The sequence below is a fragment of the Aulostomus chinensis genome, chromosome 3 (genome assembly GCF_037954235.1).
Source record: "Aulostomus chinensis isolate RoL2024-O1b breed Wild chromosome 3, RoL_Achi_v1.0, whole genome shotgun sequence".
In the NCBI taxonomy this organism is placed as follows: Eukaryota; Metazoa; Chordata; class Actinopteri; order Syngnathiformes; family Aulostomidae; genus Aulostomus; species Aulostomus chinensis.
In genome coordinates, this window is record NC_141322.1 from 9,226,510 (window position 1) to 9,370,688 (window position 144,179).

Below are 144,179 nucleotides of genomic sequence, written 5' to 3' on the forward strand. Positions count from 1 at the left end.
TTGATGCCATAGCTCCCCTGAAGAAGAAGGTTATCAACCAGAAAAGAATAGTTCCCTGGTACAGCCCAGAGCTGGGTGCCTTAAAACAGAAGACCAGACAACTGGAAAGGAAGACACATTCCAGCCAGCACAAGGAAGTCCGCCAAGCCTGGAAGGAGAGTTTATTAATATATAAAAAAGAACTCCGTAATGCCAGAAGCGCTTACGACTCGTCCCTGATAGAAAAGAATAAGAACAACCCCTGGTTCCTCTTCAGCACCGTGGGCAGGCTCACCAAGAACCATAGTGCTGTTGAGCCATGCATCCCCCCAACTCTCAGCAGTAACGACTTCCTTTCTTTCTTTACCGAAAAGATTGTGAGTATTAGAACGAAGATTGCCAGTAATGGAGGACAGACTACAGTCCCCACAGAAGCACCTCCCAGACTTGGTGCTCACTTGGACAGCTTCTCCCCCATCGACCTGTCAGAATTAACTTCTGCAGTCGGTTCCTCCAAGTCAGCCACTTGTCTGCTGGATCCCATCCCAACAAGCCTCCTTAAGGATGCCTTCCCTCGAGTCAACACTTCTATATTAAATCAAATTAATCTTTCCTTAGTCACAGGTTATGTGCCACAGGCCTTTAAGGTGGCTGTCATCAACCCTTTACTTAAAAAACCTTCTCTTGACCCAGATGTGTTAGCCAACTATAGGCCAATATCCAACCTCCCCTACATCTCCAAGATCCTTGAGAAGGTTGTCCTGGAGCAGCTACATGAACATCTGCACAGCAACGAACTCTTTGAAGCCTTCCAATCTGGATTCAGGGAACACCATAGCACTGAAACAGCACTGGTCAGAGTCTCTAATGATCTTCTTATAGCTTCAGACAGAGGTCTTGTCTCTGTGCTTGTCCTTTTGGACCTCAGTGCTGCATTTGACACCATCGACCACAGCATCCTGCTACAGAGACTAGACCATGACATTGGGATTAAAGGAACTGCCCTAAAATGGTTTAAGTCCTACTTATCTGACAGGTTTCAGTTTGTTCATGTTAATAATGACCATTCAGAGTACAGTAGAGTTACATATGGTGTACCACAGGGTTCAGTTTTAGGACCGATTCTCTTCACTCTTTACATGCTCCCATTAGGTGACATAATCCGGAAGCACTCGATCAACTTCCACTGTTATGCAGATGACACACAACTTTACTTGTCGATGGAGCCAGACGACACAAGCCAGCTTACTCATCTGCAATACTGCCTGAAAGACATTAAATCCTGGATGTCCTCTAACTTCTTAATGCTCAATTCAGATAAAACTGAGGTAATCATTTTTGGACCTGAACACCACAGGGACACACTCTTGAATCGGATCTCTACTCTAGATGGCATCACCCTAACTCCGAGTACAACTGCAAGGAACCTTGGGGTCATTTTTGACCAGGACCTTTCCTTCAGCTCCCACATAAAGCACGTGACTAGGACCGCCTTCTTCCATCTGCGAAGTATCGCTAAGATTAGGAATATCCTTTCCCAGAGTGATGCTGAAAAACTGGTTCATGCATTTATCACTTCTCGGCTGGACTACTGCAACTCTCTCCTGTCAGGATGTCCTAAATACTCCCTAAAGAGTCTCCAGCTGGTCCAGAACGCTGCAGCGAGGGTTTTGACGGGAGTTAAGAAGAGAGAACACATCTCTCCCACTTAAGCTTCTCTCCACTGGCTTCCTGTAGGATCTAGAATCGACTTCAAAATCCTTCTGCTGACTTATAAGGCTCTCAATGATAAAGCTCCATCCTATTTGAAAGAGCTCATTAGTCCCTACTGTCCGACCAGAGCACTCCGCTCCCAGAATGCAGGTCTTTTAGTGATTCCCAGTATCAATAAAAACAGACTGGGAGGTAGAGCCTTTAGTTATCGGGCTCCTCTACTGTGGAACCAGCTCTCTCCATGGGTCAGAGAGGCAGACACTTTAACTACGTTTAAGTCCAGGCTTAAGACCTTCCTCTATGACAGAGCCTTCAGTTAGGACTGGTTCAGGTAGCTCTGAACCATTGATAGCTATGCTGCTACAGGCTTAGACTGCTGGAGGACACATCAGGTTACATGGAGCCCTTCCCTCCTCTCCTCTCCTCTCCTCTCCTCTCCCCCTCTCTCCTCCTCTCCTCCTCTCCTCCCTGCACATTTTTTGAACTGTCATTACCATTACTTGTTGCACTTTGTAGTTTGGCCTTGGTGTCTCGCAGTCTTTCTGTGTTTCCACAGATCCACCAGAGCCCCAACCGCCGCCTGCATCGCCCCCCCCCCCCCTTATTCCCTACTGTTACACCGGCCTGCGCTCCCCTTCCATGAACCAGTCTGCCATCCAGTCCCCCATCAAGCTGGCTTGCTCTCCCTGCCTCCCCTTCCAGATGCTTCCTTCTTCAGCTGTTATTAACATTTCCGTGTTTCTCACATTCTGCATTGTAAACTGTTTTCTTGTCTGTAACAACATCTACTGCACGTCTGTCCGTCCTGGGTGAGGGATCCCTCCTCTGTTGCTCACCCTGAGGTTTCTCAGATTTTTTCCTGTTAAAAGGGTTTTCTATGGAGTTTTTCCTCAGTCGATGTGAGGGTCTAAGGGCAGAGGATGTTGTTATGATGCCATGCAAAGCCCTTTGAGACAAACTGTTTGTGAAAACGGGCTCTACAAATAAAATTGCCTTGCCTTGCCTTGCCTAATAGGGATATTATGAAGTTCATCACAAGACCTGCAGAGTTTTGCTATTGTTGAGTGTTTGTATTGGGCAGCTTCCTCTGAAATGACTCACAATTTCTTAAAATGCTTTTCCTCTCAACTGCATACAGACAAAAAAGACTCACGCGCATTTTAATGAGAATTGCTTTTGAAGAGGTCTCTGGTTAAAGCTCGACAGATTTTAGGGCATGTGTAAAAACAGACAGAATATACAGAAAGAAGGTTGTGGAACCCGGATCCTGTCCAGCTGTTAAACTGTTATTAATACCCATGATCCCCTGGAGGTACATCATCACTGCTCTGTCAGGATAGCCTTTATTATTAAGTATCTAGATTTGATACCCCATCTTTTTCTTAAGTCTGTGGTTTGTTTTTGGCGCCAATAAGACATGATACTTTTTTCGTATATGTAATGCAGTGTAACAACTGTCTGCCATTACACCGACCCAGGGCGGGGGTGGGACTCCAAATCTGACCGGGAGGAATTAATACCAGCAGGCCACTTTGGCCATCCGGCGTGCTGTGCCGCCGGGAGGGTGCGAGCATGCGAGCTAGCCGAGTGAGTGCAGCTCTCTCGTGTCGCTCGCTCGCGCTACACAAACGGGAGACTGCAGCAGCAGCAGCACTGACTGAGTAGATTGATTGAATGAGTGGCCTCGATAGAATTGAGACCTTTGTTTTATCTGCACTGTCTGTCGCTAGCTGGCCTGCCTGGCTTTTCTCCCTCACCAGCCAGGCAGGCCACCAAGGGGCCAGGCCACCGGGAAAACTCCCGGTAGTCCCGACGGCCACCCTGCCACTGCACTGACCATCTGTTTGAACTCATGAAAATTGTACTGCTCTGGCTGTGGCAGCTAGGAATGATGGTATGGTGATGGTGTGTGTTAATATGTGTGGCCTTACGGAGCTGGTGCTGAGGAACTAAGAAAAACTTCTTTCTGCCTCTCAGCTTCATTCTTTTCCTTAGCTCACCGTAGCCGAGAGTCCTTGGAGGACGGCCTCAACTCTCAGCTGTGGACAGGACCAGAACCTGGCAGTTCTTATTCAAAGGCAATGTTCACAGGACCTGTGTGTCATCCTGTCTGCATAGCAGGCTGACAACTCATGTGGTTCCATATGAGGCAAAGGCAACTTTGTGATGAATTTTTATACTTGGACATGATTGGTCCTTTTCCCTATCTTTGAACACTAGTGGCCATATTTTTAGCTTTTCAACTTTCTCAGTGATTGTGCTTTTACTTTGTTGTCATTTTTGTGTGCATAAATAGTTTGGAAGCACACAGCTGGTTTCTATTGTAGGCAGTGAACATTCATCCTGGGACTTGTATTCAGATCAGGTGCTGAATAAGATAGAGACTTGTTTGTCCTTTTGTTGATGCAGGGTACCTTTCTTCAGCAGCACCAGCATTCTCTAAATCCAGCTTTGAAATTTAGAAGCATCCAAATTGGACCAATTGGACCAATTCAGGGTCAACTTTGAATTTGATAATAATGACCTGGGATGCCATATAAGGTCGAATTTCTGATTTTTGCACATTAAACATACTGCTAAGCAGACATAGGGACTCAAGCCTGAGGCCCTGTGCACACCTGATATTGTGATCTGTCCTAATGTGATCCAAACACAAGTGGTCAGCTCTGCTGAGTGTTTACACTTGGAACACTAATGTTAAAATTAGTAACACCATTACCAACACTGGGTATATTTTACCCAATATAATATTCCTGATAAAATATAGTTTTCATCATTGAAACATGATTGAATCTCAGATCACATTGATCATGTGCACACCTAGTATTAAGACCAACCTCTTGTCATCAGATCACTCTCTGTGACTTGGGATTTACTTGAACTTTTCCTTAAAAGCCTTTAGACTTGACTCTGACTCAGACTCAGGTTTTGAGACTCATAAACAATGTTTATTTGGCACATTACCATTAAAGAACCTTTCGACCATCTGAATGTGTTTGCCTCATGTTAAATGCAGAGGGGATCACTCCACGTTTGCCCAGCCCTTATCCCGCCAGGTTGATGCAGGTTCTTCAACCAGTGCTGTTAAAGATTTTCTGAACCTTGGTTCTCTCTTCTGAACTGGCCTCATTCTCACTAGTTTTAAGGTGAAACATTGCATATTTTCAGCTGTATGTGTCAGTCTGGTAAACTTTGAAGTTACAATGAAAAGATTCACTTGTTGTCACATGCTGATATATATTGATATAGTGGTCACGGATGAAACACGCTGAATTATGTTGAAACTATTATATGAAAATAAGTAACTGGGCAGTATCATTGATATCAGTTCTCATCCATGAGTGTAATGGAGCCATATCTGAAGTCAGCATCCCAGCAGACAGCTGGAACCTCTGTTGGGATCAAATTTAATAGCAGTACAGACTCAGCTCACATTCAATACACACTTAGTACACACTCTTACTCTTCCATTAGGGCCCAACTGATATGGATGTTTTTGGGGGCCGAAGCCGATTTTGATATTAGGGAATAAAAAAATTCTGATAAAGAAATAGCGACCGATTTTTTTTTTTATATATAAAGACAAAATACATGCTTTTGATGGCTTGACTATAGTTCCAAACATTTGATACAAAGATTTAAATTGAAGGGCAACACCCACTATCATGTCAGTAAAAATAAAGAAGTCTCTCTGACAGTGTCAGCATTTACAAAGTAATACATTTATTGAAGTAGCATTCATGTTAGGGCTGTTATTGTGTGCATTACATTGCACCTAGGTGCAATTAAGAGGTTAGTAAGTGTATATCTGTAGGTAATAGTCAGCTGGATAAGCAGCATCATAAAAGTCTCTGGGAAAACATGATATGAAATCCACCTCTCAGATGTCCTCTCAATGTGCGTTCACATCTTCTTTCCTCCATGAAGTTAAAACTTGGACCAGAAACGCTTAATCCTCCTCTGAAAATGAATGCAGCCCCCAACAGTTTGTGCATGGGATGAAACATTGTCCTGATTTGGTACAGTCTTTTTTAGTCTGGTAGCATGTAGCTGCCTGAGTGAGTACTTTGAGGTACTGCAACGTTACCGTTGGTAGCTAATATTTAAGATAGGTTATCCTAACTTTCTTTAGCTTGTTAACATATGTCTTGCTCTACTGATAATACCAGTGAAGCATGTCAGAAACAATGTGGCATCTCATGGGAAATGGGAAACTTATTAAGTTATTTTTTTATTTCACAAACTAGTTGTTATAGACTTACCATGAAAGCAAACTGCTCCATTTTAGTATGCATGTGCTGTTGGCTTTTCAGTACAGTACACTACTTCACTCTCACTCTGTGGGGTTGCTGTGGAGCATGACATGAGAGGAGTTGGAGCGCCCTCTACTGAATACGCAGGAACATTTTCGAAGAAATAAACCTTATTAACGGTATTTTTTCCTTAAAATTACATGTTAAAATCGACGTTATTTGGTCAACTTTTGGCCGTTTACAGGTTATGTTCAAATGGCTATAATCTGTCGGGCCCTAGTGTCCAGCTAAGGTATTATAACATAGTGCAGTGTACTGCTGAAATGTGCACGCAGTAGTTATGCAACCGAGACGTCCATCAGAATGAATCTTATGAATCTGAGGAAAGTGTTGGCGTTGATTATTCTGTGGAAGTGACCAGTGAAGAAGAAATGAGTGTTCACAAAGACACCACCAGGATCATCTTTTGCTTCATCACCATTGTTGTGATATACAATTCAAAACCCTACTTCCAGATCACCTGCTATTGCGTTACAGATATAGTACATGTTTCACTTGTGGGCCTTGACTTGTTCAGTGCATCACTTTCTCCTCAGAAAAAAAAAATCCCGGGCTGCGTCTGTCATACTGAGGCCTCAGCACTTCCTCAGTCCAAATGAATCCAAAGTGGAGATCGATTGAGTCACATCTTTGTACTGTTTTGCATTGTTTGTTGCTAACATTAGCAGGAGCAGGTTCATCCCACTCCAGCTGTATGGTCCAGCTGCACCCAGTGTGAATGAACGTGAATACTTTCAAATGTTTAAAATGTTTTTGACTTTTTTTAATTTTCAAAAAAAATATTCTGGGAGTCCTCCAAGTACCACTTGAGTACCAAAGTTTGAGAATCACTGCTCTATTCCGTATAATGGCAAAATACTATTTGTAGTATCTACAGTATGATTCGGCTGTCATTTGATGTCATTTTTTGTCTGTAATAAAACCAGAACTGAAATGCAACCAAAACTTCAAACAAAAGAAATGATGGACTTGCTCGACTGATGCGCCTCTCGTGACTACAGACCTCTTGTGAAGCATCGTGACAAAGCTCAAACCAATTAGGCAACCACTTTTATGCAAAAATTTTAGAATAACCACATCAGTTCTCACATGAACTACAGCTTTTATTCCTTCAGTGCAAATATTGATTTCAAAAACTTTCACAGACACAACAACCTACTCCCTAAGTCCAATAATTAATAGCATATTTTTCCAAACAAAGATGAAAGTTAAGTTGCTTTCTTCAAGAGAAAAGGTGCAGTATAAAGATCTCTTTGGATAAAAGAGCCTGGATTGACTGAAAGCTGTGTAAATATTGAAGAAGCGAGCTTGCGCTGCAGAGATTTCCTCCACTGATATGATTGCTCTCTTTTCTCTTTCAGGAGATGTTTACATCCAGACAACACAAGACACAAAAAACCCTGTTATATATGGAGTATTTTCTGTCTCTGGGTTAGTGTTCATATAAAGAGTCTACATTGTAATTTTATTATTTTGTGAGTTAAATTTTGCAGACTTCTTTTCAATTAGTAACTTAACTTTCCCATCATAGTTCTGTCTTCAAAGGCTCAGCAGTGTGCGTCTACTCCATGGCCGACATCCGCATGGTCTTCAATGGACCTTTTGCTCACAAGGAAGGTCCTAATTACCAGTGGGTAGCCTATACTGGGAAGATCCCTTACCCTCGACCAGGCACGGTAAGTCTAACCCCAAACTGACCCTGTCATAACATTTTTTCTTACTTATACCTAAAATATAAACCATCCGCCCAAGATACAGGTATCTACATTGCCAAACTCCAAATATTAGTTCAAGACAAGCCTTCAAATATCTTTGTTTGCCTGACTGAGGTTTGATCTGAGTGCCTCTGATCTCTCACAGTGCCCTGGAGGAACATTCACCCCCAACATGAAGTCCACTAAGGACTACCCAGATGAAGTGATAAACTTCATGAGGAATCACCCTGCTATGTATAATGCTGTGTATCCAGTACACAAGCGCCCCCTGGTGGTTCGCACGAATGTAGATTATGAATTCACCACCATCACAGTGGACCAGGTGACAGCTGCAGATGGCAATTATGAAGTGCTCTTCTTAGGAACAGGTGAGTGTTGTTTGGTCTTCATTGGGAATTAATTTTATGAAAATAAGAGGTTTTTCTGGCATTTTTTAGCATTGCTGATTACTTTGCCTATGGGGATCTTTTTAAAGGGGTCACCCTCAAGGAAATGAATTCAGATAAGTGGAAGGATTGCACCCACCCACCCCAGTCATTTATCATTAAGATAAAAGCATTCTTACCTTTTGTGCTGGAGTGGAAATTTAACCAATCAAAGGCTTTGTACCTTAGTCTGTTCACATCAAGTAAACAACAGGAGATTTGTACCTGGAGGGCAGAGGTGGATTAACAGCAGGGGTGAAAGAGAGGAACAGGGGTGAGAGGGTGGGGGGAGTACAGTTATCCATCACCATAATCTTACACCTTGGTGTAAGAGAGATTATCTATTTGTCAGGTTGCCTTACAGCTCTAATGAGACACCACAATGACAACAACCACCACACATTGTGCAGCCCCCACGTGTGATATTTCTTTGTTCATTGTGTTTTATGGGAAGGAGATACTTGCCACGGTGGAGGAATGCGTGTCCCTTCAGCTGCTGTTAGAGTTAGCCATTCAGGCACTATGCACATGTCATAATAAATCTCAGTACTTGCAGAAATAATGCATGCAAATGAATAGCTAGCAGGAAAAAAGAGTAAATAGATCAGTGCCTCACATCATTGAAAAACTCAAAAGAACCATGTGATAAAGGTGAAAACTTTGGAGTCTGTTGACTGGAGGATTCTGATCGGAGGCTGCTGAAAGAGCAAAATGGCTATCAAAGGTGGTGTTCACAGAATAGTCATGTGTTAGATTGCAGGTATGTAGCTGATAAATGTGTTTTGTTCCCCACAGAAAGGGGGACGGTTCAGAAAGTTATTGTCTTGCCCCGAGATGACCTACAAACTGAGGAGCTGATCCTGGAGGAGGTTGAGGTGTTCAAGGTGAAATTTATGTTACAAACCTTGCATTTATTATTTCCAACATTAATTTCCTTGTTCTATCTAGCTTGTGCCTTTATGTTATTGTATCTGCCACAATGATAACACACAGTATTAATAATATATTACTTTCAATATTAAGGTTCCAACTCCAATTACAACAATGAGGATCTCATCCAAAAGAGTAAGTATGGCTGGGCAGCTGATTTTTTAACCTTTGCTCCCATAAAGAGACAGAAAATGACACAATTTGCCATAAGCCATTTGATGCATGTATGTCCAGTAGAGAAGGAGAAGAGAAGTATGGAAAACACATCAGGGTTCAGTATTTCCTTTCTAAGTGATTAAAATACTCAGCCTCCTGTGCATACTATGACATAAATCTATAGACAGAGGGTTACTATTACACACAGCCTACCCGACTGATGAATTTCAAACAGATGATTTGAAAATTTGAAGGTGCATTATGATGGCAGCCTGATAAAGATTAGACTCAATATGACACTTTTCTCATTGCATCCATAAGGGTTTTTGTCTCCTCTCAACACAGCTGCAACTGGTGCCCAAAAGAACTAATGTAGATCTCCCTTTCTTCTCTGCATTCATTTTCCATCTGCTGCTCTCTTAACAGCAACAGCTATATGTGTCATCTGTGTTGGGTCTGACCCAGTTGGCTCTTCACCGCTGCGACGTGTACGGTGAGGCCTGTGCAGACTGTTGTTTAGCCCGAGACCCTTACTGTGCATGGGATGGCAAGTCCTGCTCCCGTTACTCTGCCTCGCAGAAGAGGTGAGCACCAGCAGCGTTCTGAGCATGAGCCACAGTGATACAATTACTAACTCCCCAAATCGATAGGGTGTTAAATCGTTCTTGTGCTAGACTGATTCGATGGCTGGAAGGCTGATTTATTAGCACTGTAATGTGTTTTTAAGTGATTTATACATTCTAAACTAATCATACACTCATTTGACAATCATCAGGTATACACAGATAAAACACATTTATCATTATACAGAAGCTCTGCAACAAACCCGCTATGTACAATGTTAAGTGACTTTGAATGGCTTGCAGTTGCTTTATGCCTTTTTTTCTCTCTCCTTATTCGGCAATACTGGTCTGACCCCTTTAGACGAAGCCGGAGGCAGGACGTCAAGTATGGGAATCCTATTCGCCAATGCAGAGGCTTTAACTCCAATGGTAAGACAAATTCCTTGCACCTTAGGGTAGTCAAAATACATCAATATTGATGATAACCATAATACTCAAGGTATGAAGTATGGAGAACTTCTTAATGATACACATATAATGATAATACATAAATATTATAATAATTAGAAATAATCTAGTCCTACTAATAGCATTGCTTCTCAAATTAGTGGGGCTGGATTATTTATGATATTATATGTGTATTATATTGCTCCTCCATACTGGTGGCCTCACTGTTGTATTTTGAATAGAAGTCATTTGTAAAAAGCACACAACAAATATAAAGATCGGGTTTAAATGTTGAAAAAACCAAAGGCCTGATTTTTGGTTTTACATGTAAAAGAGCCACAGCCAAAGAGTGCATCTTCATAATGAAAAAGTAGAAATGCTTGCATCTCACAGCTATTAAGGTGTGTTTGACTCTCACATAAAATGTGATACACTGAGGCTTTTCTACAATCTAAATCCCTGTCATTCTTGTTATCCTCTGCCATTTTCTATAAAACTGTTTTGTTTTGTTTCCTCTGCTAGGGTATCTGCTTGACACCACCTGACAGAATCAGCCTATTCAGTATTTTTCAAGGGACCTCCATGCTTTTTTGCAACCAACAAATCATCCAGAAAATATTTAATCTTTGTCTGGATGTGTAAAATTTTTCTGGTACCATTGGGACAGTGTTGTGTTTCAGCTGTTTGATACATTTTTAGTTTGTCAAACTTCCATTTATTAACATCATTTATAATAGCCTCTACATAAGTTTATGGTAATCAGTGGAAGTGGTTTTGCTAAAAGACATTGATTTTCCACGACTGGACTGAAGGAGTTCATAGTCATGTGTGGTAGGTTGCTATGGAAATCAGTCTCTCTCTCTCTCTCTGTCTTTCCTGCAGCCAATAAGAACACTCTGGAGATGGTGCAGTATGGAGTAGAGGGAAGCAGCACCTTCCTGGAGTGTCAGGCCCGGTCTCCACATGCCATTATCAAATGGCATCTACAGAGAGACAACAGTGATCGCAGGAAAGAGGTGAGCTGCCTGAGTGTTTAACTCAAAGATCCTGCTTATTGTAGAATGAGATTTTAGCTCTTGTATCTAAAAAATATACAATATTAACTTCCTGAATATTGGAATGGCCTGAATTTCCCTGACACTGACTGCAGTCAACGACAGACGAGTGTTTCCACATGAAGAATTGGTAGTGAATATGTTCAATTTGGGGTTGGGAGAAAAACCACAAATCACAATATTTCATTCAATTTTGCAAGTTGGTTATCATGGAGATTTATATCAAGTAAGACATATTTGAAAAATCTCTTTCTCTGTGTATCTGTGAATATGATGAATTGATTCAGGGAGTGATAGAGCGATGGCTGATTTCTCACATATACCTCTACTTTCCTCAGCCTGAGGAAGGACACATGAAGGCGATCTGTGAAATACGCCTCTGCTATGTTGTATAAGCCTGAGTCTCTATTTAAAATTTCATTGTGAGGCTTTGTAGTGCTGCTCCTCTATTGACTATTCTGTTGGATGGTTTCACTTCTCACAGGCAGAACCGACTTAGATTAGGATAGATTAGATTAGAGTAGGACACAAGGATTTTATAGGGTGCAGTAGATAATTTAGAAAAATAAAAACAGCATTTTTGCATTTCTTGGTCACCCCCTCAGCCTACTTACCTGCACAATCTGTTCAAATAGAATCCCGTTACTTCTCCTTCCACTCACTCAAAACACTCTTAACTGGTTTCACAGGGTCCCTGGTGTCCACTTGGGATTAAAGACCATAGATTTAGACATATTAATGATACATATTTGTCTAAAAATGAAACACAAGTGTTAAAAACATTTAAAAAAAACCTTGTTTGATATCATAGTTGTTTCAGAGTGGTTGCAAGTGCTGCAATGTTGCCCTGGCTGGTCTTTCACCTTACTGTTTCAAAAGCACAACGTGTCTAAAAGAGGTTTATTGTACATAACCTTACTCTGCATGTACCAATGCACCTTTTGCATATTTTTTCACTAGACTGTCATTTCACAATTTCTATTTGAAATCCCTTGATATTTGTTTAAAGTGTAGTTCAAGTAGAAATCCTGATTATTAATCAGTTTAGGTAGAGATTTGGCGTCATTATATATATGTTTTCTATGCAGTTAAAGATCGAAATTGTGTAAATGACAAAAAGACTTTCATTGGCACTGAAAAAAACAACAATAAAATTGGAGAGCTGTTTCCTTGCTCTTGATCATCTTTTTAAAAGGGGACATTTCAAACAGAGTTCGTTGGAAAGAATGTTTCCGATCTTAATAACAGGTTTGTTCAACCAAAATACTTTCTGTTCTAATTCCTAAGTAACTGATAATAACAATGTAATACCTTAAACTTTCATATTTCATGAGAAAATTATCCTGCATTCAAAATTCCAGTTCAGTGCAGATCTACTCACTTCCAGTCTAAATTTGAGTCCAGATATTTTTGTACAGATGTACTGACACAAATACAGATAGTATCTTTGACTTACACATTTACGGACATGTTTTCTCTCTGCAGGATTTTCATGAAGTGTATTTCTTTCTCCTCAGATGCGTTCTGATGGTCGAATTTTAAAGACGGAACAAGGTCTTCTCCTGCGTTCTCTGCAGCCTTCTGACTCTGGCATGTATCAGTGCACAGCAACAGAAAAGAACTTCAAACACACGCTCGTCAAGCTGCAATTGGTAGTGATGTCAAGCCGGGCTGTCAATAATGCACTGGTGGAGGGCGGAGAAGGACTGTTGCCCTCTTCTCTCCACTCCAGCAGCACCCAGTGGACCCCCAGTGCAGGCCAGTACAAAGACCTGCTTACTATCCTAAGCCAGCCAGAGATGAGCCTCATCAATCAGTACTGCCAGGACTACTGGCAGTTTGGAGACCCACTGCTGGGGGCACTCAAGGTCAAAGACCTGAAGGAGCTAAAGGAGCAGAAGAAGCCCCGCAACCGTCGGCATCATGGGGAAGGGCAAGAGATTGAGGAGCTGGGGGAGGTAGAGACATGAGGAGCCCAAAATTGTGTCTGAAACATCTTAACCACCTGTGAGAACTAGGAGAGACTCACTGACAAGCAACAAGAAAAAAGATCCACAAACCAAGAGAAAGGAAAACTGAGAAAAAAAGAGGTTTACAAACCACACACACACACACACACACACACACACACACACACACACACACACACACACACACACACACACACACACATCCTTTAAAACCATTCGCTATACGATATATGATACACAGTATTTATTGTACGTTGTATATAGTATCATTCTGTGGATTTCTTATAGAAAATCATGCTCTTTGTGTATAGTTACCTTTGGGGCAAATATTATTATTGATGTTAATTTTATTGTCACTGTTACTGTCATCAAGTCTGTCAGCACTATATGCCCTTGTATGTGATATCAGGCATGTAAGCTGTGAACAAGGAGCTGCAAGAAGCTTTCTTTAAATGACAGGTAGATGAGGGGTGATGGGATCTGTGTAGTTTCTTGCTTGATTCGACTCAGTGCTGGGGCTTTTTCATTTCTGGACATTCCAGGAACATCTTTGAACTAACCCTTTCATAGTTGCATGTGGACTTTAATCTGTAAGGAGTAGCAGTTCTTTTAACATGGAATCCCAGATGATGAATATTCACACACTTGATTTGGAATCTTAAGAGGACACTGGTTTTTAGACCATGATGTTTCCTGCTCCAATTAAAGGACTGATTGTAAAATAGAGCAGGATCATTTTAGTCTGGACAAATAAACGGGATTAGGGAGATTTGTTTAATAAAGAGTGAAAAAAGGATTTAAATGAGTTTTAGTCTGCCCTGAGTAACCTGCAGCTTCTCTCCAAGAGGCCAAGTTTCAAGAAGTATCGATTGACTAAAATTTTCAGATTTAAAATTCAAACATCCTTTGACCTTAGAGTGTGGTGCAATAATGTTTTAAATTCTGCACAGAGGACATTTTTCTTTTACTTACAGAAACCTTGGCTGGGGCCAAATGCAATAAGCACACTTTGGAGTTGACGTCTGTGAGAAACAGTTCCAGAAGAGTGCAGGGCATCTCTGAGCACAATATATCATTCATTCTTCTTTGCTCTGACATTCATCAGTGAAAAAAAATGCCCATAAACAAAACAGAGCATTGTAACAATGTTGTGACATTAACCAAAACATTAGGAAGCTGGCTTTCACTGTGCTGTGTGCATGAACCTGTATTTGTGCTGTAATTCTGATAATATATTGTGTGGTCATTTTTTCTGTTCTTCATCTTTTTTGGGGATGTACAGTCTAATCTCAGAAACATTAGAACAGAGGCCTAGCACCAAATATACCCCAGTATAGAGCAGGGGGCATCTTCTCATGGACATTTGCTGCAATGTATCACTGGCACATAATATGAGAGATTATCATTTATTTATTGCATGATATAAATAAATGGTTAAAATGTCAAGATATATGAATGATCATGCTAATTCATTGACTATTAAAATCTATGGAATTTCTTAGATGTAAAAATATGTAACACAAACACAGAAGAGCATTTGTTTTGTTTTGATAAAATGGGTATTTCACACACCATATCTTGCTCGTACTCTGTTGAGTTATCCTTCAATGGCTCTGGGAGGACATCTGTAATTCACCCATTGGTAGGTGTGTCTGCTACTCACTTTGGGATTTGTCTGCATTCCCAAACTCAATGACAGTTTGTGATTCTCTGCACAAAATGAGATCAGGGCATATACAGCAAGAAAAGAAAGGTTGTACAATTTGTTAGTATTTTTTAAATGTGTCCTTAGTTTTTTAAATGTTTGTGTTTTTCATCATCGGAGTTTATTGAAAAAAGACAATGCACAGAGGTGATGTTATTGTACTGAAATGCATAAATCTTATCTTCCCTTTCCATTGTTGTTGCTAACGAATGAATTAAAGTTTTATATTTTATAAGAATGGAATACCAACCCTGTACCCTACCCACCCACCCCCAAGCACCCCATTGTGATCGACCTGTTGGATGTGTACCATGTTCTGCCCAGAAACCTCTGTTCCTTGGAATAAAGTCGTATCCGTTAAAGAGGTGTGTATGCACATTTGTATAAAATATACACTTTACATTTGCATTTGCATTTAAAGGTGTTGGAAGGTAAAACAACTCAGCTAAAAGTCACTTAAAGAGATTTTCTTTCTGGACTTAATTGATATAGAAATGTTAAATTAGAATATACCTGTGGGAGACTTCAAGATCAAAACTCATTCCTCAACATTTTCAACAGGGGCACAGATTCTTCTTTAGATATTATTGTTATTTTGTATGCATTTACTGTTATTAATTGAATACATTTACACTTTATCACATTGCTTTACTCCTGTATATTTTAAATATAGCAACTGGCTATCCACCTTATTTAACATTAGCATTTTTGTTGGGCTTATTTCAACTGCCACAATTTATTTAGTTAATTTAACTATTTTACTAATTGGACTACTACCCTTGGACTAAATCCCAGGACAGGGAGTCCTGTCTCCCTTGCAATTTCTTGCTAGCTAAAGTTGTTCCCTTCCCTCAGGCTAACTACCAGACTTGGGACTTTAGTCTGCTGCCAGTCTGAGTGCATCATGCTCTGATTTTTTTGTGAGTGCACAGAGAACGAAACCTGGGGTAACACTTCAAACCCACAGAAAACCCACCCCTGGGTAAGGTGATGGGATGGATGTCTTGTTTTAACTTGTATGAATGCTGTATTACAGATTATAGAGCACAGACCTTTATTTTGAGGATCTGAATATTCTCCGTGTCAAAAAGTTCATACCACAAAAATAATGTAATCTGATCAATTTTGTCTTTGTGACCCATTTGTAAATTCAGGGATTAGAATATGTCAACAACATGCCCTTATTCAAACCAAGCCATGTTTTGTTCTGTTTTTTTCCTCAGGACATAGCAGACAATAGGTCAGATGGTGTTGAAAACGTTTGCTGGGAATACCAGGTATCGGATGAAATCTGAGCTTTACAGAACATTTCATTCCTCCCCAAAGACTGAGCTTTGTTCAGCTTCCATATCAGATCCCCTGTGAGGGAACATAGGAGGGGAGTTTGACAGTCCTGAATAGAATACAAGGGGTAGGCTCCCTTATACTGGTTTTCTTGATGCAGAGAATCTAGTGCATGCAGTTGTTACTTCCAGGCTGCATTACTGAATTCCTTCCTATCAGGATGCCCCAATAAGTCTTTAAAGACTGTCCAGCAGGTCCAAAATGCTGTTGCATGTATATTACAAAAAAAAGAGAAAATATTTTTCCTGTGTTTGATTCTCTGCTCTGGCCTCCTGTCAAATCCAGAAGAGAATCCAAAACTTTTTGTTCAACATACAAAGCCCTCAAAGACCCACTCTAATCCTCCTTTTTTTTTTTTTTTTTTTTAGCTATTTTAAAGCATTTTCAGTGGTCTTAATTTGTGATTATGAAATTTTTAGCCAAATCATAAAATCTGTGCTATTTTCCAGGACTCTGCTTCTGCAGGGTGCCAGTTGCTCATTAGCAATTCTCCTCTAAATTGTGGGCAGAGACGGCACTGCTCAGTGCCCTCTCTTACACACAACACAGTGGGGGGATATCCCACACACAGTCTGGAGAAACGTTGTGTTCGCCCGAGAGTTCAAACCCGCCGTGCTTGCTGTCCCGAACCTCCTCACGCTGGTGGAGACAGGACCTGATGCGGCAGTAGGCTCCATGGTAAGACTGCTGGGGCAGACAGGACATCTCGGTCTGGTTCTGGGGCGGTCGCCTAACCCATCCTTCCCAGCTGATAGAGGTGAACTCACGTTGCTGGAGGAACCATCTGCTCATACTGCACAACTGGGGCCAACGGGGCCCTCTGATGGCGGGTCACCTGGTCAGGACCAGGTCTCAAGGACCTGGTGGGCAGGCTCTGTGGAATTATTAGCACTCAACAGAAAAAACTTACAGGTAAAGACTGTCCACTTGATGGTGACATAATGGAAAGCGCAGCATCCAGCTTCAAATTTAACTTGCTGGCAATGCCATTTTTTTCTGCTGCCAGTTGATGAAACGGTCTTGTGTGAAGTGTTGACTGCAAACCAGTGTGTGCTTTGTTATATCGCTATGGCCAAGAAACCTTATCCATTGCGCTCTCACAGCAAAGTGTTCGGTAAATTATGAAAGCTCATGTAATTTTCTTTCTTCTTAGCATTGTGTGTTAATACACCATCCTCTCTTCTGAGTCTGAGCCGGCAAAGCGAGGCAGATGGCCTGCCCAGTAGCTTTGTGACATGTGAAAGGCAGTCTGCCTCATCCTGTCTTTTAGGGTCTGCCATTAATTCACAGTGATTTGAATACTGAAAAACTCAGAAATGCAATTTTGAGCTTAGTTTTCTCAAGATATGTCCTCTAGCATCATAAAAACATGAACATGTGAACAACATGAAAAACATGATTTTCCTCATAGTGGGTCTTTAACGGTCAGGCGCCTTCATATACTAGCCAGAACACTACACTCCCAGAATAAAGCGATACTTGTGGTTCCTGGAGTCAAAAGTAGAATGGTAGCCAGTGCCCTCTGTTGTCAAGTCCTCTCCCATGGAACCATCATGGTGTGGCACCTAGATACCCTCTCTTCATTTAAGAATAGATTTACAACTTTCCCTCTAGATAAAGGTTACAAATTGGTCTGGATGAGCTTCTCTCTAAGAGCTATTTTACTCTCTCCCAATCTGCTGAAGAAAATGATTGTGACCGCTCCGATTTGAAATTGTAGCATAAAGTAACCTCCCAAATGGAGTGCCAAATTAGGGATTTGCGTACTATTTGTATTCATATCAGCATTTTCAGTGCAGCACTAGAAGTAAAATCAGCACTGCGTTTGTATCAGTAACACTACCAGCACTTTAATGTTCGTGTTATGCCCAAATTTGTTGTAAGTTTTTTTTTTATAGTGGTAGTTGGTAGATGCTATTATTATTAGATATTTTTGCTATTCTTGCTGCATTCTTGTTATTGTTTGTTATGAGTCTAAGCCTCCCATCCCCCACCTCTCAGTCCTTTGTTGTTTCTTGTCTGCTTATGACTCTTTCTTAGTCTCTGTCTGTCTGTTTCTCTAAAAACAAGAAGGGTCTATCCAGAGTAGTACATGATATAATGTTTAGCAGGGAACAATTCAACTGGTTTTTCAGACATGGAAGCCAGCTCTGTTTATCACGAAGAGTGATCCTGGCTTTTATGTTTGTAATATAATGCCTCTTTCTGCTTACAAAATAGTTGAACTGAGAATGTGATTTAATGCTGAATGAAATAAATGGTACCCTTTTCTGGCTTTGATGAATCATGACATTGTCAGACATGCTTTTATACAAATGTGAGGGGAGTCCTCAACCTAAGCAAAACAGGTTATATAGCTTTCATGGGGTTTTGAGCAAAATGAAAAATTTGTAGCAGCATTGGAAAAAGCATGTGAAAACTCTCAATTTGTGAAAACCTGAAATTTCATATATGCGGGAACATGGCAGATGAAAACCGATGTTTCACTAATGGTGAGAAACTTTAATGATTCAAATATTTTAGAGGTTTTTTTTATACTTGCAAGCTACATATTCATCTCTCAAAAGTATCAAACTTGTTTACTTAAAGCATACGGATGTTTAAGATGGATGATATGTCATGGCTCACCGGACGTGTTTCCTGTACTCTTCATAAAGCAAAATACAGCACATCAGGAAATGGAAATATTGAAGTCCTACGTTCTCTGTGTGGCACACGAATTTCAGCCACTTCAGACGCATGACTATGTGTGTGTGTGTGTGTGTGTGTCTGAAGGAGCATGTCAAGGCAGCATTATGCCAAACTGAAAAAATGCATACAGCCTTGGGTGTCCAGTGGCTCGCTGGGCTGGTGGGCCCGGGGTTACTGCCTTCCGGGGAGAGGGAGGTAGAGGTTGATTGTTTGTTATATTAAACCAAATGGTAAGCCTGCACTGGAAACTCTGCAACCAATGTTTTTTCCTTTTTTTTTTCTTTTCTCCTCTCTGTTGTTGTTGTTACCTTGTTTGTTTGGTTTTTGTTTTTTTCTGCTCTTGTTGTTATTGTTTTTGTCACACCCCCCCCCCCCCCCGTCTTCCCTATACTGTCCCTGTTCTCTCTTTCTATCCACTCCTGAGCCTCAGTCCGGTAGCCTTATCAATGAACCACTACCATCCATCGTTGTCTTCCGCTTATTCCTTACTAGTAAGGGTTGCAGGGGGGCTGGAGCCTATCCCAGCATCAACAGGCGAGAGGCGGGGTTCACCCTGGACAGGTCACCAGTCCATCACAGGGCCAACATACAGAGACGAACAACCATTCACACCTACGGTCAATTTAGAGTATCCAATTAGCCTAGTCCCCAAATTGCATGTCTTTGGACGGCGGGAGGAAGCCAGAGTACCCGGAGAGAACCCACACAGGCACGGGGAGAACATGCAAACTCCACACAGAAAGATCCTGAGCCGGGACTCGAACCCGGAACCTTCTTGCTGTGAGGGCACAGTGCTAACCACTGCACCACTGTGCAGACCTGAACCAATACCATTCCTAATGAAATTAAGCATAAATGGCAATAGGCGGAGTTTATCAGATTCCTCCTATGCAGAGTAAAACTGCTTCAGTACAACAAGGCACCAGGAACATTGATGCTGCTTGCCCCAGCTGCTGAACAGGACAGGTTAAAAAAAAATGCATACAGTATGGGTATGTAACTAATCACAAAGATGGACTAAAAGTGTGAATAGTAAAAGTAGTGCAGAAAAAAGTTCTTGTGTGGGTGTTACAGGGTCTTATATTTGATCAGGTTAATACTCAATCTAAATCCATCCATCCATCCATCCATTTTCAACCACTTATCCTGTTAAGGGTCTTGGGGAGGCTGGAGCCTATCCCATGTGGCTATTGGGCGAGAGGCGGGTTTCACCCTGGACAGGTCGCTAGTCCATCGCAGGGCCAACACATATTGACAGACAACCATTCACTCACGCCTATGGTCAATTTAGAGAGTCCAATCAACCTACTGTTGGAGGAAGCCGTAGTTCTGAGAGAGAACCCACGCAGGCACAGGGAGAACATGCAAACTCCACACAGAAAGATCCCGTGCACCATCGTGTCGCTTCAATCTATTATCATTATATCATTATCAAAATAATAACCACATGAAATTTCCTATTAATTGACTGTTTAGTCAATGAAATCTTTTTTTTTGTACTTTTCTTTATATATTTAGTTCAATATAACATGGTCTTTCATATTATACATTGTGTATTATATATGTGAGTGTTTGGTGTAATTAATATCATAGTGAGGTAAAAAGCACTGATTTCCCTTATTTAAGTAGTGCTGGTTTAAGTGTACACCTTTTACACCACTGAGATAGAGATGACAAAAGTGATTACCAGGCCCTCTTTGAAGCTCAGCGGAGCAAATAAAGGAACAATAACACCCCCTCTCCTCCTTAGTCTGGCATTATGCTGCATTGCATGTTATTGACCAGCAGATGGCAAGATACAAATATGTACTGCCCTGCTGCTCTATAGAAAAATTACCAGCTGTGCCTTTTGCAATTAATATAACAAAAATGTTGTTTTTAGAATTATATAGATAAAGTAAATATGAATATTGTTGCAATCTGATGTAATATGCAAGACACTTTCAGCTGGATCTCTTACATTTTTCATCAACACTGATGTTCTGCTCTTTAAATTACTGAGGAAACACATTATAGATATATGTTATCTTATCGATGAGCCAGAGGTGTTGTGTTGGATTTTATTTTTTCTTGCTAAACACTGAATGCCAAAAATACCATGCTGTACGGTACATCTATTCATCACTGGCACAATTCTTTGCTGGAATTTGAGTCTGAAGCCTGTTAAAGTAAAGCTGAAACATGGAAACATCAATAGTAGAGCTTTCTTACAAGCAGTATTGTAGCAGATCTAGTGAACTGCTATTGCTTTGGTTTTGTCTGTATTGAATCCACCACATAGATCCGTCCTCAATTATTTTAGCTGATATTTTAGGTTTTTTTTTTTTTTGTGAAAATCACTTCCGCTCCTGACACGAAGAGGATGTGATCAGTCAGTTTTTCATCTTAGCAACAACAGGAAATGTCTCAACAAAGCCATCCCCTGACAGAATGAAAATCCCCATGACCATATAGATGGCTGCATGTGGTTGGACAGATGGCATGAAAAAGAGAAAGACTCTTGAGAAGAAGCCATTTAAACACAGAGGGTCCAAAAGATTTGCTCCCTACATTATAAAAGTTAAGAGCCATGTAAAGTGTCATCAAGAGATGTTGCTGGGATTTCTCAAACACAAGTTCATACATGGCCAGGATAGGTGCTAAGCATGTATGAGAGTGTGTGACACAGATCCCTTAAGTTAGGGAGGAGAGCCGACTGTGATGATGCACGCTCTTCTCCAAAAATAATCCTGACATTTTGATAGATGCTACATCTCTTGATCCACTAGGTGTCAGCTTAAGTGCAAAACCAGAAACAATAACAAATAAAAACAAAGAAACAGATGAGTTCATTTTTATTACCATCAGTCATTAACTCAGCCAAGGAGTAGCTACGTTACAGAGCTCACAAATGCGAGACAGGACCTACAGGTGACCATTTGTCCTGGAAAACATCACATCTACAAAACCACGTTAAGTGCATGAACACACCAACATGGTGTACTAAATACAGTGTGTGTGTGTGTGTGTGTGTGTGTGTGTGTGTGTGTGTGGTGTCGTGTCGGTGTGAGTGTGGAGGGGTGAATTGCTTTTAATTGGGTAACAGTGTTTATTTGCCATCCAAACAAAAAAGAACAGACTACACGGATGTTCCATTCACATAAAATATCCATCATTTTCTTCTCATTACTTCTCTGGTTAGGATATTTGTCTTAAAGAATGTGAGAAATATATTGGTCTTTACCAATCTACCTTTGCACAAATCAAAAGAAAATAAATAAAATGCTCTGCAACAACAAATAGGAAACTGTCTTCCAAGCAGTTTTTATCTGAAATACACATTTCCATATCAAAACCTTCTTAAAATTATTTCCTAAGTCATTTTTTGACGTTTTTTTTGCCTAAAACAACTCCTTATGATGTTTTACCTCCAGTTTTTTGTGTTTTCTGAAAAACTTGAAAAAATGACTCAGCGATTATTTCAAGAAGGCGACAATATTAATAGTGTATGCAGTAAATTCTCCACTAAACAGTTTCAGTAAATTCAGACAAAATGCTTCTGCCAAATAGTAACACAGTAACATTAATTATGCCATCTAATAATCATACTCACAATATGGATGCTTGCTTGAAATGGAAAAAAATGTGTCTCAGTGTGTGTTCGCACAGGAAATCAGTTGAAGACTCATTGTCCGGATGAGAATCAATGGTTGCCCCTCCTCACGCACACACACACTTACATACTAATCTGACAGCATCAGTTTGTTAATTAAGTGGCCCAGGGGGGCCTGACAGTTGGAGAGGACTAAAGACTTCCAATTACAGTTACACAGACTATTGAAAGGATATGAATCACAGTTTCTGCAGCCAGTCAAATATTGCTCAATGTCCTCTAAAGTGATGAAAGAAAACTCTTCTCCATTATGGTTAATGCTTGAGGGGACCAGTGACAATATTTTTCATGAAGTATAAGCAGAAAAAAATACAGTAAACCAAAGACTAAAAGTTAAAACAAAGACACACATGAGTCAAAAATTCTATGTTTAGCTAATGTAGATCAAACAGATGCCTTACTTTGTTTCAATACCATACAGGTCATCAAAGTTGCATGGGTAAAGATGGCCCTGGTTAGCACTATTTTATGTCTTCCCTTCAAATGCATGTGGCTAATTAAAGCCCATTTTCCATAAAATTTAAAAATAAATAAAATAAAATATAAAGATATGTGACATTACAGGTGATATTCAAAGTAAAAAAACAAATAAAACACAAAAACACTAATTTCTGTCATATGATGGATAAAGGTGTTGGCTATAATGTTTCTTCAAAAGAAAAGCTACAAATTAATTTAGATGCATAGAACTGCTATTTGATAAATACTGTGTCATTCAACTTGCATACACGAACAGTGGGGCACAAAATGGACATTGGTAATAGACAATGTTATGTTAAAATTTTGAAAAAAAACAGCCTTGACATGGCTTATGGCAAGTATGGAGAGCCTACGATAGAAAAAGGTCGGCAGTGGTAGGTCTTTATCCACCAAGTGACTTAAATGTAAAACAAACAGAAAAGACTGAGAATGCATGCTGTTTTGGCTACGTCTATAAAGGTTTCTATGTACAGAATCTTTACACTTACAGCGATGAGGTTCTTTCCTGAGCAGGATGTTAGCAAAGGAACATAGTGTTCTGTGTCCTTATGTGTAAAGCTGCCTTGTTCAAAATAAAACAATGGGCGTGCCAACCCCAAGACACCATCTCAGCATCATTTAACTCACAGTAAATGGTTATAAAGATCACCAAACTTGTCTTTTGACATGAACACATCATTGTCCTCAGTTTAAACAGAACGAGTACTGTACATTATGGTATATGTACGTATCAGAAGCGAAAATTAAAGACGCAAAACCTTTGTTCCAATTTTGGAAACAAACACTGTAATCGGGGGACTGGAAGGGAGAGGATTCCAAAGTTTGCTTTTTAAAAAGTAATCAAAGTTGTTTTCAGAATAATTTGCTCACGCTTCTTATATTCTCTTATCACTAAGACACAAATCAGAAATATGACTGTAGCTGTAAGCCAGAACTTGATAGCCAAACTAATCTCTCCCTAAAACTCAAGTGCATGGAGATGGATGTGATTTTTATAATCTGACCGAATACAATAGAGGGTACAATGAAAAAGATCAAATTCATGTAAAAAGAAAGCCAATGAAATACAGCACTCAGGAAAGGTAGCACACAGCCTTCGTGAGATGATACTAATGCTGCAAAAGAGACAGAAGCAGAGTCATTGTCACCATGCTAGCAGCTAATGTACAGTGGGCTGGAGTTGGTGGGGACCGCAAAGGTCACGGCAGCAAGAGTGTAAGTGTAGGGGTCTAACCCTGCTCATCCCCAGCTTCAGCAACTGCATGGACAGCAGCAGCCAAAGTCTCTCCATTACAACGCAATGTGGGCTCAGCCTCTTGTGGTGCTGGGCGTGGGTGCTGGGGCTCTGCAGCTAAGGCAGCCACTGTATCTGGACCCCCTGGAATTTGTAGGTTTATCTCTGTTATCGCCCCCTCAGGTGGGACAGATAATGGTGCAGAGAGGTCAGCAGCAGCCAGGGGAGCTGTAGGCTCTGCAGGGGAGCTTGCTGTCCTCGATTCACTCTGCTCAGGTGCTCTAAGTCTCTTCATGATCGTGGTGACACGCACAGCTTTCTGTGGGAGGACAAAGACGTCACAGGGTTATAATGTAAAAATCAAGCAATAAACTCTAAATGGTTGGACTCAATTCACAATTATACAATACTCCACTAAATTACCTGCTTGTTCAAATAGCATTTCTACGATCAAACACTGAAAAAGAGCACATGAGGGCTCACCTTCCATTTAGCTCGGGCAAAGTTCTTCTCTATTTGCGCACACACATTTTCTTTGATATTCTTGTCTGAAGCTGCACCACCAGAGATCCTGTTTTATATAATTGGAGAACACAAAAATTATTCACAAGTGTACTTGGAGAGTGTGTATCTCCACCCATGCAATATTTCTTGAGAAAATTAAAAAATGTATGTGACATTCTTTTTTGAAAGGTAACATATCACATATCAGTGGTTGAGTATAATTTGTTATGTTACAGAGCAGCAGAATAGTGTGCATACAAAGTAGACTGGTCGCATTACATACTCCAGGTCTTTAGTCAAAGACATGATGAAAAAATAAGATGGATTCACAAAAGTATAGACTGCATTAGCACCTCCTAATAATGTGAAAATAAGAATAATATAAAAAAGAAACTAAAAGCATGTTTTATTCACAAATCAACCACGAAGGTGATATGTAGGCCAACATGCACTACCAAGCTAATAGTGTCTCAGTGCTCCAGTGCTATTTCAATTTCCATCCATCCATCCATCCATCCATTTTCTTCCACTTATTCTTGTTAAGGGTCGCTGGGGGGGGGGGGGGGGGGGGGGGCTGGAGCCTATCCCAGTGGCTTTCAGCTGAGAGGCAGGGTACACCTTGGACAGGTTGCCAATCCATCGCAGGGCCAACACATATAGACAAACAACCATTCACACTCACAGTCATACAGTCAGAAAACAATGAGACTACTTCTGGTTAGCCCTCCATTAGAATGTAGATAAATAATATAATCTTGCAGCCATTTGACTTTCAGGATTTTCATTCTCTCTGAATTGGCCTCCAATTTGTTAAAACTATTACGGTAATAGAAGGTGGATTGAAATGCCAGTCAAGTGTAGGGATGGGAATCAAAAAATGGTTCTTGTTGATAATCTTTTCCCAGTATTTCAAATCCTTGGAATCATTTGGCAATTTTGCTAACAATTCTCTTATCAATTCCAGTGTGTGCAAATGACATCACCATGCACATTGGTGAGATAAATCTCTACAATTCTACAATTTCATTTAGCAGACGTTTTTGTCCAAAGCAACGTACAACACAAATAAAGAATTCAGACTTAAGTCTTTAGAGACTTAAATCTCAAAGTGGAAAAAACCCTGATCATTCAGTCATCATTCATCTCATCACTACAAGTCCCAGAATGCATCACTGAGCAGAGCAGGCTGCTAATCACTGAAGTGGGGACACCTGTAAGGAAGGCAGCACTCACTCTGCACTGAAGACAGACAAAGAAATAGCTTGAGAAGAGTAGAAGGAAATTCAACACATGGTTCTTCCAAATGACATCACTGGTATTGTTGAAACTTTGATTTGATAGTGGTATTTGTGGTTTGCTCATGAATTACTCAGTTGTTTGAATTTTCAAACCAGCAATTACATCCTCACTCTGTGCATGTTATACATGTATGTATAAATTAGAGAATATACGTTTTCCCTTCATTGTAGGAATTGTTTGCTTGATTAGCTGTGTGGATTTCAGTTTGGATTTGGTGCTAGGAATTGTGCAGCTCTTACGTTATTTGTTAAGAAATTCCGTGCTTGGGTGCACATTTTGCAGAAGGTAATATGTGGATATATATAAAAATGGTAATTTAAGTTGATTAACTAATTTAACATAATTAAATAGTTAAGTTAAAACAATTAAATAGTTGAGTTAAAATGATTGTATAGTTGAGTTAAAAAAAACCCAGTTAAAATAGTCATTGATAGATTTATGTCCTATGATTGATTTGTATCCTTTATGTAAAAAAAAAAAAATTCCACTAAGAAAATTGGTTGTGGAGGATAACTTTTGGTTTAGTTTAATCTGTAACTATTTTGATTAATTGATCATTTTGGTCACTTTCGAGAAAAAAGTCAAACTTGTGGATGCTTTGTTTTGTTTGACTAGTAATTAATTTGTTTCTTTTGTGTCTTGAAGGTTTTCAACCTGATGCTATCCAACCAATCAAGAAAATAAAAATAAAGTGAGTTGGAATAGAAGAGTTGTCCTAGTGTCCTTTGGGGTTCAAGGAACCAGGCCATTTCAAGTTGGGCAGGTGTTGAGTTAGAGCTAATAACTTGACACACATTGCATTTCTTACACAAGCTATGCAATGTGTATGGCGACTTAATTCATCAGTGCAGCCAGCAGGAAACAATGCACCGAAGTGACAAACACTCAAAAGTTAAGTTAGATTTCACAAGAAAGGACTACAGGGCAACTTGCAATGTTTGCAAAGTGGATATTTCATCTAATACCCTTTTCACACTGAAAAACGCGTGTCAATGCAAATTTCTGGACCCACGTTTGCTCGGCATTAGGGCACATTCAAGCCTCCAAAAGAGTCATCATTTCACATAAACGTGCGCTGGAACACTGAGATGTAAACAAACGACAACATGGATTTTGCCGAGTCTGTTAGTGTTGTCATTAAGGGCATTGCAATGTTTTCTCTTTTGCAAAGCATACAAACTTGGCACAGATTGGAAAATGTCCAGTGCTAATGCGGCAAAGGAGGATGGAGTTTTTGGCTCATCTGGAAGGAAGCTGAAGAATCTACAGGCAAAGCCTGACAGGCAGCACAGTGACAAAATCAGGATGTGGGTTGCCTTTTTCACACTGCAGCCGAGTCGAGCCACTAAACACCCAGGTTGCTTGGTCGACGAGGGTTGAAATGCTGCGTCGACCCTTTCAGAGTGCCCAAAAACCTGCGTTTTTGGTGCAGTGTGAAAGGGGCTTTAGGGAGGAAATGCTACCAATATGCAGAAAAATTTGCACACAACGTATGTGAAAACTTTGAATAAATGTCATGTTTTCGATCTGCTCCAGAGTGAATCTCATCCCAGCAGCAGCGACAATGTTAGCACATCCTCAGCTGTTAATACTTAAGGTAACTAACTAACTAACCAACTAACACTGCCTATCATGTTAGCGCCACCTCACTATTGGGTTTGTAAGGTCATGCTACTTTTAAACTAAACAAAGTTTATGCTAATTGACCTGTTTTTTTTTCCTCTTTTTTTCCAAATGAGAATTGATAAGAGAATCAATAAAGAACTGAATCATTAAGCAGAATTGAAAATGGAATCGGAATCGTAAAAATCATATCAATTCCCATCCCTAGTCAAGTGTTTGATCAACACCAAGGAGACATTGATGTCAGAGAAAAAGGCAAAACAGCCAATGGTGATGCTAACTGTTAAGTTTGTAGTGTAACTCAGCTGAGAGACACCTCTCTAACTTGAACACTCAAAGACTGCAACTTCTATCTCTTAAACTGTCAGATTTTGACAGGAAACTCTGTTGAAAACATTAAAGAGACCTGTACATTTTTATATCATTTAAGACAAAAAGATGGTCATGAAATCATATTGGAACAATAAAATGTCAACCTTTTAAAGGGCACGAATGAAAAAGTTCAGATATGACTCATTTTATTAAGTTTTGTTTTAATTTTCACTGCAATGTTAATTAAAACACCAGTACTGCTCTTTCTAACTTGCAGCCTAATCAGCACATAGAAATTGGATAAAATTTGTGATGTTTCCCAAAAAGATTTCAACAACACAACAAAGAGATTACTCTGCTCTATAATACCATCCCTCTGATCACATTTACACAGCCAGATAATACTGTTGTAATTTATAGCATGCACAGTGCGTAATGTATCAATGTGATGTTTCTAACCATTCATGGTTTATGGCCTCCTGGGCTGTCAGTCTCTGGTCTTGATCCACCTCCATCAAACGTGCAACCAGACTCTTAGCTGTTGGAGGAAAATCAAACTTAAAAACATAAAAGATTCATCATCTGGGTAGATGAGCATAAATCTGACGTGCTTGAGGTAAGAAAAGATAAGTGCTCTCAAAACATGAATGTTCACTAAGTAGCCTGTCAAGCTTCTTCAGTGTTATAATGACTATGCCCTAATAAAACACCTGAATCTGAGATGTCATCCCAGTAAGGAGAGTCAAACTCATAATCGCCTGCAAGGATCTTTCGGAAAAGGTTCTTGTCATGGTTTTCATAATCATCATCATCAGTTTCATCGTAAAAAGGAGGGTTGCCTGATAGCCTGTGGTAACAGAGAGAAAAAGAGCACCAGCAGTTTTAAATAAAAACAACAAAAATAGAAACATGTTTATCATATTAAAATCCATCATGTAACATACATATGAGGTTTGCCTATATCAACTGATGGTGATCCAGAAAAGGTCACACACTGGCCTCTGTGAGGTGTGAAGAGCCAGATGGAAGAGAAGTAGTGACAGTTGTATAAATGGACATATGAGATTTTAAGTCCGACTGAAAAAGAATGCAAGCTACAAGAACAAAATTGACCCAAGGAAAAACTCCTCCCTTTGAAGGTTACAGCCATGGTGTCAAGAGCAATGTAATCACATACTTGCTAAACAATTTCATGTATCATTGGAAGATACAGATGTCTAGAGTATAAATAATATAAAGGTGCTACTATTGGTATAGTGTGCATCACAGATCTGAATAATGTGAAACAATCAAGTCATTATCACCTACAGGAACTTTTATTAAATACTCGCAAATCAGTTCCTCTGTGTTTCTATTTCTAACACTAATTTCCAAAATTACATTTGCAGATTAAAATGAAACTTGATGTGAACTTTAGCTTCTCATTACTCTCCTGATACTCCTACATCAGTAAGTATTCTTTCTACAAGTGCTGGGGACATGAATGGATCCAAACAAGTCTCTCTACTTTTTCATACATTTAAACAGTGTTACAGCATTGCTGGCTGTAATAGTTATAGCATAATTTATGATAATACATAATGATAATATATGCCAGTCATATTCCTCATATGACTGGCATAGTGAATCCAATAACATTTTGAAACAAAATACCATGTGCAGATTCCTGATTGAAAAAAACAGATAGACAAGGACACAATATAACCGAATACTCTACATATGGCACCTATAATAAAAACACATAAACCAAGGAAAAATAACCAAATAAGCAGAATCTGAGTAATTTAAAGAAGCTGGTAGGTGGGAATTGCAGCTGTGCTGTAATGCAACACAGCTTTTGGATTTTGTTGGTAATACCCTCGTAATACTCGATTGAGAAGGTTTTAATATTAGTATGTTTTTGCTCAATAGTGTAACTTTGGTGAGGCAGCGAATGCTGATTTTTTGCCATATACACAAAGCTGTAGTAACTAAACCCCCCATGGTCAGAACTTTTCCAATTTCACACAGTTAATGACAGTCTCAGTCTGAAGATGTCTGCAATCAGAACTTAAGTCATAGTCAAAGCACCACCCAGTGGTTGCATGAAGCCAGCTTAAGCCCTGTATTTAGCATACTTTATCTAATTTGTTGCCTTGTACGAAAAAGTGAAATGTGAAAAGTAATAGTCATCTCTTGTAAGGAAGCATCATATCCACTCACAGTATGTACATGATGACACCAGTAGCCCAGCAGTCCACAGGCTGGCCATATCGGTGTCTGCCAACAACTTCTGGAGCTGCAGAAGAACACAGAAGTATGCTGCTACTTCACATTCTCAATCATCTGTTAGTATGATTATGTCTATGCAAACTTCATATTCTCACCCAGATACTCTGGTGTCCCACAGGGGTCTTTGATTAATCCATTTTCCAGTTTGGCAAGATGGAAGTCACTGATGACTATTTTAGAGTGCTTCAAACGGTTATAATAAACCAGGTTCTCCAACTATGGCAAATGACAAAGAAAATGAAAAACTTTTAAGGTCTTTCATTATTGTAGTCATTTCAGAGGTGAAATCATTGTATGACAGAAATAATTTTACAAGTTAAAACAAAATTTAATTATTTAATAAAGATTAAATTAAATCAACATTTCAATGTGATTTTATTAAAGCTAATAAGTTTGGAGTATATTCATCTAAAGGAACCCACGTTTTGGGGGAATATGTTATCTCTTATCTAATTGTCTATCCTCTCTAGAGCCAGACAAGAAGATTGAACCCATTCTCTCGTCTGAGCACGCTTTAGGGAGCTGAAACCGAATAACCGCTAATTAGCTTAGCACAATGAATGGTAGCAGAAGGAACTCCATCTTGCAAGCTCAGTTTCCAAAATCAGTAGTTTCTCCTCTGGACTCTAAGGTTATTATAGATAAGATTCATGATCTTGTTTAATCCAGAATTAATCTTCCTTGTCCTGTTTTACAAAGTCAGCCATGATAAGTAGAAGCAAACTTTTTCTAGTCAACACGAAATGTTGAGTTTTACTGGCTGAAGTTACAATGGGGATGATTAAATCCTGGATGAAATTTTATCAGGAAAATAGTTCTACGTGTCTGAATACAAAATGAAATAACTATTATGAACATTTTGGACCAGATAAAAAACTTAGGAAAATATTTTACCACTGCAAAATGTTTTAAGCCAAAGTTTGACTTTCATTCTGCTCCTTTCTAAAAGTTCTGTTCTTGTTTTTTTATTTGCTTTTTTCTTAAAAATGTTGTCTCTTGCACTTTTAAGGCTATGCAAACTTAGGTTTTCATATTTTTATGAGTTTACAGGAAGTTTTACTTACATCCTAAACTATGTTGTCTTTTGCTTAATTATGTTACCTTAAGGTTTCTGTGAACAATACGAAGGGAGTGGAGGTAGGCAACTGCCTCTAACACCTGGCGCACCACATTACTGGTGTCTCGCTCAGAGTAGTAGCCTTGGTCCAAGATCCAGTCAAACACTTCCCTGCCTGTTGCACTGAGGGAGAAAAAGAAGTCCTGTTATATGTTGCATGTATGTGGAATGAAATGTTATCTCAATATTGGAGACATGATTTTTATCCAGGGTTCAGTCAAAGCCTTCAAACTGAGATGAAGTAGATGAAAGTGGGGCAACCATGTAAAATGAGCTATATAAAGGTGACATTTACTGCCCATGAGCTCTTGTTTTTCTTCTCAGTCTGTCCATGAATATCTATATTAAGATATTAAATCAACCAAATAATAATATGTTTAAAAGCTGTCAGGGGGAAATATTTTTACTCTGTTATGTCTTTGTGTTTGATCATTTCCTTTGGGGCGGCAAGGTGGTGCAGTGGTTAGCACTGTCGCCTCACAGCAAGAAGGTTCTGGGTTTGAGCTCGGGCATGGGATCTTTCTGTGTGGAGTTTGCATGTTCTCTCTGTGCCTGTGTGGGTTCTCTCCGGGTACTGTGGCTTCCTCCAACAGTCAAAAGACATGCAATTGGGGACTAGGCTGATTGATTCTCTAAATTGACAGTAGGTATGGATGTAAGTGTGAATGGTTGTTTGTGTATATGTGTTGTGCAATGAACTGGTGTCCCATCCAGGGTGTACCCCTACTCATGCCTGAAGGCTGCTGGGATAGACTCCAGTGCAACCCCCCCCCCCCCCCCCCCCACCCTTAACAGGATAAGTGGTAGAAAATGAATGGATGGATGGATTTCCTTTGGTAACCAAATTACGAAAACCAATAAATCAAGTGTCCCCAGAGGAAGAGGTGAATATCATACATAATTGGAGATGTATCACATTCACTAAGAACATATGCTGATGAAAATGGAGAAAGTTCAGTTCTGATGTCCATGAGGCTAGGCTCAGGCTAGGACAGCTTACTCCTCAACAGTGTCTGACCAACACATATAGTTCAGCAGGTCAAAGTTACCACAAAGACAAGCAATAAGCTTTTTCCCCTGACCCATTAGACATCTGAACTCACAGTTCCAGGAAGAGGAAGTACTCTTTCTTGGTCTCATAGACATCAACCAGCTGTAGTATATTGGGATGCTTCACCCTGAGGACAACACAGAAGAATTATTTTGAGAGGTCTGGTGTATGAGATGATTTTCCTCATCCATTCACTTGGAGGTAAAAAAATTAGACCTGCATTACGTAAGGCAAGGTACATATATTAACCAACAACATTTCTTTGCATAGAGCCTCTTGAAGTGCTTCATATATCACAAAAATACAGAAACAATGAAATCACTAGAAACATGCAAGCATAATCAGCAGATAATAAATGAAAATTAGCTCTATGTGAATGTAAATAGATAAGTTATGAGTTTGAATGAAAGATGCACGTATGCATCTTCTGTGTGCACCTTTTGCATAAGACCAGGGGCCAATCATCAATGCTAGTTTCAAGCAGGACCAAAAGATGTTTTTAGCCAAGCACTCTCCTAACAAATGATCTGATGCACTGTCTGCACCAGCAGCTGCTTAAGCATGTTAAAAGGGAGTGGTCTGGCAAAACCATGGTGCATTGCTATTTTGGGATACCAGAAAACATTTGCATCATAGACCAAGAAGAGGTTGGTCTTTGGTCAGTTGTGAAGTGCTATTTAAAGGACAAATCATTCAGATGAACACATCATTGCAATGCAGTTCTACTGATGCCTGCAATCATGGAAACATTGGCTGCAACCTCCTCCCAGGGCTGCGTCACCTCCAGTGACTTTGGTGGCTTCTTGCTGCTCCCACATGTAAGCATAAGAAGAGCTCATGCACCTTCAACTGGCACAGGAGAAGGTCATTCTCAAATTTATTTCAGAAGTAGGAAGCATGGGAGATGAAATGAATCCTACACATTGCAACATGAGCACTATGCAAGGTTCCTACAGGTTCAAGTAGTTTAGACCAAAGCCGTTTAGGGATTTATGGCGAGTGGAGCGATAGTAGTACTGTGAAGTTTATTCTTCCAGGTATTTGTTATCACTGAACTTATATGAAAACTGAAAGTATATGCTTTTTTTGGTTTTGGTTCTTATTAAAACCATGCCTGGAAAATTATCTTTAGCTGAAGAGGTCTAGTGTGAGTTGTCTGAGGATATGTTCACACTAGATCAGATCAGCTGCAACCAATCTGAATTCAGAAGTGTTCTATTTTAAAAAATAGAATAATAAAAAAACAAACAAACCCATTGTTAAAGTTGGGGTGGTACAGTGCTGCAGCACAGCAGTGCAGAGGCTAGCACTGTTGCCTCACAGCAAGAGAGTTCTGTGTTTGAGCCCCGGTTCCAGCCTGTGGCTTTTCTCTGTAGCGTTTGCATGTTCTCCCCGTGCCTGCATGGGTTCTCTCCAGGTACTATGGGTTCTTCCCACCATCCAAAGACGTGCAATTGGGGACTAGGCTAATTGGATACTCTAAATTGACAGTAGGTATGAATGTGAGTGTGAATGGTTGTTTGTGTATATGTGTTGGCCCTGCAACCCATCCAGGGTGAACCGTGCCTTTTGCCCGAAGGCAGTTGGGAGGCTCCTCCCCGCTCCTCGACCCTTGATGGATAAGCGATATATGAAATGGATGGATGGATTTTAAAGTTGCTTCATATTAAAAATTACAGGGTAATAATTTTTTCCATGCTGGTTTGAATTTTTTTTTTGTTTAATTTGTGATGGAAGTTGTTTCAGTAGTAATATATGTACAACACATCTGACTGAATATGTTTCTGGATTAAGTTATTCATAATTAGTTCATCATGAGCTGTTAAATTCTAAAAACATAATGGAAAGGAGGTGAAAATATAAAGTTTATGCTTTAAGCTTGATGCAGGAGAAACTGTTCACTGTTGTAGCTGGGTTTCTGATTATTTATATTTGTTAAGCATTTTTGTGATTTTAAAGCATAAAAATGATTTGATATTTGAATTTGCTATAGATTTTCCCAGCTACATATAATTCCTTTGATTGTTTCCTTAAAAAAAAGGTAATCAACCAGTGCATCCAACTACCTCCTCTACATGAACAAAGTGCTCCTGAGTCCAATTGACTCTTTTGTGTATAAATTTATCTAGAGTCTTGTGTCTTCTGGTTTCTGGAACTTCTTCACATTTTTTTGAATGAGACATGCAATATTTTGCAAGGTGCACCATAGCACCATGTATGACATGTATGTCATACATATCATATGTATGACAGGGAGAACACAGAGAATCTTGTTAATGGTAGGGAAGTGTTGTCTTGTAAATGATAAAATATCTTATGAATGGTGGGGAAAGAGTAAATGTATTTTTAGCACAATAGAAACATAAAAATCTGTTGGTTGATGCAAATTACTCAGAAGTGTCCTGCATATTTTTTTCTAGGTTGTTGACAGTACACGTTAATTCTCATGACATACTACAGTAGATATAAAAGCCAAGCTAAGGTGCAATCATGATGTAAAATAATGAAGACATAGTAGATAATAATTAAGTTTACTTCTAAACATGAGCTCTAAATATTTAACTTCCTGTCTATGGATCAGATTTGTGCAGTCTACTGAATCCATTTGGGCAAAACGAAAATCATGCAGCAGGTACACAGCTGTAAAAGTAATTTTTATTCAGTCATTACAACACAACTAAAAGATCTTTCAATGGTACTGAATTATCACACACTCAATACTACAAAACTAGTAATATATTATTATGAATTCATTATCAATATTACATATAAGCAGTGCCGACCATTGGGTATTTGCAAAGGAAACAGGCTTAGTGAAAGCAGAGGCAATGTTATTTACATTGTATTTTAAATCTCAAACAACATTACGTGATGTGTGATTTTGTAAACTGTGGATTAGAATGATAATATTATAATAATATTAACAGCCATTGATAAACATAAACTGGCTCATTCTTGTTGCAAAGTTATTGAAATTTTGATTATAAAATAAGATTAAATGTCAGCCAAATCCTTCCATGGATACGGGAGTATAAGGATGGAGGTAAATTTGAACAATTCATGATAAGTATTTGACACATACAAGATTAATATTGACATAGTAACATATTAAGGCCCACTTCTGCTTTTTATAGTTTTTACAAATTATAAATATAGTATAATGCATTGTCTTTCCTTAACATTTAATTTTGATATACAACTAAACTTTCTTTGTTTGTACTCTCTCAGTTTACAAAGTTTAATCTGAACTAATCTAAGTATTGAATCAATTACATCAGCACAAAAGAAGTTTGGTCAATGGTGTGAAGTATACTGTACAAGGTAACAAATTTCATTGAACAAAACATTTTACTTGGGCCTTAAACATGTCCAAGGAGAGGGTGAAAGTCCATTCTGTCCCCCACTCATGGCCTTCCACACCTGTTGGTTGTGCTTGATCCTGGCATTGCTGTCATGAATTAAAGTCACTATCCTCAGCCAGGACACACACTGGAAAAGAAAAAAATAATAAAAAAAACAGACAATGAGCAAGAGACATAGACAGAAACCATTTAAACAACTAATCTTCATTTAGGATGGCTCCACCAGCCCAGAATGGTGGTAGCAAGGATATCAGTTAAGTCGCATAAAGTCTAGGATCATACACACATACGTAAATCACATTATTGACCTTGCTGCTTGTTGGATCCTCTTGAGAATGCTGGCTTGTAGGGTCAGCGATGATCTTTGCTTTCATGTGTCAGCTCTTAAAACATAAAAATATTCTATGTTATTAGCTATCAGCAGTTTTATTTCATTATCCACATTTATTCTGCTAATCTCATTAGCTGTCACTGATGGACTATGTAACAAACTGTACATGTGAGAAACACACCTTGCAAGATACCAACTTGATGTGTCATCTGTTAGTTGACCTGATTAAATGAAAGACTTTTGCAAATGAATATACAAATACATCTTAAATTAAGTGCTAAAAAATTAAGACAAAGTTAGCATACAAACAAACATAGCTGACTGAATGTTAGGGAGCCCAATGTATGCTCTGCTTCATGTAGACAGTGTTTGAACAATGTTAGCTAGCTGCTAAAAAGCTATTATCTATTATCAACATATGATAACATTAGCTAAACTGGCTACATGACATACCACCAGTGACTAAAATTAATAGAGGCCTGCTTATGCATTAAAATTAAAATACATGTTGTCATTTCATCTACTTACCAGCAAGTGGGGGTTGAAATGGATCTCAGTGGTGAAACTATGCATATTTGGAGCTATGAGAGCCCCTTTGGCCGTGACACATCTGCATTCCAGTCATACAGTGGGAATCTATAGGTGTGTTATAAGTCTCATTAAACTGTTGTGGTTTTGATGTAGTGTGACATCATACCCTTGTCCCTGCCATGCAAACTAAAGGAACTATACTGATAGGTCTTTACATACAGTAAATCTCTGATTTAAAGGCACACTATCCAGATTTTAATATTGTACATTTACATGAATTGAAGTAACACAACAGATTCTGACAAAGATTGTGACAACAAGAATGTTAACACAACTTGTATAGACAACACCTCTACTCTAAATGATCTCATAGGAATATGAAAATTAGATGTGGACTATTGAATATCAGATCTCTGATGCCAAAAACTGTATTAGTGAATGAATTAATATCTGACAATTGCTTTGACTTGCTCTGTCTCACTGAAACCTGGCTGTGTGATGATGAGTATGTTAGTCTAAATTAATCCAGTCCTTCCAGTCACATGAACACTCATATTCATAGATGCTCTGTCCGAGGAACTGGAGTTCTGTGAATTCTCAGAGTTAATAACCAGTTTAATTCTTAAAAATGTAGAATAGTCATTATTTTAGGAGACTTCAATATTCATGTGGATATTGATAAGGACGGTCTGGGTGCTGCATTTACCTCTCTTCTAGACTCAATTGGTGTCCATCAGTCTGTACATGAGCCCATTCACTGCCACAACCACACCGTGACCTTGTCCTGACTTGTGGAATTGAAGCCGAACATCTAGTTGAATTTCCACAGAACTTTCTTTTTATCTGACCATCAATTAATCACTTTCTTACTTTGTACTCATTGACTACACTCCACTAGGAAAAACAGTGGTTTACAGATGTTTGTCTGATCAGGCCGTAGCTAGATTTAACAAGGAATTCCATTGGCACTAAATTCAGTGTCATGTCCTGGACCTTAGGAACCTTAGTCCCTCCCTTAGTTCATTTTATTGATCGTGCAACAGGAATCTTAGGAACAACTTTGGACTCTATTGCCCCACTAAATAAGAAAACTATGAATCCAAGGAAACAAGCACCTTGGTACAATTCCAACAGCTTAAACAAAAAGCTCAAAAACTAGAGAGGATACAGCACTCCTCCAAACTGGAGGAGACGCACATAATCTGGAAAGATAGCCTTAAAACTTACAGAAAAGCCCTTCATAGAACTGGAGCAGCCTACTACTGAGCACTGATAGAGGAAAATAAGAACAACCCCCACAGTGGTGCAGTGGTTAGCACTGTTCCCTCACAACATTAAGGTTCTGGGTACAAACCCTGGCTTGGGCATGTTTTTTTTCTGGACAGCACAGGAAAAAATAGTCTGACGGTATGACAGGATGGTAAAATATGATTATAGGTGATTTGGTGATGCATTAACAAATGGAAAAATGTATCAAAATATTCCATATATTTTTTAATGCAATTATTGTAGCAACAGACAAGGAAAGTATTCTCTTCAAATTCAAACACAAAATTTAAATCTTTTTCAATTGCCCCCTAAATTTAAGGGAACTTTTTGGATTACCCACCTGGTATTCCACCAAGCTCTGCACTTATCACCTGCCATTTCTCATCTTTTCCTGACATATCTTGGTAGGATTTTAATGTGTGTTAGTATTGCTCCAGGTCTTGTTGAACCAAAAGAGTGAGGTTCTCATTGTCCAGTTCAGCCATGTGTCCTATTAGTTCAGGAGCTATGCAACATCTAGTCGTGAATTCTGTTCTGGAGAATGGCAAAAAGATAAACTATTTCAAATCTTGGCTGCAGTGGAGTCTATTGTTACTGTTCTCGCCAATTATTTTTGTCCAGCTTCTATTTACTTAAATGATTTCTGGTTTGGTGTAATCATCTGCCTGAATCGATGTGAAGGCAGCATTACCCTTACTGAGTGACTCGAAGTAACTTAGTATCTGGTGTGCATTTTCTATAGAGAAAGAAAGTTTGTAAGTTTATATGCTGAGAATTCAGAGCTTATTCCAAAATGCCTGGTATTCAGGTATTAAGAGTTCAGAGGAGGAACCATTGTCCATCTTCAGTGTACTGTGCAATCAAAGTTAAAATGGTAAAATGTCCTTCAAGAGACAAACTCATGTATAATTTTTGACTTTGTTAGAACCAAATTGATGATACGAGAGATTGACAGTGTACAAGATAATTGCAGTGTTGTCTAATTGTTAACAATATGAAAAAATGAAGTTTGACGCTTGAAGGATTATCTTGCTTCCTAATTCTCAAATTAAATTATTTAATATTAAGGTTGCATTTGATGTTTTGCCAGTGACTATTCATAGCCTTTCACAATGTAACCATAAATTGTTATTACTGTCCCACCACTGGTGATTAGATCATGAAAGAACAATGCTCCTCCCTTCCTCCTATTGAGGTTCTGAAGTATAATTTCTCAGGGGGGAAAAAATCAGCCCTTGTTTTCAAAGGCTGCTCATAAAGAAATCACACCTTTGTCTTCATCTTGCTTGCCTGCTGTCAGGCTAATTGCCTGATTGGGTCAAGGTTAGGCTAATGTGGGTTTTATGGAGAAGTTATATAATCACAAAGATGCTGAAAAAAATGTCTAATCACACAACAAATCCCCCAAGACTTCAAAGAACATTCATCACAATGATAGCATAAAGCGACTCACAGCTTTAAGATGAGGATCTCATTTTTGGCAGCCTTGCGGACTTTCCTTCCATCCTTTTTCAGGAACTTTTTACATGTGTACATTCTCATCGTAGTTTTGTCCTTGGCCCTGAATATCTCACAGAATTCCTCCCTGAAAAGAAGCATGTCATTTTGATAAAGAGGAGTAAACATGGTACATTCCTGCAAATCCTAATTACCATGATACAAAGGTGATCACTAAATGTCCAAAAATGCTGTTTGGGTCTAGATTTTGCTGTTGAGTTACTCACGATTTGACAATTTGACCCATGTCATATTTATCCGTCACATCAGAAGGATTGTTATAATCCTTCTTTCCCCCAATTGTTAAACAGCCAAAAGGCATGGCCTCTCCTGACCTGTGGTGAGACAAAAAAGGGGAGAGAAAGGAGGAGAGAGGGATGAAGAGAAGGTCATTAACAGGAAATTACTGCAATCAAAATGAGGATTTTTCTTCTATTTGGCCTTATTTGTTATGTTACATTGCCTTGTATGATGAGCGCAAACATAATAACCCTCCCTCGGTGATGAATAATTATTCCAATAATGCTGAGAAAATGTAAGAGCATAAGAGGCAGTAACATGTGTTTCCCTTAAAAGGGTCTCTCATGATTCTGCATAACTAAAATAGCCAAAGAAAGTTGAGTGAGGGGCAATTTCACACAGGCTCAGCTTTATTCTTGATAAGTCATATACCTTATAAAACTAATTACTGATAACTACGCCGGAAAATGTGTTCCTGTGGTTAAAGGAATTTTTTGTGGGGTTAAAGATGCAAATCTGCAAAAGGGACCTAAGCTAATATGATTAGTGGTAGTACTGCAGCAACAAGTGATACATTTGAAAATCAAGAAAAAGAGCCAATAGAGTGGAAGGTCACCAGTACAAATTACATGAGCTTTGCCTCAGTGCTTGAACATCTAATAGCATTACAGCCTTCTTGTAGTTCACTCTAACAGCAAGGAGAGACACTTGAGACCAGTCCATGCAACTTTGCTTAAGCATTATATTTTCTTTCATTGTTAGCTTGAGTTTAGTGGTTCATTTTTTTATTCTCAATGGAAAGAGAATATAGTTTCTGTTTTCTATTCTCTGCAACATGTGAGCAGAATACGAAAACAAGTGAAACAACAGCTGATGATGTTAAGAAAAAAAAAGAGTTGTCACTGTTTGCTGGTGGAGAAAGCATGGAATAGCAACTCTACAGCAGTTTTCTTGTAACATACTGATATGTTACACTGATATGATCAGTAATATTGGAAAGTTCAGTACTCAGGTGATAATATATCATTCACTGTATTTAATTCAGAGTACCTAGAAAACCTTGATAATCTTCTCTTTTTGTGCCAAATCTACAGATGCACCACAAGGTGTGTCAGAACATTGTGACATCACTGGATGATGGGTATGGGTGTGGTTACGACTGTGATAAAGCATCTGACCACACTCAAGCATTACAGTGATTCCAGCTACAACATTTTGTTCTGAAAATGTTCTGATGATATTAAGTGAAATGTTCTGGTAATATCTGGTGAAACATTTACAATTATTTTCCTAGAATGCTCCTCCTAAAGGAAAGAAGATGTTAAATTCTAAAAATGTTTGTTGAGTCAACAGATTAATTATTTTCCCTTAAATGTTATCTAAATGTTGGATCAGACCTTTTTTTGTTGACATTATTTGAACTGTTAAGTAACATTGTGCAAGGTAGTAGCACTATTCCATGCTACTTGGGTTGTACTGTAGGTAAACAAAGGGCTATGATTGCACAACATCATCTCAAACTCACCCCACCATTGCACCTTGTTTGCAAACCATAGAACCAACCAGGGCTTTGATTATGATTTTAAGGCCAATTTTCACCACGATTCAAAATGCGACAAAAAAATTGCAGTGAATTCTGCAGTGGTTTAAACCAACCAGTCTGATCTTGACCAAATGATTACCTAATTGCACCACTGCAAACTTATACCCTAATCCTTTTACCATTATAATGGTATAGCCAAGAAAAAGTATTAAACTAATAACTCTTTTATAACCATAGAAACTGATGGTTGACAATACATTTGCTCCCTTAACCCTGACTGCTTTATCAGAGCTGCTCAGTAACCAATAGATCAGGCTGTGGTTGCACTGGGCAGTTTTGAGGTGTAAATGTCTGAATGTGATCAGGGCGCTCTTAAGATTAAAAAAAAGAGTACTGACGTTAGGGAGTGACCCTTCAATAAATATAGGTTGAAAAATTGGGTGGTTTCAAAGGGAAGCGCCTGTTGAATAAAAATATCAATTATTTTTATTCAGTATGAGCTCCAGTTACAAGTGTGTGTTCATGGGTGAAATCCCTGTGGACATTGTTGACAGCAGCTTTTTTAAACATAATGCAGATGTGACTCAGCAATATGTTCCATGTTCCTCTAGGAAAGCTGTTGTGTGGTGTTCAGTTCAAATGTCTACTGAGACCTAAGCTACTGCAAAAATTCTGTGTCTGAAGCTGCTTGAATATAAAACAGAATATATCTGTGGATATTCTCAGTCATCCAGGTCATGGTAAGTCTCAAAAAAGCATAAAATATGGCAAATATAAAACAGATAAAAGTGATCCTACAGAAAAATTTCTGCAGATGACTACAGGATAGATGTGTATTTCCCAGCAAAAACCATCTGTGCCAACAGTCTGTGTGATTGATGCCTGTATGTAAATGAGCTCATGACAAGTAAACCAGCAATCTGTTCACTGTAGCTCTGCAAATTGGCTTGTAATCTGATTGAAATGAACATGCCTCAAATTACTGAGAGAAACCTGTGTTCTCTGAGCCTCCTTTTGTTCTCAACTGAGTCTATGTCAGGGATGACCTTTACTGGCTCTGTAGCTCATTCACTCGCACTCAAAATACTGTACATGCCTGTGTGAGATGCTTTGGCCGAGGCTGGTAATTTAAATGGAAGTAAATCAAAGTAAGTCTGGAAGATGGAGCAAGGCATTAAGAAAGTCTCAATTTTGGTAGAAAATATTCATATTCGTCAAGAGACTGCATAAATCTAGTCAAAGCATTGTAGAGAGAAAAAATAGTTATAGAGAATGAAATGAAAGGAGAATTTGGTGGTGATGAAATCTTATGAATCAAAAAAAAAATTAAGACAGAAAACAAATTGTGGCTTTGAGGTTTTAGAAGTGCTTACAGTTCAGTTTGGGGGAATATTAATTAGACAAAGAGCCTGTAAATTAACAGAAAAATATGAATATTCACAGGGAGGACTAAAAGCAGATCACCTCAGCAAAAAACTGTCAGTGTGAAAGATTGTAAATAATTTGGGAAACATTTCAGGTGTAAAGAATAGAATATCAGTTGTATCATTACACAGAGGCCTCATAATGGGCCCATCTAGACTGATCACCATTATCTAGTGTTCTGACTGTTATCAATGGCTTGCAATGCTGTTTTGCTGGGTTTGTGACCCAAGCCTGCCAGCAGGGCCAGAGTGGGGCACCTCGATTTATCACCAACAACCCTCAGCAGAGGAATTGAAGATTTACAGGATAGAAGATTGATTTTGATGAAGATCTTCTGAGAACACAGCTAGTGTTTCCACCAACCCGGAAAAACAGAGAGCAAATTATGTTCTCTACAACAGTCTCTAGTCAAATCTCAACATTAAACTAAATGCAGCACACATATGCATGGTGGCATGTCTTTTTAAGGCAGAGGATTATCTCAGCTGGTATAATGTGTCTGTGTGGCGTGGTTAATCTTTCATGTCTGAGCAGCCATTAATCCCACCTGTAAAGTGACAGCAAGGTGCTTCATTGTTGAACGCTCACTTGTCAGAAGTGTCCTCCTCTCATCCTTTCCCTCCTTCTGCCCAACTTTCCTCTAGTTTAGCAATGAAATGAGGTGCTGACAGAGAGCCATTACGGATTTACTCAAGTGGACCTAAACAATACTGAGCCTCAGTAATACAAGCCATATTTTACACAAGAAACCCTCACCTATCAACCAGACAAAGCAGACCCCTACGCAAATTTCAAAAATCCTGAAATTCACCTTAAAGAAAGCATTTAAACTTAAGTAAATGTCACCACTTGTTTTGCCAAGTCCATTATAAAAAGATAAGCTTGCTTTGTTCCATGACCTTATTTGTCAAATTGAAAAAAACTGGAGTGAATGGGGAGGCGGCACGGTGGTGCAGTGGTTAGCACTGTCGCCTCACAGCAAGAAGGTTCCGGGTTCAGGTCCCAGCTTGGGCACGGGATCTTTCTGTGTGGAGTTTGCATGGGTTCTCTCTGGGTACTATGGCTTCTTCCCACCGTCCAAAGACGTGCAATTGGGGACTAGGCTAATTGTCTACTATAAATTGACCGCAGGTATGACTGTGAGTGTGAATGGTTGTCTGTCTATATGTGTTGGCCCTGCGATGGACTGGCGACCTGTCCAGGATGTACCCTGACTCTCGCCCGAAAGCTGCTGGTATAGGCTCCAGCCCCCCGTGACCCTTAACAGGAATAAGTGGAAGAAAATGAATAGATGGAGCCAGGACTCAAACCCAGAACCTTCTTGCTGTAAGGTGACAGTGCTAACCACTGCACCTCATTGCCGCCTGGTTTGATACACATAATGGGAAAAGGAGTATATTGTAGGGGTTTTCCAATAAACTTACATTTTTGTATTTTTTGACACACCTGCTGAGACAACTCTGGTAATTAGAAGTTCCATCCTGAGAAACATGGAATTAGCAACACCAGTAACCACAGTCAAATGTATGACAGGGTCCAGGATGGCAATGTCAAGTCAAATTTAAAACTGCTGGCAAAAGGTAAACATAAATATGATAAAATTGTTATTCACGGTAATGACATCCGACTACACCAGTCAGAGGTCACAAAAATCAATATTGAGTCAGTGTGTGCATTTGCGAAGACGATGTTGGACTCTGTTTAGTGTTCTCTGGACTCCTGCCTAATTGGAGCAGCAATGACATGTTAAGCCGCATGTAAACCGCTGGGTGTCAAGGTGGTGTCCTGCAAACCAAGTGAGCTTCATAGATCCTTGAAAAACTTTCTGGGGGAGACCTGGGGACTCATGTATCAACGTGGTTTACGCAAGAAAAACTTGCGTACGCCAGGATCAACGCTCAAGTTGAGATTTATCAAATGAAATGACGAAATGTTCATCGATTCTTGCGCTGTTTCATGCCAACTCAGGAGGTGCAGTAGAAGTTGTCCGTTGGTCGGTTGGCGACACCTTGTGGTGGTGCTTGGTAACTGACATTATTTGACAACCGCACATACATCGGGCACAAAAATGCCTTCCAGCGGGAGATGGCGGACAGTTCCGGGGTGAGTCAGTCGACCCTGAACTGGGCCATGCCCTGGGTGGTGGACCTGATCACTGAACAGGCAAATATTAAAACGCAATTTGCAGCAATAGCCGGATTCTCTCATGTAATCGGAGCCACTGACAGCACTCATGTTGCCATAAAAGCACCGTCCCATGAGGAATACGCTAACGTTCATCGTAAGGGTTTCCACTCCATCAATGTGCAGATCGTCGATAAACTGGAGGGATGGACGCCAATCCCGGCCAGGCAGCCGTCCTCGCACGCCAGAATTTCATATCCACAATGTGAATGAATAAGAAGCTACTACACGATTCATGAAGCCAGATTAATTTATTTTGTCCACTAAACGTTCCAGAACATTTATCAGGCAGTTCATTGATCCCCGTTATGTCCTCCTTCGACTGCAGGACCGCCTGTGTGAGGACGGGCTGGCCCGAATACTGCTGGTCCTGGCAGATGACTCTAAGCCGGCGGACGGGCTGGTGCGGGAGCCGGCAGGTGTGCTGCACATCGGCCGCATGGCTGACGGATCAATTTCTATTAAACATATTGGTTTATTTAAATGGTTGATTCTGTGTATTTGTTGCCTTTACATCTGTGGCAAAGCATGTGGAAATGTTGCGTAAGAAATCGAGTTGCCACTTACCCTCCAGGCTCTCGGAGTCAGTGTGGGTGGTGGCGACAATCACCCCCACAGAGGTGCTGCCCCTGACTGCCGCCACCCGCTGCTCAAATTCCGTCAGGCGCCCCTCTCCCCGACCCCAACCTGTCTGGCCGTCACTCCTCCGGAGGGCAGCTGTACGCCGCTTGACCTCCCCCTTGAGGTCCTGTTAGTGCCATTTTCCATATTGTTATTTAAATTTAGATTGAAGCCAATTGATTATTGTAGTTGTTGCATTTAGTGATTGCGCAGTGTTGAATATAGTCATACTGTAACGGACTGGATTTTTGAGTTCTGTTTAGAGTTTATTTAGTTCTGTTTCCATTGGCGCGAAATTCAGTCTCATGTCCCATTATAACAGAGGATGCTATTGTAAACCTTAGTCCCTCCCAAATTGATCATTTTATCAATAGTGCAACAGGCAACTTGCAAACAATTTTGGACTCTATTGCCCCACCAAAAAAGAAAACTATGAATCCAAGGAAACAAGCACCTTGGTACAATTCCAAAACCAGACAGTTTAAGCAAAAAACTCCTGCAAACTGGAGGAGTCACACATAGTCTGCGAGATAGCCTTAAAACCTATAGAAAAGCCCTTTGTAAAACTAGAGCAGCCTACCTTCGCCATACTAATCCCTGACAAGCACCCAGAGTTCAGACTGGCAGGCAGAGCTGCCGTTTAACACGCCCCTCTGCTGGTTCCTTCGTGTTGTCACCCACCTAGCCTATAGAAACTGTGTCTGCCCTGAGGCTGTATAAGCCTACACCCAAATCAGGAGGAGTAACTTAAAGCAACTTAGTTAAAATTAAAACCACTGCTCCAGCAAACCAACCCAGTAAAACTATTAAATGTGGTTTGCTAAATATTCAATCTCTCCCATTCAAGTCTCTCCTAGTGAACGATTTAATTACAAATTATCAGATTGGTGTATTAGCACTTACTGAAACCTGGGTGCAGCAAGATGAATATGTTAGTTTAAATGAATCTTCCCCTCCTGGTTACATTAACTACCATGTACCTCGTACCACTGGCAGAGGAGTAGTAGCTGCAATTTATCTGTCAAATTTACTGATTAACCCTCGACCTGACTGTTAATTTAATTCATTTGAGAGCCTGACTGTCAGCTTTTCCCACCCAGACTGGAAAGCAGAGAAACACCTCTTACTTGCTGTGGTGTATCGTCCTCCTGCACCTTATTCTGAGTTCTTAGAAGAATTCCCTGACTTTCTGTCAAAGTTAGCATTGAATTCAGACAACGTCATTATAGTGGGTGACTTTTAACATCCATGTGGACGTCAATGATGATTGTCTGGCCACTGCTTTTAAGTCGCTTCTGGATTCAATTGGCTTCTCTCAGAGGGTAAACAAACCCACACACAATTTTAATCACATCCTTGATTTAGTACTCACTTATGGAATAGAAGCTGACCACATCACAGTTCTTCCTCAAAACCCTGTCTCGTCTGATCACTCCTTATTTACATTTAAATTTACTTCAACAAATTATATCCTACCTGGGAAAAAATCCCGCTTCAGTAGATGTTTATTTGACACTGCTGTTTCTAGATTTAAGGAGCTTATTCCAGCAGAGCTTGCTGCCACATCTTGTAGTAATACAATGGGCAGTTATACTGATTTCACCCCCACGCAGGTAGACTATTGTGGACAGCACTGCAGCAGCACTCCTAAGGGACACTTGATGCCATAGCTCCCCTGAAAAAGAAGGTTATCAGCCAAAAAAGAATAGTTCCCTGGTACAGCCCAAAGCTGCGTGCTTTGAAACAGAAGACCAGACAACTGGAAAGGAAGACACATTCCAGCCAGCATGAGGAAGACCGCCAAGCCTGGAAAGATAGTTTACTAATATATAAAAAAGAACTCCGTAATGCTAGAATCACTTACTACTCATCCTTAATAGAAAAGAATAAGAACAACCCCAGGTTCCTCTTCGACACTGTGGCCAGGCTAACCAAGAACAATAGTGCTGCTGAGCCATGCATCCCCCCAACTCTCAGCAGTAACGACTTCCTATCTTTCTTTACTGAAAAGATTGTGAATATCAGAACAAAGATTGCCAGTAATGGACAAAAGATTACAGTTGCCATTGAAGCACCTCCCAGACTTGGTGCATACTTGGACAGCTTTGCCCCCATTGACCTCAGACTTAACTTCTGCAATTACTTCCTTCAAGTCAGTCACTTGTCTGCTGGATCCCATCCCGACAAGACTACTAAAGGACGCCTTCCCCCTAGTCAACACTTCTATATTGAGCCAAATTAATCTTTCCTTAGTCACAGGTTACGTGCCACAGGCCTTTAAGGTGGCTGTCATTAACCCTTTACTTAAAAAATTTTCTCTTGACCCAGATGTATTAGCCAACTATAGGCCTATATCCAACCTCCCCTACACCTCCAAGATCCTTGATCTGGAGCAGCTACATGAACATCTGCACAGCAATGAGCTCTTTGAAGCCTTCCAATCTGGATTCAGAGAACACAATAGCATTGAAACAGCACTGGTCAATGTCTCTAATGATCTTCTTATAGCTTCAGACAGAGGTCTCATCTCTGTACTTGTACTTTTTGACCTCAGTGCTGCATTTGGCACCATCAACCACAGCATCCTGCTACAGAGACTAGACCAAGAAATTGGGATTATAGGACCTGCCCTAAAATGGTTTAAGTCATACTCAGTTTCAGTTTGTTAAAGTTAATAATGACCATTCGGAGTATAGCAGAGTTACATATGGTGTACCACAGGGTTCAGTTTTAGGACCAATTTTCTTCACTCTTTACATGCTCCCATTAGGTGACATAATCCAGAAACACTCAATCAACTTTCTCTGTTATGCGGATGACACACAACTCTACTTGTCAATGGAGCCAGATGACACAAGCCAGTTTACTAATCTGAGCCTAAAAGACATTAAATCCTGGATGTCTTCTAACTTCTTCGTACTAAATTCAGATAAAACTGAGGTCATCATATTTGGACCTAAACACCTCAGGGACATGCTCTCTAATCGGATCGCTACTCTAGATGGCATCACCTTGACCCCGAGTACAACTGCAAGGAACCTTGGGGTCATTTTTGACCAGGATCTTTCCTTCAGCTCCCACATAAAGCATGTGACTGGGACCGCCTTCTTCCATCTGAACAGTATCGCAAAGATTAGGAATATCCTTTCCCAGAGTGATGCTGAGAAACTGGTGCATGCATTTATCACTTCTAGGCTGGACTACTGCAACTCTCTCTGCCGACACTGGTGCTGAGCACGCTTGGCTTCTTGGCCACTGGCTCCTTCCTGCGGGAGATGGCGGACCATTCCGGGGTAAGCCAGTCGACCCTCAGCCGGGCCATGCTCTGGGTGGTGGAACTGATCATCCGACTCTCCCGCAGGTACATTAAATTCCCTTACGGTGTGGTTGAACAGGCCAATATTAAAGCGCAATTTGCAGCAATAGCCGGATTCTCTCATGTAAGCGGAGCTACTGACTGCACTCATGTTGCCATAAAATCGCCGTCCCATGAGGAATATATATCAGCAGCAACAATGCCCCCCACGCAGGTGCTGCCCGTGCCTACTGCCACCCGCTGCTCAAATTCCGCCAGGCGCCCCTCTCCCTGACCCCCACCTGTCTGGCCGTCACTCCTCCGGAGGGCAGCTGTATGCTGCTTGACCTCCCCCTTGAGGTCCTGTTAGTGCCATTTTCCATATTGTTATTTAAATTTAGATTTAAGCCAATTGATTATTGTAGTTATTGCATTTAGTGATTGTGCAGTGTTGAATTTAGTCATACGTTTAGCTTGCATCGTTTAGGAAGTTAGAATTGCAGACATGCATTAGAAATAGAGATCGGAAATCTTTCAGAGTGCTTGCAGTAGTGCAAGGTTATGATGTAGTTATGCTCGCACAGGTTTAGTGAGGAAAAGTGTGCTTTGTATCACTTTGATGGTTCAGTAAAGGAGGAGCCAACACTTTTCTACCGTCGTCATAAAACTTCAAACACATGGAGCAACTCGTTCTTTCCGTCATTAGAAGTTGAAGTAGTTAAGATGTATGAACATGATGATAAACAACACTGGTGATTCGAAGGGAACTTTAGCCAATAACAGGTCCGACCACTTTTTTTTCATCTCTGCTGGGGTACGTTGCTCCAAACCCACCGCGTTCACCCTCTCGCACACCTTATGCCACTCACAATGTTTATTGTGTATACTGACACCACTGGACAGGCTGACAAACAGAATCTGATGTCGAGCCTCCAGCTCCCAGCACATCCAGCTCGCACGCCGTGAACCTCTTTTTCTTTGACATTGTTTTGTGAGTGCGGATAGCGGAGACCCTATTTACATGAATTTGCGTATTTATAGGTGGGCGTAACAGGGGGCGGGCCTGGTCGCTCTGACATCTGCGCTCAATTCCACACTGATTGGGATGTATCAAGGAAACATGCGTGGATTCCGGCGCTCGCAAATATTGATACTTTCTGATTTTTTTGTGCGTATGCAACTTTCGCAATTCTTGCAACCGCAGTTTTTTAGTGTGAGATCCACGCAAGTATTGATACATGAGGCCCCAGATCTTTGCTCTGAAGAACATCATCAAGCAGTGTATAGAATGGAATGCCCCACAGCACATCAACTTGATTGACTTTTGGAAAGCCTTTGACAGCGTCAACCATGGCACCCTATGGAAGATCGTGAGAAAAATATGGAATTCCTCCAAAAATGGTTCCATTAATGGGGTTGTTCTATCACATTTTCGAGTACAGTGTCATTGTCAATGGAAAACCATCAGCCTGGTTCATTGTGGAGTCTGGTGTGCGGCAGGGGTTCACTATGTCTCCCATCCTCTTCCTGATGGCCATCGACTGGGTGATGAGGAAGACAACAACCGTTAAACCAAGGGGCATTCAGTGGACTTTTTTCTTCCAACTCGAAGACCTAGACTTTGCCGATGACCTTGCTGTTCTCTCCTCTAAAGAAGACTGACAGACTTAGCCTGTATGCAAAACAAATAGGTTTGAACATCAACGCTTCCAAAACACAAGTGATGTGCACCAATACTCCAAATGCACCGATCACAATGGATGAAGAAACTCTCGACAATTTTGAAAAGTTCACCTGCCTGGGAAGTCTGAAAAGCCAAGACAACTCAACATCAAAGGACATCAGAGCAAGGCTAGGGAAGGCTCACAGTGCTTTTGCAAAGTTTCATCCTATATGCAAGTCAAAGCAGTGTAGCCTCAAAACAAAGATCCAACTGTATAACAGCAATGTGAAATCAGTGCTGTTGTACAATTCAAAATGCTGGTGAGTGACAGTGCATGACATGAAAAGGATCAATACCTTCACAACAGATGTCTCTGGAAAATCAGCCTTATCCTCTGGTCTGAGAAGATCTCCAACAAAGAATTGCATCGGAAGAATAAGTGCACTCCTGCTGTGTTGGAAATAAAACATTGCCGATTACAATGGCTGGGATATGTGCACAGAATGGACCAGGATTGTATCCCAAAGGTCACACTGAGATGGACCCCAACTGGGAGAGGAATCGAGATCAACCAAAAACAACTTAGCCGAAACCGCTGAGCTGAAGGAGATGAAACTAATATGAAGTGAGGCACAGCATGCAGCACAAGACAGGTCCCAATGGAGGCAGATTGTCAAGGCCTTATGTCCCATCTCGGACAAAAAGGAGTAAGGTAAGGTAATTCCACAATGAGAAAAAATCATTAGTTTCAGCCCTAATTACTGCTAAAAACTTACAATTTGAAGTGGTCCCCCCTGTTCTGTGTTGGATCATCTGAGCAAACTACATGTTTGAGTGTTTTGGACAAGCTGGAATTTTTCTTTCTAGCCTTGCAGCTGTTGAAAATATTATCACTCCAGCTCTATGCTTTCTGTTTTGTAGGGTCTGTTGGACCCTTGTTCCAACAAGGAAAAACTCTCCAGCTATTTGTGAATAAACATCCTTTACATGAATTTTTTCATCCCTGCCAACCTGTAGGGATTACCTAAGGCACTGCAATTGCACTATCCCTACAGTTGAAAGAAGATAAGGTCAATACTGACAGAGAGGGTGCCTTCTTTTGTAGTGGCAATTGATGCCGCAAATGCTTTGAGGAAGCTATGGAAACTAGACCAGTGAGCAAGTATGAGCAGCTCCCAAGTCCTCCTCAAGTCAAATCCTGGCACGCAGTTGACATAGTCTTGTGCCCAGTACACATGATTCAGATCAATATTGCATGGACTCATTGTAGCATCAGAAACAACAGTCTCATCTAATATTTAAGAATTGTTGCAATTAGAGAGCATGCACTTTCAGAATGCGGTGTTCTGCTCAGCTGCGACTGCCCACCTGTATATCTTGCTCTTTCACTCTGTATCTCTCTATTGCTCTTGTAATCCTTCCATCCAGAGTGAGCATTTAGTTCAAATGCCCATACCCTTAAGGCATGTGCACTTATGTGCCAGCAGACACATTATATTTGTGACATGCATGATTTAATGTAATCGAAAATAAAAGGATGTATGGGAGTGAGGTGGAGTCACGCAAGTGATGTGAGATCCAAGATGGCGGCTGGGCATGAGATATGTACAATTAACAAAGAGAACGAAGGTGGGGATGTAACCCATGAGCCTTATATCGGCAGATCAACTGTCTCATGATTGCACTTGTAGATTTAATTTGAGTGCAATGTAGGTGAGATGCATGCAGTGAGGTGAAGTGATAGAAAGAGAGAGAAAAGAGACAGAAGTGTTCACAAGAGACGTCACCACAGCAGATAATTACTACGATATCACCGCACAATAGTAAGCCAATAGACCAGTAGACTGAAGTCCGTCTAGTCAGATATTGGTCCTTCAACTTTGTGATATATCTGATTATCAAGCTGATCGTGGTGAATGCCCTTGAGGAATCAAACACAGCTTTTGCTCAGGAATAACTTCTTTGCAATAAATAAAGCTCTTATGTAGCTAGATGCTAAGTGCCTCTGCCCACACATATGCCTCTTACTCTGACTTGTTCCAATCCATCGGAGTGTTTTAAGACAGTCGGCTTTATGTTGCGCACAGCTCGGTTTGTGGCTGACTGTCCTGCTGTGCGCCAGCCCACTCTTCTGGCAATGGCGCAGTGATGAGTCCCACGGCAGCAACAGGGATCTCTCAGCTGAGGAACAAAAGCTTAGTCTGGTTCGTGACTAAGTTGCACACTTGTGCTCAAATAGTACAATCAGCTGAGTGAGCAGCTATGTATGGTGGATCCAAGAATAAAAGGGGAAAAATAAACAGCAGTCTGTTTGCTTGGCCCATAAGCTGAAGACTGTGACCTAGGGTTTAGGGTGATGAAGAAGGAAAACTTTGGGTGATTTCTCCCCTTTGGCGTCTAGGTCGTGAAGAAGCTTGGCGTAGCTCTCTACTGTCTGGCACACTGGGACAGCCAATAAAGCAGGCTCACCTGCCATTATATTACTTGAGTGATGTCACTGGGAGAGCCTGGCTTCAGCCAATGCAGAAGTTGGATCTACATTCCAACACAGGGCTGCACCTCAAGTGATGGTCATGTGAAGATTTATGGCAACTTTGACCACGTTTTGGTCCACTATAGCTCAGGCTATTTGAGGGATGTGTAGGCCTCTCTATTGATCTCTTGAAGCATATGGCATGAGGTCCCAACACAAGACTTCTTAAAAGTTGGCTTTTAGAAAAGGAGAGGAAAGGCCTGAGTGTGGGTTCTGTGGCGAGGTGTTTCATAAGTCAACAAACTGGAAAGACACCTCCAAACTAAGCACCCTCAGCATTGTGACAAGGCAAATGATTTTTTTTTCTGTGCAGTAAAGAAGAGGCCTTTTAGAAACTGTGTTTTAATAATGGAAAAATAAGTAATTTGGCTTAAACGTTACATTGTGTTTATCTTGCTTTTCAGTTGTTAGCTTCATTTGTCTTCTTGCATTGATTAAAGTACCTTAGCTAGTTGGACAATAATATGTTGCTATCAAGCTAACAGTAATGTTATTACCTGTCAGGGACTTAGCTGCCTTTGAGGATTAGTCAAGTGAATTTGGCAGCAAAGGAGAAGATGAAAAAAAGGAACGAGCCACAGAGAAATGCAAGATGACAGTGTGTGTGTGAGAGAGAGTGACACAGAGAGAGAGAGAGAGAAAGAGAGAGAGAGAAAGAGAGAGAGAGGTGACCATTATTAAAGGACTCCAGTTTGAGTCAGAGTTAGCTCTAATGCTCTTGTATAAGTAAGTAGCTTGTTTGTACATAATGTCACATTTCTGCTTAGCGTAAGTAATAATGTTAGAGTAATCTTAAGAACTCGTGTGCATTTACCTAAATTTAATGTTACTAGCACGGGCTAATGGCTGGGCTTGAACTGTCTCAAGCTGTTGCCTCTCTAATATTAGCGGCTCAGCGTGGGCTGCAGCAGGGCGCTCTGTTGCAGCCTGGCTCTGTATCTGATAGCCATGGATGAACTGACATTGAAACACAAAGTTAGACACACAACAAACTATGATTAGAATCAACTTTATTGTCATTGCACATTTCACAAGTACAGAGCAACAAATTGCAGTTTGCATCCATCCAGAAGTGCTTAGCAAGTATAAATATGTTTACAAATGTACACGGTATGAAGGAGATATATACATGGGTATATCACGGGTATATAATATTGATATGTATATGCTATAACTATAAGTATGTACAGGCTATGAACAGATTATACTTATGGTTATAAATATGAAGGCTATAAACAGACTATAAATATAAGTATTTGAAAGATAAATTTAATATATTATAAATATAAGTATATGACAGATAAATTATGCAGTAGTTCAATGTTGGATGTATTTACAGTAGTGCAGTGAGAGTTGACAGGTTTTAAGTTGGTTTACAGATATAAAGTGCAGGTAATTGTAGGTAATTGTAAGTGGTGGTTCAGTAGTTGTGAACGTGTGTGTTCAGTCCATTAGTGTTGATGTGGTTGATGTGAGTTTAGTCCATTAGTGTTGATGTGGTTCAGATGTCAGGAGGCAAGAGTTAAGGAGTGTGACAGCTGTGGGGAAGAAGCTGTTCCGGTACCTGCTGGTCTTAGTCTGGAGGCTCCTGTAGCGCCTCCCAGAGGGCAGGAGGGTGAAGAGTCTGTGTGCTGGGTGACTGGAGTCTTTGATGATCTTCCCGGCCCTTTTCAGACACTGCTTCCTGTAGATGTCCTCTATGGCAGGAAGTGGTGCTCCAGTGATGCACTGGGCGGCTTTCACCACCCTCTGCAACGCCTTCCGGTTCAAGGCAGAGCAGTTCCCGTACCAGACTGTAATGCAGTTGGTCAGGATGCTCTCGATTGTGCAGCGGTAGAAGTTCACCAGGATGTCTGAGGACAGGTGGTTCTTCCTCAGAGTCCTCAGGAAGAAGAGGCGCTGGTGAGCCTTCCTAAGCAGCTTGGAGCAGCTTGTCATCCAGGTGAGATCCTCTAAGATGTGGACTCCCAGGAACTTGAAGCTGTTCACACGTTCCACCGCCGTCCTCTCGATGTGGATGGGTGGATGTGGGTCAGCGTTCCTCCTGAAGTCCACAATGAGCTCCGTGGTCGTCTTTGTGCTGAGCAGCAGGTTGTCGGTGTCGCACCACTCAGCCAGACGATCTACCTCCTCCCTGTAGGCGGCCTTGTCACTATCTTTGATGAGACCTATCACTGAGGTGTCATCTGCAAACTTAATGATGGTGTTGGAACCATTGACAGGTCTGCAGTCATGGGTGCATGGGAGTAGAGGAAAGGACTCATCTCACAGCTTTGTGGTACACTGGTGTTTATGGTGATGGTAGATGAACAGTGGTTATCCAGCCAGACATGTTGGGGCCAGCTGGTCAGGAAGTCCAGTAACCAGTTGCACATGAGGGAACTGATGGCTAGGTCTATGAGTTTTGTGATGAGTTTTGAGGGAATGACTGACTTGAATGCTGAACTTAAGTCTATGAACAGCATTCTGGTGTAGGTGTTTTTGTTGTCCAGGTGTGAGAGGACAGAGTGCAGTGCTATAGAGACTGCCTCCTCTGTGCTCCTGTACTGACGATATGCAAATTTGGTGGGGGTCCAGGGTGGGGGGGAGACAGGATTTGAAGTGTGCTAGAACTAGCCACTCAAAGCACTTTGCGATGATGGGGGTGAGGGCTACTGGACGGTAGTCGTTGAGGCTTGATGGATTAGAGTTTTTGGGTATCAGGACGATGGAGGTGGACTTCAAGCAGGTCGGTACCACAGCGCATTAAGGACAGGTTTAATATGTCCGTCAGCACTCCTGCCAGCTTCCCAGAACATGCTCTGAGAACATGTCCACGCATGCCATCAGGGCCCACAGCCTTGTGTACTTTAATCCTGCTCAGCACCTCTCCTACATCGGTGAGAGAGAGAGTCAGTGGTTGGAGGTCTGGAGTCACATCTGCCTTTGTTGCAGTTGTTAGGCTCCCCCTCTCAAAACGAGCATAAAAGTTAAGCTCATTGAGGAAGGAGACATCAGAGGAGGCGGGGGCTGGTAGTCTTGTAGTCTGTAATGATCTGGAGTCCTTGCCACATACGTCAGGGGTTGGAGTTGGAGAAGTGTTCTTCTACCTTCCCTTTGTAGTGGTGTTTGGCCTTTTTGATGCCCCTCTTCAGCTCAGCCCTAGCCGTACTGTGGGCCTTGTGCATCCCCTGACCTGAAGGTGGTACCAGCAACAATAAAGGCAGCCTCGGGGTGTTTGGTCTAGTGTTTGCTAATGGCTGCATAAAGTTCTTTCATAGCCAGCTTAGCATTAGCATCCAGGGGGTATACACTGCAGTGAGTATGATTGAAGTGAATTCTCTGGGGAGATAGTAAGGTCTGCATTTGACCATTAAGAACTCCACATTAGATGAGCATTGTCTCTCGGTAGTAGTAGAGTCCATGCACCAAGCTTTGTTGATGTAAATGCACAAGCCTCCAACTCTGGTCTTGCCGGAGTCGTCTGCTATCCTCTCGGCTCGGTGTGTGTGACGTCCTGTTAACTCAGTAGCATTATCCAACCAGCTGTTGTTTAGCCATGTTTCAGTGAAAAACATTACATTTGAATCCATAATCCGTTTGTTGTTGGTGATGGAGAACTGTATTTCAGCTATCTTGTTTGCCAGAGAACGGACATTGGCGAGGAAAATGCTGCGTATTAGCTTTAGCTTAGCTCATAGCCCTTTGTGCCTACCTCGCCTTTGTTTGCATTCTTGGCGCCATCTGCGTGCACTTCTGAGCAGCCTCCGGTGTTCTGGAGATCTCTGGGATGTGTCGGAGATCTGCAACAACTGTTGGAATTTTGAGTCCAAATGTCCTGAAGCTCCCATCTGCTGTAGGACAGCAATGCAGAGCAATTCTGGATGAATAATCCAGTCAGGAGCAGGTAGAAAACCGCTAAGAAGCAGATTCTGGAGAGACGCTGAGCCTTGTGTTGTTCACGTGCCGCCATCGTGGCATCAGTCTCGGTGTATTGGTTTTAGGGAAAGTTATAATTATGTTGAAATGTAGCGTTAGCTCAGTTAACTCAGTAAGCCAGAGTTAGCTCAGTAAGCCATGCTGACATAGCTATAATGTCATGAAATAGCATTGCAAAATAGCAACAAACAAACTGCTGTCATGACTATTACTGTGTCATTAAACTTTGCGCATCCATATATTCTTGCCATAGCAAAAATCTGCTGCTAATCCTACTGTACTTAGACAAGTGGTTGTCATCTTGTGGGTCAAGACCCCCAAATGGTCAGTCTCAAAAATTCGAAGGTCTGTTTTGAGACAAAAGGTCCAAGTTTGGACCTTTTGTCTGAAAAGCCCAAATCATGAAATAAAAGGCTAGTCTTTGAGAAGAGTAGTGAAAAATAAAAGCTGTGAACATGAATAAAAATTCATAATTATGAGATTAAAAAAAATAATAATCATGAAAAAAGTTAATTCTAAATTCTAAACCAATCGAATTCCTTTTTGTTGTCTTACTATAAAGATTCTGTTTAACAATAACAGTTGCAACAGGCACCACGCAAGGTCTGCAGTGCCAAAATTTTGGACACCTGCACCACCACGTCGAATTTTATTCAGCATTTCAGGCTTCACAAGGAGTTACATTAATGGAGTTAGTTTGTTCGCTGCTAGTGAGCTAGCTGCCAGTGTTTGCAGTCTCAGGGCTATGAAACGTTGTGCTAATGTGATCTAACTTAGTTATTTATGACTGGTATTGTCATACGGAAAGCTTTAGAGGAAAAATTATGGGGTGTGCTGCATAATGAAAATAAGGTGACTTCTAAGTAGAGAAGAATGGACAAAATCTTTAAATTATTTATATTAAAACATATTTTGATCAAAATGTTACCTATGTATTTAACAGAATTCTATGCAATGAAAACATAAACATGAATGCACAAACACTCATTGCTCTCTCTTTCTCTCTCTCACACACACACATACACACACACACACACATTCACAAATACAAAGCCTAATTACACTGTTTCTATTTCTCTCTCTGAGACCTCTTTGAAGGAGTAATGGACATTGAAGTCAAACTTGTTCAAGTTCACTATTTCATGCAATGTTTATTTTGCGATATGTCACTGCACTCTCTTTTTGTATCTCACACACACACACACACACACAGACACACACACACACACACACACACACACACAAACACACATTCACAAATACAAGGCCTAATTCCACTGTTTCTATTTCTCTCTCTGAGGCTTTTAAGGAGTAATGGACATAGAAGTCATTCTTGTTCAAGTTCGCTGTTTAATGCAATGTTTTTTTGCGACATATTGAAATATTTGTTACAAATAAAAGTTCTGCACTTAAAGACGGTTGTCTTCCAGCTTATAATAATTTTGTGATTTGACTTGTGTTTTACTTGACCAAAGCTTATGACTTGACTTGACAAACAAAAACGACTTGAGACTTGCTTGAGACTTGAAAGTTAAGACTTGGGAATTACTTGAGTCTTACACATGTGACTTATTCCCGGACACTGATTCTGTGATCACCGATCGTGCTGTAACTTTTATTGTTTGGTGGCTGGTACCCATTTGAGCTGGGGAGGGACGTTCGTAGCTGGTTAGGGCTGCCAGCGTCAAGAAAGGAAGGTAGGGGAGCCTTTCCTGTGAGGAGGGGGGCTAGTTTCCTCCTTTAGTTAGCCAGGGCCGGGGCATGAGTGGGGTTGCTAGTCACCACTTTTCAAAGCTGTCTGCCCAGTAGCGCTTCACCTGGTGCTGCTATTGTTGGTTCCTGAGCCAAAACTTTATTGGGCGTGCCACCCAACAACTGCTGTTCTCCTGGCGAGGGGGGATGGATGGCACACCAAGCAAAGACCCCGGAGGGGGTGTCCTCGGGGGGCGAATTGAGCATACTCCTTTGCATCTGTCTTATTATTTATGTCTTATGTTGTTAGTTTGTCAGATTATCTGGTAATTAATTCCTTTTAAATTGCGAAGGGAGCTGGCAGGTTCAGTCAGTAGCAGCAAGGGGCAGGTGGTAGACATGCGGAGGGTCCAGTATGCAGTAGCTCACAGGCTGGGAGTGCAGTGGGTGAACCATAAATTAAAGTTTGCAGTGGTTTGCTGTTTAATTCAAGTCTGCACTGGTGTGTTGTTTAAAGTGTGTATTGGTGTGCTGTGATTTACATAGAGTGTGGTATAAGTAAGTCTCTTCCCTATCCAGCCCTCTAATATTTGATCAACTCTGGATGTCTGGTACTCCCCCCTCTGTCTGTGTCCTATAGCTACTGTGTTCTTGCTCCCTTAATTATTTTCCATTTTAAGAGAAATAAATAAAGCCTTCAGTTTTTACACCATTACTGTTTCCTGTGTGGGCTTTGCTTGAATCCTCTGACATACAGAAGGTGTATGACAATATCCATTATTAGTAACAATACAATCAGCATTAGCTGAGTTCACATTACAACATGATGTAGAAACACATTAAATTACATCTTGATCTGGTCATATTACAGTATATCTCTAAGTCAACCATAAGCTTCGGGAGCGGTACTAAATCCAGGATGCAGCCACGTGCCCTTGCAGATTAACACTGGGAGTAGACAATTCATCTAGTTGGGAAACTTATTTATATATTCATATTCATTGTATGTCTTTACAACTATTCTCCAAAAAAACAAAACCAACAATAGACCTGGCTTGATGATCTGATTCAAATTTTTAAAAAGATGTCATTTTCAGCATGTAGGTTGTTACTAAATTTAGCTATGTAGCTAGCTCAGAGGTGGTTGTGGTAGTGAGGGGGACTTTGAGAATAGTAGCACACAGAAAGGGGAATAGGAGATCACCCAAAACTAAATTTGAATCTTATACTTTTTGGTACAACTTGCTAAAAATTATGTAATTTACATCAAAAGCTCTGAAGTCAATGTTTCCTTCATCAGAATTCTAATATTCTGTTATCACTGAATGTGTTTATGTGGTACTGATTTATTTTAATTGTAAAGTTATTATTTATAGTGCGTAGTGTATATTCAGAGGTCACTGTCCTATTTCTATGAGAGTTGATAGAGCTGCTTAAGTGTTATTAATGTGTTCCATCCATTTTCTGCCACTTATCCTGTTAAGGGTTGCGGGGGGGCTGGAGCCGATCCCAGCGGATTTCGAGTGAGAGACGGGGTACACCTGGACTGGTTGCTAGTCCATCGCAGGGCCAACATATATAGACAGACAACCATTCACACTCACAGTCATACCTACGGTCAATTTAGAGTATCCAGTTAGCCTCGTCCCCATTTACATGTCTTTGGACTGAGGGAGGAAGCCAGAGCACCAGAGGGAACCCACCCAGGCACAGGGAGAACACGCAAACTCCACACAGAAAAATCCTGTGCTCAAGCCAGGGCTCAAACCCAAAACCTTCTTGTTGTGAGGTGAGAATGCTAACCACTGCTCCACTGTGCCGCATTACTGTGTTTCAGGCCAGTGAAGTATAACTTACAAACCGTAATAATTCAGTATTAATTGAGTGAATTCATGGAAGTAGCTCAGACACACTGGGGATAAAGAAACAACATTCTGCAACATCATCACACTGCTCCTCACAAGAATTTTGTCTTAATATATTTCTCTTTAAGTGGAAATAGCTTCTTGGAAATGTTGACATAAAAGTTTGTGAGCACAGTCTCGGGGGCTTTTTTTACTACTCTAATTAAAGTTGTGATGCAGCAGATTTGGTTTGGTGTTTTGCCCTTTGCAGGACCATAAGAGGAGATGAGAGGTTCATAATGAGGAGAGAAGAGCAGCATAGGAATTAAATGAAGAGATGGTTGCATCAATAAGCAGCATGTGTGATGCAGGCTCAGAGTAAAGATGTTTGCAAAGGTTTTTAAATTGTGTGCTCAGTATACATTTTAATTAATTATGAAGAACTGAGAGTCTCCGTGTCCACAGTGTCTCTCTGGCCGTGTAGTTTGTGTCAAGGAATTGCTTGCTTAATGGTATGCTTGGAGGAGAAGCATGGCAGCTCTGGCACTGCTGCAATAATTACCAGCCCTCTGTCTTCAGCTCTACTCGAATCCTAGTTCAGTACACTGCAGTGCTTATCAGTGTATGTAGTTATCACACACAGCAAATCTCTCCAAGTCAAGTCAAGTCAATTTTATTTATATAGCACCAAATCACAACAAAAGTTATCTCATGACACTTTACAAGTAGAGCAGGTCTAGTACCACACTGAATTTACACCCAACAATTCTCCATGAGCAAGCACATCCTGCAACAGCAGCGACGAAAACCTTCCTTTTAACAGGCAGGAACGTTGAGCAGATACAGGCTCAATGGGGACGGCCTTCTGCTTTGACTGGTTGGGGGGAAAGAGAACAGGAGAGCAGGGCAGAGACAAAGAGAGACAATGGAGGAAGACAGATATGCAGAAGGAAAGAGTGGGACAGAGATAAAGAGAGAGAGAAAGGGAAGAGAATGATGGATAGATGGGGACGTGAGCAAGTGGAGCTATGGGTGGCAGCTTGAGCCTCTTCAGGTCTGCAGCCTCCTCCAGCAGCACCCGGGATCTGGGATGAGGGGAGCCCAAAGGCTCCGGAGAAGAAGATGAGTTAGTAATACATATGGGTATGATTTATGTATGACACATATAGGAGGACAGAGAGGGAAGAGAGGAGGAGAGAGAAGCCCAGTGCACCATGGGGGATCCCCCAGCAGCCTAAGCCGATAGCAGCATATCTAAGGGCCAGACTAAGCAGCCCTAACTATAAGCCTGATCAAAAAGGAAGGTCTTAAGTCTGCTCTTAAAAACCAAGCAACTACCTCTGTCAACACAAACAGTCACGAGGAGGAGTGAAATCTTATCCAAAGATGTGCCAGCACAGCTGGATGAAGCCATTCAAAAAGCACCCTGTGTGAGTTAAGCAGTGGATGAGTCTACTGATGGGACTGGCAATGCTCAGCTGCTAGTTCATGTGAGCTGAGTTGTAGGGATGTTATGAAGTTTCACGTCACAAAATTTTATGAAATAAAAAAAAAATTATGAAATAAAATTCAAAAGATGAAATAAAAATCAATGTAAAAAAAACAATGCGAAGCAGTGCCACGCTCCACTAACACTGATGATTTTTCACCCTCTCGCCTACTTACCTTACACTTACTTCCTACCTACACAGAACATTAGAACACTGTAGCAACACGATAGAAGAAGAAGCAAAACAATTATTTCTAAATAGAGGAAGATGAGTTTGAACAAGTAGTGGACACTTCTTCATCAGACAATTTGGTTGTGTGGACTTATTTTGGCTTCCCATGTAAAAGACAAGGCAAAGGTGAAATACATATATAAAACCAGTATTTTTATTTTCAAAGTAAAGAGCATTTTATTTTGTACTGACGCAGCAATAACTTGTATGTTTGCATATTAAGGAAGGAAATAAAGAATATTTGATTTTTGCATTTCTGATTTTTGATTTTCTTTCGTTTTTATTTTGTATCATGAGTATTTTTTTATTGTGACCGCTGTTTCCTATTTCGTATCGTTTCATGACTTGACTATTTTGTTTCACCCCGAGAGAGTTGTAATATTTAAGCGGCTTGAATGTGAATTAGCCTACCTCACCATTCAGTCCTTTGCATCTTTTTCTGTCTTACCTTCTCCCTTTTTTGATAAAGAAATTGTTAATTTATTACATAAAGGCCAACCAGAGTTTCTCTCCCATTTATTTTAGTCAAAATAATACAACCTCATGTTAGGAATGTTGGAAACTGCATTTTTTGTAGGTTCCTTACATACAGTATATGGGTATGTCAGTGCGTCTGTGAGCTTTCTCAACTTTTTATTTATGTTGAAGGGCTATTTTTAAAAGAACGTGAAGTCACTGGACTGCATTTTATTGGTATGAGTAATAACAGGTATCATTTGTAATAAGCCTACCCACTGTCCTACTTTCAAAGAGTCGTAGTAAGCCAAAAATATTTAAAGTCAGTGATTTTACTTTGACAGATACTGTGTCAAAGGACAACTTAATGATTGGCGTAGAAACACAGGGATTCAACCCTGGAATTTCAATGCCATATATAATTATAACTAATATTAATTAATTATTAATTATTTTTGAATAGTAGACGTCACATAGTTACTTGGTCTCTAAAATTGGCAACCAGATTTTTGCCCAGATACCCATAGTTTCAGGTCTAAATGATATAAATATGCCATCTTTTTCTACCTGTTACTTTTTATTTTGAGGCATGTACTGTATATGTCATGAACAATAAATACAGTGTGCCACAAATTAATGGCATCATTTCTAATACTATAATGTCAAAAGTAATGATTAGATTGAAATGTATTTTTCTCCTTTGTTTTGAAGCAGGTCAGTTGACTCTTTTAATAACCTGTTTTTATTGGCATTATTCAGGTGGCCAAGCTCTTCATCTACAAAGCCTTTCCTCTGCCAAATACATTATTACATTATTTCCCACCATGCTGCTTTAGTGGACGGAAATTTTAATTGCCCCAATAAAAATGGCATTACATGAAATATTATTAGCTAAAGGCAGTGATTAATAAGAAGGCTCCATTTAAATGCTGAATTCACACTAATTGAAAGTCCCTGATTGCTGACCATGAAATTGAGATTCAAATTATGAGTAGTAAATTCAAGAAAGACCATTAATGAGACTGACAGTGGGAGAGTGTAAATCTAACACTACTATACCATTGTGGGGACCCCACCGGGACAACCATTCACAATCACAGCCACGCCTACGGTCAATTTAGATTATCCAATTACCCTAGTCCTCTTGCATGGCTTTGGACTGTGGGCGGAAGCCGGAGTACCTGGAGAGAACCTACACAGAAAGATCCCATTCTCAAGCCGGGGCTCGAACCCGGAACCTTCTCTCTGTGAGGCAACAGTGCCAACCACTGCACCATCATGCCGTCCATGTTACATAATTGCCTTATTAAACAAACCATTAGACTCAGTGTAACAAAATCACAGTTTAATAGCATGTAGTGTGCTGTGTTGGCAGTGCAGACACATTGTTCCTCTACACTGCTTACTTACTTGTTGTTTTGTAAGAAGAACGGTGACAATAAATTTAATTCATGAGTGTGAGCCCTTTGCCTTCTCACCTGCTCTGACTCAAAACTTCTCTGCACTGAAGCTGCAACAACTCAGAGGGAGAATGTCAGTACTTTATTAATCATAGCAAGAATTTTCTATAAAATGTTGATTGGAATTGTTTGGGTTCAGACTTGCCCTACAGCAAAATGCACAGGGCATGCTCAAAATAGGCACATCACAGCTTTGAGGCAAAATATAGGGCTAACATATTCAAACTGTCACTTTAATCTGTTGATTTAGCAGCTAACCGTTGCTGATCATGTCATAAAATTTTCAGGGCAGAAAACAAACCCAACAAATTACAGCCTTGATCTGACAATAGAAAAAGATTAGTTGAGCAATGCATCATCTGGGAGTGATAGAGTTGTACGTAAGCTTTCATTACAGGCAACATGAATGTAACAACGTGTTTTGCCGTATTCCCTTTCAGGACAAGGTGAGCATGCGCATTGCGACAGACTCAGTAGAAAGGAGAAAGACTTGCTTTTTTATTGTTTTGGTCTAAAAAACATATTCAGAAGCTCAGTAGGATTAAACATTAATCACCACAGTCCCTCCTGAATGTCTAGCAAATGAAAGCCATCCCTTGTCACCTCTCGAATTAAATAAATAACTACTCACCATAACATATTTTAGGCATACATCTCATAAATGATGAATTTTTTTTCATGGAATAAGTAAAACCTGTGAATTGCTATTGGTGCAATTTGACTTGGGAGTCACAAGAATTTGTAGGATTATTTTCATCCATTAAATATTTCTCCCTTGACCAAAATTTTGTATTCCATCATTCTGGCATAGCCAAAATTCAACAAGGTCTAATCACAGAGAAAAGACTGAAAAAAATCCGCTGTCATCTTCTTCCCAAGTGTAAGGTAGGTAGATTGTGTCTATTGTTAATTTATAATAAATTTCAGTAGCTTGATCTGACAACACACACACACACACACACACACACACATACAACTGCAAGTGATGGCCTATAGACACATTGAAATATAATTTGTTATTCTCCTGTTTGTATACTTATGAGAATCATCCTTCTCATCAAATACCTAAACAACACGTTGGGTTTAGTTTGTCACTGGTCAAAAGTGACACATTAGCTGTTCTACTTTTAATCATGACAAGATATGGTCCATCAATCTTGGAGTCTATGTGTGCAAAGCAATGTCCAGGATGTTTCAAACATTAATACACTGATTATTTCAAATGTGTGCATTGCGAGCAGGTGTCTATTTTTAAAATTAAAAAAAAAAAAACTACTGGAGGTCCAGTAAATGTTTTGAAAAAAATGTGCAATATTATATTACTCATTCATTGGAGGTTGGTGCATGCTGCTTTTCTCTGTGCATTGTAAGAAAACATCCTGTGTTGTTATTTGTAACATACAGTAAGTCATTCTACAGTCAGACAGCATGTTCATGAAAATATACTTGCTTGTGGATTCTTGGCAAGTGACGCCAGCTTGTTTCTAATCGCCAAGTGAAGCAGATGTGCTTTTATCCGTGAGCAGGTAAATGATGGCATCATGATTGCATCACGATAAGTTTGAACAAGTGGCATTTCAGCCTTGTCTCAATGGTTACACAGCAGTCACATGACATAAGTGAAATCACAATGCAGAACCACCTCTATCTACAAGAGACGATGTACTCTTGGTTTAGTGAGAACTTTGCATGCGAGTGAGATGCTCCAGGGTGACTGCATATACTGCAGCCCGCTGTCACAACAGACCAGTGAGCTGTCCTACATATGGCCTTCATAGTCCCAGTGGAATCACAGCACTGCCTGCCCACCAGTACAGCCCACCTGCTCATCAGCAGAGCCAAACAATCCTGATCCCCACGCTGGCTATATTTCCTGCTTTACACATGCAAACCTCAAGCAGCCAAATGAAACGTCATCTAGTTTGCATTTAAGCCAAAGCTTTAATTGTTGCAGGCATTCATGCATGTTTCACTCTCACAGTGTGATTATGTTTCTCCTTCTAAAAGGGAAAGAGATTGTGGTCCAACTGCTTACAGTCCAATCCTGAAATCCAAGTCAGTCCTCCTTTGTGTCTGTACAACACGATTATGAAATTACATTTTTATACATTTAAGTGATTAGTGCCAACAGTCTGCAGTCCTTTATCTCCCTGGAAGAGGAGATAAAGGACATGATGATGACAGGATGATCCTCAGCTGTAGGAGTCCACTTGATAGTGGACTCCTACAGCTGAGTGATGACATTCCCCAACTGAGCAGAGCATTCCCTAAGCACCATGGCACTCAGCTCATCTGGGCCAAAGGGTTTGTGATGGTTAATGCAGCACAGTTTGGGGGGGCTCAGCTGCTCTGCAAAGGTGGCAGGTTCTCGGCGTTAGACCTGGACTGGTTTCTGGGTTCTGTCCATTTTGGTGTTAGCCCTTGCCATGCCTCCTTTGCATTGCCAGAAATCTTATTGTTTTTGTAGTGAACTTAAGCCTTACCAGTCTTCTCTCTCAACTCACAATTTAACTCACTGACTGTGTATGTCTCCCTGTAAGAAAGATGTTTTCTTGTTGTAAAGGCTGGGTTTCCCATTGTTGGTGACCCAAGGTTTCCTGGTAGGACACAGTTTGACCTTTACTGTTGCAAATAGGAGTATATTGCCCCTCATTTCTCAAATGAGCATTGACCAAAAACAACTGTAAAACACGCGTACGCTCATTTCTATGCAAGCTGTGGCATTTATCAATTTGAGCGTGAGCATATTCTGCAATGAAATCTTGTGACAGATCTGAGTTTGTGTATGCAAATTTAGATTAGACGTGAGGTGACTTGTGGTTCACGGACAGGAGTCAAAGAGCTGTTTCAACAGCAGATGTCGTGTCACAGATGAACATGTGTGGGTCATCACAAATCCTTACGGTAAATATGTTGCCTATTTATTAAAAGATATTTTTTTTAATATATAATTGTGTATCTGATTACTCTTTCAATTGAATTGGTGCATGGAATGCTGCTTTAACTAGGCATAGGACGACAAACAATCCCGTAATTGAAAGCAATTATTATATTAACAGATCTGTGACATGATGGATGAAACTTTAGTCAGTCGCCTATTTAAATGACGTCTTTGGCTGTGAGATGTTAAGGCTCAGCGATGGCAGATCTGGCTCTGTTAGGGACGTTAACATGCGCAACAGGCAAGAGAGAGTTTTTCAGGACCGCCAAGATTTATTCCGGGAGAATGATGAGTGGCTCATGAGTCATATTTGTCTTCCTAGGCATCTCCTCCTGGAGTTATGCCTCAACCTAGAATCCCAATTAAGGAGAGAAACCCAGCATTCCATTCTAACCCTAACCCAATAGCAAAAGTTACCACTAAGTTAATGTTCAAGTAATCAGCGATTCTAGAATTATAATTCTGAATATGGTAGCCCAGTGGCCAGGGGGAACGCAAAACTTAAAGTTGCGGCTTCCAAACTATGCATTTATAGAGGGCATGATATGATTATGAAGATAAATTTCAGCTGCCAAATTTATCAACAGCCGCTTGTTCTTACGCTGGGATTGGTGTGATACGCATGTTTTGAAAATCTCACAAGTCCTGTTGTACGCTGATTTTTTTCACGCATATTTGCACTGGTGTGTACGCTCACTTGATAAATGAGGGCCATTGTGTCTGCAGTTTAGGTCCCCTTTGGAAAAATATTTCCCAATCAGTGATCTCCATGCAGTCCCTTAATGCTTCAACACAGTCACTATGACATACTTGTATGGTTTGTGTTTATATGTTTTCAGTTTTTAATTTATGTCTGTGTTTTGGAAGCGGCTAAATTCAATTATGGTTGGAATGACTGTCAAGTCTAGTGTGTGGTGAGATGTACAGTTCGGAGTTTGGAAGCAATGTGGACATCACATCTATGAAAACTCCCAAGCATAAATGCAAGCTGCTCAGGTCTACAGTGTTGTTGTAACAGTCGGCTATACATTCTGCTGTAAATGCATTGTCGAGCCCAGGCATGTGTAATCTCTTTAAAAACTCTCTCAGTAGGTTGTTTGGGGTCTAAAAGACATTGTCATGATCGCATGGTGTCTGCTGCACTCAGTTTCTTGTGGCAGACAGTGAAGTTGGTGGCCCATTTGTTATTTACCACAATGCAGAACATGCCCCTTTGTTTCCTTAGTGTCCATGTTAGAATGTACAGTATTTTGTTAAATCTGTCACAAAAAAACATTGGTTATGTCCCCTGCTAACATGTCTCTGTCAAACAGAAGAAAGTTCTTTGACAATAGTTTTGCTATGTGCAGAGGGTCAGATCATTTTGACCACACAGCATTATTGACAGTAGTGACAGCCTCCTACCTTGTCTCCAAATTCTGTAACACCTTGCTAACTTCTGAATCCCCTTTCCCTCCAAGGGTGCTTGGTCTGTTATTTCCTGAAGGATGATGTGGCTACTGGTGACCCTTCCAGGGTGTACCTATCGCCCGAAGGCTACTGGAATAGGCTTGAGTCTCCCTGCGACCCTTAACAGGATAAGAAAATGGATAGATAGATGGATGGATGATGTGGCTTGTAGATTCCATGAAGTGGAGGGCAGAGCTTTCATTTTCTAGTTTATGTTTGAAAAGATGAGTCTTCCTCCATTAAGTGTGATATCATTTGCCAGTATAAAGTTACACCAGGATGCACATGCTGGTTGTTGGAATGTTATCAGAATCCTCAGACTTTATAAATATTTCAGCGTGGTATAGGCATACTTGTGATTATGGGAAACAAATTAAAACAACAGTCAAAATAAAATATAAATAGAGAGCCAGAGAATGCCATTGCCATGTCAGTGTAGTGGCCTGCTCTTAGAAAGACAGATGGGATTTTTTTTTTCGACAAAGTCATCTTATTTCAAGAAATCTTAATTTCTGCATTTACTTTGAGTACTACATGATTATTTTACTTATAACAAGTGGGGATGTAATGGTTACCAGTTATCGTTATGATCACGGTAAAATTCCCCAGTGATTAATGGTATTATTCACAGATTACCATACCTTGAAATCACAGGAAATAAATACGGTCCCATCTTTTCTGTGGCAACCACAGTTACCAGTAATAGTTTTCCACATATACACAGATACTGAACTTGGGGGGTGGTTTAGCCCTGGTCCTTCTCAATGTAGTGATATTTTGATGATGATGATGATGATGATGATTATTATTATTTTGTTCTTAGTAGTACTTTAATGATTTCGCCGGTCAATATCGATATTTATATTTAGAAAAATAATTTGGCCAATAACAATTTTCTCGGGCTGCACGGTGGTGCAGTGGTTAGCACTGTGGCCTCACAGCAAGAAGGTGTCCCGGCTCGGGCACGGGATCTTTCTGTGTGGAGTCTGCATGTTCTCCCCGTGCCTGTGTGGGTTCTCTCTGGTACTCCGGCTTCCTCCCACAGTCCAAAGACATCAAGAGGGGACTAGGCTGATTGATACTCTAAATTGACCTTTGGTGTGAATGTGAGTGTGAATGGTTGTTCGTCTCTGTATGTTGGCCCTGTGATGGACTGGCGACCTGTCCAGGATGTACCCCGCCTCTCACCCATAGATGCTGGGATAGGCTCCAGCCCCCCCGTGACCCTTACTAGTAAGGAATAAGCGGAAGATGATGATGGATGGATGGACAATTTTCTCCTTTTATTCTGTAAATGCCATCTTATTTGCCTGTAAATTGATGGCAGTAACTAAGGAAAATATAGCTCATACAGATACACAATACATCCAGGCATTTCTACTTTCTATATATGATTTAACAGTTACATAGTTTTTAAATTTTATTTTATTTCCTTTTTATTTGGAAGACACTTGAAAAGTGATGTTATAAAGCTTGTGTTGTACATCTTTTACTTCAAAATGACTCATGAGTGGGATGTTCTTATACATTAGCATCATATCTGGGTTTTTTTGTAATTTGTTGATCTGTCTTATCCTCATTGTTCATGTGTAAAAAGGAATGTAATTGAGCAAGAACAATGAAGCCAAATTTAAGTGACTGACTCATTCCAAGCAAACGAGCCACAGGGAGAACTGAGAAAATTGGAGCACAAACACTTGAAACCGATGGGGCTGGTCCTGTGATGCTTGTTTGGCCTTTCTCACTGAACTTAATGTGGCTGGATGAGAAGGCCGTCTGCACTATAAAAATCTACTATCCACACCAACGCTGGATTCATGTTTCTTGTCCTCCCACAGGAAAGAAAAAAAAGCATCTCTCAGAGCCCTTTCTCAAGTCAATAGTAGCAGTCTGTACCTAAATATACCTCCTCTGTTTTCTTGCATTGTCTAGGCAGTAGGCAGTCATACAGTGAATCTGCTTGCTGTGTTCGTCAAGAGACAGAGACAGAGATAGAGAGAGATAGAGAGAGAGAGAGAGAGAGAGAGAGAGAGAGATCATTTAACTTGCAGGAAGAGCAAGCAGGGAGGAGTGGCAAGAAGCCAGTTATCTCAGTACATGTGACGGGGGGGGGGGGGGGGTCAGTGTGGTGGGAAGTGGCGAGATGAATGACTGAGGTGTGAATTCTTGTCAGTAATGGAGGTATCCACATCCAGCAAGCTTTGTCCTGAAGAATTATTTCAGCTCTGGGCAAATTCAACCAATGAGTATGGATTTATACTTAAATTTCAACATGTCCAGCTCTGGTTGTCAAGTAAAAGCTGGTGTACATGTTTATGTAATTTTAATATCTGATGTAAACAAAAAAAAAACAACTTTGCAATTTTGATCGACTGTTTTGTTATGTAAACAACTTACCCATTTTGGTTGATGCAAAATACTGACGTGTTTCTTCTCACACTTCACTGATTAATATGACCATTCTCTGTGCCTGTTGTTTGTTGCCATGGTTACAAAGTCCTTCAGTGTGGCATCATAGTACATTACTATTCCTGCACAATTCAGAGAAAAGCTAGAGGAGGGTGCGTACTCTCTGCTGCATATTGCTAAATTTAGGACATGAATAATTTTCTTTACATTCATTCTGTTTATGTCTTTAAGCAGGGAGAGGAAACGAAACATCACCAAAGCAGTCGTTTTGAATAATTTCTGTATTCGAGCACTGCTCTCTTCATTCATGCCCACCACCTGTTCCCTCTGTGCACTTTCCCGCCTCATTTAATCTGCTGACAAAGATTTTGAAAGTAGATCTCTTTCATTGTGAAAATGCCGCATCTGTTTAGAAGAATTAATCCAGTCCACTGGAAAACCTTTGTGCAGCATTTAGAAAAAAAAGCACAAAATGATCAAATGAATACAGAGAAAAACACAATACTCAGTTGATTGTTTTGTTTTGTTTTGTAGTGTTCACAAGGAAACACTGAGAATGTGAAAATGTTTTAAATCTATGTCATCCACCTCAATGTTGCACTGAAAGCCTATAAGTGCTCCTTGTTTGCAATTTAAATTGCAATTAGCATTTTAATAAATAATAGTTGGCACAGTGGTGCAGTGGTTAGCACTGTCGCCTCGCAGTAAGAAGGTTCTGGGTTTGAGCCCTGCCTTGAGCACAGGGTCTTTCTGTGTGGAGTTTGCATGTTTTCCCTGTGCCTGTGTGGGTTCTCTCCGGATACTCCGGCTTCTTCCCAGAGTCCCACAGGTGTGACTGTGAGAGTGAAAGCTTGTCTGTCTATATGCGTCGGCCCTGTGATGGACTGGCAACCCGTCCAGGGTGTACCCTGCCTCACACCCAGAGGCTGCTGGGATAGGGTCCATCCCCCCCATGAAGAAAATGGATGGATTTTAATAATAATCTATGGATGAATAAATCGACTTTAACATGTTATTATCTGATTCATTTTCATTCATTTGCTGCTCGAGCAAAAATCCAGCACAAAGACGCACGGTGCTCAGAAAATGAAACTCACTCAAGCTCCAACCTGCTGCTCTACCAGGTGCATATGAACAGTGCACACAGACGTCACTTCCATTAAGTCCTGATTTTACGGTCAACACACCTGTACTTGAATCACCACAGTAACCAACTACCAGAGCAAAATGTACCACTATCGATTGTAGCCATGCAACTTTAATGAAAATAGATTTCCCCTGTCCTTTACCATCACATCCTGTGGAGGAAACAATATTAGAATTGGTGTAAAATCCAACAAAATAGCTCATGTGAAACAGAAAAATCATCAGAGTAGGGAAGCCTTTTGATTCTCCTCTGCAGAGAAAATGCTTGTATATTTTAGGGCCTGAGCCCGGAGGTACTCCGAGACGAAGACCCTGTTATGTTTGCTCGTTTGCACTAAATCTGGTTTGTAACATTTTTAGCAATGTCGCTAAAGCATTCTGCTGAATAAAATAGATGTTAATGCACATCACAGATTTCCTTACACTCGTAAACATCTATTTCTGCGGGACAAATCAGGAAACATGATAAATGATTAATGATATCTTTCATTCATTACAGCCCTCATGACATTCATCTAATCTACAACTATTGGGACTGTGAACAAAACAGAGGACAAAGTGTCTTCATTGGTGGTCCATTGCCTCTGATGCTCCATGGATATGCAAGGTCAAGAGCACATGCCTTTGCATAAACGACACAAATATCTACAGTGACCACACAAATGAAAGCTGAGGTGAAAGATCAGTCTCTTCCATTTAAAATTCTCCTGCAACTATTCTATTATGAGGCACAGTGGTGCAGTCGTTAGCACTGTCGCCTCACAGCAAGAAGGTTCCGGGTTCGAGCCCCAGCTCATACATGTCATCGTTCTGTGTGGAGTTTGCATGTTCTCCCTGTGCCTGTGTGGGTTCTCTCCGGGTACTCTGGCTTCTACTCCCACAGTCCAAAGACATGCAATTGGGGACTAGGCTAATTGGATACTCTAAATTGACCGTAGGTGCTCTGAGTGTGAATGGTTGTCTATATAAGTTGGCCCTGCGATAGACTGCCGGACTGTCCAGGATGGGATAGGCTCCAGCCCCCCCCCCCCCCCGCTACCCTTAACAGGATAAGCGGTAGTAAATGGATGGATGAATGGATGTATATACTATTTGTGGTGGTTCTTTGAAACGGCATGCTGCTTGAAATAACCTTTTCAGGCAGGGAACACCTTCTGTTTCACTGACAATAAGCAAGGCTAACACTGAAAGTCTCACTCGTTACTAGACACTGGTATGTCATTAAAATTAACTATTGTTGACAATTGTCCTCTACCATACAACTCATAATGAGTTTCTGTCAGTAGCTTGATCCTAGAAAATAATGGAGAAGGTGGTGAACACACAAAGATCTGAGTGTGATCAATGCAACGCAGCCCTGTCCTAGCAGGCCTTTACACTGACATCACACTCTAGAGTGATGCAATACCTCCATCAACAACACTCCATGGCATAATACTGCATTGATACTGCATTAAATGATATTAGCCATAATGGCAAAAGAGTGACCCTTTTTTCTGAACTTGAACATGTCATCAAATCCTGATCTGTAAAAGTGGATTTTGATATTTGGCCAGAAAGATTGTACTTATACATATTTTATGTGCAACTTTTGCATACACTGGTTAAATGATATTGACCACAATAGGACTAGAACCATTTTATTTGAAATCACCTCAATTTATGATCTTTTTTTTAATCTCCTGAATCTTGCGCTTCATATCTCCCACCCTAAGTCTGTAGGGGGCAGTGTTTTTGTGAGTTAGGGTTTCTATTTTTATTCTAAGATAGAAATAAAAATGATTACTTCAGTTATCAACAGAGTTGGAATGTAACTCTATTGATTACTTCTGTTATCAACAGAGTTACATTCCAACTCATCTACTGTATACTCACAATATCACAGAGTTTCTAATGTAAGGTGGTTGGTATCAGCTGCTGCCTCATTCCAATACAACATGATGGAGCATACTGGAGGGCCTCCAGTATTATTCTAATTATACTGCTACCACTAGGTGAAGAGAATGACTTCATTCACTCGTGTACTTATATAAAACTAGGTATCGCGTTACAGCTGTTATAACCCTTCTCATTGAGAGGCAAGACCAAGACATTTGGAATTTTTCTAATGTTTTTATTTATCTTTTTGTATATTAATGCAAAATATCATATTTGTGCCCAAAATATAATCTCAATATCATAGCATTTTCCACTGAAAATGAAATGAATGTGTGACATTTCACTTGAGACAAACATCATACCAATGTTTCATGAGAATATGTTGCACGAGTACAGGTGCGGATCTCTACTATGCTCAACAGTCAATGAATATTCACCATCATCTATGTCTTGAGTGCCACGTCATAGGTAATGACCTGCTTCAGTTTTCTAGAAAACATTTTCAAATTAAGTTATCAAAGGTTTTCAAGAAAAGTCCAGTTGTCTCAGACAAAGCACTTACAGTAGGAGTTTGATAAACAGTGACACTTAAGATTTGCTGATGAGCCCCTGAGATATCCAAGTAGAGCTGTGGATATTAACGTAACAGCGGCCCCTCCTGAGAAAAAAAGTGGTAACAGACAAATGCGAGCAATTGCAACTTTGGAGAGGATAAAATGATCCACTTATAAAGTTTACATTTTAAGTGAATCAATCAAAGTGAAATATGGGATACATAGGTGCAAAATAGGATATAAATGCTTGTTTCTCTCTGATAATCAAATGTTTGTGGTACTCTTCATCACCACAACAATAACGATGTTTAACCACAAAATGAATATGCTCACCACACCAAATAGCCTTGCTGTTTTTATTTATTTATTTTTTGTGGTGCTGATATATAATATGGAGTTGAGAGATCAAGGTGATTTTATATATTGTCTGAGAGATGAGCCTGCTTATCTTCTTTGGCAGTATATGTCTTCTTGTCGGCACAAAATAGAAAAAAAAATAGTCAAAATTCCTGTTTGAGAATATATTTGAACACATAGCTGAATGACAATAAATTGTGCCCCTACTGCTGGACTGTTTGGAGCACTGGGGAAGCTTACTGCCACATAATGATTAATGGGTAACCTGTAGAAACTAATGCTCAAACATACATTGCATGTATAAGCAGTTAATGCATGGATGCTGCCTGCAGTCATGTGGAGCTTAATGTAAGATGCATGGTAGCACGAATGCTCAGCGATGGCTGTAGGTATCGCTGCAGGAGGAATTCACTGGTAGAAGCCTCATGTTAGTCACATTCACACAGCATTGTATTGATCCACAATAAATGGAGTGAGCAGTGCTCCAGAAAAAAATATAAATGTGCAGCTGCAGTTAATCTCAAACCTCCTGTTGTCGTTTATTTTTACTTGGCTGCTTGCCTTGGGTTTGACAGGTGTACAGCAATGGCATGGCACGAGTCACACCGGCAAAGTAAAATATTTTATATTGAACCAGCTTATTGAGGATATATACGCATACCTGAACATCTCCATGATTTCTGGTTTACAAAATGTAGTTTGAAATATAAAAACATCTGTGTAAAGATGTTTGTGCCCTAAATATAAAAATGCCATATTTGTCACATTTAAAGTGATAAGCAGGAATGTATCATATTGCAAAATTTGATATTTATAATGATGCAGAGTGTTTAGTGAATAAGGCAATAATGTCTAATTTATACATGGAAAACATGTAATTATGAACCACAGCTCACACAAGCATTATATAAAGTCAGTACAATACTCAGCATCTACAGTATAGTGGCGGACTATCCAATTTTGAGTGTTTTTTCAAAGACTCCACTCACAGTCTACACATACACTACAGAGCTCATAAAAACAACCACTACTGACTTATTACTGTAGATCTAACCCTTCCACATTGGTGAGATATTATCTTTGACTTACACCATTAAACTCACTTGTCCTTGTACTCAAACATCTGCTACTCTTATTTTCTCACAGTCCTGGTGACCACACTGGGAGTGTCTCTGGCTCTCCAACAATGTCTCTGTCTCCTGCTGGTGACAATTCATGTGAACGGCTGTCTACATATGGTTTTCACTCTCCATCCCACCCTCAGCCACACCTAAAATCTGCTGAAACAAACTGAAGGATCTAGTAACAAGAGAACTTCTATAAAAATTCTCGACTTGTGAGAACCAAGGATATCTCTGTTGATTATATATATTCTTGGGCCCTCCACTTCTTTCCAATTTACTGATGAAGTGTATGTTTTCATCCATGCAAAGTACTCAGCTCAGCCTGTCTCAGGACTTGCATAATGATGGTAGTCCTTTTGTTTAGGAGGGGTTGTTTGCCTTTTGGTCAGGAGCCTTAGTGGCTGAGGACTCTCCAAGGTCCCATAAAATTTGTAATCAGCACAAACAAAGCCACACGCAAGAAGTAGGAAAAATATATGTACAATATCTTTGAGACAAAGCATACTGGGAGGAGATTGATCACATTTAAGTTCAAATTTGTGTTGCTAACAGAGACATAATCAATATGTAGAAAGTAGTATTAAGAAACAGGCAGGAGTTTGCTGTGGCACATTAATCATAGATATGATTATTAATTTATCATGTGATTTATTGTATTAATTTAAAGCATTGTTGTTAACCTACATATCTCACAGAATTCACAGTTTAATCAGCTGTCAAATGTTCAAAGACGTAATTTTCACATTCATCAATTATGCCAGCAGTTTACACAGAATAAAGAGTGGATGCAATGCAGATTTCAAGGATCTCCCCCAGGAGATCTAATTGTATTGATATTGACAGGCTGTGTGGTGAGTTGTTGCTCTTTTGTAGATGCTACTGCAATAGCCAACGTGGGGTCCACTGGACCTCTGATGGGACTAAAAAATCGAAACAACCTGGTGATCAAGAGCACTTCTCTCACTTTGGAGGGCCTTAAGGGCATCACACACAAATGGATGGCATTAACCTATTGCGAAAATGCTCCAATCTGTGTGTGCGTGTGTGTGTGTCCTCGTAAGTAATCCAGGCACCAACTACATGTGTGGAGTCCTTGTGGAGCCAAGAGAAGAGTTTATACTTATTTTTTAGGGTTGAGGGCTAAGGCATGTGTTACATTGATGATATCCCCATGGAGATAGAGTGGAAGTATTTTGTCTAGCTACACTATACAACTTAATGATTCTGAAGCTATAACTATACATCAGTGCCATCACAATCCACTGTTGAGCAATGATGCCTGAAATTGACCTTTGCAAAGGCACCTTTAGCCCCCAACATTTCTAAGGAAATTAACCCAGTGACAGAGGACCTCACTTAACCTTTGACATAGACTTTCTGTCATAATGTTTTATCTTGAGATTTGTATCACCCAAATCACTGCAAATGACAACTATTTAAATGCCTGAACGTTGTGCCATCACCATCCACACACAATTGCGGCGTCAGCAGGACCAGGCATAAATGTAGACAGTAATTGGAGACTGGAACTGCTGGAATAAACTAAAAGATGCCTACAAGATGCCTACAACAGGATTCATGATCATGATGATGAAGTAATATGTGTTCTTCTGCTCATTCACTATTCAAATACACACAGGCTAAAACAGCCCACAATAAATGACTTGTATTCACTAAAGCATTTATGTGAACCCTATACAGTTTTTTTTTTGTTTTGTTACAATAAGGTTAAAATCTATGACAAAACTTATAAACTATAATTGTTCATCATTCTTTCAGGCTACATGCGTAAAGCTTTTGTTTAATTTTGAAGCCGGGGTTCATTGTCTTTACAATCTACACATTACGTAAGAAACACATTCGTTTTCGGTTATGAATATGCTCATAATGCACATCGATGAATGGAAGAAACCATCGCCGCTGGTACGTTTCTTTGACATCCCGCTTAGTTTTTTTATTCACAAACCTGACTGGTAATTCAACTTACCTTGGCACCAAATTACGTCCCCGAACGTAAAATCCAGCGACAGTCAAAGTTTTTCCTCTGAGAGCCCTCCCAAGTAAGTACTAAATTTACTTGTTAAGTTCAAGAAATAGAGTACTTTCTAAAATCTACTTCTTGCGTTCCCACAGATTATTGTACTGAATGAACCATCTGCGAAACCAGCGCGCGTCAAGCTCGCGGAGATGCGGAGAGGGAGAATTGAAGAGCAAAGGGAGGGGGGTCCAGAGCGCACAGCGGATAGGACAGCGCACAGAGACAGAGCTGCAGTTACTTTACTTACCAACAACAATGAATACGATGTATTTTTAGAGTTAACTGAATCAGGATGTTATGTAGTAGATCACACAGCTATCTTTAAGATGCACATAGATGTTTGAAATCAGACTTTTTCAAGGAAGACAAAGCTGTAAGCACTTTCATGATCAAATTGAGACATTGGAAATTTTTTAATTGTATGGAAGATAAACCTGAAACCAGAAAAATCAAAGAGATGTCTCCCTTATGCTGCAATGCATGTTTTATCATAAATATGTGAATAAGTTTATCAAAACCTTCTGCTACAAGAGCAAGTCAAATCCATTTCATAGCACCTACAGTATAGGTCAGAATCACATTTAAAAGATGGAAATCAAAAGAGATAACAAATATCTTTGTAATTATCATTGTCACAAATCCAAGCAATGACTACTCATAACTGAACCTTTAGTCTTTGGAACAGAAAATATACCGTCTTTGTCACTGCAGCGATTCAGCAATGAAATGAAAATGTTTGGTCAATTTTATTTGTATTGAGGCAAATCATGACACTGTACAGATAGAGCAGGTCTATCACACACTCCTACACTTAATTAAAACCCAACAAATCTCCATGATCAAACACATCTTGTGACAGTGCTGACAAAAACCTTCCTTTTCACAGGCAGGGACATTGAGCAAACCCAGATTCAATGGGAACAGCCATATGCTTTGACCGGTTGGGGGGAAAGAGAGTAAGAAAACGAGGGTTGTGACAAAGATGGATAGGGAATACCAACAATAGCAGCAAAAATGATAATAGTAATAATGATAATAGAATAATAATCATAATCATAAAATAACAAAATAACTTCTACCTCAGCTACAAACTCCAGCATAACACAAATACTAATGCTGATGTTAATGTTAGTACTGTAAAATGCTGATATGATACTAAGGTTGACAGCCTGAGCCTCAGCATGTCTGCAAACTCATCCAGCACCAGCATCAATCAGGGACCTGGGAAGTGAGAAAGCACAAAAACTCTGGGGAAGACGTCAAGTTAGTAACATGCAAAATACAAATAGGGGTATGAATGAGTACAGCAGGAGAGAGAGGTTCAGTGCATCATGGGATATAGGCCTATAGCAGCATAACTAAGGGTTAGCCCAAGCAAAGCCCTTACTGTAAGCCTTATGAAAAAGGGAAAATTTATGCCTGCCCTTAAATGTAGAGATGGTCAGCATCCCAAACCAAAACTACAACATGGTGACACCTAAAGGCTCTGGCTCCCAATCTATTTTTGGAAACTCTTGGAAACACAAGTAACCTTGCATCCTGGGTGCATAGGATTCTAGTTTGATAATAGGCTACTATAAAGTCTTTCAGATACGAAGGTTCCTGACCATTGAGGACTTTGTATGTTAGAGGAAAAAATTGAATTCTATTCTGGATTTGACAGGGACAGAAAGCAGAGAAGCCAATGAGGAGGTATGGTCTCTTCTGCTGGTTCTTGTCAGTATATGCGCAGCCATGTTTTGTGCTGGAGATTTGTTTCATGTGGGAGTTCAAAGTCAAGTCAAAGATAATGTCCAGATTCCTTATGGTAGTGCTAGAGGCTGAGGTCATGCTTTAGGCCAAGGTAAAGCCATCCAATTTAGCTATCTCATTAAGAAAAGGTGTTTCTAATGTGTTTTGGAGTCTTTTTAGGGAATATTTTTAATTACTGCTATTTTACAGGACGGTGAAATGTGACCAGATACCAGCAAAAGATTTATCATATTGAGAAAAGGCACTAAGTAGGCGTTAAGTCTCTTTAAGCCACTTAATTGGGATCAGATCTAGGAGAGAGGAGAAGGTTGATGGTTTAGAAGAAATTGTCGTATTTAGTTTATGAAGGTCAGTGGAAGAAAGGCAGTCATGGTACATGTCTTGGCCAGAGGTTTCCGAGTTTAAAGACAACAAAGTGTCAGCCGATGGCAAGAGGACAATTTCAACTCCATATATGAGGACCAGGTCAAGGGTGTTGTAATGACAGTGAGTGGCTTTGGGAAATTTGAGCATTAACATGGAGTTGACTGATTTTGGTTAACATATTTGCAGTATCTTTACACAGACAGTTTTCAGTAAGGCAGAAGAAATAAGTGTGATAGTGATTAACTAATACAGCTTTTGATGACAGAGATGTGTTTAACAGCCCATATCTAATTATGAGATTCTTTTGATTGAATTTTTCTTTGGTGCTAATTTTTATTGTTTTTTCCAATTAAGTCCTCTTGTATTTGTTTTTTAATTAATTTACTAACGTGGTCAAGGGACAGACACAGTCTCTGTGAGATTTTAGTGTGTAAGACTGCAGTACTCCCTCCTGGTCTCGACTCTGGGTTATCAGGATATTGTATTTATAATAGATTCGGCAATATATCTGAAAGTGAAAGCAGCTCCATCCAAAGTGGGATGAATGCCATCTCTCAAAATCAGACCAGGTCTCCCCCAGAAAGTTGTCCAATTATCTACTAAGCCCACATTGTCTGCTGGACACCACCCCAATAACCAGCAGTTGAACATGATGTGGCTTAACAAGATTTGGTAGGGGTCCATAGAACACTACAGAATGTGTCATCATCACTGAAGTTGCTAATGACTTTAACTCTATACCTAAATAGACCACCACCTTCATCATAAATTTTGTGGCACCTGTGTTCAGCTTCTATTTCATGTCAAAATGCTACTGTGAAAACAGTCTGCACTCCCTAATGGAACAAGCAAATAGGTCTTGACTACAAGTGGTAAAAAGGCCTATATTCATTACTGACTAATGCCATCAATTGGCCATAGCATTTGTGATTAAAGAAAAGTCCCATGACCTCAATTAAAGGAAATTGAAATCCTTCACCTGAAATGGAGGGAGCAGTGAATAGGTACATTGGCAACGGCAGTGCAGGAGACTAGATTTGTGGTAAATGCAGTACAGGAGACCAGTGTTTGTGGTGACGACAATGCAGTAGACCTGTGTGAAGTGCAGTAGGAGACCCATGTTTGTGGCTGCTGAATGGAGACTCAGTTTGCTGGATGGTGTTTTGATGGAAGACACCTGTTGAAATGTCATTCACCCTGTCCCTGCAATAAATGTGCAGATGGTATGAATCCTCCAATGTTTTTTTTGTGTGTGGCTAATTAGAAGTACCAAAGTAGAATGATCAAATAAATATGGCTACTGTCTATAGCGTTTAAGCCCAAGGGTGTGATACTTCTATTGTGAGACCCAATCTATTATCTTTTAGAAATTCTGATAAACTGCACATGCTGGTGATCACATTTCCTTCATGTTGATGGAAATAATTATGAAAATCCAGAGGTTTCTCTGTGTGTACACATATTCATTCAGCAAATGAATGTAAAACTTCTAAGCACAGGCAAAGATTTGGGGACAGGAAGAGTTTTGATTTTTTCCAGACCAGTGTATGCATAAAAAGAGTCACATGAGTTTATCATATAATGAGAATATCTGTGTACCAAGAAGGTAGCTACATTCACAGTCTACGGCAAGACACCATACACAGCACAGCAGCCATTGTTTAACTCAATCTATCCATAAAAGCATTAAAATTTGACTTAGGAACAATATTGAGCAGTAGGTCTGTACTGTAAATAGAGTAATTATGATTAGTGTACAGTATCCAGTCTAATGATAACCAGTGTCACAATCAGTCTTGTACCTTGGTGGAATCAGCCTTTAACTGAGGGTGCACTGTTCAGTCACCTCCAGGGCATGAAGTGGGTGTGAGGGGTTTGTCCTGATAGAGCTCAGCTAAGAGAGCATTCTCCATTAAGCCCCCACAGAACAATATCATGATCAGTCCCAATGATACAGCCAGCATTTTAAAGAATTTTTTACTCTGTTTTTGAATGCCAAGTGGACACCCTCTGCTCAGCATGTCACTGCAAAGAACAGAATACTGGCCACCACCATCCAGTTAATGCTGCATACTAGAGGTTGAGACATAGACAAATGACCTCAGACTGCTTAAAACAGTCAGCTCTTACCCTTCTTGTACACTGACTCCATGTGGCTCCTCCAGTCCGGCTATCTGCATTCCAAGGTATCTTGCTCCAGTCCACAAAATCCCCAACAGTGCTCCTGTACTCCTTTTCACTTCCTCCTTAAATGACACTTTTGGGTTAAAACAAACTAGACAAGAAAATGTGAAACAGGAAGACAGCCCGGTGGCTGAGCAGAAGAGCACAGAGTGCCTGGGGGATGGAGCCCGCCAGGACCCTCGGCAACGGAACATCAATGATGCCAGCCAGGACCCTTGGCACAGGGACAGGAGCGGTGCCCACAAGCATCCTTGGTGCAGGGACAGGAGCGGTGCCCACCAGAACATCAGTGGTGCACAGCAGGACCCTCGGTGCGGGAGAATGAGTGGCGCCCACCAGGATCCTCAGCGATAGAACATCAGTGGTGCCCGCCAGGACCCTCAGTGCTGGAGAAGGAGTGGTGCCCACCAGAACTTTCAGTGACAGAACATCAGTGGTGCTGGAGAAGGACTCTCAGCGACAGAACATCAGTGGCAGCCACCAGGACCCTCGGCAATGGAACATGGCCCAGCCCGAAAAGATTACATGGACTCGACCCAAAATTCTGGAGAAAGCAGTTGCTAAACAAGTCTGTGACTTTCTCACCTCACCAAATTCAGATGAGTGGCAGATGAGCCGGTTCCGGCTGCCATCCTCCTGCAAATTTGTGAGGAGCTGTGACTGGTGCTGCAGCACCGATTTTGGTGCTGAGCACGCTCGGCTTCTTGGCTACTGGAACAACAAGAGCCGGAGATGGCGGACCGTTCCGGGGTGAGCCAGTCAACCCTCAGCCGGGCCATGCCCTTGGTGGTGGACCTGATCATCCGCCTCTCCCGCAGGTACATTAAATTCCCTTCTGGTGCGGTTGAAAAGGCCAATATTAAAGCGCAATTTGCAGCAATAGCCGCATTCTCTCATGTAATCGGAGCCATTGGCTGCACTCATGTTGCCATAAAAGCGCCGTCCCATGAGGAATACGCTAACGTTCATCGTAAGGGTTTTCACTCCTTCAATGTGCAGATCATCGATGCACAGAGGCTGGAGGGTTGGACACCGATCCCAGCCGGGCAGCCGTCCTCGCACACCAGAATTTCATTTCCACAATGTGAATGGGTAAGAAGCTACTACAGGATTCATGAAGCCATATGTATTTAGTCTGTCCACTAAACGTTCCAGAACATTTATCAGGCGGTCGAGCAGCTTATTGATCCCTGTTATTCCCCTAATAATGTCCTCCTGCGACTGCATGACCACCTGTGTGAGGACCCTCCCACTGGGTCCGGGTGGGCTGGAGGACCGTCCGCCGCTTGTTGGCCTGGTGCTGGGGCTGGGGAATGGGCTGGCCCGAATGCCGCTGGTCCTGGTGGATGAATCTGAGCCGGCGGACAGGCTGCATGGGTGCTGCACATCGGCGGCATGGCTGACGGATCAATTTCTGTAAAACATTAAACATACTGGTTGATTTAAATGGCTGATTCTGTGTATTTGTTGCCTTTACATCTGTGGCAAAGCAGGTGGAAATGTTGCGTAAGAAATGGAGTTGACACTTACCCTACAGGCTCTCGGAGTCTACAATTCTACAATTTCATTTAGCAGACGCTTTTGTCCAAAGCGACGTACAACACAAGCAAGAATTTAGACCTAATTAAGGAAAAGTCCATAGGAAGCCCAAAAGTGCTTCAGTTGTGATTTGGTCACAGGTACTGCCATCTAGTGGCAGAAGAAGTGTTGCCCCCCCACCTTTTTTTTTTTTTTTAATATAACAGACATACAACATCACACAACACAGTTAGTGCTACATAATCACTAAGTGCTGGGTCTTGGACCCTCTGACTTATTCTACCCCAAAGATGAGAAGAGTTAGGTTAAGTGCCTAGGTGCTCTCTGAACAGTTGAGTCTTCAATTGTCTCTTAAAAGTAGAGAGGGACTCAGCAGAACGCACAGAGTTGGGTAGTTCGTTCCACCATTTGGGAACAACAGAAGAGAAGAGTCTGGCTAGAGATTTGGAGCAGCGCTGGGCTGGAAGCACCAGGCGTCTTTCGCCTGCAGAGCGTAGTGGGCAAGAAGGAGAGTAGTCCTGGATCAGGGATTCCAGGTAGGCTGGAGCCGTTCTTGTGATTGTTTTGTAAGCCAAGAGAAGTGCCTTGAATTTGATCCTGGCTGCCACTGGAAGCCAGTGAAGAGAAACCAGCAGCGGGGTGACTTGTGCCCTTTTGGGCTGGTTGAAGACCAGACGTGCTGCTGCATTCTGGATCATCTGCAGAGGCTTGAATGAGCATGCAGGGAGGCCTGCCAGAAGAGAGTTGCAGTAGTCAATGCGTGAGATGACAAGAGCCTGAACCAGAATCTGTGTGGTCTGTTGGGTCAGGAAGGGTCTGATCTTCCTGATGTTGTAAAGGGCATAACGGCAAGACCGAGAAACTGAGGCCACATGAACCTTAAAGGTCAGCTGGTCATCAATCATAACACCCAGGTTTCTGGCTGAGTTTGTGGGTGCAAATAGGCTTGAGTCAAGTTGGACAGTGACCTGAGGCTGAACAGATGGACAAGCTGGAAAGACCATAAGTTCAGTCTTAGAGAGATTCAGTTGAAGGTGGCGTTCCTTCATCCATGTGGAGATATCAGCCAGACACGCTGATATACGATCTGAGACCATTCTGTCATCAGGTGGAAAAGAGAGGAAAAGCTGAGTGTCGTCAGCATAACAGTGGTAGGAGAAGCCATGGGAGCGGATCACTGCACCAAGTGAGGTGGTGTACAGAGAGAAGAGAAGGGGACCAAGCACTGACCCCTGAGGAACCCCAGTCGATGGGCCATGTGACCTAGACACCTTTCCTCGCCATGACACTCTGAAGGATCTGCCTGTGAGGTAGGACTTGAACCACAACAAGGCAGAACCAGATATGCCGAGCTCAGAGAGTGTGGAGAGGAGAATGTGATGGTTCACCGTGTCGAAGGCAGCAGACAGGTCCAGCAGAAGTAGGACGGAGCACTGACCAGCAGCTCGAGCTCGTCTCAGTGACTCAGTGACTGACAGGAGTGCAGTCTCAGTGGAGAGGTCACACCTGAAGCCAGACTGAAAAGAATCAAGTAGGTTGTTGTTCTGCAGATGTTCAGAGACCTGGTTAAATACTGAGCGCTCCAGTATTTTTGACAGGAATGGCAGAAGTGATACTGGCCTGTAGTTTTCAACCTTGGCGGGGTTGAGATTCGGCTTTTTGAGCAGTGGGGTGACACGGGCCTGCTTAAAAGTAGCAGGAAAAATGCCAGTTTCCAGGGAGGAATTGACAATGTGTGTGACTGCAGGTTTGATAGTGGGCAAAATGGTCTGCAGGATGCTAGTGGGTATTGGATCGAGAGGACAAGTTGTAGGTTTTGAGCTCAGGAGAAGTCTGGAGACTTCATCTTCGCTCAGGGGAGCAAAGGAGAAGAGTGAAGCAGCAGTGGCAGGTTGGTGCTGACTGGACTGGTCAGGCTCAGAGAACTGGTTGCTGATTGCAGCAACCTTTTCAGTAAAAAAGGAGGCAAACATGTCTGAAGTCAGCGCAGTGGAAGGCTGAGCAACTGGAGGAGAAAGCAAGGAGTTAAACGCCATAAACAGTTTTCTGGAATCAGAAGTGGCACAGATCTTGTTCTGATAGAAGGCTATCAGAGTCAGCGTGGATGGCGGTGTCAATCCCCCCCACAGAGGTGCTGCCCATGACTGCCGCCACCCGTGCTCAAATTCCATCAGACACTTCCTGACCCCCACCTGTCTGACCCGCATTCCTCCAGAGGGCAGCTGTACGGCAATAACAGGTCCGACCACTTTTTTTTTAATCTCTGTGGGGGTGCGTTGCTCCAAACCCACCGCGTTCACCCTCTCGCACACCTTATCCCACTCACAACATTTATTGTTTATACTGACACCACTGGACAGGCTGCCAAACAAAATCTGCTGTCTCTCCTCCACCTCCCTGACCAGCCCCTCCAGCTTACACACCGTGAACCTCTTTTTCTTTGCCATTGTTTTGTGAGCGCGGACAGCGGAGACCCTATTTAAATGAATTTCCGTATTTATAGGTGGGCGTAACGGGGGCAGGCCCGGTCAATCTAACATCTGTGCTAAATTCCACGCTGATTGGGATGCATCAAGAAAACGTGCATGGATTCTGGCACTTGCACATCTTGATTTTTTTTGTGCGTACGCAACTTTCGCGATTCTTGCGACAGCAGTTTTTTAGTATGAGATCCATGCAAGTATTGATACATGAGGCCCCAGGTCCTAAAGTGGGTAGGCCCTTTTTCTTCGGTCGTAAACCTGATCATTTTTGCCGGTACAGTAAGTATACAGATATTGGCCTACTGACGGTAACAGTATCAGATATAATTTTGGATCGTACCAATCAGTGTTTCCCTGACTGCACCACGGGGAGGTTTCTGTATCAACAGCCCAACTATATGTTTAGAATGGCTTTGGAAGTATTAGTAGTGGTAAAATATATCGTCTTTCCAAAGGTGGCGCAAGACTCCACTCTCCTATTTGATGACCAGACATCTTCCTGGCTGTTTCAGAAATGGAATTTGTTCTTTAGCCCAAATGTCATAAAAGAGGCTAAGCAGCTCACTTCAACGCCAGAGTTGAGTTGCTTGATTCAGTCAGCAGAAAGTCCCCCATGAACTGATTTTGATGAGGTAACAGGTGAATTGTGTTTGTTTTCTTATTCTAAAGCCCTGCTATACTAGCATGTACAGTTGCTTAATTTACAATTTTCTTATTCATACAATTGAAATTAGGAAACAGGAACACCTGTGAGTTTGTTTGTTTTGTTTTTTTACTAGATTTCATTTATTTTGCATCTCTGAAAATTGATTTGATTATTGGATTAAATATAAACAACAAATGGATAACTTAAAAATAAAATTACTCATAATGCCTCCCTGTTTTTATTCATTATTTATTTTGAAAAGTTTTCAGTACACTCAAAAAAAAATTCTAGCTGGATTTTATTAAAAAATTTAAGACAAGTGGTTCCATGAAACAGAATTAAATAACTCCCAGGACACTACAGTTTTTAAAATTGACTCAATGAAATAACATTAACTGAACAAGAGTGAATGGAGTACATGCCAACTAACAACAGAGCTATGAGTCGTAAACAGTGTTGGGACTAACGCGTTATTGCGGCATTAGTTACTGCCAAAAAAGTAACTTTGGCAGTAAATAATAATCAAACGCATTATTTTTAAAATTCAATAAGTCAGTTATAGTTACTAAACGATCCGTTTATTCGTTTATTTTACGTTATTTTACGATCTCGCCTGAGCCACTGTGTTTACTTCCTGTGTCGGGGGGGCTTGGGGGAAGTGCAAGTGACAGGAGGAGAGTGAGCTGCGCTGTGGGGGCGAGTTTGTTTATAACAGCAAGAATGTGCAAGACATCATGGCGGAACCTAGGGCAAGTTTCTTCACGTGGAAGTAAGCTCACTACTTCTCCTTCATTGAGCAGAAGGAGAAAAATGTTTATGTTAAATGCAACTTATGTATCGGAACTAAGACCCTCTCTGCGGCCGGAAACAGCAACTCTAATCTATTAAAGCATCCAGGCACGCAGCATCCAGGCACGCAGCATCCAGGCACGCAGCATGCGGCGGCGATGAAACTGGTTGCTAAAGCTAGTTACTTTTCATAGTAATGCTTTACTTTTTGGTTTTAATAACTGAGTTAGTAACTGAGTTGCTTTTGAATTGCAGTAACTAGTAACTATAACTAATTACTGTTTTGCAGTAACTAGCACAACACTGGTCGCAAAACACTGTAGTTATGCCTGAAGAGCAGGCAAGTACTTTCAGGAGTTATAAGAGTAATCTGTACACCGCATTCATATTTTACAAACAATGTACTTGACATGGAACACTGAACTACATAACCCAAACAACACCCTAACTATGATTCCTCCATCTTTTGGTGGATCAGCAGGATTGCCCCCCTAGTGTTTGATAACTCTGGCTCTGGGCATCTTGAAAATCCAAGTCCTTTCCCACAGACTAAATATAAATTGTGAATTCAGCAAATTAACCTCACATCCCCCACCGCAGGCTTCTTTGGCTATGACTCTCCGCTCTACAATATCCCCTTTAACATATGTTTTCTTTTTAACTCAAAAGGTCCTAGTTAACCAAAGATTAAACTCATCAACTTTCTTGCCACAAGACAAACCACGGCTACCTTTCCTAGTAATGCCGCAATGATTTTGAATATTCTTTTACACATATCAAGTTTTCCTTTACAAGTTTCTCAGGGTCTTCATTTAAGTACACAACCAGTGTTTTCAGGTTGCAGGCCTTCACAAAGCCAATGGCATATAAACCCCCAAACAAATATGACTTGACAGCCTTATAGAAGGATATTAGCTGCTCCATTTAACAACTTTACACCATTACATAAAATCTGCTACAATAATTGTGTAAGCTGTTTTTACTCTGTGTTTGCTGATGTTAGTTAAAATGAAACTTAACACAAGCACACTATGAAAAGCAACAAATAGTTTACGTACCATAAAATCACAGGTTTCACAAACATTCGGTGAGCAAGGAGAAAATGGCAGACTGTCCACAAACAACACAACCTTGTGTTTGAATCTGAATGATTCTAGAGCACCTATAGAGGGACAAATATCCCCCAATGCCTAATCAAATGCCTTTCACTTCAGAAAATTATGTATATCCATTGAAAACCTGTTACTTGAATTTGAAATAACTTAACTGACTCAATTTCACCTTAAAAATGTAATTTTGTTAAAATAATCCTAGGAAAGAGTTTTCATTAAGATCAATAATGATATTTAATTTTTTTGGGTGTACTTTTTGTGACACTTTGTTCTCAGCCTATGACCAAGAAATGGCCTCCCTGCTGCTGCTAATACATCTTGATTTTTGTTGGGCGGCATGGCTCGGATGTAGAGTGGCCGTCTAGCAAGCGAAGGGTCTCTGGTTCGATTCTTGACCCCGGTGACCATGTCAAAGTGTCCCTGAGCAAGATACTGAACCCATAATTGCTCCTGATGAGTAGGTTGGTGTCTTGCATGGCAGCCTCCACCATCAGTGTGTGTGTGTGTGAATGGGTGAATGAGATGACACTGTAAAGCACTTTGAGTGCCGCTAAGGTAGAGAAGTGCTATATAAAATTGAGTCCATATCTTCTTCCACCAACACCTGGGGGACAGAGGTCTCCAAAAAATAGTCCATGAGATGCAGTCAAGAGATTTGTAGTCTTTCATATATTATACAGGTTATTGTAATTTTTCATGTATTAACATAGCCATGTCAAAATTTACGTTTGAATAAGGTGCTTTAAACTCTATTCAGAGATTGTTTATTGTGAAAAACATCCCACTGTTGTTTGGTGACATTATTCCTGTTGGAAACAAAAACTGCAATTTGTAACTGTTGTTACTGCAAATAATAACCCCCCCCCCAAAAAAATTTCACCTTCTGTCACTCTGGGGAGGATAATATATTTAAAGCATTTGATTGTTGACCACCACAAACCACTTGTATCCAGATAAAATTTGCTACCTAAGCATCACTTAATGATCCATCACTCATCTTCTACAAGGAGAGTTGGCTCCTTTGTTATACATGTGGTCTATGAGGCTTGAAGCCAAACACAAGCTGTTTAAAGATGCTTTTTAAAATTTAAATAACATAACCAAATCACTTGCAAAAAAGTATCAGATGGCCAAAGCATGCTTTAATAACTCAGAGAACACTGAAGGGGCTATATACACTCATTATGACACATACATGTCTATCTCACATCAATGCAAATAAAATCAGTATACTCAACCCATATCTTAATTCAAGTATTGTTTTCTTCAATTGGGCTCTTATTTGCTACTGGAGGAGGCTACACACCTGAAGAGGCTCAAGCTGCCACCCTTAGCATCACCTGCTCATGTGCCCCTCTGTCCATCATTCTCTTCCCCTTTGTCTCCCTCTTTATTTCTGCCCCACTCTTTCCTCATCTGTCTTTCTCCATTATCTGTATTTGTCTCTGCCCCGCTCTCCTGCTCTCTTTCCCCCCCAACCAGTCAAAGCAGATGTCTGTTCCAAGTAAGCCTGGATCTGCTCAACGTTCCTGCCCTTTGAAAGGAAAGTTTTCATTGCTGTTGTGGAATGTGCTTGCTCATGGAGAGTTGTTGGGTGTATACCTTATTCACTGATGGAGTGTAGTGCTAAACTTGCTCTATCTGTAAAGTGTCACTTGTTAACTTTTGTTGTGATTTGGCGCTATTCAAATCTAACTGACTGGACTTGACTTATTTGGATTAAGGTCGATGAAAGACTATAATAAACATACACAACAATCAGTGACCAGTCTTAATTAGAACAATGAAAATGGATCACCTGTAGCCTGCACTGCCTACCTGTACTTTAAGGATTGTTATACAACACAGTAAAACAAGATCCTGCATGTACCACAGTATATGCAACATGGCAGTTCTAATTTTAAAAAAGCTAAGCTAAAGGTGAAGTGGATAAATCACTCGGCTGTAAAGAGGCCTCTGAGTGCCATGATGGGCTCTGATGGGGAAACATTCAGCCCTCCTCTGAATATATGTGGCTCACAACATCAAACCTGTCCGTATCATAGAATCATACCTGAATATGGTCTTTCCCCTGTAGAATAAGAAGACAGGGTTATTATGTTTCTGGAAAAGAATTTCATGCCAGTATGCATGTCTTTGTGTAAGCTATCACATATTAAATGGCAACACACATGCTTAGAAAATATTTTTCTTTAGGTATTGGTTTACTCTAACATTCACTTAATATTATAATGCCATTCTTCCATTGCTGCTCATGCCTCCAGCTCTGACCTTTAAAAGTGTCAGCAGCAGGGGGTAGCCAATCATGCGGTGCCCTTTGTGATTTCACATTTCCAAGGGAGTAAGAGCTTGTTTTAAGAGATGTTGAGGGGCAAATTTTCAGAAATGCTCTGCCGGTGTTTTGAGAGCCACTTGCATTTAGCTGGTGACTGATTATAAATCATCTATCATCTCTTCAACATGTTAACAAACATAGAAAAATCATCCCTCTGATCATCTGTTGCCTTAGCAACTTCAGCTTGAGTGCTGTGATGCAACAAGGCAAAGGATGTTATTGTGATATCAGGTGTTTGCAGTGAAATGGCACAGTCTTTCTGTGACCAAAAGTACGAGGAATGCTGTAAAAAGCACATTGAAAATTGCTGGGCATAGCAACAGGACATGAGCAATACCTGGAGCTGAGTCTCTGGTGAATAAAGATGAAGAGAACAAATGCTACTGTATGGCCATGTTAACAATCATGTGCCCATTCATCAGCCACATGTTAAGGGAAGTCCTCAGTGAAATCACACCTGGCACATTTGAAACTCTTGTCCCAAAAGGAGCAGGAAGTCTGTCATCAAGAACATGAAATCACAGTGACAGGACTCTGACTGTCTTCTCTCAACCAGCATTGAGAGAGGATGACAGAGTCTTTATTCTGCAATGCATACTTCTTCACTTTATCATAATCCTGATATAGTTGTGACAGCAGGAAGAGACAGGGGTAACGCTTTATATTAAGGTCCTTGTAATAAGCATTAGTTAATAGTAATAAGGCCCTTATAAGTCCTTATAAGATGCTTAACATTATTATGTGTTTATAAGAATATATAAACATTAATAATGTCATTATAATATAGTTAATATCAGACTATAAGACATTTATTAGAACTTATAAGAAACTTGTTAACAGTTTGTAGATGCTTAAGAACATTAATAAAAGCCTCATGAGTATCTTAAAATTGTTCATAATTGCATCCGTCCGTCCGTCTTCTACTGCTTATCCGGGTCCGGGTCGCGGGGGCAGCAGTTTCAGGAGGGAGGCTCAGACGGCCCTAACCCCAGCCACTTCCACTAGCTCCTCCGGGAGAATCCCCAGGCGCTCCCAGGCCAGGCGAGAGACATAATCCCTCCACCTGGTCCTGGGCCGGCCACGAGGTCTCCATCCGGTGGGACATGTCTGGAACACCTCTAACGGGAGGCGTCCAGAAGGCATCCTGACCAGAACGTAGATTGATCGGTGAATCAAGAGCTTCACCTTTTGGCTTAGTTCTCTCTTTACAATAATGGACCAGTTTAGCGTCCGCATCACTGCAAACGCCACCCAATCTGCCTGTCAATCTTCCGCTCCATCCTACCCTCACTTGTGAACAAGATCCCGAGATACCACTCTTTTCTTTTCTTTTTTTTTTTTTTACCTGTCCTGTTCAGTAGCTGAGGCAAGCAGCATCAGTGTTCCTGGTGCCTTGTTGTACTGAAGCAGTTTTATTCTGCAAAGGAGGAATCTGATAAACTCCTCCTATTGCCATTTATGTTTAACTTTATTAGGAATGGTGTTGGTTCATTGATGAAGTGACCGGACTGAGGCTCAGGAGTGGACAGGAAGAGAGAACAGGGACAGGATAGGGAAGACAAGGGGGAGTGGGGAGACAAAAAAAACAACAGCAGCAATAGCAGAAAACAACAACAACAACAACAAAAACATTAAAACAAACAAAGACAAAAAACAAACAAAAACAAATAAACAAACAAAGAAAAAGTAACAACAACAAAAGAAAAAGAAAGAAAAAAACAAAAACAAAAAACAATGGTTGCAGAATTTCCGGTGCAGGCTTACCATTTGGTTTAATATAATTTTAAGATAAATGTCTGAGTGTGTGTTTATAGGTCAGCTGTGCGCTCCATGCGTGTATGTGTGTATACGCGTGTGTACGTGTATGTGTATGTGCTAAGGTTTATCTTGGATGCTGTGCGTAGCTGGCTGTAGCTGATGTGGGGGGCCAGGACATCGCACCCCCAGTCCAGGATGGCAGGTAGGTCAGGACCAGGTCACCAGAGCACCCCGAAATCCCCAGGACACGGGGAGCCCCAGGCCACCCCTCCCCCAGGAAACAGCCACAGGCCCAACCCATGCCAGGACCCATAGGAAAGCATAGGAGCAGCAACCCCCACCTGGAAGCAACCCACAGAGAGACGGGGCAGAGATGACCCCGGTCCCGCCGGGCACTCCCCCCCCACAGCATGAGCAGAGCCCAGGGGCACAGGGCCCCCCATCCCGAGACCCGACCAGAGCCCCCCAAGGGGTCCGCCAGTGGCGAGGCCGACACCCACCCACACCCCACACCCAGGCGGGGCAGCCACAGCCCACCACAACGACCAGGCCCACCGCCCCCGAACAGAGCTATCCCCCCCCCCAACCCTCGATCCCCATCCCCTCTACTCATCCCCTGTTCTCCCCCTCCCCCCAGAGCAGGAGGGTTTCAGGCTATAGGGCACCACCAGCCAGCCAGCCGGGACCCCCCACTCCCCGGAAAGGTCCAGCCCACCCGCCGGGGTGAGTCGAAGGCACGCACGCCCAGGACCGCCACCCCCGGACAAAACAATCATACTCTCATCTTCCTCCATACAGGGGCTGAGAACACCATAGATGCTGATACGGTCCAGGGCACCTCAGACTTAGTGAAACCGCCAGCGAGTGATCCACCGTACAGCAGCAGGGCCTGTGACCAACCCCAGCCCAACCACCATGCCGGGAAGAGGACCACCCCCCCCCCCCCGAAGAGCCCCGGCCAGGCCCCCAGGCCCGCAATGGTGCAGTTAGCAAAGGAGGCAGCACTGGACCCACTCCCTGCCCCAGCTGCCCCCCCATCCCAACATGGTGCAGGGTGCGTGTTGTGCATGGGAATGTAGATGTGATGATGTGGATGACTAGAATGTGGTTAAAATTGGCGGAGGCACCCAGGGCATGGGAGCCCCGCCGGTTGCAGACGGCAGAGTCTCCCAGTACATCCTCATGCACTCCCCCAAGCCCTAAATGTCTACGATGTGATTAAAATTGGGGGGTCCAGCCCCTCAAGGCCTAGTGATACATAAGATGTGATGTGATGGGACAGAGAGGCAATGAGAGGGGCTGAGGAATGGGCCAGACCTGCAGGGGGTCAGCTTCCAGACTGGCCCCGCTGACCACCCCGTCACCACTGCAACCAGCCGACAGGGAGTCTAGCCTCCCTGGTCCAGAGGTCAGATTGGAGCACCAAGGGGCACTGTCCGGAGATCCGGGCAGAGGGCCCACCACCGTGCAGTCAGAGGGCAGGGAGGGCCCAGGCCCCCAGTGCACAGCGGAACCCCCAGCCAGCAGCCCGTGGTCAGGGCCCCCAGTTCGATCAGCATCAAGGAGGTCAGCCCCCATCCTCAGACGTCCCCTAGCATCCTCCCTTTGTCCAGAGTGGTGGCAGTCCAGGACACCGCGCCAGGGCCCAGCCCGCCCGAGGGTGGGCCGAGGCTAGCAAACCCCTCCTAAATGTGGGTGCGACCCCCCCGGGGGAGCGGCAGGGCCCCAGGTCAGCAAGTCCCAGGCGCCAAGCAGTCCACCTCTACCTCACTCTCCAGCCCCTACCTCCCTCCCGTCCCCCCTCCCCCTGACCCCCCTCCCTCTCTAACCCCACCTAACCTTCCTTCCCCACCCTCCTCCCATCGTCCGGGGGCAAATATGCCCCAGCCGCCACGGCAGGCCCCAGCACGCCCTGCCGGGGCCCGGGGACCGGGCGACCACAGCCCCCCACGCAGGACCCCACTGGGGGACCGGCGCGAATACCTGGCAGCAGAGCACAGGGCCCCCGACCCCCCCCATGCCGGGTGGAGGCCCCGACCCAGCCCAAGGACCCCCAACCCCCAATCCCATAGGGTGCCGCCATGATAGGGGAAGCCGCCCCCACGTCGTCCCTCAACAGGCGAGACCCAAAGCCGCCCCAGAAGGCAGTAACCCCTAGGCCCACCAGCCCAGCGAGCCACCGGACACCCAAGGCAGCCAGCGTCCATAGCCACCCGCCCCGGGGCCAGAGCCACAAAGCCCAGCCCCCCCTAATCAAAACTATGTGATGGATTTAATTATCGGGGACCAGATTTGTTCGAACTCTGACGATCGACTTTCCTCCCAAGCAGACATTCTCTCCATGGAAATGTGGTCTAATAAAAGGTTTCTATATTGAGTAATGCTTAGGTTGTTCTTGGATTTCCAATTATTCAGGATGGCAATCTTTGCGATGCTTAGAGCAGTGAGAAGCATGCAGGATTTGTTTACTTCCATATTAACATTAGTGAGGTCACCTAGCAGACAAAGTGAGGGGGAGATGGGGATGGGGTACCCTAACCACCGTGATAGGTCTTTACAAACCCTCTGCCAAAAATTGTTAACAGGTGTACAAAGCCATATAGCATGCAGATAGCAGTCTGGTGAGCCAGTCGCACAATATGGACAAATGTTTGTTTGTGTGAGGCCCATCTGGAACATCCTTTGTCCTGTGTAGTGTGTTCTGTGGAGAACCTTGTAATTTATGAATTGTAGGTTACCACTGCGAATCATTCTAAATGTGTTGGAGCAGATTTCTATCCAAAAGTTAGGGTGTGGGTTGATCGACAGATCTTTCTCCCATTTGGATGAAGGAATAGAGATTATAAATTCTGTTGTTGAAACTATTGAGTTAATTTTAGACAGTAGCTTAGGGGGTGAAATTTGTAAAAAATCTGTTATTCTAGGTGGAAGCTCTAAGTCTAACTGGGTAAGGTCAAACCGTGCCTGTATTATAGATTTGAGCTGAAGATATTCCAGAAATTTGTTTTTGTTTATACCATAATTTGCTGTAATTTGGTTAAATTCTATGAATTCTTTGTCTTGGAAGATATGCTCTAGATTTTTAATCCCTTTATTGGCCCATGCAGCAAAATGTATTGTTTTTTTATTTTGCAGGATGTCAGGATTGTTCCAGACAGGCGTGAGACTGCAAGGGGTGTTCGAGAGCCCATTGCTTTTGAGAAATTCCCACCAGGGTGAGGGTGTTGCTGATGCTAATGTACTTAAAGCAGCTGTGATGCTTGATAACAGTGCTGATAAAAGGGAGATCAGATATTTGGACTTCTTTGCAGAATGTTTGTTCAATATCGCGCCATGCTTGGTCTAATGAGTTTGGCTTTAACCATTTTAGTATGTATTGCAATCTATTGGCCAAGTAGTAATTACAAAAATTTGGTAGTTCCAAGCCACCATAGTCTTTACTCTTTTGTAAAGTCTTTAAGCTTATACGTGGTGGCTTAGCTTTCCAGAGAAATTTGGAGATGTGAGAGTCGAGTGTTTTGAACCAAGTCCGGGGAGGTTGGGTCGGAACCATCGAGAAAACATAGTTGATTTTTGGCAAGATCATCATTTTTAATGTTGCTATTCTTCCCATAAGTGATATGGGTAGTGTGCGCCACCGGGTGAGGTCGTCCTCTATTTCTTTGATGAGGGCGGTATGATTTAGCCGTGTCAAGTCAGACAATTTGGCAGAGATGTTGATGCCCAGGTATTTAATGTTTCCTGGCCGTAGTGGTACGGCAAGCGTACTCTGGAAACCTGAGTTGATGGGAAGAACAGTTGACTTGCTCCAATTAATAGAGTTGTCAGAAATGGTTGAGAATTTGTCAATGAGTGCTATCGTTTCAGGGAGAGCTGATTGTGCATTCCGTAGGAAAAGTAATACATCATCAGCATAAAGGCTTATTTTATGGATCACATTTGTAGTGTCAATACCCTTGATGTTGTTGTTTTGCCGGACTGCAGCTGCGAGTGGCTCTATGAATATCGCAAAAAGGGAAGGGGAAAGTGGACAACCCTGTCTAGTTCCTCTTTGGAGAGAGAAGCTTGGAGAAGTTTGATCATTTGTTCTGACACAAGCACTGGGATCGCGGTAAAATATTTTGATCCAGTTCACAAAGTTATCTCCAAACCCAAACTTTTGTAATGTGCTGAGGAGAAAGTTCCAATTTACCCTGTCAAATGCTTTTTCTGCATCTAGGGAGACAATTATGGCATCCTTGCTCTGATAGTTACAGTAGTCAATCAGGTTGATAAGTCTACGTGTGTTGTTAGTAGAGTGCCATCCTTTAATAAACCTGGTCTGGTCAGGATGTATTATGTGAGGTGTTACTTTTTCAAGCCTTCTAGCTAGCGCCTTGCTGATGACTTTAATATCTGCATTTATAAGTGATATTGGACGATAGCTTGATGGAAGTGCTGGGTCTTTGTCCGGTTTAAGGAGAAGGCTAATAATCGCACGGTTCATGTCGGGTGGCATGGTCGAGGTTTCCTGTATTTCAGTGAACATTTTGTAAAATATTGGTGCAAGCTCAGGCCAAAACTCTTTGTGGAATTCTGCAGGAAAGCCATCTGGTCCTGGGGCTTTCTTGTTTGGCATATGTTTAAGGGCTTCTTGAAGTTCCTCGATAGAAATAGGTGACTCCAGAGCCATTATTTGGTCTTGATTTAATTTTGGCAAGTCAATTGTGCTTAGATAGTTTTCAATGCAAGATTTGGATGGGTTAATCTCAGGTGAGTAAAGTTTTTTATAGAATTCCCTAAAAATGTAATTGATTTCTTCTGGGTCACAGGTTGTTTCCCCATTGGAGTCCTTAATGGAGGATATTGTTGCTCTTTCTTTGTTCCGTTTTAGTTGGTTCGCTAAAAATCTGCTGGATTTATTGTTGTGTTCAAAGTTGAGCAATGATGTATTAAATCTCCATTGTTTAGAAAGCGGTGTTCTAGTTTTTTTTATGAGTGTCAGAGTGACTGGTGCGTGGTCGCTAATGACAATGGGGTGAATCTTGGTGTCAAAGACATCCTTCACAATTGAGTTGCTAATTAAAAAGTGGTCCAAACGAGAGGAGGAGTGGTGCACTGGTGAGTAGTAGGTGTATTCCTTAAGCGTGGGGTGGTGTGAGCGCCAAGCATTGCAAAGACCGAAATCACTCATGTACTGCTTTATTATGTCGGATGATTGGCAGTTGCGCTGACTAGCTGCTCTACTGATTCTGTCCACTTGTGGGTTCAATACCAGGTTGAAGTCCCCTCCTACTATGAGTGCTGTGTCTGAGTGGGCTGAAAGTGCAGTGAAGAAGCTGTGGAAGAAGGAGGGGTCATCAACATTTGGACCATATGTACTGGCAATACATACCCCTGTGTTGTGTGTGGATATGGTGACTATTACAAACCTACCTTCTGGGTCTACAATGACGTTTTTACAAGTGAACCTGACGTTTTTGTGAATCAGAATGGCTACGCCTCTTTGCTTGGTGTTATAACTCGCTGTGTATGTGTGCGGGAACTGTGGGCTTAACACATGATTACCTGTTTTAGGTAGATGGGTTTCCTGTAATAGGACAATGTCTGCTTGTAAATTTTGTAGGTGTGTTAAAATTTTGAGCCGTTTTTCACGTGAGCCAATTCCACGTACATTCCAAGTGACAAACCGTAGTTTGTTCGTGTCTAAACTAATCTACTGAGTGTAAGTTGTAACAAGTAGGTGAGTGAGAGAGAGAATGTGTACCTGTATCTTTGTGCACACGCGCGTGTGTGTGGTGGCGCCAGAGAGGATGAGAGTGCATGTGTGTGGCAAATGTAACAATATTATATCCCTGCACTACAAACCATATAAACATCACATTTAAAAATAACATGTAACACAGAACAACGAAAGGAAAGACAAAGGGGAGACATAAATACACACATAAATACTCACATAAATACACACTCGTGAGTAAACTCGGCATGTAGCAGTCTACCATGTGCGTTTTTATGTTTTAGGCTTAACACAGTGTTGAAAGAGAAAGAAGAAAAAACCACAAAAAAAACAACGAATGAGAGAAACTGGTGTTACCTTAATCCATGACCTTCATCATGCTAATACAATTTTCGGCTGAATCCGGTGAGTTCCGGGTGGAGAGAGGAGACGCGCTTTAGCAGAGCCGAGGGGTGATCTCCGGATCACGGAACAGCTGGCCGTTAACATACAGTTTATCCACCGCGATGACAGCGCGGGATCCTCCGTCGATGAACCTCTCTCTTACAGGGAACAGGCGTTTGCGGCGCTCCAGCATCTCCTTAGGGAATTGATCGTTCACACTGAAGTCCATTCCTCTCAGCTCCCTGCCCCGGCTCTTCACCAGCTCCTTCTGCTTGAAGTGCTCGAACTTCGCAATGATGGGTCTGGGCCGCCAGTTCTCTGGTCTCTTCCCTCCAAGGCAATGCACCCGGTGGAAGGTGATGTTCTTCACGGTCTCCATCAGAAGTTTCAGCTGTTTGTGGAGGAAGTCTTTGATGGACATCTCGGGGTCTTCCTCCGTCTGCTCAGGTATGCCGGAGAATACCAGGTTGTCCCGCATGCTCCTAGCTTGGATGTCGAGGATAGCCTCTTTCATCCGCTTGTTCTCCGCAGTAATCTCCGTCGCCCCCTTGGTGAGTGATTTAATGGAGGCTTTAAGGGCTTGATTTTCAGCGGCCAGTGAAGCCACCTGTTGCTGGCTGAATTCCAGCGACTAACGGAGAGCCTGGAACTCTCTGTGGAGGATTTCCACTAGAGAGAGTCTTGCATCGAAACTTGTCAGTTTTTTGTCTATTGATTCCAGAATGTCTCCGAAATCCTTATCGAGCGATGAGGGTGCGCTGGACGGTCGGCTTCTTTTAGGAAGTGGGGTTGTCGCGTTGTCCGTCTTGCCCATGACGAGTCGGTGGTAGCACTCGTCGACGTACTCCTGCAGACTTTCCACTGTCTCTTCTTCCAGATTTATTTTGAGGATTGTTTGTGGATGAGAGAGTTGAAAATCTCTGACCGTGGTTTGAGTTTCCGATTGATCTAACTGTGTGAATCGGCGTTTAAGGAGTTAGCTTGTTCTCGTATCTTCAGATGTGTGCCGCCATGTTGAATCACGCACAAGTGTGACGTTCACTCTGACATGTTCTTTTCCATACCATACCATACCACTCTTTTCTGACTGAGGACCATGGCTTCAAACTCGGAGGTGCTGATTCTCATCACATTCAGCTGCAAACTGCCCCAGAAAGAGCTGGACGTCATGTATTGATGAAGCGAAGAGAACCACATCATCTGCAAAAAGCAGAGACAACATCCTCCCGCTACCAAACTCAGCACCTGCGGCTAGAAATTTTGTCCATAAAAGTTATGAACAGAACCGGTGATAGAGGGCAGCCTTGGCGGAGTCCAACCCTCACTGGGAACAAGTCCGACTTATTGCTGCCATCAACCAGACTCTCACTTCTCCGTTAGAGAGACTGAATGCCCATCCACCCCATACTCCCAGAGTACCCCCCACAGGGTGCTCCAGGGAACACGGTCATAAGCCTTCTCCAAATCCACAATGTGGATTGGTTGGGGGCAGCACAGTGGTGCAGTGGTTAGCACCCTCACAGCAAGCAGATTCCGGATGGAACCAGCTCAAGCACAGGATCTTTCAGTGTGGAGTTCGCATTTTCTCCCTGTCTCTTCGTTGGTTCTCTCCAGGTACTCAAAAGACATGCAAGAGGGGACTAGGCTGATTGATACTCTAAATTGACCGAAGGTGTGGCTGTGAGTGTGAATGGTTGTCTGTCAGTATGTATTGGCCCTGCAATGGACTGGCAACCCGAAGGCAGCTGGGATAGGATCCAGCCCCCCGCAACCCTTAACAGGATAAGCGGTAGACAATGGATGGACTGGTTGGGCAATCTCCATTGCCCCTTCCAGCACCCTAGCGAGAGTAAAGAGCTGGTCAACGGTTCCACGGCCTGGACGAAAACCACATTGTTCCTCCTTGATCCAAGGTACCCTAGCGTACTAGAAAGATTCACCCTAGCTCTGCCACTGCAGAGTTTTTTCACGACCTTGGGGACTTCTGCCCTGGAGTTTGGATGGAGGTGGGAGTTGAAGATCGTCTTGACAGGTTCTAATTTGAAGTTGAGTTGAATTGTCTTTTGTCACATTCTGTACGTTATGTCGAACATTACCTTAGCTTACGTTAATGTAAGGCGCTGTGTGCAAAATGTGTAGTAATATCTGTAGTAAATCTGTTAGGACTTTGAGAAGTTATGTGCGTCACTGCAAACTGCACAGAAATGAACTATGCCATTTATCTAAGTACTTTGGAGATGGATGCAACCTGACATTTTGCAGGTATGGGGCTTTTAAGGCTCATTTTTATCGGAGGAAGAATGATGTACTTGCTAACAAAACTATCAGGACGGTTGTTACCACTTTTAAATACATAGTGGCCTTGTGTGAATGCCAGTGTCAAGACAATGTGAGAAAATGTGCTTTTGATCATGTTCTGTTCATATGTCACCATTATATCAGGAGTTGATTGTGTATAAGTACATGACGTGATTGTTTGTATTAAGTTCTGCAGGCTGCTAGTTGCGCCCGAACTGTCAAGGCTGAATGACGAAAACAACAGGACAAGACGACCTGACTGTGCAGGAGGCAGGAGTACTAATCAAGAAGTGTGATATGCATGAGTGTAAAATTACGTATGCAAAAATGGTGTGGCTTCAAGCGTATATTCACTGTCTGTTAATATCTTATTCAGACTCTCTGCTGCACTCTCAAGGCGCATGTAGTGGGGTCTCCAGATATATCTGTGTCTGCTTTGTTGTGTGAAATAAAGTGTTGATTTGTCAAAAGCAGATGACTCCGGTTGATCTCTTCTCATCAACGGACCCGGTGAAGTCGGCGAACTTCAACAACAACCAGGAACTGAAGTGAACTTGAAGGAGCATATTGTAGAAGGACGTGCTGTAATTTGTCCAGTTAGAGGATGAAATACTGATTTCGGGGTCAAGTCTTCATTTGCTGTGCATACTGTATGTCACGGAAGTACAGAGGTTTTACAGACCACAGTTTAAGTGATGTGTACAGAGAATCTGCTTCTCAGGTACTGTATCAACATCTACTCCACCTGAGTCAGGTGACTTTGTCCCTCAATATGATGCAGGTCCAGTCGATTTGGACATATTTGAATATTTCAGTGATCTTTAACTTAGAAACATGAGTTTGTTCTACTTGAGATTGCAGGGCCAGTTCCCTCTGCCTGATTCAACTTTACAGAACATCCATTCATCCATCCATTTTTCATACCACTTATCTGTTAAGGGTCGTGGCGGGGGGGTGGGCTGGAGCCTACTCTCATTTGTCATTAGCATGACAAACGAGAGTAACAATGTTCAACTGGGCAATTCCCAGTGCAGCATTCTCTTCTCTCTTACTTTTTCTCCTGCGCTTCCTGAAAAAAATATTTGTATATTTTCAATAAATCACTGTAAAACAATTTCCTTTGTTTCATTTCATTATACAGTTTACTTACACATCTGACAGCTACATTTTTCAAACATAATACAAATCAAAATCACTGCCAAAATAGCCAAGCAAAACCTAAATTGTCATAATTATAACTAAATATCAAATAAATATAACTCAATATCAAAATAAAATTTCATCTGCAGTCCAAAAAGGTCAGTATAAAACAAAATAATATAATTTCAAATTGTTCAGTTATTGTAGCTTCTTGACACTCTCCTGCAGGCTTTTCAGTGTTTATGCTAGAGCTTCCAGCCCTTCCTTTTTCTCAGTCAAACTTCTGCAATACGCATTTGATTTAATCAGTAATGTGAAGTCCTGTTTTTTTTTCTGCATTCACTGCCATTTTGTCTGCCTCTTTCCGCAGTATGTTGCTGCTTTTCATTATTCTTCTCTGTTTTGCTTTCACATTTTCTGTTTCTTGTTGTTCAATGCACTGATTTCATTGGTAAATAAATAAACGTGTCACTGTAATGTGACATTTGATGTCAAACCCTTCGCAGGGTTACTTATGGTTTCTAGAGTTTCTAAAAGTAGAATGGGACTCAGAGCCTTCAGCTATCAGGCTCCCCTCCTGTGGAACCGTCTCCCAGTTTTGGGATGCAGACACCCTCTCTACCTTTAAGAGCAGACTTAAGACCTTCCTTTTTGATCAGGCTTATAGTTAGGGCTTCTTAGGCTGGCCCTTAGATATGCTGCTATCGGCTTGAACTGCCAGGGGATCTCCCATGCTGCACTGGGCTTCTCTCTCCTCCTCTCTTTCTTCTCTGTCCTCATATCTCTATTTTTCAATAGACATTTACCACAAACAAACAAAATATTTTCAAATGTGATATTTACTGGCATACCATAATGTTTCATATGGTATCACTGTATTTTTATTACAGTGAAATCACAACCACAGCTGCTAGTATTTTACTGTAAAGTATACAGATTTTTTTTTTTAGTTTATCGTCAAAAGGTTTATCATATAGCTCTTATTTTTAAAGAAAATTACTGTAAACAGGTTTACAATAGATCCGTACATTTACAGTTTCTTAAAAAGCATATTGTAATATCTCAAATACGGTCACCATATTTTTACAGTAGTTCACTGTAAAATAGTCGTAACTTCATCTATTGGCATCAGAAGTAATGTGTTTTTCACACTTCATTGTATTCGTCTCAGTTGGTTGACCGGATCTATCTCAATATTTTCAGAAACATCTGAAGGACTTGATAATGGCCTACTGTTAAATCCATGAGTTTTCAATGAACAACAGCCAATTGTGATATTTCACAAAGAAGCACCTGAGCCTGAGCTTGAAGACTCAGTCTGAAGACATCTTCAAGCTAAAATCAAGTCATGTGCCACTGTCTAGAAATGCAACTAGAAATCTCCTTTGAAAGGGCTACTTTGTGCTAAGGACTTGTTCATCACTGGGTGGCAACCATCTGTGAGGCTTGCGGCAAAGAACAGGTCAGCCATGTGGTAATGGCCAAGCTGCTAAAGTACTGCTTAAGGCAAAGGAACATATATGCAGCAATAGTTACTTCATGGCAGCTTAGCCTCATCTATAAGACATTTCAAAGCAAGTGAAGCCATGAGGGATGCATCATCCACTTACCACCTGGTTCAACTCTGGACTTCTGAGCAGAAGGAAGAAACCCAATGTCCTGAGATATTAACTTGCAGCTGCAGGTCTGTGTTGGAATCAGTGATTTGTGTCTTACTCTGTAACTTGACTAGCATCAGACATTGTATTGTCCTTGAATTTGATTATTTTTTATTTGCTCTGATAAGTTCATGATATCTGATGGTCCTTCCTCTGGCAGACAAGGAGGCTCCTAACTGCTGATGCCAGCACGTTTGATGCATGAATCTACCTGACAGTGTAGGAAGAGGGAGTATCTATGGAATGTGAAGCAGACCAAGCACTATTGGGGGTATGGGGGGGGGGGATTTTTAAATAAGCAGCTTATTGTGCTCCTTTAATTCTGATCCCTGCACATTCAAATTCCTGTTTTCATGGTTTCTCTCATAGACTGGGCAGGACTTGGAGGCAGAAGTGTGTCCACCTGCACAGTTGGCAGACTGTCACTTTCAGACACTTTCTGCAGTTGTGGTGTGGAAATGTTTAAGCAAATGTTTGTGAAGGTCATTACCTTCATCTGTTAAACTACATTGATCTTCAGGAATTAATTTAGCTATAACAATATATTTGATGCTGATTCTTTCTATTTTGGAAATTATTATGTCTTGTTTGTTCAGGTCATCTTCAACCACTAAAGGCGTGTTCACATCAAACACAACGCGAATTTTCCCATCGCTTCATTCGCGCGGATCATATGTTTTATTTGCCTCATTCACGCGAACTTTTTCCCTGTGAAGAGAATTTATTTCTGCCGTTTCTTTCCATCATCAACCATGGCTGACCTGACAACTGCTGCTTAGCTTGTAACTGTTTTGGAAGTCCCAGATACGGCAGAAAACCAAACGCCGCTGTATCTGGATCCATGGCACAATCCTGAGGAGCACACAGCTGGGTGAATTTCACCGCTTTCTCTGGGAACTGCGCCTGGCGCCATTTCCAGCGGGACTTCAGGCTGACAAGGGCCCAGTTCGATGACCTGTTGGAGAGGATCGGTTCCAGGATATCACGGACGGACACCAACTACAGGCACCAGGACCACTGATGTGACTTCACTGACACCAGGGGAATCTCAACGCTTATAGGCTCTCTCGACACAACGTCATGCAAATTTGTCGCGCAAGTTAAAATATTCAACTTGCGCAACTGGACTCAAATACATGAAATTCGCGTAGCCCGGCGAGTATACCTGTGAATTCACGTCTAATCACCTCTCTATAAACTTGTCTCACGAAAAATTTATGTTGCGTTTGGTGTGAACACGCCTTTATTCTGGAAAGTGAGTTCCAATGCCTTTGATGATCAGCTTCTACCCAGTTAGGGTTTCATGTGAACTCTGCTCCATGGAATGCTCCCTGTGGTCATGATGAGAGCATGTCAATAAATGGGAGCTGGAAAAAGAAATGTGTAAAGGTTTCAATTGTAATTTTGCACCTGACAGTTATGAAGTCTAGTTGGAATAATGAAGATCAGGCAGTTGTGTCATAACTTCCTGGTGGGTGGTGACAGCATTTTTTGAGCAAATAAATGTTCATGCTGACCCAAACAAGTTGTTTTCCAGTTTCTACAGTCAGTCAAGAGCAACTACAGCCCCTGGCCTTAAAAACTATGAGCACCTCATTCCTGTGAGATTTCTGCAGATCGTGCAGGTGGATTTTCAGAGGAAGTTGGACAGTATTCACATTATCATACAATGTGCTCAGCAAGTAGGCAATGGGGAAACTACACAGGCCTTGTCATCTCGAATGAGCCCTATCTTATGCATATAGAAATCTGACTATGATGGTTCAATTGTGTTGTGATCTTGTTCAGTGGCCCATCCATTTTAGTCAGTCAAGCTCTTTCATTGGTTTTCTCACTCCCCATGCAGAGAAGCAGGAAAGCAGCATGGAAATGTGTGCAGTTTTGAGCAAAGTGAGAAATACAATGTCATGACAGCATATTTAAAAGGCTGACCTGGTACATATTGGAAAAATACCAGGAGTATTCAAAATAATTGTGTGTTTTTTTATCCAATATTCACAACAACAACCAACAGTGTAGAGCAGATGCAACCAAAACCACACTCTTATAGCTTTTAGTAACTATTGTAGGTAAAAAAGGTGAAGATGAAAATAATGACTCTCTATTCATATTATGTCTACAGATGTGTAGACAAGTGCATGTATGATTACAGACAGGACGATAAATTTGTAGTCACGAATCACAATTATATTTTTTTATGATTGTTGTTGCAGTATCAACAGAAAAGATATTTGTCAATTAATCAAATTCTATCAATAAAGTTTAATATCAGAAATCTGAGTTTTCCTCAATAGAAATACAGGACACAATGGCACACCCTCTACCCTTGGACCCTCAATCAGTGTAAGGAAAGGTTGGATATTTGCACCTTTACACATTTTTCTTCTCTTGACAGTTGCAAATTGTAATGGAAATAATGTCCCTCTGTTTTCAGCTATGTATCCACAGAGCATCCTGTCTGTCATGCTGCATTAATAAATTTTCTCCTTGGTCCAAGGGACATCTGGGGAGGGGGATGGCATCTGAGGTAGATAATGTGCACCTCCACATATTGCAACTGCTCAGTGAAGCTGGGAGGTACCTGGTGCCTCCAATATGTCCAGGCCTTTCCAATCCTTTACTCTTTCATAGTTTAACTCACTTCATTAATCAAATCAGGTCAATTTTATTCATATAGCGCCAAATCACACCAAGCCCTGTGACAGACTGGCAATCTGTCCAGTGTGTACCCCGCCTCTCACCCAATGTCAGCTGGGATAGGCTCCAGAACCCCCTGGATTATGGGTTATAGAAAATGGATGGATGGAAATCACAACAAAATTTAATTTGTGTCTAGCACCACATGCCTTCATTTTATTTACAACCAACTCTTCTCTGTGAGCAAGCACATCTTGCAACAGCGCCAACAAAAACCTTCTTTTAACAAGCAGGAAAATCAGCCAGATACAGGCTCAATGGGAACAGACATCTGCTTTGACTGGGTTAAGTTCAACAACTAGTTACCAATAATAACATCTATAGGTGCCACCACTCTGGACAAAGGGAGGATGCTAGGGGACGTCTGAGGATGGGGGCTGACCTCCTTGATGCTGATCGAACTGGGGGCCCTGACCACGGGCTGCTGGCTGGGGGTTCCGCTGTGCACTGGGGGCCTGGGCCCTCCCTGCCCTCTGACTGCACGGTGGTGGGCCCTCTGCCCGGATCTCCGGACAGTGCCCCTTGGTGCTCCAATCTGACCTCTGGACCAGGGAGGCTAGACTCCCTGTCGGCTGGTTGCAGTGGTGACGGGGTGGTCAGCGGGGCCAGTCTGGAAGCTGACCCCCTGCAGGTCTGGCCCATTCCTCAGCCCCTCTCATTGCCTCTCTGTCCCATCACATCACATCTTATGTATCACTAGGCTTTGAGGGGCTGGACCCCCCAATTTTAATCACATCGTAGACATTTAGGGCTTGGGGGAGTGCATGAGGATGTACTGGGAGACTCTGCCATCTGCAACCGGCGGGGCTCCCATGCCCTGGGTGCCTCCGCCAATTTTAACCACATTCTAGTCATCCACATCATCACATCTACATTCCCATGCACAACACGCACCCTGCACCATGTTGGGATGGGGGGGCAGCTGGGGCAGGGAGTGGGTCCAGTGCTGCCTCCTTTGCTAACTGCACCATTGCGGGCCTGGGGGCCTGGCCGGGGCTCTTCGGGGGGGGGGGGGGGGTCCTCTTCCCGGCATGGTGGTTGGGCTGGAGTTGGTCACGGGCCCTGCTGCTGTACGGTGGATCGCTCGCTGGCGGTTTCACTAAGTCTGAGGTGCCCTGGACCGTATCAGCATCTATGGTGTTCTCAGCCCCTGTATGGAGGAAGATGAGAGTATGATTGTTTTGTCCGGGGGTGGCGGTCCTGGGCGTGCGTGCCTTCGGCTCACCCCGGCGGGTGGGCTGGACCTTTCCGGGGAGTGGGGGGTCCCGGCTGGCTGGCTGGTGGTGCCCTATAGCCTGAAACCCTCCTGCTCTGGGGGGAGGGGGAGAACAGGGGATGAGTAGAGGGGATGGGGATCGAGGGTTGGGGGGGGGGTAGCTCTGTTAGGGGGCGGTGGGCCTGGTCGTTGTGGTGGGCTGTGGCTGCCCCGCCTGGGTGTGGGGTGTGGGTGGGATGTCGGCCTCGCCGCTGGCGGACCCCTTGGGGGGCTCTGGTCGGGTCTCGGGCTGGGGGGCCCTGTGCCCCTGGGCTCTGCTCATGCTGTGGGGGGGGGAGTGCCCGGCGGGACCGGGGTCATCTCTGCCCCGTCTCTCTGTGGGTTGCTTCCGGGTGGGGGTTGCTGCTCCTATGCTTTCCTATGGGTCCTGGCATGGTTTGGGCCTGTGGCTGTTTCCTGGGGGAGGGGTGGCCTGGGGCTCCCCGTGTCCTGGGGATTTCGGGGTGCTCTGGTGACCTGGTCCTGACCTACCTGCCATCCTGGACTGGGGGTGCGATGTCCTGGCCCCCCACATCAGCGACAGCCAGCTACGCACAGCATCCAAGATAAACCATAGCACATACACGTACACACGTGTATACACACATACACGCATGGAGCGCACAGCTGACCCATAAACACACACTCAGACATTTATCTTAAAATTATATTAAACCAAATGGTAAGCCTGCACCGGGAATTCTGCAACCATTGTTTTTTGTTTTTGTTTTGTTTTTTTCTTTCTTTTTCTTTTGTTGTTGTTACTTTGTCTTTGTTTGTTTATTTGTTTTTTGTTTGTTTTTTGTCTTTGTTTGTTTTAGTGTTTTTGTTGTTGTTGTTGTTGCTGTTTTCTGCTATTGCTGTTGTTGTTTTTTTTTGTCTCCCCACTCCCCCTTGTCTTCCCTATCCTGTCCCTGTTCTCTCTTCCTGTCCACTCCTGAACCTCAGTCCGGTAGCTTCATCAATGAACCAACACCATTCCCAATAAAGTTAAACATAAATGGCAATAGGAGGAGTTTATCAGACTCCTCCTATGCAGAATAAAACTGCTTCAGTACAACAAGGCACCAGGAACACTGATGCTGCTTGCCTCAGCTACTGAACAGGACAGGTAAAAAAAATAAATAAATAAAAATAACATCTATAGGTTACTCAAGCAATTAGTCAGCATAATATGAGCAATTATGTGCTCACAAATACAATACAAACACAAGGCTGATGTTAATACTGGTGCAATATTGGAAATACTAATATTGATACTTCAAGTGGCAGCCTGAGCCTCTTCAGGTCTGTAGCCTTCTCCAGCAGCAGCAGCAGCCAGGATTTCTGGGAAGCAAGGAAGCACAAAGGCTCTGGAGAAGAGGTTGAGTTAGTAACTCATAAGAGTACAGGAGGACAAAAATGTAAGAATAGACCAGAGGAAGAGATAGAGTACAGCCAACGGGTTTTTATTCTCCAAGTCTCACAGTTCTACAACACAGAGAAACAGAAGTTGTCTATGTCGAGAAAAGCCCCCCTCTCACCTCTCATCAACCTATATTTATCGTCAAAGAGGCGTGTATTCTGAAACCTGGTGTGTGCGTGTGTGTATTTGGATATGTGTGTAAATGTGTGAGTGTGTGTCTGGGTCATTCCGACCGGAACATTACAAGATGCTCTCCCAACTCTAAAGAGCTGGAATGTCCGGGACTGGTGTGTGTGTGTGTGCGTGTGTCTTGGCTACTGACATTGTTTGGTGCAACGAACTTCTCGGAACATTACACTCTCTTGGTGATATTAACATCCTCTCGATAACATTTCCAAACATGGGAGTAATTCCCGGGACATTGATATTCTTTCAATAACAACTCCACACAGGGAGATGATGATGTTGTAATATCCCTTGGTGTTTGCCAAATCTAGCCTTTCCCTTCGCATTCTTTAACCTGACACAGAGAATCATAGATTTTGGTATATAACCATACATTACGCTACCACATAATCCCCCCCTTGAGGACTCTTGTCCTCACCATCCACGGGGGAAGTGAATGGTGAAGAATGCCTATATGTGTATATGGTATACATATATAACTGTGTATCCCTTCAACAAACATGTGGAATGCATGAAAGCACACATATATCAAATGTGTATATGAGTATATGAAAATGTATCAGATCAAATGTGCATGAATACATGAAAATATTTTCAGTCTCAGTCCATCTTCCCTGATGGAGGCGAAAAAACCTGTTGAATCCAGGAAAAACTCCTCCATCGGCCCCCTTCCGCTGGGCAGCCCATCACAACAGATGGATCAGACACAGAGTATAATGATGAACATGGTAATGTGACTACTTACTACAAAATTCACTCTGGATATTATCAAGTTACTTTTTAAAACATCAAAGTATAATCACAATGTATGCATACACAGAAAACTGTAAGGATTATAAAAATTAAAATCAAAAATAAATGACAAACAAACAACAAACCTCAAACAAGGTGAATGATAAAGGGATATACTGTCCACAGTCTCTTGTTTATGTGATTGTGCGGCATAGCGTGTGGTGTGATCACGTGGCATGTTCTCTTCCGGACGTAAGAAGTAGTATTGACATCTTCTCATTGTCCTCCGGACTATCCTCGTAATCACCAGGATCAGGGAACAAATCTGGCATGTCCTCCGTCCTTGCGCCAGAAGTATTCTGCGCACCACTTGCTCCGGGGTCAGCATACTTAGCATTTGAGCTCCTTGTATGTCCGCTTCAAAATCCAGCTTTTTGTCCATCGCTCTCACACACCATCTCTTCAGGATAGGCATGATGCAACATGTCAATAAGAAAACCAGAATTAGTACGACAAGTGCACTTAATCCTATCTTAGCCAATGCGGCTCCCCATTTTGCAAAAATTTCATCTAACCCATCAAACATGATGTTTACACCCCTACCAGCATTTTTGGTTATCTCAGATTTTAAAGCCTCAAGTTTACTCATAGCAGTGGAGAACGCTCCATCCGCTGAGGTAAAATTTGCACTTACTGTGCAACACATTGTCCTGAAAATTTTACATACTCTTCCTTTTTTGCTAAAATCCAATCTAATGCCTGTCTCTTCTGTCTGGCCATAGCACTTGTCTCATGCAGCTGCTGGCCTAGTTGTTTAAGGACTTCAGACGTGTAATTGACATATCTCTGCTGGTTATAATAAATATAGTTAATCCAGTCCACATTTTTGTTGGCGGTGATCCAAGGTAATATAGAGTCCAATCCCGCTCTTACCTCATTCTGAGCTTTGAACTCTTCCGGGATTCCTGTAGGTAAACCAATACCATTAAGACAAAGTTGTTCTTTTGATGTCGCTTGCCTCTTCTGTCTGTGCAAACTGTTACTCTCTCTACCAAACCCCTAGCACCTCTTCTATCCCCAGGCACCTGCAAGCGCACCAGTGTACAGAGCCCGATCCACCACAAAGGCAAAGTGTTCCTCACGATGTTGTCTCTGCACATCCAGCAGCTGTCCACGAAGGCCTGTGTCCGCTCATTCAACAGGGACACATAAGGAAAGGTCATGGTTAAATTTTCACAGGCCTAGTTAAAAGAAACAGGATCCTCATACCGAACAGGCTTGCTCACAAACCGTGGAGTCATTCCTGACTCTGGAAACCATGATACCACCAGGACATGCCAATTGTAATAGCCTCTGTTACTTTCTTAGTAATTTTAACAGTGGTTGGTGAAATTGTTATACCCACCGTAGTAACAACTTTAGCAGGAGCTGGTGTCTTAATTTGAGAATTAGGTGTTGTAGGTTTCTTAGTTGGAGGCTGAGTTACACCAGGAGGCGTAGTTAGACTCAGTGGGAGCAGTGCGGCTGGAACCAGTCCTTCTCTTATCCCAGATTCAAACTCACTCTGACTGACTGTCACTAAGGCTGTCCAGGGCACCTTTACCTTCGTAGTTCTCCCCCCTTTGTAAGTCTTGATAACTTCTAAGACATCTCCCCCACCACTTTCACATGGTGTGTAGGTCTCTCTTGGCTCGCTGGTTAACCTGTAACTGGCTAAACAGTTTAGTGTCATGATGAATTTTTTCTGAAAATGCTGGCATGGGTTTCAACACAGTGTGAATGGGTGATTTTGTCGTTGCATCATGCTTAACCCAAGCATGGATGTGTGCTGTCTTCTGGAGCGGCTGTGACCTCAGCAGACGCCTCGGTGGCCTCGTCCCCAGAGTCTGGCTTGGAGCAGTTCCTCTCATCACCAGATTGCCTCGTGATTGCACCACTAGGCTGCACATTACTGTCACGCACAACCACATGATACTCTTCATGGTTTTTCAGTTTTATACTGCCGTTTTCTCTGCTGGTCCTTGGTGCAATGGCTCAGATGATACCACGTCGTGCTTCCTTCGACCTGGACTGCTGTCGGGGTCGCCCACACCATGGTGTACAGCCCTTCTCTTCTCGGCTCGTGCCACTTCCTCCTATAGACTTCCACGTACACCTGGTCGGCTGGCACCACCTGTCTCCCAACCACCTGGTCGGCCTTTGTCTCCTTTGCTTTTTCTGCAAGTATATGGACTTATAGACGGCAGTTAGTTGTTTCATATAGTCAGACAGTTCCATTTTCAATCGTTCAAGGTGTGGAGCAGGTGTAAGACGGCCTATAAGCATCTGGTGTGGCGTGAGATGTGTGTTTCTGTTCGTTTGCATGCGGTAGCTCATTAGTGCTCGTGGCAGAGCATCCACCCAGTTAAGCTTCGTGCCGGCATAGATCTTACTGATTTTTGCCTTCAGGGTTCCATTGATTCTTTCAACGATACCCTGACTGGCAGGATGATACACACTTCCAAGACTACACAAGAATTACATTGGAACTCACGGTTGCGACCACACAGGAATTACACAGCTTGTGTAGAGTTTGATTCATAACACCGTACTTACTCATTAAGAAATAATAATAGATGGAGCGTCTGCTGTCCACCACCCGCTCCCGACCTCAGGCGGGATTCTGTCCTCCGTTTGTCGGAGCGGAACTTTCCCTGAGTCGTATAAGACTCCTGCAGGCAGTTGACCTTCAGTCCAGGTCCAGGCATTAGTCAGCAGAACATCCATCGATTCAGTACTTTTCCAACCATTGCTTGCATGTATGGAGACCAATACCCTTGCTGTCCTATCTTTTTCAACACTTTCCCCCCTTCCACAGTGTTGCACACTGTGGGCTTCTGAAGTCAACATGGTTAGCAGAGGCACTGGTGCAACAATCAGTCTGTTATGGGACCTCCAAAGACCTCACTCGTCCTGTGTTGCTCCTCTCTTTAACCACAGATTTTGTTCACTCTGTCCTGCTTCCTTTTGTATCAGTATAATGTCCTCTGGTGTAACCATAGGTTCCAGCGACACTACAGGTGCCAAAACTGCTTTTTGGCATTTAGAGGCCGCTTTGGCGGCCTCGTCTGCGGCATTGTTGCCCTTCCTCACTGCATCATTTCCTTTACGATTCACTTGACACTTGATAATTGCAAGTTCTTTCGGCTGCATCATTGCTGAAATCAACTCATCTATCTGTTGCGTATGCTGTATGGGAGCACCGTCTCTGCCTCCACAAGGCTCCAAACAAATGACAGACACAATGAGCATAAGCGGAATCTGTATAGACATTGGCAACCTTCCCAGCTGCCAGTTGGCATGTCTCTGTTAGCACTTCAACTCGGCCAGCTGGGCTGAACATGGCTGATCACAACTTTCTGCCTTTTGTGTCACCAAGGTATCTGCATCCTGCCTCACCACCGCATAGCTGCCGTGGTTTCCCAAATAGTCTCTGAAACAGGAACCATCAACAAAGAATGTCATATCTGCATAAGAAAGTGGAGTTGACTCTTATGTCTGGTCTTAACGAAGTGTACTTCATCATTTCTGCAATGCACTCGCGTGGCTCACTTTCACCTTCCAATGGGACAGTGTCTACTGGATTGGTCGTGGCACACTTTTTTTTTTTTTTAATGTTACACCAGGATATGTTAGCAGTGGTGTGTTCTGCAACACCTGGCTGAGTGACCACAAACTTTAAGGATTCAGGACTTTCAGGATTGGAATTTGTGTTTCTCCTCCCTCCGTGACCAGGCGAACTGGAGCTATTGTTAGAGTTAGCTGCTGTAATCCCAAAAATCCTGCTGTCTTGACAAATTTGCCTGACATGGGGAGGTGGATGGCATATTTGGTACTCACACAAGTATAAGTAGCCCCAGTATCAATTAACTTTGGAGTTACCCTGTCCTCAATTTGAACCTGCAGCATCGGTTCTTTATCAGCTATTTTGGTAACTATTGGCAATTCACCCTCCCCCATAGGATTCTCTGGGCACACATACTAGCCATGTTTCGGCCCCGCCCCAGAATTGGCTGGACCCATTCCCCTTCCCGACCGGCTCCAGACCCCCCCCCCCCCACACACACTTTTTATTCGTGGGGGGATGTCCAATAACAAAGACCAGTCGCATCTTGAGCATTCATGATTCCCACAATGCTCCAACCAAGGTCTGTTTCAATAGCACAAGGTTCATAGTCACCCCCAATGATGACATGTCTTGGAATCAGAGCTCTGTAGCACCCATAGCCAATCAGTTATCCAACACCACAGTCCATTGGGGTACCTCCTGGGCTATTTTAGCAAGGTGTTTCCATATGCTGGCTGTTTGACAAGTGGGGATATGTGCACAGTCCAGGGTAATAAAGTCCCTTGTGTAGGCTGGAGGTAAGTTGATGGAAATATTTTAAGAGAATCCTCTGACTCTGAAATTGACTACTCTTTGACTCTTCACCACTGAGTCTTTCCCCACCACAATGGAAAGCTTGAGTTTTACTGGTTCCATTGCTGCCTGGAGCTTTTAACACACCTCCTGATCAACAAATGTGTGGCTGCTTTGTGTGTCAAGTAGGGCATCAATGTCAGGAGCGTTAGATGCAGAGATTCACACTGGCAGAATCATCAATGTGCTCCCACTTTCACCTCCATTCACACAGCATGATAGTGAGGATGTGCTTTCTTCAACTGCACCTTGTGTTGATAGAGCTTCTGCTGAGGAGTGATCTTCATGTAGTGGAGTTGGGTGACTCTTTCTGCATATGATTCACATGGCTCTGTTTCTACAGTCCTTAGGATTGTGGCCCTTTCTCAAGCATCCAAAACACAGCTTATTCTCATGTATGCATTTTTTTCTTCTCGTCTATAGACATTTCTATCAGTCTCTTGCATTTGAGTATGGAGTGGTTTTCACCACAGCAAATACACCTGCCTGTGTTTGAGTGTTGTGATGTGTGTGCCATGCCTTTTTTCCCCCCAGTATCTCTACTTGATTTCGTCAAGGTCTGGTTTGGGTGTGAAGCTCGATGGAACTGGGGCCTTCACGTCTGCACAAACACATTTGTTTTTGACCACCTTATCTCTCTAGCTGGCATCTCTACAGACTACCTTAAAGCATGTAAGGATGACACTGGATTGCAAGCTATTCGAGCCTCTTGAGATGAATGCAGCAAACTCATGACAGCTTGGATAGTCCATACCCCAGTCCAGCAGCTCTGTGACATAGTGGTTCCACCTGGATGTCACCCATTCTGGGAGTTTGATAAGCATTTTTTGGTTCTCCTCACAATCATTCAGAACCTGTAAACCCTTTATGTGAGGCATGGTGTTACTACATGTTTTGAGGAAATCACTGCATTCTTTCAGCTTGACATACTCTTTTTCACCAATCTTTGGCCACTTATTTAATTTCTCCCTGAAGGCTTGATGCACTACAAAAGAATGACCATATCTGCCATTCAGCCTATCCCATGCTTGTTGATTGGCTTCTTCATCTTTTCTGTAGAAGCTGCCTTCAACAGAAGCCTTTGCCTCCCCTGCTATGTACTTCTGGAGGGTTTCAGCATCAGCTATCTATAAGAGCTTTGAAGCTTGTGCTCCATTCTGTGGACCTCAAGGGATCACCTGAGAATACAGTAGGTTCTGGGGCTGGACGGTGGGTGAGAGTTAGTGACTCTTATAATGTCTGGACCAAGGATGTCTCATTTTGCACTGCTTGTTTTTCTTGTCTTGGTATCAAGTAAGTGAATGGACTTGCATTATTCACTTTTCTGTGTACAGCACTGCAAGACCCATCCTTTTGCTTTGTCTCTTCTTCAGTGTAAAAATATTGTTTTGCCTGAATGATATCAATGTCTCTCTGATTGTCAAGGTTTTTTTCAACTACTGATTTGAGCTTTAATGGCAGCTTCCATATCAATTTCAGCTTTCTTTGCAACTAGCTGAGCAGCCATTTCTGCCCTCTTAACTGAGACGCTAGGAGACTCTGAGAGATGGTCAGAATAATGGCAGCTGGGTGCAGTAATTTTGGTGGCTGAGGATCTATCCATGGATTTAGCATAATCATTTCCAAAATCATATGCAGCCTAGATTTTTCTGCCACAGTGTCAAATTTCTCTTCATCTTCAGTTAGGCCCACTTTCATTAATTTCATCAAGTCTTCTGTCAGTGCTTGTCACTGCTATTTGGGCATCAATTTTCCTCTGTATCTTTTGACTTTGAACCATATGTTGTCTAACATGTCATACATGATGTCATCTCAGATTCCAGCCTCTCAGTTTCATCCACCATATTGCACATTTCTCACTCAAAGCATACTTGTTTTAATCTGGTTCAAATGTCTCTTACATGACCTTTCCATTTTTCACAACTGGCCTTAAACTTATTCTCATTTTTAAGTGTTAATGTCCAAACGCAAGGATTTTATGATTTTTGTTTCTGATTTCTCAGACACCACACTTTTTACTTCATCCATCCCCTCTATTTCTTGTCACTCTAATGTCAGAATGCTTGTCACTGTTTACAGATATTTAAGTGTTCAAGAATTATCATGTGAAGAAGTCAAGGTAAGTTAATTGAGGTACAGGGATATGATGGCTGTAATTTGTCAGGGTAAACCAAACCAACACAGATAGCCCCTTAATACCAAGTCTGCACCTGGTATCAGCTGTGCTGTGCTGCTTGTATTTTCTGTAGTTGATTGTATTCTATTAAAGTGTATTATATTGTATTATGGTTTATTATAGTTTCTGCTATTTAGTGCTCTTGAACTTTTTCTGCTGTTACAGCTCTGTTTCTGCTGCTTTAAGAGTGCCAATTTCCCCACTGAGGGATGAATAAAGGTTTATCTTATCTTAGCTTAGCTTAGTTTCAACTTATCAACACCAACACATTTTAATTTTTATTGTCAGCCCTTGTATTAAATGAATTGAGTTCCCCTTTCAACTTTCCAAACAAAGATAAAACAATAGCTGTTAACATCAGAACATTCCATAGATTTCTTATACACAGTTTTTTATGTTCTTAGTCCCTTCAATTCCTTGTTTGTTATGATTAGTTTCTAGTTTATGTTCTATTCTTCAACTTTGAAGCCTGAAGCTGTTCAAGGCAATGTCTTCTGAAACCTGTAGACCTTGGTTGCTGCAGGTTGAGGAGTAGCAATGCACGGTGAAGCCTGTAGCTTGCTGTAGGCTGAGGACCACATTGCACACCAAGACCTGAGGCTGCCAAGGCTGCAAAGCAACTCTACACTTGCAGCTTCTGGCTGGATTAGGACATATTTTCACTATATCTGCCCTGGGTATGAAAGGTTCATGCTCCATACTGATGTCCACAAGCACATTTATTTTCTGCTCTCAGAATAATGGAGCACTATGGAAACTAGGAACAGTAAAAAAAAATTTAAAAAAGTTTCAGTTACCATATAACAATATTAAATACATATGAAATTAACAGAGGTAACCAGAATGCTTTTTACCATGTTTGCCTTGTTAATTTAACTTAAAAGCCTGTTGCATCAATGAAGTTAATGACTGTAACAAGGTCAGTAATGAGCAGTAGCTGATCAGCTTCCACATGTTATCAGTTGCTGCTTGCAAGTGTATGATAGATGGAATCCTTCCTGGAGCCATGCCTTATTTCATAGTTAGATGCACTACTGCAATTTACCTTTTGAGTCACAGATGCCTCAATAACACAGGTGGTTCACATGGTTTCCATGACAACATTATTTGATAAGCTCTCTCTCAAAGTGATCAAAAGGGGGAATAAAAAGCCACCTACTTAATAAATCATATGCTGGTGAGAGCAGCTCTAGCTGTGCTTTGCGCAATTTCAACAGAGTTTTACACAGTGATGGAGACTGATTCAGAAGGAGAGAAACTGTGCCTTTATAAATCAAAATTCAGTTGGATTCAGTGTACACAGCATTCATACCAAGCTCTTGCCACTGAGGTGCAGCCAGAAACTGTGACAGTTGATCAGGAAATATCAGAGGGAATGCCATGAAGCACAAAAGAGAAACAACACAAGGATTGATCAGCTTATTTATAGAAAATCATTCAAGAGGTAATATTTTCAACTTTAGCTGTATTTAATACCAAATAACAGGCTCAGATCACCCACAACATCATAATGATCTCTATCTCTCTCTTTTTCTCTCTGTCTGTCCAAGTGTCCATGTGTATCTCTTGTCTTTTTCCTTATAACATGATAGAAATTTCATTGGGTTTTTCACAGATTTTTTTTTACTGTCAATCAGCCCCAACTTTTTATGATGCTGCATCCATACAGTAATTTCCCACATCTTGCATCACTGATAGACTTGTTGTAAAAATCATTTAGTTTAGTGATGATTTGTTAACAATTATGATCACAGATCCAGTGGCACTTTACTGATGCAACCATAGCAATCTGGAGCATAGGATCCAACATCATGACAGGCTGTTGATGCTGCTCTGTGTGTGTGTGTGTGTGTGTGTGTGTGTGTGTGCGCGCGCGTGTGTGTGTGTGTGTGTGTGTGTGACCCATAAAAAAATCTAATATTGTCCCCTCATAAATTGTTCCTTATTGGAAATATTGGACAGAGTTTTAATGGCATAATGATGTTTTGTAATCAGCCAGATTTCAAGCATTCTCAAGAAATATATGGAAAGTTGGTAATGGATGATGGCTAATAATTTAGAAATTGTGATGTGAAGTGATGAACTGACGTTTTTACGGCAAATTATTCTTCCAACATTTAAAGGAGCTATGAAAAATACAGTTATTAAACGATGAGAGTCATTCATTTTTAAATAGGGAAGTAGGGAGCATAGGGGCTGACCTCAGAAGAGGACACTCCTCTTGATTAACAGTAATTCCTATGAGAAAGACGGTGCTCATCCATAGTGCTTACAGCACCAATTTATTTTCCTGCTCTCAGATGCCCTGTCACTTTACTTCCTTATTTAATGATGCTCTGATGGAAAACCAGGGATTTTCACCGATGCTGGCAGAATTATCCATAAATATTTCAGTGTTTCCTGACAGGGTTGGACTATGTCCTGAGTTCAGTCTGCCAGCACATCCCGATTTGACGGACTAATTTGATCAACTCTTGATCTTCCAACAATGTTACTGTTACTGCAGCCAATCTCCCTCTACCCCAACCCAGAGAAGCTTTCAAGCATCTCAGTGATGCATGTTGTGGAGGAAGTGCTATTGGTGATTTTATTCATGGAGAGCTGAGAATCAGCTGATGCCTTCATGCAGAGTGAAATTATTGCTTTACAAGGATTTATTGTGCTCATCCCACAGTGCTTGATAACTGTCATTAGATTAGATACAGACGGAAAGTGTATAGATTGTTGGATAGATCTCAGCTTGCACTAAATGTTCAAGAAAACACTGACCTCTCCATGTGGAACATATTCAAACTTAAAAGTCATATGTAGTCAGTGTATGAGAAAATTTTGCTGTAGATAATATATTGCATAACAAGCTAAACACATTCTGCAGAGGTAAAATTCAGGCAACCTGCGAGATGAAAAAGATACAAATCATTTATTGTCTTCTTTAGATATCAGAGAATCAGGGATGGGCCATCTTTCATTTTTCCATTATCCATCTAACAATGCCTGCCCAAAATGGATTTTTTTTAAACTATAAATGCATATCTTCCCATTGCAGCCTGGTGTGCTGAGATGAAATGTTCCCTCAATACACTTTTATTGGCCTGTTAATCCCCGGCACACTAAACTTGGATGTAGGCTTGAAGAAGGGAGATTACATCCCACGGATCTCCCAGGCCAAGTGGACTCACACTGACACAAGTAAATACACAATAATTTTGTCTTTGAAAACAATATGTGTAATGAATGGAGTAGTATGACTCCCAGCCTTCAGGGAACACAAAGTGACAGATGTACAATTATGCACACCAGGCTCTGTGTAAAGTAATGTGATTGCTATTAATATAGGACTGTTTTATGATTTGTATAAAAGAATAGGCATGCCCATAAGTGGCAGTGCCCATGAGTGCTTTATAGTTGGCAAATAAAATGCTTGTAAAAGGAAATCAGTTTGATTATATTGAAATTGATTCTTTTCCCCTGAACAAGTCCAGCATATTTATCTGTCACCAACCTGTACTGTAAAGCACCAAATTCCCTCTAGCCAAGTGTCTCAGCGAGATACTGTATAGTTCCTCCAGTGTACCAAACCCTTCAGGCAGGATCTGACAGCAGGCGAGGATCCGCAGAGCTGAACACCCACAAAGATGGATGGATGAAAGGTTTATTAGCAGTATTTCATAAGGATCATGTTCATACAGTGACAGGGCAAAATAGGTTTTGGGGGTTAATGGATTAAGGTTTACTTCAGTCTGTCTGTCTGATTATGCTGCATACCTGCAAGAGATTGGGGAGAGGTGCAACAGAGAGGGACCGAGTCCTTGTGATCCCTTTCCACTGTACAATGTTCATAAGTGTTCAGTGTTCAAACTTTGCACAATTCCACTTTCAAAGTTAGGGAGTCCATCCATCCAGCCATCATCAACTGCTTATCCTGTCTCAAACTCGCAGGAGGCTGGAGCCTATCCCAGTTGTCAATTGGTGAGAGGTGGAGTACACCTTGGACAGGTCGCCAGTCTATCCCAGGGCCACACATAGTGAAAGACAACCACTCACTCTCACATTCACCCCTTTGGGCAATTTAGGTTCCCAGTTAACCTAACAAGCATGTTTTTGGTGTGTAGGAAGAAGCGAGAGTATCCAGAGAGAACTCACACACATACACACACAAGTGAGGACCCAAAAAGGGTCTGGCCTGAAGTTAGTGATAATGGTTATTGAGGATATGCTCCACTGGCAAACTAACATTGTTGGCAAGCATTCTGAAAATCTCCTTGACAGAAGTGAAAAAAAAAATGAGCCAGTTTAACCAGGTGGCAAACGCACGTAAATGTATTCTGTTTTTGGTATCTATTCCCCCATGGTATATATACTGTACAAACTGAAGCATAAGCTCTTACCAAATCCAGTTCCAACTTGAAAGAAAGGGGATTACTACCACCTGGTCCACAAGCCCTTCTTCTACCTGTGGTGGTTTAGCTCTACATGTTATGTATGTATGTTGTTATGACTGAAACTACTTTATCAGTATGCATAGAACCACAAGAGCCAAACAATATAGTAACACTCTTGCTTAAAAGAATGCTGTCACCAGGAGGTTTTTGACAATTCTTTATATTTTACAACATGAAAAACAATCTGTAAAAATCAAAAATACTTTGTGTGCATTTTGTAACAGTGTCACTAATTACATTTTGGATAATTTTGCCATTTGTGTCATTTTTTTAAGTTACATAAGTAGCTTGTGTCTCTGAAATTAAGAAGTGATGTTTCTTTTATTATTATGATTATTAAGTCACAACGCCTGAGCTATTCTGGTATAAATATTACCCGACTATTTCCTGTTGCTGATATTCACTTTAGCAACCTGCCATCACTCACTGCTCATCAAAGAAATTGACAGGAACAGATAGGAATGCTGTATCAATTCAAATATTTTGTCAGCATTCCACCAGTTCTGTGTAAATCTGTTAAGTCCTGTTTAGAATCTATGGAATTTGTAAAGCTCTGCTCATGCACAAGGCATAAGGAGATTGGATTCCTTCACCCTGAAATGAATACAAAGACCCTGACTATCTTAAATAATGTTTGATAGTATTTATACTCTGGTGCTTCCAGCCCAGCGCTGCTCCAAATCTCTAACCAGACTCTTCTCTTCTGTTGTTCCCAAATGGTGGAACGAACTACCGAACTCTGTGCGTTCTGCTGAGTCCCTTTCTACTTTTAAGAGACAATGGAAGACTCAATTGTTCAGAGAGCACCTAGGCACTTAACCTGACTCTTCTCCTTTTTGTCCTGTGGGGTAGAATAAGTCAGAGGGTCCAAGACCCAGCACTTAGTGATTATGTAGCACTAACTGTGTTGTGTGATGTTGTATGTTTGTCCAAAAAAAAAAAAAAAAAAAAGGAGGGGGGGGCAACCCTTCTTCTGCCACTAGATGGCAATACCTGTGACCAAATCACAACTGAAGCACTTTTGCGCTTCCTATGGGTTTTTCCTTAATTAAGTCTGAATTCTTGCTTGTGTTGTACGTCGCTTTGGACAAAAGCGTCTGCTAAATGAAATTGTAGAATTGTAGAATTGTAGAATACTCTATGCCTCATAGTCAGTCATGAGGCTTGACACCTCCTGCTCTTGTGGTGGACATAATTATCAATTTCTTGATCCAGTTTAACCTGTTAGCTAGCATACTGTTCCCTCAAGTACAGTGTGACCCTGCTGTTGGTCTTGTGTGTTCATCAACTGGAAAAGATAAATCCCAGAGAGCTGAGGCAGTACCCTGAAGGAAACGGGAACACATGAACACTTGGGTGGAGCAATGTCAGTCATCAATTCTCAGCAGAGACTCACTGAAGCTCAGAATGCTTTCTAGTGGGGACATTACAGAAACACACACACACACACACACACACACACACACACACACTCTTTCTCTTGTTCTCTACTTATGAAGGAGCAAAATGGGCAAAATACGGGTACTTTATGTAAAAAAGATAAGATGAATTTACATGAACCTTGCATCAAAAGGCCAAATGTCACATTATCAAAGCTGCAGCAAAGCCATGTCACAAAGACCTGCGGAATTTGGGTTATAGTAAGCAAACTGAAATCAATTCATAATCCACTTGTTTAGGATCAGCTTTTTATCACACAGGCTTCAGAACAACATCATTCATCATCCTGTGTATCGTTAATTTTCATTTCCCACTTACCACAAGCCGGCCATGAACATACATCATAACCTCGTGTGGCTTTTTCTTCCCCTGCAGGATCTAAACAACCCCTTAACACATTTATGATTTTTAAAAATGTATGGTAAAATGGGGGAAATGTGTCAATTTCTGTGCTAAAAGTGTTAAGGTTGAACTGATTAAACAATTTTGTTATATTTTTCTGGTTTTGTTACTCAACAACTGGAACCTTCTTGTGAAGCCTGTCAAGGAGTTTCATCGTGCACAGACCATATGTATTTTATGATATTTGACAGTCAGTCGTTGTGTTAGCCTGATTAAACTGGATTTATAAATTGTAAATAAATAATCTGTCATGTACGTTACAGTTCCGTCTGCAATATTTAACCTGCAAGTAGAACATAGTCTAGGGGGTGTAATAACAGCAGGTTCTGGCTCACACATTATAGTTGTTGCATTTCTGGATGGAATAAAAGAATCATACAGGACTGTATATATTGTCAATTTTATGTTTTATATTTATTTTGACAGTCTTTGAATTTTAGCATAGAAAGGGAATAAGGAAACAACTTGCTTCCTTGTTTGGTTACAGAGGCAAAGGTTTAACCAATGAAAATCTGACAGCAGCCAACTCTCACTCCAGTGGTAGGCAACCCTCTGTAAATATTTCAATTCTTCCCCAGTTTTTGTGTCATCTCCAATCTAAATCTAATCTAAAATCTCCAGCCACAGCAGTAACAGCATGAGGGACCCAGAGTTCAGAGACAGGGAATGGGCCAATGACCTGAATCTGTTTTTGTTTGTTTTTTTTGCAGATTTTATTCTGCCCCTGCTCCCTCCCTCACCCCCAGAACCAGAGGCACCCCCCCCCCCCCACCTTCACACCATTCCACTATCCACACCTACTGCCCCACACGGTATCACAGGGGACATTATCTACCCCCTCTCTGGCCTCTCCATAACTGTTGATCGGGTGACGAGATAAAAAGATAAAAGTGAGGAAGGCTACCAGTCCTGATGACCTCAGCTCCAGACTACTGAGAGACTGTGCAGATCAGCTTGGAAGAGTGCTTCTGCAGATCTTCAACCTGAGTCTCAATCTGCAAAAACTCCCCATTTTGTGGAAAACTTCCTGTGTGGTTCTGGTTTCAATGTGACTGTGAACTCCAGAGAGCCCAACCACTTCCAACTGGTAGCATTGACCTCTCACCTAATCAAGACAATGGAGAGGCTCATCCTCAAGCATGTCCGCCCCCTTGTGAATGCAGAGCTGGAGTTTGCCTATCGTCCAGGCATTGGTGTAGAAGATGCAATCATCTATCTGGAGTCTCTTTCACATCTAGAGATCACCGGAAGCACTGTGAGAGTCATGTTCTTTGACTTCTCCAGTGTTTTCAACACCATTCAGCCTGCACTGCTGATGGGGAAACTGGATGAGGCTGGAGTAGAGCACAACCTGGCTGCATGGACCACTGACTACCTCATCAACAGGCCACAACATGTGAGACATTAGGATTGTGTGTCTGATGTGGTAGTCTGCAGCACATGGGCCCTACAGGGCACGGTGCTCTCCCCATTCCTCTTCACCCTGGACTGTCCTCTGGACTCCATAGAGGAAGTAGGGGAGAGAGGGATGTGGGCCAAGCTGATGTTCATCATGTACAGCACCTCCCACGCCCTGCATGAGACTGTGGAGTCCCTAAGCAGCTCCTTCAGTAGCAGACTGCAGCACCCTCAGCACAAAAAGGAGTGCTTCCGCACACTGTTCCCTATAAGGTGTTTTACTGCGTAATTGCGCACTGCTCCCAACCTCTTTGTGCAGAATAGAAAAATGTTGCGCACTCAAATATCCACGACCAGTTTTCATTGTGCTTTCTCTTCTAATACGAACTGTGAATGGTGAAATTCATGACTTAAACAGTACATGCTCCACTGTTGGTGTTTGTCTATGCAATGAGTGACAAGTGACAGGGTGACTGGCGGTCAGTGATGAACGTGCCTACCAGGCACTGCCAGCCAAAACCTGCAACAGTTCTTTAGCTGGACAGCCAATCAATGTCATGTAGCAACTGTTGTTGATGCATTTGTTTTTCATGGCTAAACAAGTGAGCTGTGGCATTTCATCCTCTCAAAATGAAAAGAAATTAAACACAATGCATCAATCAATCAGCAACACGTTGGTATAACGGTTCTATCTAACCAAAAGATACAAAGTGATAACGTGTGTGTGTGTGTGTGTGTATGAGTGAGTGTGCGTGTGTGTGGGTGTGTGTGTATGAAAGAGAGAAGGAGGAGGGGAGGGTGGAACCTGGTCGCTTAGCAACCAGTTAGCATTGGCAGCGGAGGCTAACTGCTGAGGCTAACAGCTGAGGCTAGCTAGCCGCTAGTTAGCACCGTGGAGGTATAAAACGTGGAGTGGTCAGTTAGTAAGCCAAACGGCTTAGCGAAAGAGAAAGATAGAGGAAAAGACAGAAGTAAACCCAAAAATGTGTTAACACACTTGTGCAGGATTGTGCAGAATCAATAACATGTAGCACCTTCTTGAAATGTTACACTTATTAACAACCAACATTAGTAGATACGGCGTAATGCCATATAATAGTATCTGCTGTTTACAGGACTTCCGTCACAAAAACAATGCATTCATAGACATTATATAAACACAACTAAGCTATTTCTCTGCCCAGAAAATGCCTACTTAGGGGAATCCTTACTTGATCTGTTGGGACGACAAGGAATTCAATCTCCGCTGATCTAGAGCGCGGGTCGGGCTCGGTTCAGAGGTTCGCAGAAACAGCGGCCGGCAGCCTGCAAGGATCTGCTGAAGTTTAGTGGTGGAGTGGTGAACAAGCTTGGCCGAGCTTTCGTTCACCAGGGAACCAGTTCACGCGGGTAGCGTGGCTCAACGGTGTCTTGTCTGGTTGAGTGGACTGGGGGGGGGGGGTATCCGTCTGCGGAGTTCTCGCGCCGTCGCCGCACTGCCAGCCCAAGGTGCGAAGAGGATCGAAGAGGTCGGATTTTTCTTGACTGGGCATTTTATCTGGTCAGGCCAGTGATGTCACTTCTTGTGGGATGTACTGGCTCTCAGCCAATGGCGGTGCGGCGTGGCGCGCAAACTTCAAGCAGGGCGCGAGTTTTTGGGGGGGGTCAGTGGCCAGAGATGATCCCCCTTTTTACGACCCTTTGTTTTAAGAGCAAGTGGTCACTCCGAATGCAGGCTTCAGAAAGGGGTGTTAGGCCTCAAAGGCCTGAAGTCCTTTCTTCAGATGGGTTAGCTGTAAAATCTCTGAATTAATCTCTTCTCCTGGTTGTGTTAGCACAACATTCAAAATGGCTCCACCAGAGCAACCAGCCACGCAGGGCAACACAGAAAAGAAACAAAAGCGTAAGCAAAACCAAAATGAACGGGAGGGGCTCACTAGCCTCGCCTCAACCGCCACCACCACAGTACTCGATCACACAGATCATGCTAAGCTGCTTTTCTATAGTTTAATGGAGCCATGTGAGGGATGACGTCCGCCACCGTGCAGAGTCGCCACCGGTGTCTGGCCCCGCTCTCCTTTTAACTCCTCCTGAGTGTCACTATCTGACTGGATTGGCTGAGGAGGAGGCCAATCAGGGCACAGGGTTGGCCCTGGGGGCCGGCAGAAGCCAGCAAGGGTGAAGGAGGTGACCGCGCAGGGACGTCACAGGGGCCGTCCGTAACATCTTTATTAGTCAATTCACGTTAGCACTAAGCTTTGTTGTACCATATTTCAGCCATACTGTCATCCATATGTGAAATACAAACAGGAGACATCCGGCTCCTAGGTCAACAACTTCTGTGTCAGTTGCTAGGTGACCAGGGCAATCTGATGAGAAATGGGATACTGAAACAAGACACACTTGGACGAAGACAGAAAATACGAAGACTGAAATTACGGAATTGGAAGAATGCTATGGTATGATCAATCCCAGAGCGAGTGGGATACATGCAGAGAGTGTGGGACCTATGTATATTTTGAAACCGACAATCTAGGCTAACAAAGAAATAACTGACAGCCAAATGTTAACCATAACTGGAAACTACTGTCACAACTCGGGATTAATGAGGTACAACAAGGGGTGCCAGGACAACAGGTCAGCAGGGGGATGTCATCATCATCCCCACCACCTGAGATTGGGTACCAAGCCCAAATTGACATGAACAGCCTCAATACATGAGCTGCCAACCTAAGAAGGAAGATCATGAACCTCAGACGAATACCGAAGCTGAGTTGTCAAGTACCCTCAGAAGATCTACTAGTGGATGTGAATGCTGCACTGAACACAATACCTATAGCAACCGTAACAGAAACCAACAGTAATACTGGAGATGCTAGGTTACAAGCTAGACATGGAGCTTAATAAACAATACCCTCCCCCCAATAAAGGCCATAAATAAAGGCAAAAAGGAGAGAAATTAGCCAGCTAGCTGAGCTGCAGTAATGAAACATGGAGAATAAAGGTGTCCCAAGAAATACACCAAGCTGTCCACACCAGAGACTCTTGAAACTGCAACATAAAGGCTCTGGCCACCCAACTGAAGAGATACACTAAAGAGGTAGCGGCTGGGAGAATAAACAAGATGTTCTCCACTGACCCAGCCAAAGTGTACTCTCTGTGGCAGGGGAATAACAATGAACCAGGCCACCAAGAGTTGAGATGGAATAATTCTGGAAGGGCATATGGGACGGAGAACCATCACACAACACTGATGCACAATGGCTCATGGACCTGAGAACTGACTACACATATCTCCTAGAACAAGAACCTGTAACGATCTCAATGTAGACATCGAAGACAGAGTGTCAAAGAAGAAGAGCTGGACCGCCAATATGATCCACACGTACTGGCTGAAGAAGCTAACTGCACTCCATGAACGCCTTACAGCACAGACAAACCAGCTGCTAAGGGATAGGATGCACCCAGAGTGACTAACCCGGGGAAGGACAGTCCTGATCATTAAGGACCCCCGAAGGGACCCATCCCATCCAACTACTGACGAATAACCTGCCTCTCCACAACATAGAAGCTCCTTTCAGGTATCATAGTGGCTAAGATAAGTAAGCACATACATGAACGGGGTTCAGAAAGGAATTCACACTAACAGAGCGGTCACTCAAGAATGTAAGAACAGCAAGACCAAACTGCCCGGATTTATTACAAGAAAATCTAGGACTCTATGCCACACACATGGATACTAGAATGCCAGGAACTGTACAACATGAACAGTAAACTGAGACCCTTTGTCAGAAACTCTATGGGGATGTAGAAGCAAGCCTAGAAGCCAACTCAAACTATATGGGTGGACAAACAGTAGTGGTGGACAAACAGCAGAAAAGGCCAGTGGTTATAGATGTGCTGATACAAGCTGATGCCAACATCAAAAAGAAGGAACAAGAGAAGGTTGAGAAGTACCAGGGATAAAAAGGACAGCTAGAATGGATTTGGAAGGTCAAGGCTAATGTGGTTCCTGTGGCACTAGGAATACTTGGGGTGGTGACCTCCATACTTGGAGAGTGGCTCCAGCAGATTCCAGGACAAACACTTGAAACCTCAGTCCAGAAGAGCACAGTCCTAGGAACAGCTACGATACTACGTAGAACCCTCAATCTCCCAGTCTCAGGCCTCTGGTAGAGGACCAGAGTGAGAGGATGACAGGATGAGAACCACCCTATAAGAGTGAGAGGGATATATATATATGTAAATATATATAAACTTGTCTATATTAACTTCTTATGAAATTAATATAATCTGTGCAGTATTGCTTGTCTCTCTTGAGCTTTTATTTCAGACACTTCAAACGGTGGACAGCACACAATTTGTTATTGGGTAAGGGCATTTCATAATGACCATCTTGTTTCTGTTTGATTCCATCTTTCAGCTTGTTCAGGAAGTGGAGACCTTCCTGAGAGACAACTACTTCTTCTCCAACTTGTTCACGGTTAAAAGCGTAGTGCCTCACTGTTAGCTACACTTGTATTTCCCAGACACAATGGTAAGTATATGGAGTATAGGTAAACCTTATACTAATAAAAGGTTCAAGACAACAATATAAAAGGAATAACAAAAATAAATTTATTTTCAGATAGTTTTACAGCTTTTCCTCACAAAAAATGTACAAGTGAATACTTAAACCTTTAAATGTTGCGCAACAATTTAAAAAAACAATCTTCGGTTACTCACAAAACCACAACCCACAGGAGTCCACAAGCAGGCAGAAGAAACTGGCGAAGCAGCAGGGTGGAGAGATGCAGATGTCCCTGCTGTGACACAGGTCCAGCGTGCTGAGTTGGCCCTCATAGTCAATGCTAACTAGCATGTCAGCTCAGCTAATCTTCTCAGTCTCTGGTAAAACAGAATTACCAACCCTCAATATGCATACAGCTTAACTGCAAAAAAATATTTGTGCCAATACTTTTTTTAAAAAGCATTTAAGTCAACGAATAATACTCTCCTTGACGTCATGCTGACTTTTCTACCGTACAGCTATATTTTCAGCTCTCTTCTCACACGGGTCTCTGTCATGAAAACTCTCAGGTTTTTTTCCCCTCCCCTAAAGTGTTTTCTTATTGGATTAGAGTACTACCCTTAAGAAAAATGATTGGCTTACATCATGTCACTCAAACAAACTGAAAACAGGAAAACAAGAGAACAAACCAAAGCATTATGTTAAATGTCTTTTCTCAAAGAATTCACCCATATTGTAGGGAAACACACTCTTTTCAGTTCGTCATAGTCAGTTTTGAAGGCCCCTACACAAACATAGTGAACTTCACTCTACAGCATGGGGTCTCTCTGTGTTGAGTTTTTATCTTCCCCTGTGCCTGTGTGGGTTCTCTCTGAGCACCGCGGCTTCCTCTCACAGTCCTAAAACATGCAAGAGGGGATTAGGTTAATTGGATACTCTAAGTTGACCGTAGGTGTGGCTGTGAGAGCAAATGGTTGTCTGTCTATGTGTGTTAGCGCTGCGATGGACTGGTGACCTGTCCAGGGTGTGCCAAAGGCAGCTGGAACCGGACCCAGGCCCCCCGTGACACTTAACAGGATATCTTACTTCTGTTAATGGGACAATTAAGGCCATTTACATGATAAGATGCTACTTTAACTGCTTGCATTCATTGTCCAATAAGAAGGGAAAAAAACTAAAGAAATACACCAGAACACTCCACTATAAGAGACCATGAGTAATAAGATGAAACACAGGTTACCCCCAGGGGGGGTGCACAGGCCAGCAGCAAGAACTGCCACAACACACAGAACACAAAAAGAACAATAAAGACTTCCAGGTGTGGGGTCTTGAAATTGACCCTGATGAAGTCCTGATGGTACGAGGGCTTCGAGGTAAAGCCTCTCCCCTATTACGTAGGAGAAGGCCTTCATGCATAATGTCTCTCTCTGGCAACAGACGAAGAGCTATACTCCGAACTTTTCCATTATAGTCTCAGTTATAGCCCATACAATGCTTCTTTAATAAGCAGGACGCGTTAACAGGCCAGATTGTCCCTCTGCTGGGAGTCACAAGAGAATTTGAACAATAATAAATAAATAAATAAATAAATAAATGAACTCACCAGACTCATCCACTCTTACACAACAGTTTCCAAGTAACTTACAGTCACGCTAAATTGTGGCATCTAAACACCTGTAGATTTTTCCTTTAAGTCCAAAGCCCTGCCAGCTCTTTCCCAGTTCCCTGGTCTCCTAATGGTGTGCCATGTGAACCATTGGATCCGCTCCAAAAGTGAGTCCAGGTGTTTAACAATCAACACTGGGAGCCCCCTCTTCACCATATCCTGCGTCGCCTCCTCCGCTAAACCATACACCACCACTCCCTCCTGATAAAAAACTCGCAACCTTATAGAGAACAGAGTCTGAAAACAGATTTTCTTCTCCTTCAGGGCTGCTTTCACTTCACCGTATTCCCTTCACATTTTTAACACATAAGGCGCATAGCTGTGATCCAAATCCACTTTTTCTGAGTTGTTGAAATCCTTGCTTTTGCCGGGCCATTCTCAGCAGCTCTGCTTTCATCCTGTAGCTTGACATTTTGACAATGTTGGACCTCACCTGGGCCACCCCGGGCAGCTTCAGCATCAAGGCACGGTGAGCTCTCTCAACTCATAGTTCAAATGCGGGCATGAGCTTGAAACCCTGCTGCAGCATAATAATAATAATAACAATAATGTAAAATTATACTTGGCAATAAAGCTTTTTCTGATTATTTAATTTTGAACTTAGGTATAACTTAGATTGAACTTACACACAGCTGGTGCAGCAGGATGCATTAGTTATTTGTTCTACTCTGCAGCTACTTGTTTTTGCTTGCAATAGGCAATTATCCACTCCATAACTGTAGATGCACTCAGGAAGTATCTGCAGAAGCCCCAAACCGCTGGAGAAGAAACATCTGATCTCCCATCTACATCACCCTCTGAAGCAGGTCAATTCAGATAAGTTCACTTGTGGTCTCTGTGTAAGTAAACTGATACCACTGCCATTTTATTACTATCATTATTATTATTATTGTTATTATTAATGTTGAATGTTACTAATTACTAATTACTATTACTATTGTTACTAATTAAATTTAGGTTTTAATCAAATTAGGTTTATTTGTACAGTGCTGCTTTACTTGCAGTACAACTGTCACGATTTGCAAAAACTGGCAGTCCCAAAAGCAGACAAACACAATGAAAGTTCAAGGGTGTTTATTTGAACTAAAGCTGAAGATAGGAGGTGGCGGTGTAGACCAGGGGTGGACACAAGCAGGCGGTCAGGCGGGCAGGCAAGGCAGTTGGTGGTGCAGTCGCTGAGGGGAGGCAGAGAAAGAAGTCAAAAGTCAGAAGAGGCAAAAAGTCACAGGGATAAAAAAACTGGATTTCCAAAAAATACAAAAAGAGCAGAGATTCTCTAGAGCTAATAGGCTAAAACTAGAATTGGCTAGTAGCGTTACCACACACGGGAATTGGTGCAACGATCTGGCATCGCAGGCAGGGCAGATCAAACACTTATAGGCTTCCAGTGACGAGCTGATGGCAGGCAGGTGAGGACGATGAGGGAACTGGAACCAGGTGAGCCTGCTGGAAGCCGGAGCCAAGCCACCGCCCAAAAACACACGCCCACTCACAAAACACAGACACTGACAGGGACTGTGACAGTGCCCCCCCCCCCCTCAATGAACGCCTCCAGGCGTTCACCCAGGCTTGTTTGGGTGGCGCCGGCAAAAATCCGAGATCAGGGAAGGGTCCAGGATGAAGCGGCATGGCACCCAGCAGCGCTCCTCAGGACCATACCCCACCCAGTCCACCAGGTACTGCAGACCCCTTCCTCGACGGCGCACATCTAGCAGCCGCCGGACCGTGTAGGCTGGGTGGTCGTCAATGACCCGGGGGGGGTGGGGGGGGCGTATCAGGAGGACAAAGCGGGATGGTCGAGACGGGCTTCAACTGGGAGACGTGGAAGGTGGGATGGACCCTCCAGCGAGGGGGCAATCTTAGCTTAACCACAGCTGGATTGATTATTGAAACGATTTCAAAAGGACCAACATACCGGGGCGAGAGCTTCTTGGACTCCACCTTCAAGGGAAGGTCCCTGGAGGAAAGCCACACTTGCTGACCTGGCTGGTACACAGGGGCTGGAGTACGGCGGCGATCAGCGTAGCATCTATTCCGGTCCACAGAGCTGAGCAAGGCTGCACGAGCATCCTTCCAAACCTTGCGACAGCGCCGCAGATGCGCCTGGACTGAAGGAACAGCGATAGCCACTTCCTCAGAAGGGAACAGCGGAGGTTGGAAGCCACAGGACCCCTCGAATGGAGACATCCCCGTGGCCGCGCAGGACAGGGAGTTGTGGGCATACTCGACCCACACAAGGTGGGTGCTCCAGGAGGAGGGGTTCTTGGCCGCGACACATCGAAGAGCGGCTTCCAGGTCCTGGTTTGCTCGTTCTGTCTGTCCATTGGACTGAGGGTGAAATCCTGATGTTAAGCTTACGGAGGCCCCAAGGGCCCGACAGAAAGCCCTCCAAACCTTTGAGATGAACTGGGGTCCTCTATCGGAAATGATGTCCAGGGGAATTCCATGAAGACGGACCACATGGTGTACGAGGAGGTCAGCAGTTTCCAGGGCCGTGGGGAGCTGGGGGAGAGCCACAAAATGTACAGACTTAGAGAATCTGTCCACAATAGTCAGGACAACAGAATTACCTTGAGAAGGAGGGAGACCAGTGACAAAGTCTAAAGCAATATGGGACCAGGGGCGACTGGGTACTGGCAACGGATGGAGTAGACCAGCAGGCGGCCGATTGGAGGACTTCCCACGGGCACACACAGCACAGGCGGACACAAAGGCACGGGTGTCAGTGTCCATGGTAGGCCACCAAAAGTGACGCTTGAGGAGGGACAGGGTGCGGCCAACTCCCGGGTGGCAGGCAAACCGCGAAGTGTGTGCCCAGAGAAGAACCTTAGAATGGACAGAGTCAGGCACAAAGAGACAGTTGTCAGGGCCATTGCCTGGGTCCGGCTGATCTCGCTGAGCCCCTCGAACCAGCGTCTCAATCTCCCATGTCACTGCAGCCACCACACAGGACGGCGGAAGGATGGACTCGGGACAGGTGACACCCTCTGAGGTGAACTGGCGTGACAGGGGATCTGGTTTGATGTTGCGGGAGCCTGGACGGTAGGTCAATGTAAACCGAAACCGGCCAAAGAACAGAGCCCACCGGGCCTGGCGGGAATTGAGCCGCTTGGCGGACTGGATGTACGTCAGGTTCTTATGGTCTGTCCATATGATGAATGGGTGTTCTGCTCCTTCGAGCCAGTGCCGCCATTCTTCCAGGGCACATTTGACAGCAAGCAACTCTCGATTCCCCACATCATAATTGCGCTCAGCAGGCTCAAGACGGCGGGAAAAGAATGCACAAGGATGGAGTTTCTGGTCTTCGGCAGATCTCTGGGAAAGGACCGCTCCCACTCCGGACTCCGAGGCATCTACTTCTACGATGAACTGGCGTGAGGGATCAGGGTGAATGAGGATAGGAGCAGTAGTGAAACGCCTCTTTAGTTCCTTGAAGGCGGCATCAGCGTCATTGGTCCAAGTGAATGGAATGGCCGGAGAGGTGAGTCTGGTGAGGGGTTGAGCCACTAGACTACAGTTCCTGATGAACTGTCTATAGAAATTGGCAAACCCCAAGAAACTCTGGAGACGCTTGACCGAGGTTGGTTGGGGCCAGTCCACCACTGCCCGCACCTTTTCGGGATCTGCCTTCACCTGGCCACTCTCGACAATGAATCCCAGGAATCTTGTTGACTGAACATGGAACTCACATTTCTCCGCCTTTACATAGAGCCTGTTCTCAAGAAGACGTTGGAGTACTTGTTTTACATGACCAACATGCTCTTCCAGGGTCCTGGAGAAGATCAGGATATCATCAAGATAAACAAAAACAGATCGGTTAAGCAGGTCTCGGAGGACATCATTCACAAATGCTTGGAAAACTGCTGGGGCATTACTTAAGCCGAAGGGCATGACTAGGTACTCAAAGTGACCAAGGGGTGTTTTAAAAGCCGTCTTCCATTCATCCCCAGCTCGGATTCTAACCAAATGGTAAGCACTATGGAGGTCCAATTTGGAGAATATAGTGGCTCCTTGCAGGGGCTCAAAAGCAGAGGCTAGTAAAGGAAGAGGGTATTTGTTTTGGATGGTGATATTATTGAGTCCACGATAATCAATACAAGGACGTAAGGAACCATCCTTCTTACCCACGAAGAAGAATCCTGCGCCCACTGGGGAAGATAAAAATAATAATAATACATTTTATTTATAAGGCGCCTTTCAAGGCACTCAAGGTCGCCGTACAACGGTTTAAAATAGATAAATAAATAAAATAAAACATGCACGATTTAAAAGAACAACAACAGAAGTCCCTAGGAGAGCACAAGAGAGGGCATTCAGCCATATGCCTGTCTAAAAAGGTGAGTTTTGAGATGATTTTTGAAGGTGTCAATGGAGTCAATGTTTCTGATGTCAGGAGGGAGGGAGTTCCAGAGGCGAGGGGCAGAGCAACTGAAGGCTCTAGCCCCCATGGAGGTTAGACGGAAGGAGGGGACATTGAGGCTGATGGAGGAGGAAGACCTGAGAGACCAGGTGGGAATGTTGGTGTGGAGAAGGTCTGACAGGTATGAAGGCGCGAGGTTATGGATGGTTTTGAATGTATGGAGGAGGATCTTGTAGTCAATGCGGTGTTTTATGGGAAGCCAGTGGAGTTGATGTAGAACGGGGGTGATGTGACTGATGACAGTCACGTTTGGAGGAAACGTAGAGCTGGGTGTCGTCCGCGTAACAGTGAAAGTAGATGTTATGCTTACGGAATATCAGTCCAAGTGGGAGGAGGTATATGATGAAAAGGATAGGGCCAAGGACAGAGCCCTGGGGAACACCAGAGGAGAGGGGGGAGGGATCGGATGTGAAAGTCATTGGTGATTTTAAGGAGGGCTGTTTCTGTGCTATGATGAGGGCGAAAACCGGATTGGAACTGTTTGTCGAGGTTATTGTTGGAGAGGTGGGCCTGGATCTGTGACACTACTACTTTTTCCAGGATTTTAGAGAGAAATGGCAGGTTGGAGATGGGACGAAGGTTATTGAAGGTGTTGGGGTCTAAACCGGGTTTCTTCAGTGTTGGAGTAACAGCAGCGGATTTAAGAGATGATGGGACAGAACCAGAGGTGAGGGAGGAATGGATGATGGCAGTTATCAGGGGCAGCAGAGACGGGAGGGAGGCTATAACCAGGGAGGATGGCAAGGGGTCAAGTTGGCAGGTGGACGGCTTGGATTTCCGGATAAGTCTGGATAAATCAGCGGCAGAGGGGAGTTGGAAGCAGGAGAGGAAGGGGGTTGGGGGGTGGGGGACAAATGGAGGTGGACAGCTGGACGTGGGAGGGGTCAGTTGCTGGTGGATGGTGGCTATTTTTGTATTGAAGAAAGACATCAAGGAGTTGCAGTGGTCGGTGGAGTAGAAGTGAGGGGGGAAGGAGTCAGGGGGGCGGAGTGAATTGTTGACCAGTGAAAACAAGGCCCTGGTGTTCCCCGCACCAGCAGTGACTTGTTGTGTGAAATATTGGGATTTGGCGGAGGAGAGTGCGTTTTTATACTGAAGAATGTGGTCATGGAACATCTGTTTGTGGATAGTGAGTCCAGTTTTTATAGAAAGCCGCTCCAGCTGACGTCCTTTGGCTTTCAGTTGACGTAGATGAGGAGAGAACCAGGGGGCGGAGTGGGGAAAGGAAACGGTCTGGGTCTTGAGGGGGGCGAGTGTGTTGAGCAGAGTCTGTAGACCATCATTGTAAAGAGAAACCAGTTGATCCGGGGTGGATGGGGGGGTGATGATGGAGAAACTGTCAATGCCTGATTTGAAGTCTGCTATATTCATGTTTTTAATGTTACGGAAGGATATGCTACGTGACTGTTTGGTTTTGGAAAGTGTCAGGCTCAGGTTGAATGAGATAAGCATGTGGTCAGACATGCTAGAGCCTAAGGCAACAGCAGAGCAGTTGGAAGCAGTGACACCAGAGCAGCAGACTAGATCTAAAATATGGCCTTTACTATGGGTGGGGAAATCAATGTATTGTTGAAGTCCAAAACTGTCCAGGCAAGAAGTGAAATCTTTAGTGAAAGGGTGATCTGTGTTGTCCATGTGAATATTAAAATCACCTAACAGAATTATGTTGGGTGAGAGTGAACAGATTTGGGTGAGGAATGTAGTGAATTCATCAATGAAGACCTTATTTGGTTTAGGTGGGCGGTAGATGTTCACAAGCACAACGGGAGTGGGTCCATTCAGCTGTAGTGCCACAGACTGAGAGACAGGCACTGAAACAGACGAGACTTTCCAAGTCTCGCGGTGTATTATCGCGAGACCTCCACCTCTGCCGGTGAGACGGGGTTGACAGGTGTAAACAAACCCATGAGGAGTAGACTCGTTCAGCTGAGAGAAGTCATCAGGATGTTGCCATGTCTCCGTCAGACAAAGAAAGTCATACTTGCGGTCGAGGAGGAGGTCTTGCAATAGTTGTCCCTTGCCAGTGAGGGAACGGATGTTGAATAATCCCAGTTTGACGTCGCAGAGCTGGTTGGAGAAGGCGACGTTAGCCGACCTGGCTAGGCTGGCTAACGCGCTGTGGTCCACCTTCCTACGGGTGTATCTCGGAGGATGGCGGCGGGTGGAGGACCAGATGGAGTTTATGGTGCTGGAGTCATCAACGCGATAGCTCCGTCTGGCTCCGCGGTGGATGTACCTCCGGTGAGAACGGCGATAGATGTCCGGGAAGTGATGCAGTACAGGTGGAGGAGCAGTTCGGTGGTGTCGGAGTTGGAGGAGCTCCGCGCTCATGTATTGGATCAGGGTTGAAGCTGGGGATATCACGACGGACAGGACAGTCCACCAGAACACAAAGCTCATTGCCAGATTGTAGATCCACATGATGCACAGGCAGATGTAGACAACGTTCACCGAACCACAGTAGCAGAGACCAGGTGAGTGTAGCACCGCACGCTACAGGTGACACGTGGACATCCTAAACACGGTACTAACAAACCGATCGAATTGACAGTGGGCCCAGTGTAGAGACCAACAGTACCGCTTTCGCCCAGATTATGCGATCTGCTACAAACAGTGTAGAAAATCATAACAAACATTAAGAAAGAACAACCGGAGAGCAGCGGCAGCTAATCGCGCCAGCGTTCACTCTAACATCCGGGTCCCTCCAGTTCCCAAAAAAGATTTGCAAGATTTTTTCAAGGATGAAAAAAGATGAGGGTCGAATGATGCCTGTAGACAAAGAGTCGTGGATGTAACTCTCCATAGCCTCTCGCTCAGGTCGAGACAGGTTATATAGCCGGCTGGATGGTAGGGGAGCCCCAGAAAGCAGGTCGATGGCACAGTCATAAGGACGGTGAGGAGGGAGTGACAAGGCCAGTTGTTTGCTGAAGACCTCTCCCACGTCATGGTAAACAGCAGGGACCTTGGATAGATCTGGGGGTTCAGAGATGACAGGTGAAACTGTGTCCTCAGCAGGGGAGCGAGCAGACCGCAGGCAGGTGGAATGGCAGTAAGAGCTCCAGCTCACTACTTTGGCTGCAGCCCAGTCAATGTGAGGATTGTGGAGCCTCAGCCAGGGCTGACCAAGGACTACAGGAGCATGTGGGGAGGCGATTATGTGGAACTGAATCTGTTCGTGATGATTGCCGGAGACCAGGAGATGAACAGGTTCAGAGCGGTGAGTAACTCGAGCGAGGAATCGACCAGTTAGGGCATTGGCTTGCAGAGGTGAGTGAAGAGGCTCGATGGCGATGCCCATCTGAGAAGCCACTCCTGCATCCAGGAAGTTTTCATCCGCCCCTGAATCCACCAGAGCTAACAGTGTCCGGGACTGGGATTGCCAACGAAGGGCAGTAGAGAACTGCATGCGGCACAAGGACTTGGGGGAGGATACTGCCTGACTCACCAGAACCCCCACTGTTACTGGTGAGCCTGCCCTTTTGGCCGCAAGAGGCAGGCGGCAAGGAAGTGACCAGGTTGGCTACAATAGAGGCACACCCCTGCCCTCACCCGGCGGAGGCGCTCTTCTGGAGTAAGTCTGGCCCGGCCCACCTGCATGGGTTCCTCATCAGGGGGACTGGAGGCTGATGCTGCAGGTACAAGGAAACTGGACTTAGCAGGTGGGGATTTGCAGCTTACCCCAACGGAAGGTTCCGATGACCAAGAAGGAACTGGGTCATCTTGCCATTGGGCCATCTGGTCGGAGAGGTTGATAGCTGTTGTTATGGCTTCATCTAGGGAAAGCTGCTCCCTTCTAAGAACAATCTCTCTTCCGATGGCCCGATTGAGCCCATTCTGGAAAGCAGAAAGCAGGGCCTGATCATTCCAACCACTCTCCACGGCGAGGGACCGGAACTCAGAGATAAATTCTCTGACTGAGCGCCTCCCCTGGCGGAGTCTAAGCAACCGCTGGCCCGCCTGCTGTCCTCGGATGGGGTGGTCGTAGACGTGTTTCAGTTCTGCGGCTAGCGCAGAAAAGGACTGGGCTGCAGCAGCACCTTGCTCACGAAGGGCATTGAAATACTTCAACGGAGGACCCTGAAGTAGGTTAGCTACGTAAGCGATCTTGGCTGCCTCTCGGCCAAAACGAGATGGCTGAGTGTCGAAAGAAAGCTGAACCTGTGCTAAAAACTCACGACAGGTGTTGGAATCTCCGGAATATTTAGCAGATGGGGGGATATTAGGCTCAGTAGCAGGAAGATAGGGAGGTAGCACAGCGGGAGCTTCAGGTGGCTGTGCTGGAGGTTGACCGCGAAGGGCACCAAGCTGTTCATTGACTAATGTCATTGATTCGAGAAGTTTCCGAAGCGTCATCTCATGGCTCCCCAGTAGCTGTCCTTGATTAGTAAGGGCCGCCTTCATCCTATCAACGTCTGCTGGGTCCATTCTGGCCAGATCGTTCTGTCACGATTTGCAAAAACTGGCAGACCCAAAAGCAGACAAACACAATGAAAGTTCAAGGGTGTTTATTTGAACTAAAGCTGAAGATAGGAGGTGGCGGTGTAGACCAGGGGTGGACACGAGCAGGCGGGCAGGCGGGCAGGCAAGGCAGTTGGTGGTGCAGTCGCTGAGGGGAGGCACAGAAAGAAGTCAAAAGTCACAAGAGGCAAAAAGTCACAGGGAAAAAAAAAACTGGATTTCCAAAAAATACAAAAAGAGCAGAGATTCTCTAGAGCTAATAGGCTAAAACTAGAATTGGCTAGTAGCGTTACCACACACGGGAATTGGTGCAACGATCTGGCATCGCAGGCAGGGCAGATCAAACACTTATAGGCTTCCAGTGACGAGCTGATGGCAGGCAGGTGAGGATGATGAGGGAACTGGAACCAGGTGCGCCTGCTGGAAGCCGGAGCCAAGCCACCGCCCAAAAACACACGCCCACTCACAAAACACAGACACTGACAGGGACTGTGACAACAACAGTATGGATGTCCTATATGTTTGTACACAGCTGCAGGTCAATTGTCCAGTCATTACATCCAGCACTCCAGCTCCCTTCCCCAAGGTACAGCCTGCAGCCTTAAAGTATTACCGTATTTTCCGCACTATAAGGCGCATCGGATTATAAGGCGCACCTTCAATGAATGGCCTATTTTAAAACTGTTTTCATATATAGGACGCACCTCATTTTAAGGCGCATAGAATAGAAACTACTGTAGTGGCTTGGGTTGAGTTAGTCAGTCAGATAACAGTCAGATAAGTCAGTCAGTCAAACTTTATTAACAGAACACAAACCAACGTTCTGACAATTCCGTTCACTCCCAAAACAAGTTAGTGCATTCACAACACGGTACCATACGTACCGTAGCTGCGTGACTGATAGCCTTGAGTTTGAACTCTTTTTTTTGCAAGGTTTTCCAAGGTTTCAGACAGAGTATGGCAAATTGGGGGTACGTTTTAGGCCGGCAATATTCCTCCACTGAGGGTACACTTATTGCTGCCTCCACTGCTATGTGAATCCAAGCCGTCGGTATCCATGATGACGCAAACTCGTAAACATAACACTCACCGGTTCTCCCGCATCAAACACCTCCAAGAACATCGACACCGATGCTGTTGGCAGCCAGAGCAGCAAACTGCTGTTTTGAAACTTACAGACTGTCACAGGGCTAAAAATTCTTCTGAATTCACTTCAGCAAGATGAGCAACTGGGGAGCCGCTGAGCTCAGGGAGCAGCTGACCATCACTGCTGAGAGGACCGTGGATAATTCCCTAATGGGACTGTGAAGGATGGCTTGTTGTATGATTAGGTCACGGAGGAGCTTGGTCGACGTGACTATTGCCAGATGACAAAAAGTCACCAGCAAGTTGAAAAACTTACGAGAAAAGTATCACCAGGTCTGTGACCACAACAGCAGCAGCAGCAAAGGGAGGTTGGACTTGGAACACAACGAGGATTGCCAGACTGTCAGAGGGCTGAATATTCTCCCAACCATTGTACGTCACTGTTAATGTGCAACTTTGTACTGCACATCACGGCATATGTTTATGATCACACAAGTGGTGGCTTTTTCGAAAAAGGGATATTACACCTCCATTTCACACAGACAAAAGGGCAAATTCTCACCTCTACCTTGCCGCAAATTTGGCACATTCTGTGTTTAAAAAGGGCTAATGTTTCAAAAAGGACAGGTAGTAGGGGCGTAACGGTACATGTATTTGTATTTAACCGTTTTGGTATGGGGTGTTAGTGTTGTGACTGTGGTCACATTTTTTTTAGTCAGTCTGCTGTGTGTGTGTGTGTGTGTGTGTGTGTGTGTGTGTGTGTGTGTGTGTGTGTGTGTGTGCCCTTTGTATTTTTTTCCTGTTACTTTTATATGCAAATAGGTGTGTGCCACAGCCGTGCGACCATTGGTGGAAAGGCTCTACGTCCTGGACAGTGACTGGTTGAAACCGGCAACCACCTGGTATATTAGGAGCCAAGATGGCGGCCGACTGTGGGCTGCAGGCATACATCATCCTCCTCCTGGATGCCCAGCTGGCCACACTTCTGCTGTGTTTAAAACCTTTGTGTGTTCTGTGGATGGTTTCTTTTGAGTAGTAAGGGTGGGCAGCCAGTTTTGTTAACCTTGTATACTCCTGTTTATTTAGTTAGGGAGGTAAGTCTTTTGTCATTTGTTTCCTTAGTTTGGTGAGGTTAGTTACTTACTCCTTAGACAGGATCATTTTGTTATTTTGGCCTTAGTCCATCCTGAAGCCTAGAAACTCAGCATTATTTACTGTTCTACATCTATCTGTACATTTACTAATTTTTGTGAATAAATCATTTTTGTTAAATTCTTGTTTGTGGCGACTTCGGTAAGATGGGGCCTTCTCATGTCATGGCCTAGGCACCCCTAGACTGGGGCATAACAGTTAGGTTCAGCACGGAGGAGTACCGAAGGAGTTTCCACACTGATGTATGAAGTAGAGGACCGCATGTTGTGAAGCATGCTGCAGCTGCACATACACACACCAAGACACAACAAACTGAGCAGATTTTACCTGCAGTTCAGCCGTGCAAATATTAACAACACTGGCTGCAGTCAGATTACTGCACGTGCTGGCCAGTGGACACATAAGCCAGAGCTTGAAGACCCTCCGACATCATCAAGGTCTCCCATTTGGGAACACTTTAGCTTCCCGGTGAAATATAAAAACAGACTAAGAGAGGCAGATGAAACCAAAGCAGTTTGCTACATTGTTCAACAGTGGTCAGGTATGTTTCTGGCAACACATCATGTCACATTTATTTCAGAATATTTTATTTATATCTTTAAGCAAGAATTCTACTTTTGTATCATGTTCCAGTGTTGAAACCCATTGTTTACAGAAGTGTTTAATAAACAACCAGCAAATTTATATTTCACGTTTTGTTTTCTTACTGTACCAAAAATGAACCAAACTGTGACCTCAAAACCGAGGCACCTACTGAACCGAGACTTTTGTGTATCGTTACACCTTTAGCAGGTAGTTGTTAATATTTAATAATTTGTTCATTCTTTGATATGTTACTTTTGTTTGTTAAGTCATTTTTATATATAAAATATCCTTTTTGTCTTGAAACCATTGTGGTCCCTGATGTTTTTTTGAGGGGGCACCAACAAATCCCAATCACGCATAGGGCACCAAGATAGCTAGGCCCAGCCCTGCTTTTGTACTAAATCAGATGAAGGAGCAAATTAGGAAGGGTATTGCTGAATACTTGGAACAGAATGACGATGGTGAAGTTTTCCCCCCAGTATTATGGGATGCATGTAAAGCTGTGCTTTCAGGTAAAATAATTGAATATAGTGTTCAAATAAAGAGAGTTGGGCAGCATGTTGGTGCAGTGGTTAGTTGTTAGACCAGTTAGCATGTTAAACCAAGACTAGAAAATCCATCCATCCATTTTATTTCCACTTATTCCTGTTAAGGGTCACTGGGGGGGTGGAGCCTATCCCAGCAGCTACAGGCGAGAAGCGGGGAACAACCCGGACAGGTCGCCAGTCCATCACAGGCCAACATATATAGACAGACAACCAGTGACACTTCCATTCATACCTATGGTCAATTTAGAGTATCCAATTAGCCTAGTCCCCAATTCCATGTCTTTGGACAGTGGGAAGAAGCCGGAGTACCAGGAGAAAACCCACACAGGCACAGGGAGAACATGCATACTCCACACAGAAAGGTCCCGTGCCCGAGCCGGGACTCAAACCCGGAACTTTCTTACTGTGAGACGACAGTGCTAACCACTGCACCACCATGCCGCCTTATGGGAACTAATAAGTATTTAAAAGAGAAGAGTCTGAGCTGGAATTTGTGCATCAGTGTTTTCACAGTTGGTGCGGTATGCATGATGGAGAGAGTGAAAGGATTTATTGCTATGGTGAAAGCACATGATGTGACAAACCACTGCATTTTGCACTGAGAATGATTAGTTACCAAAACCATGCCCCCGGAGTTGACTGAGGTGCTAGATCAGGCTATGCAGATTAAGGCCCCTGAAATCTCGCCCCTTCTCCCAGCTGTGTGCCAAGATGGGAGCCGACCACCAAAGCCTGAGGAAAAATCCTATCCTGTCTGCATGAGGTTTTGGAAAAGCTTTTGGAATTATCACATAAAAACACTGTCCAACATATATTGCCACATATTGCTGACATCCAGGACTATGACTGGATCCAAGACCCATTCAACCAGGAATCCTCAACAGAAAAGCCCTCTATGAAAGAGAGAGATGAGTGCGCACAGCTCTGTGTTGACCGCACACTCAAATTGAGTGAGCTCCCACTGGATCAGTTTTAGTTGGCTTCTGCATC

General features: G+C 42.6%; 2 protein-coding genes and 1 pseudogene across 7 annotated transcripts in view; 2 read left to right on the forward strand and 1 right to left on the reverse strand.

Annotated features, from left to right (window-relative positions):
- The window catches only part of LOC147267570 (semaphorin-3F-like), an 86,163-nt gene extending 72,695 nt beyond the window's left edge, over positions 1–13,468 (forward strand). For 4 of the 6 annotated variants that reach the window (XM_086198487.1, XM_086198491.1, XM_086198489.1 and 1 more), the window contains 9 exons: positions 7,367–7,436; positions 7,537–7,681; positions 7,866–8,088; positions 8,941–9,029; positions 9,169–9,210; positions 9,658–9,814; positions 10,140–10,223; positions 11,124–11,257; positions 12,814–13,468. In XM_086198487.1, coding sequence (XP_086054613.1) covers positions 7,367–7,436; positions 7,537–7,681; positions 7,866–8,088; positions 8,941–9,029; positions 9,169–9,210; positions 9,658–9,814; positions 10,140–10,223; positions 11,124–11,257; positions 12,814–13,266 — 1,397 coding nt within the window. In that variant the 3' untranslated portion in view covers positions 13,267–13,468. Of the gene's footprint in view, positions 1–7,366; positions 7,437–7,536; positions 7,682–7,865; positions 8,089–8,940; positions 9,030–9,168; positions 9,211–9,657; positions 9,816–10,139; positions 10,224–11,123; positions 11,258–12,813 lie in introns of all 6 variants that reach the window. The other 2 variants (XM_086198490.1, XM_086198492.1) reach the window with 1 other exon arrangement.
- Positions 13,469–21,864: 8,396 nt separating this feature from the next.
- LOC147267572 (caM kinase-like vesicle-associated protein) lies at positions 21,865–78,173 on the reverse strand. Its single transcript, XM_086200608.1, has 11 exons — positions 77,980–78,173; positions 39,767–39,874; positions 39,496–39,627; positions 32,602–32,676; positions 31,483–31,621; positions 30,477–30,597; positions 30,313–30,388; positions 28,821–28,957; positions 28,570–28,648; positions 24,856–24,943; positions 21,865–24,691 (listed from the first exon to the last, which is right to left on the reverse strand). The coding sequence occupies exons 2-11, from the start codon at positions 39,859–39,861 to the stop codon at positions 24,368–24,370; spliced, it is 1,266 nt and encodes a 421-aa protein (XP_086056734.1). The 5' UTR covers positions 39,862–39,874; positions 77,980–78,173; the 3' UTR covers positions 21,865–24,367.
- Positions 78,174–127,509: 49,336 nt separating this feature from the next.
- LOC147267573 (uncharacterized) lies at positions 127,510–128,237 on the forward strand (annotated as a pseudogene).
- Positions 128,238–144,179: the final 15,942 nt, after the last annotated feature.

Bases quoted from the DNA above. Each gene is read 5' to 3' on its own strand.
- LOC147267572 (XM_086200608.1), bottom strand. From the start codon at position 39,861: ATGCCTTTTGGCTGTTTAACAATTGGGGGAAAGAAGGATTATAACAAT. The intron at 31,622-32,601 runs GTGAGTTCAGAT...TTTCTCCCTCAG, and splicing joins TACTTCCTCTTCCTGGAACT to TGCAACAGGCAGGGAAGTGT. The intron at 30,389-30,476 runs GTGAGAATATGA...GTTCTTCTGCAG, and splicing joins TGGGACACCAGAGTATCTGG to CTCCAGAAGTTGTTGGCAGA.